Source organism: Elaeis guineensis, chromosome 11 (assembly GCF_000442705.2).
Source record: "Elaeis guineensis isolate ETL-2024a chromosome 11, EG11, whole genome shotgun sequence".
Classification (NCBI taxonomy): domain Eukaryota; kingdom Viridiplantae; phylum Streptophyta; class Magnoliopsida; order Arecales; family Arecaceae; genus Elaeis; species Elaeis guineensis.
The window spans coordinates 28,939,355-29,083,072 of NC_026003.2; the positions used below are offsets into that span (position 1 = coordinate 28,939,355).

General features: G+C 41.2%; 2 protein-coding genes and 2 pseudogenes across 7 annotated transcripts; 2 read left to right on the plus strand and 2 right to left on the minus strand.

Moving 5' to 3' along the window:
* Positions 1–9,585: 9,585 nt before the first annotated feature.
* On the minus strand, positions 9,586–74,402 carry LOC140852377 (CBS domain-containing protein CBSX5-like; annotated as a pseudogene).
* Positions 74,403–74,706: 304 nt separating this feature from the next.
* LOC105035435 (uncharacterized) lies at positions 74,707–98,643 on the plus strand. Of its 4 annotated transcripts, XM_010910986.4 has the most exons (8): positions 74,715–75,116; positions 95,954–96,013; positions 96,478–96,560; positions 96,718–96,782; positions 96,870–96,903; positions 96,998–97,068; positions 97,378–97,475; positions 98,357–98,643. In XM_010910986.4, the coding sequence occupies exons 1-7, from the start codon at positions 74,861–74,863 to the stop codon at positions 97,466–97,468; spliced, it is 660 nt and encodes a 219-aa protein (XP_010909288.1). In that variant the 5' UTR covers positions 74,715–74,860; the 3' UTR covers positions 97,469–97,475; positions 98,357–98,643. The 4 variants fall into 4 exon arrangements, with proteins under 4 accessions (XP_029117787.1, XP_010909289.1, XP_029117786.1 ...); XM_010910987.4 differs by lacking the exon at positions 96,870–96,903 and having other exon boundaries at positions 74,712–75,116; positions 96,699–96,782; XM_029261953.2 differs by lacking the exon at positions 95,954–96,013 and having other exon boundaries at positions 74,712–75,116.
* LOC140852526 (zinc finger BED domain-containing protein DAYSLEEPER-like) lies at positions 93,709–94,309 on the minus strand (annotated as a pseudogene).
* A 10,166-nt stretch (positions 98,644–108,809) lies between the features above and the next one.
* Positions 108,810–112,170, plus strand: LOC105035437 (probable protein phosphatase 2C 27). 3 transcript variants are annotated; one of them, XM_010910989.4, is made up of 5 exons: positions 108,810–108,959; positions 109,518–109,849; positions 109,950–110,141; positions 110,356–110,561; positions 111,359–112,170. In XM_010910989.4, exons 2-5 carry the CDS (start codon positions 109,646–109,648, stop codon positions 111,912–111,914), a joined length of 1,158 nt encoding a protein of 385 aa, XP_010909291.1. In that variant the 5' UTR covers positions 108,810–108,959; positions 109,518–109,645; the 3' UTR covers positions 111,915–112,170. The 3 variants fall into 3 exon arrangements, with proteins under 3 accessions (XP_010909291.1, XP_073101765.1, XP_019702899.1); XM_073245664.1 differs by having other exon boundaries at positions 108,853–109,813; XM_019847340.3 differs by having other exon boundaries at positions 108,854–109,849.
* Positions 112,171–143,718: the final 31,548 nt, after the last annotated feature.

The window sequence follows — 143,718 nt, forward strand, 5'->3', positions numbered from 1 at the left end:
TGAAGTTCAATTAAATCAAATATCTTACAAAAATAATATTTAATAGTTTTTTATTAACTTTCAATAAATTTTAATCTACATAAAGATATCAAATACTATTCTAATTTTCTCTTTCATATCGAAACTCTGAATCAAGCTAGTCCTCTAAATCTATAAAAATAATAAAATATAGAGTAATAAGCTAGACAGTCTAGTAAATAATATATATTTTAATTAAATAAATTTAATAATAATAATATACTAAAAATAAGCATGCAAAATGCATCAATTCAAAATACGCAATACCAATCAAATAAATCCACGCAAATTTAGTATTTCAAAAAATTATTTTTAAATTCAAAAATTGATCTCTATCAAAATATTACGTTCGTCTTGACAGTCATGCACTAAATCAAAGTACCACTGTATAACCCCCAATGATAGGATATTAAAGTATCACTGCACAACCTCCATTGATAGAATATCGAAATACCAGCACACGACCTATACTGGTAGGTATCAAAGTACCAGCATACAACCTCCACTGGTAGGATATCGAAATACTAGCATATAGCTCTACTGACAAAGTATCAAAATATCAGTGCACAACCTCCACTAGTAGGATATCAAAATATCAACGCATGACCCCAACTGGTAGGATATCAAAGTATCGATATTTAGTGCCTACTGGCAGGGTTCGAAACATAGTTAGACTGTGAGTTAAAATTCATCTCAGATCAAACATAAATTTATATTCCAATTCAAAAAGTCATAAACCATGCAACATCGAAATCAATCGATATAACCTATATTAAAATCAATATGATAAATCATTTGATATTTCAAGAAAAGGCATATTCAGTAATCTAAAATACAATGCATCAAATTTATAAATTATAAATAATTTAATATAAAAGTATTTTATAATTTATTAATAAATCTAAGAAAAGAATCGCATTACTTACCTTACATGTACTCCAAGAAATCCATATTTTAGAAATTTCTCTCTTCAAAATCTAATACCCAAAATAATATTTTTAATCATAATTATTTTTAAAATAAAAATTCTAAGTCTTCATAGGGCTGGCTAGTTAGCTATGCGGTAGCACCTGACATCCAATCGGTCTTATCTAAAGTATCAAATCGATCAATCTATAAATCAATGATCAGGATAGGATGCTAGAATGTAATCGACGATGAGATCTCATAATACTCGATCTGATCAAAGTGGGTGCTAGCACACTATCCAGCCATCACAAATTAGGACTCTTCACTAAGCTCTATTAAAAACATCGAAAGAAAACCCTCTACTTGATCAATTCTAAAGAGATAAGATTCACAGAGAAGAAATAATTTTAGACAAAGAAACTTTTAGAGAGAGAAAGTGAGACTTTTCTAGAGAGAAAGTAGATAGAGAAAGTCAGACTTTCTAGAAAGAGAAAATCGAGATTCAAATTCAGAGTAGGGAGAGAGGGAAGAGGGAAGAGAGAGAAACTCTTTTTCTCTCCTTTCTTTTTTTTCTTTTCTTCTTTTTTTTTCTTTTTCTTTCTTTTTCTTTTCTTCCTCCTTTCTTCCTATTGATTTTTGGCAAAACAGAGGACCTCATGGTCCCATTAGTTCCCTAGATCAGAGGCCATGGATGGTGCAGCTATGATCGGTGGTAACTGGGGCTGCAATGCTATAGCCCTAAGGTTCCAAATCGACAATGGGCAGTGACCATCAATGTCGAAAAATTCAAAAAGAGAGAAGCAAAAACAAGGAAGAAAATATGGGAGTTTATTTTTTTCAATCTTCTGGTGAAACCAATGATCGGCAGTAATGTCTAATGCTATAGGAAGAAGAGGAAAAGAGAGGAGGAGGGTCAAGACTTACCTTAGGCTTCGATAAGCTCTCCAATTTGATTTTTGATGGGCACAATCATGGCCTTCAAGAAGAAATTTCAGTGATCCCCTTCGATTTGGATGTCAGTCCTTAATGGGAAGAAGAGGAAAACACTCTCCCCTTTAAATAGGATTGGAGGGGAGGAGTGAAATTTCAGTGATCCCCTTCGATTTGGATGTCAGTCCTTGATGGGAAGAAGAGGAAAACACTCTCCCCTTTAAATAGGATTGGAGGGGAGGAGTGAAGTTAGTCCTTTATGGGAAGAAGAGGAAAACACTCTCCCCTTTAAATAGGATTGGAGGGGATTTTTAACTCCATTTAGGAGTCATTCAAGAGAAGAAGACTGAAGTCTTCTCGCAAATTTCTTTCTTTTCTTTTCTTTTGATTTTCTATCACTTTAAGATTGGTGCAGCTGAGCTTAATTGGGTCTGGATATTACAATATGTGTTGTAGAGTAAGATCCAAATCAACCCGATAGCCAAAGACTGGAGCATATCTTCTCTTTCCATAAAGTGGAAGGATTGGAAAAATTAACCTAAGAGATATTACTTTGATATACATGAGACAGATGAGGAGAAGAGGAATGCTGTATGCACTGATCTGAGGGTTTTTCAAGATCAATGGCATATATATTTGTAGTTTCTCCTCTCAGATGAAGTGAAGATAATCGTATAGTGCATACATTTATTAATGCATTTTATATATAATCAATTTCTTAAACTTTATCACTCATAAAAGATATATAGTGAGATCAACAGGAACAATCATGCAATGTAAAAAATGATGCATACTGTAGGAGTCAAAAGCTTTACTACAATCAGTCATAAAGAGGTACTTCAAATTTCTTATGCACTATTTAACATACTAATGTATCGATTGTACTACTATAATATTTATGATTTATAGGTACAAAAAAAGCCTGATGGCTTGCATCCTACAAGAGATAAGCTTTTTATATAGATGCTGTTGGATGTATACTCCAAAAGTCAAGTTGGCCAACACATGTAACTTTTCTAGTGGCATAGTTTTGTAATTGAATAAAATAAAAGATGTTAATTTTTTATTCATATAGAGTCATATGTCTATAAATCATCCAAAGAATTAATAGGATAAAAATATATATCTTTAAGAGTTAAAAATTTAAGGTATGTGTCGTTGATGATTAATTCTTAAATTCTCCCGATCAATGGATCATCATGAGGATGGTGATTGATCCGATAAGATTAGTGTACGAATCATTTTTTTTAGATAGACGAGTCTTAAGTCTACAGTGTAGTGATATTGAAGTGAGAGTGCAGATGATTATTAGAGAATAATGGTGCTGAGTGTGACCAATACGAGTAGTCACATGGATGTCTATCCACTCGTTAGTGACACGCTCGATATTGCAATAGTGTGAGTAGTCTTTAGACCTATAGTACCTTAGCCACTCACAATAGGGCTGCTATAGTTTGACTACATCATTACTTGATCTCCTAGCTATACAGAGTCTTGAGATATATGTTGGCTGCAGTAGGTTTATTGTAAGAGTAAGATACGTACCTACATGGGATCTATTGATTTTGATAGATAAGGAGTAGTTCGATGTTATTCATGAGACCAAGTTCAAAAGATTATGGTCATGACAGAGTAAATGATGGAAAAAAATTTTCATAAAATTTTACTTATGAACTCGAGTCGATTGAATATTATATATGACAAGCAATGAGATTTGACGAGTTATCCATGACCTCTGTCTTATCGAGACTCACGATAGAAAGATCGAATCATACGATAACTATATCTAGAGGTTCAATATTCTATTCTATTAAATTATCACTATATACTGCTAGATGTCACTGATGGATTGTGAGACTCGTCTAGCATTGTCTTGATGATCGATGACCTTTGATGGACAGAGTTGGAATCATTTCAATCCATCAAAAAGAGTTTTGATGATATTATGATAGAGATCATAGTATATCATACTATCAAACAGAATAGAACCTATGAAATCATACATAAAAGAGATCTTTATCCAATCAGATGGTTGATTTATAATTATGAATCATAGAGAGATCTAATTATCAATATGCTTGATGATTGATTAAATATAATTGTTATAATTATCAAACTTACTAAGTGTTAGTCAGTTGTAGGAGGATTAATTTATAATTGGATTGCTAATTGACTCAATTTGATTGAGTAATGAGGCTTGGATCAAGTCTAATTGAATTGAATTTAATTTGACTTGATTTGGATTTGATTAGATCAAGCATAATTGGATTATGAGATAATCCAATGGCAAGGAAGATCAGTTCTTAATTAGATTGAGATTTGGGTGCCATTTAATTCCTAATTAGATTAAGATTTAATCTAAAGAGATTGGATTTCTAATTAGATTAAGATTTTAATCTCTTTGGATCCAATCAAATTCTAATTGGATTAGAATTTGACTTGATTTAAACTAGACACAAAAGGATAGCCCAAGTGATTTGGGATTCTTCCTCTCTCAATGCCATATGAAAGCCCCACGCCCTCATGATATGCATGAGATATCTCCATGCTGAAACCACCCACGCACAATTGATCAAGAAAAAGAGAGTTTATGGTGTGAAAAAGAAGAGGAAGAGAGTCTTCCATGAGCATGATAAAGGAAGAAGAGTCTTTCATCTTGTGCATGGAAGAAAAAGAAGAAAGATTCTTGTTAGGCATGAAAGAAAGAAGTGTTCTTTCTTGGGCTAATAGATCTCTAATGTAGAGACCTTATGCATGGATTCTAGAAAGAAAAAGAGAGAGTCTCTTTGTTCTTCATCCCCCTTTTCTTTCTCCTCTTCCTCTTCTTCTCCTTATTCTCTAAGAGAGTCTGAGAGAAACGATAGAGATCAGCAACATCAACCATTAGGAGGTGGCTTCTGCAAGGGTGCTAGCACCCCGATGAAGCAATAGATCTCTGATCGAATTCGAAGACTTTATGTGGATACCCGTAGAGGTCGGAAGCATGTGTAGCTGATTGAGAACCTCAGAGTATACTATGACCATCAACTGCGGAGATCATCGATCCATGTAAAGGTATGGAGATCGAATCTCTGATTTTATTTATTTTTTCTATCACATTTTAGATCAAATGCTTTCATGTTCATATGATAGATCCTAGGTGGTTAGCAAATTAGATCTGATAGATATTATATTAAAATAGTTTTAATCTGAATTTATTTTCTACTGTAACTAGATTAGATCTAATGAAAGTTTTAAAATGCATGCATGTAACCACCTGAAAATCTAGCAAATGCATCAATATAAAGATCAAAGACCTATGAGTGAGGAGATAGTAGAGATTATTGTTTGTGAATCTTACGAATATGTTGTAGATTTATTGTCATTGTATTCAATGAATCATTACTAAATCGATGATTGTTATATGTTGCAGCAACAGCTTCATGAATGTATGGCAGCTAGACAAACACCTAATATAACAAAGCATGAGATTGCTTCTGATGATCTTTACTTAAAAATTTTTGGATGTCAGAGACATGGACGAGTTTGTATGGTAGGAAAGGGTGTAGCATCTAGTGATATATGGGGTAAAACAAGTTGTTTAAGTACATAAGGAATGCTACATAGGATAGAGAAAAGCTTCAGAAAGTGGAGAAAAAGTTGAGCATTATAACTCAAAAGAATATTGATTTGGAGGATAAATATTTTCAAGCACAAGCTGAGTTATTTTCAATGCAATAAATTATAGAGAACTTATAAAAGCAACATCATCAAAATTCCCAATTTGATGGATTGAATGGCCTACCATTTCATACCACATAGGTACACAATAATGGATTCAAATATAAAAATTATTTTAAATCTGAAAATAATGTTTCACCTTTTATTTGAAAATTTTGTATGGGTAAATGATGTATGTAGTGATCCTAAGGGCTCACCGATACATCCAGTTGGCTTATCATCATCAAGTCAATTTATTCTAGCACATCAGATAATATTTGATTGATAAATATTTATGGATAATTTTCTAATGACATATAATTATAATAGTTTCTATGATTTGATGTAAGAGAAAAGACAAAATCCACAATATAAAATAATTTATCTAATGGCATTGTAAGAGAATTAATATAGTTTAGTTGTACTATTATTCTTAAGATCTATAATTTACATTATAATCGCATTCATATTATCCTGTTACTAACTTATGGTTGCCGTTGTCCTGTAATTTATTTCTTTTCTACTATTATTTTTTATAAACCTAATATTACCTGTTAACTTCTCATAAAAATAGTTAGTTACTTGCATAGTTTTAATAGTTTTTTCTACTTTCCTAGTTTCTATAGGAAAATATTTGAATTATTGTATGAAATTTCAATTCAAGTATCTTTCAGAGTTGGTAGGGATTAATATATTAATTTCTTGATTGCTTAATTGCTGAAACTTGATTTTATTGCATACTTTTTCAAATTGTGTACTTTAGAGTTAGCTATTCATGCTTGTTAAGGAACCATCAATTTTAATTCTTTATTTAACTGAAAAGAAATTAAAATAAAAGAATAAGGTCCCAACCAGCTCATACCATCAAGGTAAACTAATCATCCTCTACTACTTCTTACTTAAATTTATTAGATATAATTTAATCATATTTTGATATTTATTTACCTGGAATTCATAAATATTGATAAACAAAAAAAATTTATTTTTAGGATGAAAATGATATTATCTTGAAGAGTTCTAGATGGCCGCATATAACTGAGGTGGCACGTGAAACTCATATAAGTAAAAATCTAGCTAAGATAGTAGGGAGTACTACTTTGGGGCCCGAATTTTGGGAGATCTATATTAGTATTGTAAGGGTGCAAAGTAAGCCTCTAATCATGATTGATGAACCATAGAAAGTAATTAATGATGCTATTGGGTCCACAGCCACGTGGCCTTCTATTTGTATACATCTTACAGTTTATTACCATTCTTTTTAATTAACTATTATTACATTTTACATATTATGGATTTTTGAGCTAATTATGATTTTATCTTTTTTTTGCAGATTGAACTTATCGACAAATGATGAGTGCATGACCCTTATTGATTATGTACTTTTTTATTTTATGTGACTATGATTAGAGAGATTTTCTCTCATCAAAATCTTGAAGTACATATCTATTATCTTAAGATTGTTAAATATCAATCATTATTTTTTCTTACATTAAACGCTTTTCTTCTAAAAACTTTTTTTTGCTTATAGAGTAATAGATTTTAGTCATTTGTGGAAGTTAAATTCAATATTTTGATTACTTAATTCATGTTAATTTATTTTTTATATATTAGATGGCTTTAAGAGATAATTAAAAATAGAATTAATATGTAACTAACACTGAAGTTATTAGGCTAATTGTTTTTAAAAAATATTTCATATATTACATATCGCCAACAGTCAAAATCAGTGCTAATGACTATTCCTTATGATAATAATTTTACATATTATGGATTTTTGAGCTAATTATGATTTTATCTTTTTTTTGCAGATTGAACTTATCGACAAATGATGAGTGCATGACCCTTATTGATTATGTACTTTTTTATTTTATGTGACTATGATTAGAGAGATTTTCTCTCATCAAAATCTTGAAGTACATATCTATTATCTTAAGATTGTTAAATATCAATCATTATTTTTTCTTACATTAAATGCTTTTCTTCTAAAAACTTTTTTTTGCTTATAGAGTAATAGATTTTAGTCATTTGTGGAAGTTAAATTCAACATTTTGATTACTTAATTCATGTTAATTTATTTTTTATATATTAGATGGCTTTAAGAGATAATTAAAAATAGAATTAATATATAACTGACACTGAAGTTATTAGGCTAATTGTTTTTAAAAAATATTTCATATATTACATATCACCAACAGTCAAAATCAGTGCTAATGACTATTCCTTATGATAATAACTACCACAAAAAGGTTATCCTCATCAATCAAAACCACTGCTAAAAGATTATCTCCATGGTTATAACCATGGATAAAATATTATCCCCAGCAGTCCTAACCATTGTTAATATATTATCTCTAATGGTCATAAATGCTGCAAAAAAATTATTCCTGCCAATCAAAATTATTATCAAAATATTATTCTCGATAATCAGAACCACTGAAATATTATCTCAGTAGTTCTAACTGCTATTAATATGTTATCTTGAGTGATCATAAATATCGCAAAAAATTTATTCCTAGCAGTCAAAACCACTGCTTAAATATTATTCCTCATGATCGGAATCGCTGCTGAAATATTATCCCCAGTGGTCATACTCGCTGGTAAAAGATTATTTTCATCAATCAAAATCACTACTGAAAGTACCTAGTAGTCAAAACTGCTACTAAAAGTGTATTCTTAATGATCATTAAAAACTATCGGCAGTAGTTACGATCGTTGGTGAACTTTCTATAGCAAAAAACAAACACTGTTAAATCCTAAAAAAAAAATCGCTACTAAAATGTTATTTTCCCAATGGTTGTATAAAGTGCCACTATTGAAACAGTGATGGCACATTTACCAGCAGCATAGTAGCGGTCGGAAAAATCATTGGGAATAAGATTCACATGTAATATATCCTGTTTGCATCATCTATCTTTAGGTTAATTAGAATAAGATTCGTTAATTGTTTTCTTATAGCTTTGGTCAAAAAAGATCTAATTTAACTAGAAATTGGGTTGGATTGGAGAAATAACCCAGGGATTGATTAGTTGGATCAACCAAGATCAGAATTGAGCTAACCTCATATGCCACTTGTATGGGATCCAAGTGAGGACAGCCAGCCAAAGAAGCAAACCACACCCTTACAACTTCTTATGTAAATTATGTATATTATGAATTATGCAATATTTGGATTGTAAGATCCATCTTGATCACGTTATTTACAAATTAAATCATGTGGGAGTCCTTTATGGCCTTGTAAATTTACTTATTAACTTTAAGATACCCAAACATGTAAAGCAGCAAACTTGGTAGAACTTTTAACTTCCAAAAAGTGTTAATAAAAGAATATTGGGGAGTTTGTGGAATTAACATCACTGGTAGAAAAGGATAACTGAATTGACAAGTTGTACGATGGCGGACTACCCTGAGTGCACAATGCACATCATCCATAATGGATAGCCTTTAGAAGGCCGGCGCTTCTTGCTCTCCCATATTGGAGTCCTTCTAGACTCTATAAGGCAGAAAAGCAAGGCATCCACCCCATCCTAACCCCCTCTTCTTGGTGTGGAATTCTATTAGGATCGTAGGGCACCTAAGTAGAGGCAACCTAGGAAAAGTCCATGCCTCCTCTCCTCTACAAAAGAGAGGGGGAGTCCTATGGATTAAAAAAATAAGATAAATTATGTTTTTAGTTCATAAACATATCATATTTTTTTAAATGGTCTTTGAACTACAAAACCATAGTTTTTGGTCTCCAAAGTTTCTGAACCATTTTAATGTTATCTTTTGTCTCATTTTCGATGACTTTCTCTCACCAAAAATCCTATTTGGCATTACCGGTGCATATGTGGCTGGTTTAACTTGAATAGGTGGCATTAGTGCTGAGCTAAAAATAAATTAGTTTAAGAAAAATGATGACGTGGTGTCCGATAATAATTCGGTTTTCTTCCAAAGGGACGGTGCCATTCCCTTCTTCAAGTAATTTTTTTTGCCTCTATCCTAATTTTCTAAGACCCCTCCTCCAGTTCTCTCTTCTCGAAAAAAAATTGTTCTTCTCCTCTTTGAAAAAGATCATCGATTGTTGCCTTGATTGGTGAGGGTGCGGCAGATAAGGGGGAGGGCATTGAGGGCAATGTCATCGTACTGGATGGCGAGGATGTTGAAGTGGATGAGGCCGAGGGAGGGTACAGAATGGGTGGCGATGGGGGCAAAATGGGTGATGGAGTTGAAGAAATAGCGGACGGAATCCTCCTGCATCAGCCAGCAGAATTCCACCTCTCCCTCACTACCGCCGCTGCCATCGGAGTGGTGGTGGAGCTTCCTCCGACCACTGGAGCGAATGGGGACCACCATGCATGGAGCCTCATCGAGAATCACATCCAATGCCTCCAACACACTACAAATTCTCCCAAAAGAAAATTGAATTTTGTACTGATCAAAATAAAAAAAACATATAAATTCCCACCAAGAAACTTATTTTACCATCTGGTATGATTCCTAATTAAATCTCAATCTGATTTTTGTCCTTTTAAATGAAAGGAAAAATTAGGAGGGAGGGAGGTGATACCTGGAATGGGGCTCAACCCGACGAACGAGAGCGACGTCCTTTGGAAGAAGGTCAGAGACTAGCTTCTTGAGAGTGTCGATAGGAGAATCTGTTGGGATTCGAATGTGCAGCATAGTTGAATCTTAAAAATTTTTAATAGCATCAATAATTAAAAAATAAATGATCAAAACCCCAAAAATCCAAAATCACCTTGATACATTCAATCAAACATAAATCGCAAATAAATGATAGAAAATATACCATACAGGAAGATCCAAGCGTTAGATGTGTGCCCTAGATGTCAGATTAGCTGACACATTCCTATACAAATCTAGAGGCAAATTTATAATTTTGACTATATATCAATAAATGGGTTATTTTTCTATCACATTATATACATTGTGTCTGTGATACATCCTTTGAGTTAGTAGGAATGTCAATTCATATTTTCAAGAGTTGAAAATTTAAGGCATGAATTTACATAACTAACTCATAAATAGCTCCTCACCATAGGATCATCACAAAGATAGTGATCGATCTGAAAGGTTGGTGTACGATCGCTTCTTTAGGGTAGATGTGTCTTGAGTCTATGGTGTGGAGACACCGAAGTGAGAGTACAGATATTTGTTGAGAATGAGAGTACTGAGCGTGATCATATCAAGCAATCATAAAGAAGTCTACCTTCTCGTTGATGACTAGCTCGATGCTGCAGTTGTGTGTCTAGTTCTTTGACCTGAGGTGCATCGACAGTTCACCTTGAGTGTGTTATAGTTTAACTATACCATAACTCGATCTCCTAGCCATTCAAAACTCTGAGGTGTATGTTGGCTGTAGCATATTCATTGTAGGAATCAGATCGCACCAAGATGGGATCTATCAACCTCGGTAGATGAGAGGAGTAGTCCTATGATGATCGAAAGATCGAGTCCTTAAGCCCATGGCTATGGCAGAGTGAAATAATGAAAAAGAATTTTCCATTGAGATTTCACATCGGACTCAGATCGATTGATTAATTCATATGACTAATATTAGGTTTGATGAGTTCACCTTAACCCTAATTCAGTCGGAACTCATGATAGAGAAACTCAATCACACAGGTAGCTGCACCGAGAGGTTCATCTTCAGTTCTGATGGGTTGCCACCATATACTGCTAAATATCATTGGTGGATTTTGGGAGTAATTAAAATAATCTTGATGATCGATCATTCTAATTGTCTGAATCAGAAGAGTTCTGGTCCATCGAAAAGAGTTTCGATGATGTCGATGATGAGATCACGACATGTCTCATTACCATACAGAATTGAATCTAACTGGGTCACACTAACAAGGGTTAGGATCTGGATGTCATCAATTGGGCTAGCCCAATTGATTTGGATTAGATCCAATTAGGTTCAAAAAATCATGCTAGCACATGATTGAGCCTAACTTTCTCCTCGTGTAATCTTTTCTATCTCGACTGAGCCAAATATGATTTGACTCACTCAGAGAACCTTGAGAAGGTTTCTCTCAGTCTAAATGAAGCTTGTCCAGCTCAAAAAATACTTGTCTTAATTCATGAGATGAATTTAAGATAACACCTGCTAATTCCTGATACCTGCCATTTTCATTTTAGGACATCTGTCAAATGTTGACATATGGATCTTAAACTGAATGCCACTTGGCAAGAGCTCATTGGAGGATTTTTGTGGAGTGTCCACATACCAAATTCATATTAAATTGGGCACCATAATCAGATTATGCTGTGAGCCCAATTGGATTAAGTGGGCGCCCCAAGTGGATAAGGATGGAGAGACTTGATCAACATGGACTCTTTAGAGCCAACCTTTCTTTGTGCTTATCCAAAATTGGCGCCAACTCTTGGAGAGAGGGTGGGATTTTTATCTGATGTGATCAAATGACATCACTCCACCAATCAAAATTTTTTTGGATTAAATGAAATTTTTTGATTGGTCGAATAATATGGCACTGCGCAGCGCAGCAGGGTCTATATAAACCCTGTCTGCGCCTAGGGTTTTATGTGATAGCACCAAACCCATCAAAGCTGCCACCCCCTTTCCTCTTCTCCACATCCCATCTATAGCTCTCCCTTCCCTCTTCACGTCCTAGGAGTTGGACATCCATCTGGCAAAGGTTTAAGGCATGGTGACGCCTTGAATAGGAAGGCTGCAGGACTTCTTCGACAGGCTGCTGTTCCAACTTCAGAAAAACTTTTGAAGATCTTCCTAATTAGATTTAGTTCTAATTTTTGGAGTAGAGATTTGTGAGGAGAAGATGATCCAGATCCTACCTGAGTGGATACTGATAGAGACCAGGCGATTGCGTGGCTAAATCAAAACCTCAGGCTTGCTGCGATCATCTACAGGGTAATCAGATTATCCTTGAGGTATTTCATGTTTTCTCATGATTTTAGATTTATTTTAAAATTAATATTAGATAATAAAATTAGATCTAAAGATTTAGATCTAAAATAAATATAGGATAAATATTTTTTTAAATTATTCTACCCCAGATTTGATGAAATCTGGAAGATCCTACAAGTAAAAAGACGATTTTTCTTTCAACTGGTATCAGAGCCAGGTTCATGGCTCAATTTTAGATCTAATTTAGATCTGATTTTATTTTTAATTTATCTGATATTAAAGAATTTCAGATGTCACATAAGATATGATGGAATCTGAAATTAAAATATTTAAAATTAAATCTGAGAAGATTTAACATGCATGAGATGCATGACTAGACTAGGAATAGTTTTGATCTATAAATAGTCTTGTAAGTTTATATTTTAATGAGATTAAAATATAATTTAGATCTAATTTATTTTTTAATTTTGATGATATAAATATTATATATTCAGATTAAAAATAGAAAATAAAAATTTAGATAATACATAAGATTGATCTGTTGCATGCCTAGACTAGTTATAGAATTGTTCTAGTAACTGTCTAGAATAAATTTTATGTTGAGTAGTTCAATTTAAATTTTATTTTTTAGATGTTACATGTGATGTATTAAATCTGAAAGCATGTTAATTAGATCAATTTTTGATACATGAGATGTATGCAAAGCATGTATTAGTTAGATCTTAAATTATATATGTGATATGTAAATTTAGATCTAACTAGTTTTGTAGTTAAATTTATATTTCTGATTAAGGTGTTCCTCATGGCCGTCCAGTCATAAGAATAAAGTAAGATTTAAAGGTTCTCTCCTCCCATTCAATGGGTGTTCTTATGACGTGTAGGGGTGCTGCGCATTCATCTTTAATCAGAAATCAAAATTTACTTTTCTGCAAAATCCTAGATCCTGAAACCCTAAGATTTATTTTACATGTTTTGTTTATGAACCTAAGACTTAATCAATGAATTAAGCTTATGGAATTAAATTAGTCTAAAATTGAGAATTTTAGATCTAAGTTATTTTCATAAAATTGGGTTCGGACTTGGGTGGCTCAATTAGGTCTAGCAGTTGATCAAACCGAATCAACAGTTGATTAGGTGGGATCATGAAAGCCAATAATTGACCAGCCTAATAGGATTAAGTCTAGGTCAAGGTCGAATCACATTTAGATGTGACTCGATCAAGTTAAGACCTAATTTGGCTCAGTGGTTAGAGCCTGGATTGTAGGCTAACCCAATTAGTTCTGGTTCGATAATTTGGTGTCTAAGATAAGTTGAGCAGATGCGATCGATTAATTTTTAATTGAGAGCTACTCGACTCGAATGCATTCTTGTCAAGTTAATGGCATATCCCTTCCACCGGTCTCACTTACCTGGCCATATGTGTCAATCCAGTTCTGATTAGAGATGGCTAACAATTCGAGCTAATCCATGCCACTAGGTTAGTCATAATTGTTATGACTATGTCAAGCCAAGTTTAAAGAGACCTAAATCAAATTTTTCTAAGAAAATATTAAGTCTAGGTCTTCCACCATTGTGGATGTGCGGGTCCTTCCCAGAGTTGATCGTTCTCGACTGGATACAGTGGCTCAGTTGCACCAGAAAGATGCAACCATGTCCATTAGGCATTGGATGCTATGAATTAGAGGATGGATTGGGCTCAATATTTCGGATACGGTGAGGGACCCAATCAAGAATCTAGTTCGTGCAAATGGTGGGTTTGACTTAACTAAGGATTGAAGTAATATTCTGGGCACGATGAGCTTCATGAATTAGAGATCAAGTTTTGGATACATCATGATTAGAGAATCATTGGATAAGAGTTGTCCACTCATCGGTTGACCCATCACCAATAACTGTTAGGTGAGGTGATGAGCCAGTCGGTGAGACCTCACCACCCACTAGAAATCATTGATCATAGAGATTTTCACATCTCTACCAAGGGAGTGTAGGGATTTGAGAAAATAGTGGAAGCCTAATTTGTTTAAAAATAAAATCTCTAAACAAATTGGTTAAGTCTGATTACAAAATCTAACTAGAAACTTTTGACTCTCTACAGGAAATATGTCTGCCTCAAATCTCCTGACCTAAATACTAGACACCCACAGATTGACTAGATCAAATTTCAAGGACTGGTTGAGGAACTACAGAATTATTTTGAATTTTAAAAAATTGACTCATATCTTGGACCAGGACCCATCTGCCATGCCAGCACGTCTGACTGCTGAACAGAGAGCGTCTTTGAAAAAGTAGACGGATGATGATAACAAAGCAAGGTACTACATGTTGGGTGCAATGTCTAATGACTTACAGCGCCAACATGAGAACATTTTGACTACCCGCCAAATGTTGGCTCACCTACAAGAGTTATTTGGTGAACAAAGTCATGCAGCCAAGTATCAAGTCTGTCAAAAATTTTTTAAGGCTAAAATGCATAATGGGCAGTCAGTCCAAGATCATTATTTGACAATGATCCAGAATCTTGAGGAGCTTGAGAAGCTCGATATCATCTTAGACAAGAATTTTCAGATTGATGTGATCCTTCAGTCCTTGTCCGATCCATATGGTCAGTTCATCATGAACTTCCATATGCATAAGATACATTGTACCTTGGCCGAGTTAAAGAACATGCTGGTTACGGCTGAGCTTTCTATGAAAGGTTCAAAAGGCTCAGTTCTAACTGTAGAGCGAACTTCTTGCAAGAGAAAATTTTTTGAAAAGAAAAAAAAGTCTGTGAAGAAGCAGAAGGTGGATGGGAAGAAGAAGAAGACGGAATCGAAGAAGATGGCTGCTGAAAAGAAAAAATATTTTCACTGCCAATCAGATGGCCATTGAAAGCGAAACTGTCCTCAGTACCTGACCATCCTGAAGAACAAGAAGGATGGTCCTTCTGGAGGTATGCTTATTTTAGAATCTAATCTTACGGTATCTTCTGCATCCAGTTGGGTGCTTGACACTGGTTCTAGTGCTCATTTATGCACTTCCATGTAGGGTCTTGAGGAGAGCAGGAGGCTGAGGGATGGGGAGATGATCCTACATGTTGAAAATAGAGCAAGAGTTGCTGCTGTGGCCGTAAAAATCTACCCTCTGCGATTACCGTTAGGATTAGATTTATTTCTTAGAGATTGTTATTATGTACCTGCAGCAAGCAGGAATTTAATTTCTGTTTCATATTTAGCATAAGAAGGCTATGTGATTAGCTTTCATAAGGACCATTGTAACATATTTTATGAAAATAATAAAGTTGCAGATGATTTTCTTATTAATGGTCTCTATCAGCTACATATTGATGTATCTGTATTTAATATCAAGCAAAATGTGAATGCCATAGAAATTAAAAGACCTAGAGATAGTCTAAATGATAGGTATCTGTGGCACCTAAGGCTAGATCATATAGCGAAAGACAGGATTAACAAATTGGAGAAATCCGGACTATTGAGTCTGTTGACTTTCGAGTCATATCCAGTTTGTGAATCATACCTTCAAGGCAAAATGACCAAACTTCCTTTTGTGGGATATGGGGAAAGGGCCACAGACCTACTTGCCCTAGTACATACGGATGTGTGCGGCCCATTTGATGTGCCGACTAGAGGTAACTATGTCTACTTCATTACCTTTACCGATGATATGTCTAGGTACGGATATGTGTTTCTAATGAAATACAAGTCTGAAGCCTTTGAAAGGTTCAAAGAATTTAGACATGAAGTAGAAAAATAAACAGAAAAGCCCATTAAGATTCTTCGATCAGATCAAGGAGGTGAATACCTTAGTCGAAAGTTTCTAGACTATCTTAAGAACAATGGCATAGTCTCTCAATGGACTCCACCTGGAACGCCACAACTCAACGAGATTTCAGAACAGAGAAATCGGACCCTATTAGATATGATCCATTCCATGATGAGTTTCACGGACCTCCCTGAGTTTTTTTGGGGTCATTGTCTCATGATAGCAATATATGTATTGAATAGGGTTCCATCTAAAATCATTCCTACCACACCATATGAGATATGGCATGGTAAGAAGTCAAGTCTGTATCATCTCAGAATTTGGGGTTGTCCGGCTCATGTCAAGAGACAGCAAGCGGACAAGTTAGAGTTCAGATCTTTTAGAGCTCGATTTATAGGATATCCTAAAGAGTCATTAGGATACTATTTCTATATTCTGAAAGATCATAATATGATTGTGAGTCGAAATGCTATTTTTCTTGAAAAAAAAATTATTCAAGATGGTGGCATCGGAAGAATAATTAAACTCAAGGAGAATGTCTCCTAAGAGCAATGAGCTAAAAAACCTAAGGAACCAAATCATCAGAACCAGTCTTAACACAACCTCTTCCACCTCGTAGATTGACTAGGATTTTTCGTCCTCCTAAAAGGTACTTAGGTACCATACAAGAGGATATAGAGAAAATATTTTTATGGAAAATGGAGCTCATGGTGATGATCCCAAGACCTATGATGAGGCGATATCAGATATCGACTCTGAGAAATGGTTAGAGGCAATGAGATCAGAAATTGACTCGATGCACTCAAACCAAGTCTGAACCTTGGTAGATCCACCTGAAGGTATTGTACCTATTGGGTGTAAATGGATCTTCAAGAGAAAGATAGGTGTAGATGGAAATGTAGAGACATTCAAGGCTAGGCTCGTAGTGAAAGGTTATAGTCAGCGCAAAGGCATTGACTATCAGGATACCTTCTCATCCGTAGCCATGCTAAAATCCATCCACACATTGTTTGCTGTTGCAGCCTATTTCGATTATAAAATATGACAGATGGATGTGAAAACGGCGTTCTTAAATGGACATCTTAAGGAAGATATCTATATGGAACAGCCAATTGATTTCACATCCAGTGATGATGATCACAAGGTTTGCAAGCTGCAAAGATCCATTTATGGACTTAAGCAAACATCTCAGAGCTGGAATACTCGTTTCAATGATGTGATCAAAATGTTTGGTTTCATCAAAAATGAGGAGGAACCATGTGTGTTCAAAAAGGTCAATGGGAGCGCAGTTGTCCTCTTCGTATTATACGTAGATGACATCCTCCTAATTGAGAATGACATTCCCATGTTGACCTCAGTCAAAGTATGATTGTCTAAGGAGTTCTCTATGAAAGATCTACGAGAGGCATCCTTTATATTGGGTATTAAGGTCTATAAAGATAGACCAAATAGGATACTGGGACTTTCACAGAAGATGTACATAGAGGAGGTGCTAAAAAGGTTTAGCATGAAAAACTCCAAAAGAGGTTTAGTACCTTTTAGACATGGCATTCATCTCTCCAAGAAGATGTGCCCTAGCACACCTGAGGAGATTGAACGTAAGAGCAAGATCCCTTATGCTTCGGCAATAGGGAGCCTCATGTATGCCATGCTATGTACACGACCTGATATAACCCATACTGTGAGTGTCACCAGTAGATATCAGTCGAATCCAGATGAAGAGCACTGGACTTCTGTGAAATGTATCCTTAAGTACTTGAGAAAGACTAAGGATATGTTTCTAATCTTTGAGAATGGAGAACTTCAGATTCAGGGATATACAGACTCAGATTTTATGTCTAATATAGATGATCAAAAGTCGACATCTGAGAGTCTGTTCATTTGCAATGGTGGTGTAGTTAGCTGGAAGAGTTTCAAGCAGACGGTGATTGCTGATTCCACCATGGAGGCAGAGTATATTGCTGCATCGGAAGCTACGAAGGAGGTATTCTGGTACAAAAAATTTATCATGGAGTTTGGAGTGATGTCATCGGATGCCATCCCTCTTTATTGCGATAATAATGGCGCCATAGCCCTAGCTAAGGAGCCAAGATCTCACCAGAAGTCCAAGCATATCGAGCGGCCATTCCATCTGATCCGTGATTATCTCAAAAAAAGTTATGTCGAGATTAAGAGAGTCGACTCCACAGATAATGTGGCAGACCCGCTGACAAAGTCATTAGGCCAACAAAAGATCAAAGCCCACCTTGAGAAGATGGGACTTAGATATGTAGCCAATTGGTATTAGGTCAAGTGAGAGTTTGTTAGATGTGTGCCCTAGATGCCAGATTGGCTGACACATTCCTGTATAAATCTAAGGATAAATTTATAATTTTGACTATAAATCAATAAATGGGTTATTCTTCTATCACATTATGTAGATTGTGTCTGTGATACATCTTTTGAGTTAGTAGGAATGTCAATTCATATTTTCAAGAGTTGAAAATTTAAAGTATGAATTTACATAACTAACTCATAAACAGCTCCTGACCATAGGATCATCACAAGGATGGTGATCGATCTGGAAGGTTGGTGTATGATCGCTTCCTTAGGATAGATATGTCTTGAGTCTACGGTATGGAGACACCGAAGTGAGAGTACAGGTATTTGTTGAGAACGAGAGTACTGAGCGTGACCATATCAAGCAGTCATAAGGAAGTCTACCTTCTCGTCGATGACTAGCTCGATGCTGCAGTTGTGTATCTAGTTCTTTGACCTGAGGTGCATCGACAGTTCTCCTTGAGTATGTTATAGTTTGATTACACCATAACTCGATCTTCTAGTCATTCAAAATCCTGAGGTGTATGTTGGCTGTAGCATATTCATTGTAGGAACCAGATCGCACCAAGATGGGATCTATCAACCTCGGTAGATGAGAGGAGTAATCCTATGATAATCAAAAGATCGAGTCCTTAAGCCCATGGCTATGGTAGAGTGAAATAATGGAAAATAGTTTTCCATTGGGGTTTTACATCGGACTCGGATCGATCGATTAATTCATATGACTGATGTTGGGTTTGACGAGTTCACCTTAATCCTAATTCAGTCGGGACTCATGATAGAGGAACTCAATCACACAGGTAGCTGCACTGAGAGGTTCATCTTCAGTTCTGATGGGTTGCCACCATATACTGCTAGGTGTCACTGGTGGATTTTGAAAGCAATTAGAATGATCTTGATGATCGATCATTCTAATTGTCTGAATCAGAAGAGTTCTGATCCATCAAAAAGAGTTTCGATGATGTCGATGATGAGATCATGACATATCTCATTATCATATAAATTGAACCTAACTGGGTCATACTAACAAGGGTTAGGATCTGAATGTCATTAATTGGGCTAGTCCAATTGATTTGGATTAGATCTAATTAGGTTCAAGAAAATCGTGCTAGCATACGATTGAGCCTAACTTTCTCCTCGTATAATCTTTTCTATTTTGACTAAGCCAAATATGATTTGACTCACCCAGAGAATCTTAAGAAGATTTCTCTCAGTCTAAATGAAGCTTGTCCAGCTCAGAAAAGGCTTGTCTTAATTCATGAGATGAATTTAAGACAACACCTACTAATTCCTGACACCTGCCATTTTCATTTTAGGACATCTGTCAAATGTGACATATGGGTCTTAAACTGAAGGTCACTTGGCAAGAGCTCATTGGAGGATTTTTGTGGACTGTCCACATACCAAATCCATATTAAATTGGATGCCATAATCAGATTATGGTGTGAGCCCAATTGGGTTAAGTGGGCGCCCCAAGTGGATAAGGATGGAGACTCTTGATCAACATGGACTCTTTGGCGCCAACCTTTCTTTGTGCTTATCCAAAGTTGGTGCCAACTCTTGGAGAGAGGGTGGGGTTCTTATCTAATGTGATCAGATGACATCACTCCACCAATCAAAATTTTTTTGGATTAAATAAAATTTTTGATTGGTCGAATGATGTGGCACTGCGCAGCGCAGCAGGGTCTATATAAACCCTGTCTGCACCTAGGGTTTTATGTGATAGCACCAAACTCATCAAAGCTGCCACCTCCTTTCCTCTTCTCCACATCCCATCTATAGCTCTCCCTTTCTTCTTCACATCTTAGGAGTTGGACATCCATCTGGCAAAGGTTTAAGGCGTGGTGACACCTTGAATAGGAAGGCTGCAGGACTTCTTCGATAGGCTACTGTTCCAACTTCAGGAAGACTTTTAAAGATCTTCCTAATCAGATTTTGTTCTAATTTTTGGAGCAGAGATTCATGAGGAGAAGATGATCCAGGTCCTATCTAAGTGAATACTGGTAGAGGCCAGAAAATTACGTGGCTTAATCAAAACCTCAGGCTTGCTGCGATCATCTACAGGGTAATCAGATTATCCTTGAGATATTTCATATTTCCTCATGATTTTAGATTTATTTTAGAATTAATATCAAATAATAAAATTAGATCTAGAGATTTAGATCTGAAATAAATATAGGATAAAATTTTTTTTTAATTATTCCACCTCAGATTCGATAAAATCTGAAAGATCCTACAAGGAAAAAGGCAGTTTTTTCTTCACCAAGCTGTCCAGCAATCGATATCCTCGAGGCACCCAAATGTGTGCCCTCCAATGATGATCTATACGGATCTTGATCAAAAATTCTCTCCAATCTGGATTCACCAAATTTCTTCCCGAGAAAATTAGCAACTGCTTCTATCTTTGCTCCACCAACTCTTGATGATTTCCTCCCTCCTTTGGACATGAAAACCTCTCATCTTTAACCTCTCTTGCGATCCAACACTTGGGCCATTTGCTGTCCAACAATTGGACATTAGAAACTACATTTCAGATCAGATATATGATCACTTAGATCCAACCCATTGGATCTGATTTTGAACACTTTGATCCAAATATACCTTGACCCTTTTGCAGTCCAACAATTGGACCTTAGAAGCCTATGCATAAGCTCCATGAAATCAACCCCTTTTCAGCCCAAATCCTAACTCAAATGATAGTCAAGGATTAGACTCAAACTCATACTAAAACACCCAACATTTGGGTGTCAAAACTAATGGCATGGAACCACTTTTGGCATGTAAGAAGGAAAAGTAATTATCTCAGAAGGCTCTTCCTATTGGGCGTAGATTTCATTCAGCGTGAATACCTTCACGCGAGAGGTAAGGGCGCCTCCTTTTCAGATGTGTGAGGCATCTTAAGGAGTTAGGATGGAGAATCCTTCTCACATCCAACTCTTGGATGCCATAACCATCTTAGGGTGTGGCAGATTTGTTTCCAAAGGAAGCATGGGATTTTCCAACCAACTAACTCCAAGAGGTGCCAAGGGAGAGAGCTTTAACATGGATCATTTCTTTCCTTTTATATGCCACATAACCACCAAAGGGCGTATAATAATTAAAGGAAGCGAGAGAGTCAAGGGATGCCATCTTATGGTGCAAGTATTTTTTCCATGTGAAACCAAGAGGCATATCAGAGTCCAAGGAGTCATGGACTTGTTCTTAAATGGCGTACATGCTTTCTTAGGAAGTTAAAACTCTTATCTTTAAATGAAGAGATAAGAAGATATGCTTCCTAATTAATACGTGAAACAACTTTCACGCAATTAAGCAAAGGAGCGCCATCTAATAAAAATGTGAAACTCCTTTCACACAATACACAAAAAAGCATCATTCATCCTTGTGCATGAAACCCTTTTCATGCATGGATAAAGAGAAATATAAATGGATGGAGCGGTGACTTCCCTCCTTGCGTCCCACATTTGGACACCCACAAATCAGGAAGCTATGGACCCTCTTAATAATAAACCTTTGAACCATTCAAAGGCAATTAAGAGTCCAATTTGATTTAGGTCTTGACCATGCAAAACTCAATGCCAACATGAATCCAAATAGATTAGGGCTTAGGGTTTAGACATGTGCTAGCATGCTTGACTCAAATCCATTTAGGATTTCAATCAAATTCAATTCAATTAGATTCAACAAGACCTAAACAAAAATCCTTGACCAATTTTCTTTTATGTGTGATCCAGTAGGTTCCACACCTAGTCAGTAGTAGGTCTAGATTCAAGTGCACTTAATCCAATTAGGTCCAATACATAATGAACCCAAGTCCATCAATTAATCAGAACTCTTCTAATTAATTTGCTGAATTAAACTCTTTTAATTCAATGAAATGTACAAGTTAAGATTAACATCTAGAAAGTGTCATAATTATCCAGAAGATATAAAATTTTGTAGAATACCAAAATTATCCTTTCATGATGAGTTACTATGCAATTCAATCCTTCGATCATACAACATCCCAGACAGGCCATAGGTATAGAATCATGTCAAGTCCAAATATCTATCCATATTATCTCGATCTGATGATGATAACTCAATTGATGAATCATTAGAAACTCTTTTAATATTTATCTCTGCTTTGGCCAGAGACTCTTTGAGTCATCACCCTATGAGATCATATAGGATATTCTCTCCTCTTACAAAGAGTGATCGATTCTTTGTTGACTACTCACAACCTTCATACATACTTTACCACACCCAGAACATCCCACACATGTCTTAAAGAGTTATACTAGAGTATGAACCAAAGCATGGATCTACATACATAAGATACCATGATGATCTTAAGTCTACGGATCACTTGCACCACTCCAATTGGAGAACCATCTGTTGACATACTATAAGGCTCCATCAGATATTCTCCTTATGGATCAGTTCAGTTAACTCATTCTCCAGTGAGCACCTATATTCTTGTATTAGTGTCATCATATAAGTGATTGTGAGATCAATCATTCTCTCCGTTGAACATACATAAGATGTACCAGTCTTACCGACATTATCGATCTCTGATTCAATGATCCTACGATTAAAAATATTTTAGACTGGGGCTATCAATGTTTTAGATCTTACTAGCATGATCTCATCATGAATCTAAAACCATTACCCTAATCTATGGAGTTTATCATAATCATGAACATGATACAACAAATGACGAAATGCAATGTCTCATATATGTATAAAATAATCAATGTCATGCAAATGAGCAAAAAGATAATACAAAATTGTCTCATCATATCAATCATGCAATTGACTTGTAGGATATTATTTTTTCAATCTTCCACTTATACTAACCTCTATACCGGATGTCTATGCAATCAAGATGGCAATCACACTACTGCTGTGATAAGACTTAGTGAATAGGTCCATTATGTAGTTCTTTGTAACAACTCACTTATGATCACATCATGAATGAGGTGAAAGTGCCTTAGGATGTGCGTGGTTTTAGGTGAAACTACATCCAACTAAGTGATGAACTCTTTCATCAGGCAACTTTTTTTAGCAATCTTCATTTACAGTAATACACTGAGTCAACAACAGTTTACTGTTTAAAATTTTTTTAATTTACTACTCTTCTAGTACTTCTCAAGTACTCGAGAATGCTTTTCATAATTTTTCAATGATCCTTTCCTGGATATACCTAAAAAATAATGCATCAGGCTTGGTACATAGAATATATAGGTAAGTAAACTCTTTTACACCCATCCAAGTTGAACCTTTTCAACATAAAATTAATGTACCTAGACTGGGATAAGCTTAGCCCCACTTAGATCTATCTTTATAGATCTTAATACTAAGTATAATGGACACTTCACCCAAATCTTTCAAGGAAAACATCTATGATAGCTAAGTTTTGACCAATTGCAACATTAGGACAACTTTCCAATGAGTAGTTTGTCATCCGTATAGTGAATCAGGAAGTCAATGATACTCCCACTTGACTTCTTGCACACACACGATTTATCCATATTTTGATAAAGTCAAACAATTTGACTATCTTATTAAAAATAGATGTACCGACTCCTTGATACTTGCTTACTAGATTTGCCCTCTCACTAAAGATAAATCTCTCTGACTGATATTCAGCAATACCAAGAAAAATCTAGACGAACATTCCTGCTAGCAATCTATTAGGTCATACCCATAGGTGCATCAACCAAAGTCCATACTTGGTTGATATACAGAGAATCCATTTCGGATTTCATAGCTCCAAGCCATCTGTCAGAGTCTCTACTCATGACTATTTTTGAATAAATCACAAGATTATTATTCTCAATGATGCATGGCTCATTGTCATTCTTAATGACAAACTCATATCTGAGTGGTACATTAAACATTCTGATTGACCTTCAGAAAGGAGGTGTATGCCAAGATTGTGCCTCATCAATGGGCACATCTAGTTGAGGATCAACTTGTGGACCTTCCATAGATTGTTGTGGGATAGTTTGTAGGTCTTAAACTTCTCAAGTTCAATTATCCTCCCACTGTCGGTGGCATGCCTACTGACAAATATCTTTTATGTAGTAGGATGGCAGAAGTAGTATCACATACTTTAGGAGATAATTTACAAATCTGTACTTATCTGACCTAGTACAAAGCTTATGTACATCAACTCTTTTCATGTAAGCTGGACAATCTATCTCTTTCCTTTTCATATCTCATATAGAGTGCTAGTAACAGATTTACATGGTACCTTATTCAAAACATATGCATTGATTACTAAGACATATCCCTAGAATGAGATTGGAAGGTCTGTAAAGTATATGATGGATCACACCATATCTCATATGAAGTATCCAACTCTGGCTGAGTTGTTATGAGCCTTCATACATCTATTTGTATGAAGCCTAACAGCTCACTCACCCTATCCCCATGTCTAGGATATGGACATTACATTACCTTTATTTAGCTTCATATTTCTTACAGTCCCTGTAATGATTTGCATAAACGGGAACCACAGAATATATCTAATACCTAAGAATCGAAGCTGAAGTATTCGATGATAAATTTTGTCTGTATCAAATACAAATCTCTAACAAATACAATCTTTGCATTTTGTTACACTTGTAAGATAGCTCCTGTAACTTTATTATCAATACTCAATATTGCTACAATAAAAATAGGTACCTTTGGTAGAGACATTCTTCACCTTATTCTCCTCGATGGTGCTATTCAGAAAGAAGAAATCAGAGAGTTTTTATAAGATCAAATCTTTGCTCAACTTACCATCTGATACGACAACCTAACTGACCTAATCGCATGATCAAGTCAATCAGGACACATGACAGTCATACTGTCATCCCGCCATATCTCATATATGTTTGTCTTCTTTATAGGATCATCTCTGATCTAATCGAAATGAAGAAAATAAAAAATATAGAAGATTTTCTCCTAGATGAGTACTATTCTCAGATTCCTCAACCAATCCATGTGGTTCGATTCGATCAATATATTGGCATCAATTATACCATGCAGTGACAGTGAAAATACAAATGAAATATATAAGAATAAAATATAAATGGACTTATTATAATGACATGCATAATTTAGATGAGATCTTTTATCTAATTATGTCTTCCATTTATTTGGCGAATTCCATAGCCCTCTAGTATAGAAAATGAATAATCCTGTCATCAGATTTTTTAGTGGGGTTGAGATCTCAATTTTTCATAAAAAGTCTTGTGGATAGCATAACAAACTTCTATGAGTTCAAGAGTAGGTAATTCTTTACCAATTGCATCTCATACAACTTTCAACAAAATTTTTGCCTCTAAAAACTTATAGCCTTGTAGATAGCACAACAAACTATAATATTTTAGTTAATTCATATCCTACATTCTTATATAATCATATCTAAATAATACTATCCTTGTGGATAGCATAACAAAGCAGCAATATCCAAATATGCCATAAGTATTACTAAGTCAATATCATATCAAATCTTATAATAAATCTTGTGGATAGTACAATAAACTCACTATAATTTTTGACATACTCTATTGATCTAGTATGAGCTAAAAATACTATAAGCATCAATATACACTAAGTTAATATCACATCAAGTCCTATAGCAAGCTTTGTGAATAGTACAACAAACTCACTACAGTTTTTGATATACTCTATTGACTTAGCATGAAGAAAGGCATGAGTAGTATTCTTAACACTTCACCATTATGATTTAATATAATTTAAATGAGGGACTTAGGTCTCAAGCATATCCAAAATATATGCATCACAAGTAGTATAAATGTACCTAACTACCAGCACAAGAGAGTAAATAAAGAAATCGAATGGTTATGGACTTTTCTAGTGTAATCTACCTGAGCCACCTGGATGGATTACGGATCTAATCCTAAGTGCATCACAGGTTGAACCATCTCATGGTCGATCTTCATGCATCTCTGCTCTCAACCCGCCAGTAGTCCAGTCTTTATCTTCATGAAGACTTCGATGAATGCTCCATCTTCTTTCTTTATTTATAAATATAAAAAAATAATTTTTATTTATTTATAAATATTTTTTTCTATTTTTATTTTACATCAACATGTAAAAATTTCAATCAGTAGTTAGGAACATATATAGGAAAAAAAAGAAAGACAGCTGAAAATACAAATGCATCAGAGGAACCCAGCCCCTATTTAAAAATTTACAACCATTACAAATATATTTATATAATCAGCCATCACAGATACATTCATAAGTACATCCATCACATGGGTGTTTCTAGTCTATAATCATCCATCATGTAATTTATAATATTTATAGAAAGTATGAAAATAAATAACCATGTTATTCGAATTATGATATTATTCATGTACATATCAATCAAGATGTTTAAAATATGGGTACAGGATCCATCTAGAATTTTTTATTTGAGTATAATTCTTGATCTAATTTCAATTATAAATCAACCACATGTCACCCTTTTTGAATTAAGTCAACCATTTCTTAAACAAACTCTAAACAAATTAAGTTCGCAAAGATTCAGTCAACTGTAACTCAAATCCTAATTAAAATAGGTTAATGATAATTTAGTTAACTTTAATTGAATATAATTTCTAATCAAATTAGAATTATGAATTTGATTTGATCTACAATCATAAATCCTAATCAAATTAGACTAATGAATTATAGTTAAAACAAACCCATTGACAAAAACCCTAATTTAAGTTTGAAGTATCCATTCCATGATACAAATTTTTAGCCACCCACATGACTAGGTCAAGAACCATAATGGAAGATCCCACCATGACCAACGCCCAGTCTATGGTGCCCGACCTTGGGTTTATGGTATGTGCATCACATGTCATAACCCTTTGCTTCACGTATGTGTTAGGAAATATATCCTAAAGCCAATCATATGAATGATTGTGCTCATTTTGTAATATATATATGAATTATTAATCAATGAATAAAAGTTATTTTAGTATTATTCATCATAAAATTATATCTTCCTTGCTAGAACTCTTGTGTTGTAATGAAGTCCTTGGAACTATAAAGTAATCAATAAAGAAAGATTTATCGTATAATTCTTAAATATGTTCGTGACCAAATGATACGTCATTAAAGGATGATGATGTTTATCGAGTGAAGGTTGTTATATGCCATATAGGTTGGTTATCCTCTTAATCAAAGAATGTGGAGATACTAGTATGGCACACAGATGAGATGTAGGAGTACATCATCACTGAACAAGTGACTCACCTGCTGAATGTTCTGCTGTCAAGAGCAGCTCGCTAAGCGTATGAGCATAAATATCTCTCAAATCTGAGATCATCATATTGACTTGTAAGTAATTTACTATGCTTTGATATCGGACTATCTGTATTTCTAATGCATTAACGGAAGGCTACTGGGTAAGTCAAATACCTACGAAATCTGTGTATGGATTAAGATGGAATTGACCTCTCTGGATTATAGGAGCTAATGCATCACTATATTTTAATTTAATAAAATTTTGGTCAGGATAATCTATGTGATGGATTTGAAAAGTTAGAATACATTGTGGATGATCCTTCAGGTTTGACAGTTTAACCCTAAAACATTCTAGAGCATTCAGAATCAAAAGAATGAATTATGCAATAACCGTATGCATAGATTCTTGAATATTGCCTTACGATAATTTGATTTATCTAGATATTGAGAGCCATTGCTAGATAATAACTTCGATTAGTATAAAAAATGGTTCCTATGCTACCGACTTAATATTCGAACCTATGAAGTTATGCACAAAGTCAAGCGACGTAGGAAAGAATTGATCTAAGTCTATATTTTCAATTTGGAAGAACATAACTTGATTGAATAAGTAGATTAACTTGATTGAGAATTAAGTTATAGGTTATATAGGATTAAACAGTTGACTATGTCTAGCTAGCACTAGACATAAGGTTCAAGTTCAATTCCAGAGATGAACGAGATTTGATCTTTGATCCAAGGAGTCTATGAGAGATTAGATTTAAGTGCTAATTAATTTTATATTAGATCTAATTTAATTAAACTTAATTAGATTCATAAATTTAAGTTAGACTTAGTTCTAAATCTTAAATAGTTTGGGATTAACAGCCTATCGAAATTGATTTGAATCAGGTTCAAATTAGTTTTGAATTGACCCATATTTGGATAGATCCTTAGAGTCCACCTTTACTGAGACTCTCTCTCCTCATGGCTGACCAAAAGATGGTGGGGTGCTGGTTGTTGCCACCCCACACTTGGGTGTAGGCATGGGTGCATGAGGGCACCTAGTTAGATGCCAATCTTTTCTCCTTTAGGACTCTTTTGATAAGTTACGGATTAATTCAAAGTCTATTTGAATTAGGAATCCTAATCTTATGGATCATGAAAAATTATCTATAAATAGGAAGAACCTCTAACTATCATGGCATAATAATTAGATTATATGCTAAGGTAAGAAAGAGAGAGAGAGGAGGCTTGAAGGAGGAGTAAGCGTCACCCTACCCTTGGCATGTTCCCTTTGGGCATCCCACTTCTCCTTGGTGTGAAGGCATATTAGGCATCCCCTCTTGTTGGTGTGAGGCATCACACCAAAGGCTCTCTCTCCTCTCTTGTTGTCTTGTGAAGGTGCTTCAATCCGAAGCTTCATCTCACTTTTCTGCGAAGTTTGGCGTGCGCGCAAAGTAGAGGATTTGTAGATTCAGATCTATGCAGGCTTTGGATTCAAAATCTTTAAGGATTTGATCTCTATTTCACTGTATATCAAGTAAAGATATAATCTTTATTAAGTTATTATAAAAAATTTTTAGATACACCCTAGCTATCCGCTTCATTCACCCAAAGAAACAGATTTTCTTTCCCTTCAATTGGTATCAAAGTCAGATTTTGATATACAGATGCATAATTAATTTTTTTTAATTTATCTATATATTATATATAATTAAAATTTTATGTTAGATATTAAATCTGATTTAGATCTATTTAAATAAGATTTATGATTTGATTTTGATTAGATTATAAGAACCTAATCAATAGTTGGTTATGGTTTGTTATAAATTGTTATAACATAATTTTTCTTAGTATTGAATTTTGTTGGAATAACAACTTGTTTTAAAATCTACTTTAAGTTAATTTTAATAAAATTTTAATATTATTATTTCAGTTATAAAGTTAGACTTATTTTAGATCTGAATTGAATCTATTTTGATAGATTCTCAGATCTGATTTCTAACAAAATTCTGTACAAAGTCAAAACAAGATCTAACCAAAAAATTAATTTTTATATATTCATATATGTATCTATTTATTTTTTTATAAGATTTTAAATCTGAATATGATGTTTTATAATCAGTATAAGATATATTTTAGATCTGATATGATGTATATGATGCATCAAATCTGATTAGATTAAATGAAGAACATGGTTGATGAGATCAAAGTCATGTTCATGACATAAAATATTTTATCAAATTACATATTGATGTAATCCTATTTGAAATAATATTTCACATCTTAGTAGTCCAGTACTCAGATTGATGAGATTATCAGACCATCTATCATAAAAGATAGAGGAGATCAATCTTCCTCTCTTGTCCATTCGACGGATTCTCTTATGACGTGTAGGGATGTTATTGTGATCTGATTTCATAAAGAAAAAGAGCGAATAGATTTTTATAAATTATTTTGATCATAAATAAATTTAGATTAGATTTAAAATGATTTATGACTCATTACAATAAGATAAATTTAGGTATAAAAATTATTTTAAAATCTAAAAAATATGTTACATTAGATGTAATTGGTTCTGAAAGTAGTCACGATACATGTGATGTATGTATGAAATTTAGATCATACTTATGCATATTTAATTATTAAACATTGATATGAAAATTTATTTTCATGTTATGAAACATATGATATGTTTCACTTGAAACTCTAGTAGAATAATTCTACAAACTGAAATACACATTTCTCATATTTAATTTAAAATTAAGTTTAAACAATCTAGATTTAAGAATTAAAGATTACTAAGACACCACATAAATCGATGGACAATAGGTTAGACTTAGGGTTAGAAACAAATATGGACTAAATTGAGAAATTGATTAAATCTAATCAAAAGTTGAATTAAATTAGGTCAGAATTTTTCTAGATCAATCTCAATAGTTGAAGCATGATCAAGTCTATATTTTTGACCTTACTAAATGGACCATGATCATGGCTCAGTGGTTAAGCCTAAATCTTCTGGTAGACTAAATCGAAACTAATTAATTAGTTGATGTCTCAAGTAAGTTTGGTAATTTTGATCAAGTGGTTATTAATTGAGAGCTACTCATCTAGATGGCATCTACAGTGAGTTAATGACATATCCCTCCCACTGATCTTACTTATCTAGCCAACATGGTAGATTATATTTTGATTAGATCATTAGTCGATTCGAGCTGATCCATGCCATTAAGGTAAATCAGTATGACTAATTCAAGTATCTTTAGACTAGCTTATGTCTAATCTTCTCATGACTTGGTGAAGATAGTGGGAGGATTTACGACTTACAAGTCAATTTTTTCTCTTATTCTCAAATCAATAAAATCTAATCCTCTAAATTATTAGGTTCTTAAAATGATACAGTTATAGAGATAACTTGTTTATTGCCTCCCATTAAGATGCATGATAATAAGTTCTATATTTCAAATAGGCATTGGAAGCACCACACGTCTGGTGTCTATGAGTATTGAAATTATCATTCATCATATGACCATCTTGTTGCATCCTTCAGATCAATGCTCAGGTTGGTCAAGCCATACTCGGACCTGAATATTTGTTTGTTGGATGGTATAGTCATGTTAATAATTGGACCTAACCAAGATTTTCAGTGGAGGCACCTCACACCTGCTGAAGAGATGCTTGGGGCAAAACCTAATTGCTAAAAGTTATTTATAGAAATAATTGGTTATGAATCTACCCATAGATGTACTAAGGTTGATCGAGCCATACTCGGATCCGAATACAGTCTGTGTGGATTCTAGTACCTGCTAAAGAATTAATGTAATTTCTCAAATTGGATGTAGAGGCTATCAATTCGTATAAAATAGTGGGAGAATCTTTAAATTAAAGTCTATGCCTTTAGGATTAAAATAATTTATATACTAATAGGTTTATGTTTCTTTTTTTTTTAGCTATGGCTAACACACCATCGCTCCATTCGCTGTTGGACAGTGATACTCTTATCGGATTCAACTTCGATAGCTGATATCGAAAGTTGAAGATCGTCCTGGAGTATGAGAGGATCCTATATGTAATTACGGATCCATCACTTGAAGAACCTGCTGTCAATGCACCTCATGCTGTGAGAGACACTTATTTGAAGTGGCTTAGTGACTGTATAATAGTGTATTGCATTATGAGGACAGTCATGAATGATGAACTTAATTGTAAGTTAAAGAATGCATAGCTAGAGGATATAATTCAAATATTGAATGAGTCCTTCGGTACCCCAGAGGATGTGGAGAGATACAAAATCTCCTGTGTAATGTTCGATGCCCGTATGCAAGAGGGGGCATCAGTCACTGATCATGTATTGTACATGATCGAGTAGATTGAATACTTAAGCAAATTTAGCTTTCTGTTACATGAACAGTGAGACAAGAATGCCATCCTCAATTCACTACTGAAATCTTACCTATCCTTCTTGAGTCATTGTAGAATGACCAAGCTTGCAGTGAACTATTATAATTTGCTAGGATTGCTGCAGACATTTGAGAAGGACCATCAGCTCCAAAAGGAGCCAGTGCATGTAGGTTCATCTACAGGTTGTCGATCCTCTAAGAGAGGAAAGAAGAAGAAGGTGCAGAAAAATCATACCGCCAATCGCAAGCCAAAGCAAAGCAAAAAGTCAAAAGTTGATAAGAGCCGATAGAATGTTTCTTTTATAAGAAGCTGGATCATTGGAAAAGAAATTATCCAGCTTATATAGTTTCTCTTGATCTGAACAGGCCTAAGAACAAGAGAATCAAGCAATTGGTTGCTTTGCAAGGTACTTATATGATAACTCATTATAATTTCTATGTTTGTAATACTACTACCTGAGTATTAGATAGCAAAAGTTCGATTAATATTTGTAATTTATTGTAAGGACTGTAGGTCAGTAAAAATTTGGAGAAGACGAGTGATTCTTGAATGTTTGATATGAAAGCCTTATTTCAGTTCTAGCTTTAAGAACTATGCAGCTTATTTTTGAGTTTAATAGTATCATGTTAGATGAGTATCATTATTATCCTTCCTTTTTTTATGAATGTCATCTCTGCAGGCTTTTTGGCCAAACTTGGTTTCAAATTTTTAATAAAAGATGATTTTTGTGATATCATTGTAAATGATACTACAATTATGCATGGATAATTAAAATATGGCATGTATATATTATCACAGCCTATTGGTGTAATGTACACATCGAATAAATATTCTAAGATAAATAATGTCAGTGATTCTTACCTTTGGCATTGTAGGCTAGGTCATATGAACAAGAACGGGATAGACAGGTTAATCAAGGAGGGTGTCCTTAAAATTAATGATTATGAATCGTTATTGATCTGCAAATTCTGTCTACTTGGTAAGATGATCAAGTCATCTTTTAAGAAAAAAGATGAATGAGCCAGTGATATTTTAGGTCTAATACATAGTGATGTATATGGACCCATAAATATAACAATCAGAGGAGGATACTATTACTTCATTATATTTGCAGATGATCTATTGAGGTATGGATATGTCTACCTTATGAAGAATAAATTCGAATCATTTAAAATATTCAAATAATTTCATAGTAAAGTAGAAAAATAGACTGAAAAGAGTATTAAAACTCTTTGGTCAGATCGAGGAGGTGAATACCTCACTAGTGATTTTTCGACATATCTAGAGGAGAATGAAATTCTCTCTCGGTGGACCTCTTCTGGAACACCATAACATAATGGGATATCTGAAAGAAAGAATCGAACCCTGTTAGACATGGTTCGATCCATGATGGGGTTTGCTAATCTACCTATCTCTTTTTGGAGACATGCTCTTGAAACTGCCTGCTATATTCTTAATAAGGTTCCAAGCAAGTCTGTCGATAAAACTCCATACGAGATGTGGATAGGCGTAGGTCGGTACTCTCGCACCTTCAGATTTAGGGGGTGTCCAGCTTATGTCAAGTATTTAAAGACAAATAAGCTTGGATCAAAGTTCGATAAATGCTTGTTCGTAGGATATCCAAAAGAAACTAAATGATATTACTTCTACCTCATTAAAGAATAAAAGGTGTTCATCAGCAATAGGGCAGTTTTTTTAGAAAAAAATTTTTTGGAGAAGGAATTAATGCCAGTATAATTAAACTTGATGAAGTTCATGAGGTAGAAGGATTGTCTGACATAAGGTAATGGGGTTCCTATCTAGGAGTTGCCTATCCTTCTTGAAGAGAGTAATTTCAAAAAAGACTATCTGTCGATAGGCCATGAAATTACTCGCTTCAAGAAGGATTATCCGACAACCCCTCAGGAGAGAGAGTGTATAAGTAGGATCCTATATACTTCGATAGTGGGGTCTATCATGTATGCCATGACATATATGAGATCGGATGTGGCTTATTCACTAGGAGTAGTGAGTAGGTATCAATTTGATCTGGATGAAAATTATTGGAACGTTGTGAAGACAATCAATCCTTAAGTATTTGAAAAATACTAACCAATGGCTTATCTATGGGGATACTGACTTGAAACTTGTGGGATATACTGATTTTAATTTTCAGATAGATCATGATAATAGCAGAAGCATGTCGGGCTACGTATTTACCTTCAATGAAGGAGTAATTTGCTAGAAGAGTTTCAAGCAACATACTGTGGCCAATTCTGTATGCAAAGTAGAATACATTACTGCACTGATGCTGCAAAGAAAGTGGTGTGGTTGTGGAAGTTCATAATCGATCTTGGAGTTACATCCTCTGTTGATGGCCTTATTCTATTGTATTGTGACAATATTGAAGCCATAGTCAAGCAAAAGAACCAAAGTCACACCAGTATACCAAGCATATTTTGCGATGCTATCACCTTGTACGAGAGATCATGGATCAAAGTGATGTCGAGCTTTAGAAAATTGATGGAAAGGAGAATATAGCTAATCCTTTTACTAAAGCTCTCGGGATCAAAGAGTTCGATGATCATTAGTGAAAGATGGGTATAAGATACTACCCCGATTGGCTTTAGTTCAAGTGGAAGTTGTTGGAAAATGTATAATAAAGTCAATCGTATGGATGATTGTGCTTATTTTATAATATGTATATAAATTATTAATCAATGAATAAAAATTATTTTGGTATCATTCATCATAAAGTTACATCTTTCTTGCTAGAACTCTTGTGTTGTGATGAAGTCCTTAGAACTATAAAATAATCGATAAAGAAGGATTTATCATATAGTTCTTAAATATGTTCGCGATCAAAAGATACGTCATTAAAAGATGATGATGTTTGTCGAGTGAAGGTCATTGTGTATCATATAAGTTGGTTGTTCTTTTAACTAAAGAGTGTGGAGACACTGGTATGGCATACAGATGAGATGTAGGAGTACATCATCACTGAATAAGTCACTCAAGTGCTAAGCACTCTGTTGTCAAGAGCAGCTCGTGAAGCATATGGGCATAAGTATCCCACAGATCTGAGATCATCATATTGACTTATAAGCAATTCACTGTGCTTTGATGTCGGACTATCTGCATTTCTAATGCATTGACAGAAGGCTACTGGATAAGTCAAGCACTTGCGAAGTCTGTGTGTGGATCAAGATGGAATTAACTCTTCTGAATTATAGGAGCTGATGCATCACTATATTTTAATTTAGTAAAATCTTGGTCAGGATAATCCATGTGATGGATTTGAAAGGTTGGAATACAATGTGGATGATCCTTCAGGGTTGACAGTTTAACCCTAAAACATCCTAGAGTATTCAGGATCAAAGGGATGAATTATGCGGTAACCATATGCATAAATTTTTAAATATTACTTTACGACAATTTGATCTATTCAGACGTCGGGAGCCATTACTATATGGTAACTTCGATTAGTACAGAAAACTATTCCTATACTACCGGTTTAGTGTTCGAACCTATGGAATCATGCATAAAATCTAACGATGTAGGAAAGAATTGACCTAAGTCTATATGTTCAATTTAAAAGAACATGACTTGATTGAACAAGTAGATTAACTTGATTGAGAATTAAGTTATGGATTGTACGGGATTAAACAATTAACTATGTCTAGCTAGCACTAGACATGAGGTTCATGTTCAATTTGAAGATGAACGAGATTTGATCTTTGATCCAAGGAGTCTATGAGAGATTGAATTTAAGTACTAATTAATTTTAGATTAGATCTGATTTAATTAGACTTAATTAGATTCATAAATTCAAGTTAGACTTGATCCAAAATCTTAAACAGTTTGGGATTGATAGTCTATTTGAAATTGATTCGAATCAAATTTGAATTGGATTCGAATTGACCCATATTTGAATTAGATTTTTAGAGTCTACCTTTATTAAGACTCTCTACCTCATGGCCAACTAAGAGGTGGTGGGGTGCTAGTTGTTGCCGCCCCACACTTGGGTGTAGGCATGGGTGCATGAGGGTGCCTAGTTAGGTGCCAATCCTTTCTCCTTTAGGACTCCTTGTTGGGAACAGTATCCCAAAGTCAATCGTCAGCCTGTTGACGGTTGTGCTCATTTTTGTATATGTACATGAATTATGAATTAATAAAAATTATTTTTATATTTTTCATCAAAAATATTTCATCTTCTAATGAACTCTTATGTTGTGGTGAAGTCTTTAGGACTATTTAGACTCAACAAAAGAGGATTTGTCGTTTAGTCTTTAAATCTGTTCGCGACCAAATGATACGTTGTTACCAAGGATGACAATGTTTATCAAGCATAGGTCGTTGTGTGCCATATAGGTTGGTTGTCCTCTTAACTAATGAGTGTGGAGACACTGGTATGGCATACGGTGAGATGTAAGGGTACATCTGCACTGAACGTGACCGACTCTGGAGCTATTTCTAGTGTCAAGATTTGCTCCGATGGAATATGGATATAAATATCCCTCCGACCTGAGACCGCCACGGTGACTTGCAAGCAACTCACTGCACTTAGGCACTGGACTACCTGAATTTCTAATTCAGTGACTGAAGGCTGCTGGGTGTAGTCAAGTACTTGACTTGTCGGTGCGTGTGTCAAGATGGGATTGACCACTCAGTTTAGGAGCTATGTACAGTCGTATTTCAATTTAGCAAAACCTTGGCCAGGATAGTCTTTGTGAGGAGTCACAGGACTGTTTGAGTTGAGCACGATTCGGATGATCTAATCAGGGTTGACAGTTTAACCCTGAGTCGTCCTGAATACAGAGGTCAAAAGGATGAATTATACAGTAACCATATTCACATAGGTTCTGAGTGTTGCGATTGCGACTATTCGACCTATCCGATCATCGGGTATCATTTCTAGATGGTCACTTCAATTAGTACAGGAATTGGTTCCTGTGCTACCGGCTTAGGTTCAAATCTGCGGGGTCACACACATTAGAGGTTCCTATCTGATCTGATGGCTGATGAAAAATCCTAATGCTGTGGACTATGAGTCCTATGTGTCTAAGACTCTGTGATCGAGAATCAGGATTCTCTGATCATGAGTCCCACACATTTTGGGTACCGAGGTCAAGAGTCCCACTGGTTTGGGACTCTTCGATCAGGGTTACATATCGATGAATTCTGATGCCCGATTACCCATCGGATTTGGACTCAATATTTATGAGATATTTAATTAGTGATTTGATCACTAATTAACTCAATTTGATTGAGTAATTATTTTTGATCAAGTCCAATTGAATTGGATTCAGTTGGGTTTGACCCGATTAGGTTAAGAGTTGGCATAATCGTCGAGATGATTTGGTCCCTGATTTGATCAGGGGTTGGGCTTAATCAATTTCTGATTTGATTAAGATTTTATTGAGCCTAATTAAACCTAATTAAGTTGGGTTTAAATTAGTCTAATTGGGCCTAACATATTTGGTTCAATTAGGTTGGTTTAAGTAATGAAACCACCTTGACCCATTCTCCCTGCGCCACCTCACTTCCACTACGCCCATTTGAATTCACGAGAAGGAAGTTCTCATAAATTTTTCCTCATGCAAAGCCCTCCTCACGCCCTACTTTAATGCGCCAAATGAGTGGATAAGAATGATTGGTTGGCCATTCAAATTCAAAACAAAGTTTGAATTTGAATGAGCAACCAATCTTAGCGCCTTGACCTTATCCTCTTTTAGCACTCCATTTATTACACGAGAAAATATTTCTCATAAAATCACTCATGCACAAATTAAGCCACGCCCTCCTCTTCTCATGCCTTTAGTGGATAGGGATAAATTGGTTTTCATTTTAATTCAAAATTTGATTTGAATTCAAATGTGCAATTACTCATCTTTATCCTCTCACGTGGATAAGACGTTTGACATTATTTTAAAAGGAGGAGAAGAGTGGGGCGTGTGCAAGAAAAATTTTGGAGAGAAAATCTGGGTATGAGGAATCCTTGTGTGTAAGGTGAAGGTCTATATCCTTTCGAGAGAAAAAAAAAAAGAAAAGAAAGAAAAAGTATGCGCAGGGTTTTAGTGAGTTCTTCAGGGTTTCAGCCTGGAGTTCGAGAAGTGAGAAGGTGAGCTACGAGTGTCGTGAGCCCACCAAATTTTAGAGAGATCTTCAACATCCTCTCAAGCATGTTTGTTGATGATCTGGAGCATCCAAAGAATCGACAGACATCGATCGAAGGAGTTCGATCAGCATCGGCCGTCGAAAAGGCTCTACAACGAGCTAGCACTCGTGAGGAGTCGATCAGATCGGGAGCTTCGTGTGGATGATCCGCAGATGTCAGATACACTATGTGGCTATATCATGATGATCAGACTCTCCCGACGGTGATCAAATTATGGTGATCTACTACCCGCACAAAGATATTGTGTTCTGAATACATTACAGTAAAGTGTTTACTGTTCAAATTCGAATTTCAAATTTAAATGCATGCATACTATATATCATATTTAGATCTTAGTATAGGATAAATTTTTATTAATTAATTAGATTAATTAATAATTTTACTATAAAATAGTAATTTTGAAAAAGTTTTAAAATTATCATTTTACCCCTGCACTGAATTTTCCTATAAATGGTATCAGAGCGGGTTCTTAGATATGATATATATATTTGTATGCGTAGATTAAGTTGTAATCTAAAAGTTTAAATTTGAAATTTAAAATTTAAAACTTAAATTTTGAAAGTTGTTCGAAATTCAAAATTTAAAAAATTTGAAATTCAAAATTTAAAATTTGAATTTTAAATTTTGAAATTCAAAATTCAAAATTCAAAAATTTGAAATTCAAAATTAAAAAATTTAAAAAATTAAAAAAATTAAATTTAAAATTAAATTCAAAATTTAAAATTCAAAAATTTGAAATTTGAAATTTGTTTAAATTTGAAATTCAAAATTTAAAATTTGAAATTTAAAATTTAAAATTTAAATTTTAAAATTGGTATATTTAGATATACTTGATCCAAGTAGCAAGTAATCGAATTGGGTTGGTTGCCATGGTCGTTCGGTCATAGGAGAAAAGTAGGGTTTAAAGATCCTCTCTTCCCATTCGATGGGGTCTCCTATGACGGTAGGGGTGTCGATGCAATTATATCCCATACAGATGAAGCAGCGAAAGAAATATTCATGATTTATTTTGATTGAGTTATTTTCTGTTATGTAATTAGCAATAGGATTGCTATTTATGAAATGTGCTGATATATTTGTGTAATAAGTCAACATATTTGGTGAACAGAAAATAAAATCTTTCAAATTTGAAAATTATTTTTAAAATACCAAACCCTGACCCATCAGCCCAAATACTTAATTAAAAGAATTAAGTGTTGTCTAGTAGGTCTAGAATTATGAATTAAGACCTAAGATAATTGTATAAACTTGTGGATCAATGGGTTGATGGATTAGGTCCATAATTGGGTTAGACCTAAGGTTAGCTTAAAGAAATAGACTAAATTAGAGTAATTGATCAAATCTAATCAAAAGTTAAATTAGATTAGGTCAAGGATACTCTAGACTCAACTCCAATAGTTGTAGTTGAATGGGTCCATGTCTTTAACTAGACCAAGATGGACTTAATTCATGGCTACGCGGTGGAACCCTATTTACTAAGTTGATCAAATTAAAACTAATGAACCGGTTGGTGTCTAAGGTAAGTTTGGCAGTTTGACCAATGGTTTTTAAGCGGGAGCTACTCACAGTGATTCGATCTCTGACGAGTTAATGGCTTATCCCCACCACTGATCTCACTTACCTGGCCAACCTGGTGAATTAGGTTTTGATTAGATCACTTGGTGATTAGGCTCACCCATGTCATTAGGTAAATCAGTTTGACTGATTTAGGTGCTCCTAATGCTAGCTTTAAGTAAATCCTTTTTAATCTGACTTGGTGAAGTCAGTGGGAGGATTGAAATTGGCTGGATATTTTTTTCTCATCTATTCTTTAATAAAATCCTCAAAAAAAAAATATTAGGTCCTAAAAATGATTAAGTTATATTGATAACTAAGTCATAGCCTCCCATTAAGTGAGTGATAATGAGTCCATTAGTTTAATAATCATTGGAGGCCCAAAGGCCTGGTACTTATTGACTAATGGAATTATCATTCATAGTATGATAATTTGGTTTGAGTCTTTCTGATGGTGGTTTGGTTGGCCGACCAAAGTCGGGCTTGATCATTTATTGGTCTGATTCACCAAATCAAATCATGTTAATGGTTGGACCTAACCAGATTTTTTCAGTGGAGGCTAAAGCCTACTGATTAGGTTCTGGGGCAAAATTAATTACCAGAAGTTGTTTAGAGAAATAACTGGTTATGAACCTACCCATAGATGCACATGGGTTGACCAACCAAAGTTGGGTTCGTGTGTAGTCTGTGTGGATTCTAGTACCCACTAAGGAATTAAAGTAATTCCTCGAATTGAAGGTTGAGGCTACCAATTCGTAAAAATACTGGGAGAAACTTTAGACTAAAGTCCAAATCTTTAGTATTAATAATTTATGTACTAATATAGGTCTAGTTTTCCTTTATGCAGCTATGGCCACTACCCTGTCGCTCTGGTCATTATTAGATAATGACGAGCTCATTGGACCTAATTTCGATAGCAGGTATCGAAAATTAAAAATCGTCCTTGAGCATGAGCGGATCCTTTATGTAGTAACGGATCCGGCACCTAAGGAGCCAGCCCTGAATACTAGAGGGACGGTCCGAGATACTTACCAGAAGTGGCTCAACGACCGCACCAACGTTCGGTGCATAATGCTGGCGGTAATGAATGATGAGTTTAGTCGCAGATTTGAGAATGCCCAGCCACAAGAGATGCTTCAAATATTGAACGACTCTTTTGGCATGCCTGACGACGTTGAAAGGCACAAAACTAGTTGTGCCATTTTCAATACTTGGATGAGATATGGAGTCTCAGTCACTGATCATGTACTATACATGATCGAAATGATTGAGCACCTAAGTAAACTGGGTTTTCCCCTACACGAGCAGCTCGGTAAGGATGCGATCCTTAATTCTCTGCCCAAGTCCTTCCTTCTCTTCCTTACTCATTTTCGAATGACAAAGCCTGCAGTGAACTACTACGGCTTGTTGGGGTTGCTGCAGAACTTTGAGAAGGATCACCAGCTCCAAAAGGAGTCGGCGAATGTTGTGGGAGGGTCTTCTTCTGGTCATCGACCCTTTAAGAAAGGAAGAAGAACAAAAAGAAGAAAAATAAGAAGGTACAGCTGCATGCTGGGACGTCTGCATAGGGTCAGACCAAGAAGTGCAAGCCTGACCAGAGCCAGGCAGAGTGCTTCTTTTGCAAGAAGCAGGGGCACTGGAAGAGGAACTGTTCTCTATACATTGCCTCACTGGACCCGAATAGGCCAAAGAAGAAGCAAGGTACTTACATGATAACACCTTGTAACTTTTTCATTTGTGATACTACTGCCTGGGTATTGGATACCGAAAGTTCTTATCATATTTGCAATTCGATGCAGGGTCTGCAGGTCAATAGGAGATTTGATGAAGGCGAGAGATTCCTGAACGTTGGAGATGAAAGCAAAGTTCCAGTTCTAGTATTAGAAATTATGAACCTTGTAATCAATTCTCGAAATATAATTCTGAGTGAATGTCACTATTGTCCAAGCTTTTTATTAAATATTATTTCTATAGGCTTTTTGACCATGAACGGTTATCAATTTTTAATAAAAAAAAATATTTACAATATCATTTTGAATGGTGTTACAATATTTATTGGACAACTTTATAATGGAATTTACTTTCTATCACAACCTGTTAATGTGGTTCAAACCTTCGGTAAACATCCTAAAATAGATAATGTGTCAGAAGTCTACTTTTGGCACTGTAGGCTAGGTCATATCAATAAGAACAGGATAAACAGGTTGGCTCAAGAAGGAATTCTTGAAGTAGGTGATTGTGAATCACTTCCAACCTGTGAGTCCTGTCTTCTTGGTAAAATGACCAAGTCACCTTTTACTGAAAAAGGTGAGCGAGCCAGTGAACTCTTGAGTCTGGTACATTCTGATGTATGTGGACCCATGAGCACAAGTGCAAGAGGTGGATATTTCTACTTCATAACCTTCACAGACGACCTATCGAGGTATAGGTATGTCTATTTAATGAAGCATAAGTAGGAGTCGTTTGAAATGTTCAAACTATTTCGAAATGAGGTAGAAAAATAAACTGGAAAGTGTATTAAAACTCTTCGATCTGATCGAGGAGGTGAATATCTTTCCAATGAGTTTCTGACATATCTTGGAGAGAATGGGATTCTCTCTCAATGGACTCCTCCTGGAACACCACAGCATAATGGTGTATCTGAAAGGAGGAATCAGACCTTGTTGGACATGGTTCGATCCATGATAGGGTTTGCTGGTCTGCCGATCTTCCTCGGGAGATATGCGCTCGAATCGGCTTGTTATCTTCTAAATAGAGTTCTGAGTAAGTCTATAACCAAAATGCCATATGAGATATGGATAGGACGTAAGCCAGTACTCTCGCACCTTAGGGTTTGGGGGTGTCCGGCTTATGTTAAACGTTTAATTACGGACAAGCTAGGACCTAGGTTTAACAAGTGTAATTTTATAGGATATCCAAAAGAGACCAAAGGATATTATTTCTACCTGGCTGATGAGCAAAAAGTGTTTGTCAGTCTTAAGGCAATCTTTTTAGAAAAAGAGTTCCTTGGTGAAGGGACTGTTGCCTCTAAGGTCAAACTTGACGAAGTTCGATAGGTGAAAAAACCGACACAAGTTGCTGAACATGAATCGGATTTGATTAGATCAAATTCGGAGCCTATTGTTCAAGCACCCTTAAGGCGATCTGGTAGAGTACCACATCAATCGAAAAGATACTATGGTTTCTTGGTCCAGGATGACGATCCTATCAAACTTGATGAAAACGATGAGGATCTGATCACCTACATGGATGCAATACAGAGACCCGACTCTGAGAAATGGCTAGAGGCCATGAAATCTGAAATGGAGTCCATGAAGGTCAATGATGTGTGGATATTGATTGACCCACTCGAAGGAGTAAAACCCATAGGATGTAAGTGGGTCTTCAAGAGGAAGAGGGGCACAGACGGAAAGGTGAAAACCTATAAAGTCCATCTGGTTGTCAAGAGATATCGTCAACATTATGGTATAGACTATGATGAGATATTTTCTCCTGTGACAATGCTCAAATCTATTCAGATTATGTTTGCGATAGCTGCCCATCTGGACTATGAAATCTGGCAGATGGATGTGAAGACAGCTTTCTTAAATGGAGAGCTAGATGAAGAGGTGTATATGATACAACCTGAAGGATTCAATCCACTAATGAGTCTAAGGTGTGCAGACTACAGAGGTCCATTTATGGACTTAAGCAGGCATCCCGGAGTTGGAACATACGTTTTGATAGGATGATCAAGACGTATGGCTTCGTTAAGAATGGAGAAGAGCCCTGCATTTATAAGTGAGCTAATGGTCCAGTAGTGGTATTTCTTGTATTGTATGTGGATGATATTCTCTTAATCAAGAATGATGTCCCTGCATTACAGGGATAAAGATTTGACTGTCATTACAGTTCTCCATGAAGAATTTGGGAGAAGCTTCCTACATCCTAGGGATGAGGATCTATAGGAATAGGTCTAAAAGGTTGCTTGATTTATCCCAGTCTACATACATAGATACTATGCTGAAGAGGTTCAGCATGCAGAATTTCAAGAAAGGCTATCTACCGATAGGCCATGGAATTTCTCTCTCGAAGAGGGATTGTCCGACAACACCTCAAGAGAGAGAACGTATGGGTAGGATTCTATATGCTTCGACAGTGGGATCTATCATGTATGCCATGACATGTACACGACCAGATGTGGCATACTCACTAGGGGTAGTAAGTAGATACCAATCTGATCCAGGGGAGAATCACTGGAAGGTTGTTAAAACCATCCTGAAGTATTTAAGAAATACTAAGGACCAGTGGCTTGTTTATGGTGAATCAGACTTGAGACTTATAGGATTTACAGACTTTAATTTTCAGTCTGATCATGATGACAGCAAAAGTGTGTCAGAATTTATTTTTACCCTTAATGGTGGGGCTATCTACTAGAAGAGTTCCAAGCAACATACAGTGGCCGATTCAGTTTGCAAGGCGGAGTATGTCGCTGCATCAGATGCTGCCAAAGAAGCGATGTTGCTGAGAAAATTCATCATCGAGCTCGGAGTAGCACCCTCCCTTGTTGGTCCAGTTCTGCTCTACTGTGACAACTCTGGAGCCATTGCTCAGGAGAAGGAACCCAAGGCACACCAGCGGACGAAGCATATTCTGCGCCGCTACCATCTCATCCAGAAAATTATGGATCGAAGTGACATCGACCTTCTGAAGATCGATGAAAAGGAGAACCTAGCCGACCCATTCACTAAAGCCATTGCAATGAAGGAGTTTGATGACTACAAGTCGAAGATGGGTATTAGATATTGCACCGATTGACTTTAGGCCAAGTGGGAGATTGTTGGGAATAGTGTCCCAAAATCAATCGTCAGCCTGTTGACGATTGTGCTCATTTTTGTATATGTACATTGTTGGTGCAAAAATCTGTTTACGCCGGAGAAGCTGGAGTCGCGGTCGCCGCTGGGACCTGCAAAAGAAGTCTAAACCGGAGGTGGGGTTGCTTCGGTAAGACCCTCCGATGCTCAAGTCAGTTCTCTGCCTCAACAAGAATGGAGTGCTCGAACGAAAATTTTAGCAGAGTTTCTAGGTAAAAATGAGAGCTTATAGAATAACGTATCTGGGGTCCCTATTTTATAGGTGGAGGGAGCAACAGACTGATAGCGATGTCTGTAACCGTCTGGCAGTGGGCTGCCCAGAGTCAGGGGAAGTTTGTTACGAAGGGTAGTGGGGTGGAATCATGGCTACCATTGGGACACGCCACGTGGAGTCTGTCGTGGGGAGTGGAGCGGCATCCCTTGTCGCGACTTGCCAGAGGATGGAAGAATGCGCGGTATCCGTCGCAGGAAGTGGAGCAGGATCGTGGGCATCATAGCGATCTGCCAGGGAGTAATGGAGCTACACGAAATCTGTCGCAGGAAGTGGGGCAGGATCGTGGCCGTTGCTGCGTCACGCCAGGGAGTGCAGACCTGTCGGCTGAAGTTCGACTGGAGTGTCTGGCAGAGAGGGGTGGTTAGCTACCCATTTGAGAGGAGCCCGGAGTCCGGCTCCCGTAAGAGTCCGGACGAAGTCTTCCTTCAGCCGAAGTTGGGGATGAGGTTCGGCTCCCGTGAGAGTCCGGACGGAGTCTTCCCACAATCGGAGTCAGAGACGAGGCCCGGCTCCCGTAGGAGTCCGGGCGGAGTCTTCCAGCAGCTGAAGTTGGGGATGGAGCCTGGCTCCCGTAGGAGTCCGGGCGGAGTCCACTTGCAGTTGAAGTCATGGGCAGAGTCCAGCTCCCGTAGGAGTTCGGACGGAGTCTGTCTGCAGCTGTTGGAGTCGAGGACGGAGCCCGGCTCCCGTAGGAATCCAGGTGGAGTCTTCCTGCAATTAAAGTCAGGGGCGAAGTCCGGCTCCTGTAGGAGACCGGACGAAGCCTACCAGCAGTTGAAGTTGGGGACGGAGCCCGGCTCCCGTAGGAGTCCGGGCGGAGTCCACTTGCAGTTGAAGTCGTGGGCGGAGTCCGGCTCCCGTAGGAGTCCGAATGGAGTCTGTCTGTAGCTGTTGGAGTCGAGGATGGAGCCCGACTCCCGTAGGAATCCGGGCGGAGTCTTCCTGCAATTAAAGTCAGGGGCAAAGTCTGGCTCCCGTAGGAGTCCGGACGAAGCTTACCAGCAGATGAAGTTGGAGAAGGAGCCCGGCTCCCATAGGAGTCCGGGTGGAGTCCACTTGCAGTTGAAGTCGTGGGCGGAGTTCGATTCCCGTAGGAGTCCGGACGGAGTCTGTCTGCAGTTGCTGGAGTCGAGGATGGAGCCCGGCTCCCGTAGGAATCCGGGCGGAGTCTTCCTGCAATTAAAGTTAGGGGCGAAGTCTAACTCCCGTAGGAGTCCGGACGAAGCCTACCAGTAGTTGAAGTTGGGGACGGAGCCCAGCTCCCATAGGAGTCCGGGCAGAGTCCACTTGCAGTTGAAGTCGTGGGCGGAGTCTGGCTCCCGTAGGAGTCCGGATGGAGTCTGTCTGCAGCTGTTGGAGTCGAGGACGGAGCCCGACTCCCGTAGGAATCTGGGTGGAGTCTTTCTGCAATTAAAGTTCAGGGCGAAGTCCGGCTCCCGTAGGAGTCCGGACGAAGCTTACCAGCAGTTGAAGTTGGGGATGGAGCCCGGCTCCCGTAGGAATCCGGGCGGAGTTCACTTGCAGTTGAAGTCGTGGGTGGAGTCCGGCTCCCGTCGGAGTCCGGACGGAGCTTGTCTGCAGCTGTTGGAGTCGAGGACGGAGCCCGGCTCCCGTAGGAATCCGGACGGAGTCTTCCTGCAATTAAAGTCAGGGGTGAAGTCCGGCTCCCGTAGGAGTCCGGACGAAGCTTACCAGCAGTTGAAGTTGGGAACAGAGCCCGGCTCCCGTAGGAGTCTGGGCGGAGTCCACTTGCAGTTGAAGTCATGGGCGGAGTCCGGTTCCTGTAGGAGTCCGGACGGAGTCTGTCTGCAGCTGTTGGAGTCGAGGACGGAGCCCGGCTCCCGTAGAAATCCGAGCGGAGTCTTCCTGTAATTAAAGTCAGGGGCGAAGTCCGGCTCCCGTAGGAGTCCGAACGAAGCTTACCATCAGTTGAAGATGGGGATGGAGCCCGACTCCCGTAGGAGTCCGAGCGGAGTCCACTTGCAGTTGAAGTCGTGGGCAGAGTCCGGCTCCCGTAGGAGTTCGGACGGAGTCTGTCTGCAGCTGTTGGAGTCGAGGATGGAGCCCGGCTCCCGTAGAAATTCGGGTGGAGTCTTCCTGCAATTAAAGTCAGGGGCGAAGTCCGGCTCCCGTAGGAGTCCGGACGAAGCTTACCAGCAGTTGAAGTTGGGGATGGAGCCCGGCTCCCGTAGGAGTCCGGGCGGAGTCCACTTGCAGTTGAAGTCATGGGCGGAGTCCGGCTCCCGTAGGAGTCCGGATGGAGTCTGTCTGCAGCAGTTGGAGTCGAGGATGGAGCCCGACTCCCATAGGAATCTGGGCGGAGTCTTCCTGCAATTAAAGTCAGGGGCGAAGTCCAGCTCCCATAGGAGTCCGGACGAAGCTTACCAGTAGTTGAAGTTGGGGACGGAGCCCGGCTCCCGTAGGAGTCCGGGTGGAGTCCACTTGCAGTTGAAGTCGTGGGCGGAGTCCGGTTCTCGTAGGAGTCCGGACGGAGTCTGTCTGCTGCTGTTGGAGTCGAGGACGGAGCCCGACTCCCATAGGAATCCGAGCGAAGTCTTCCTGCAATTAAAGTCAGGGGCGAAGTCCGGCTCCCGTAGGAGTCCGGACGAAGCTTACCAGCAGTTGAAGTTGGGGACGGAGCCCAGCTCCCGTAGGAGTCCGGGCGGAGTCCACTTGCAGTTGAAGTCGTGGGCGGAGTCCGGTTCTCGTAGGAGTCCGGACGGAGTCTGTCTGCAGCTGTTGGAGTCGAGAACGGAGCCCAGCTCCCGTAGGAATCCGAGCAGAGTCTTCCTGCAATTAAAGTCAGGGGCGAAGTCCTGCTCCCGTAGGAGTCCGGACGAAGCCTACCAGCAGTTGAAGTTGGGGACAGAGCCTGGCTTTCGTAGGAGTCCAGGCGGAGTCCACTTGCAGTTGAAGTCGTGGGCAGAGTCCGGCTCCCGTAGGAGTCCGGACGGAGTCTGTCTGCAGCTGTTGGAGTCAAGGACGGAGCCCGGCTCCTGTAGGAGTCTGGGAGGAGTCCACCAGTAGTCGAAAGTCGGAGGGGACCTGCAAGGGTTAATCCCGCTGAGAACTTCGGCTGAGGGTATTTTATACCCAACACCAGTCCCCCTACTTCTGAGTTCGAATTTCAAATGAAGGAAGTACAGAGAGATTGGCACAGCCGAAGTTGTCCCCTCGAATCCTGTGCACGATCGCCCCCAGATATTTTGGCATTAAATGCGCGCATGCTGGAGTCTTTTCGAATCAGAGCGATACGAAGGGACCTTTCAAAATTCCTGCTGGTACGCTGACCCAGGTATGGTGCAGTAATGGCTCTGTCAGCCGTCAGTCACTTTTAGCCACCTGCCGTGGCGAGTGGGACACGTGTCGAGTGCGGGCCGGTCTGGGGGGATTCGCGATCATTATGGCACCGGATCCCAGGGTCTATTTAAACCCGTCCCTCCGCCTTTAGGGGCCCCATTCTGCTCGAGAGTTCCATCAGTATCCGCCCCTTCTTCGGGAGTCCCGATTCTCCTTGGCGTCTTCTTGGGCCATAGGCATCCTTCGAGTCGTCCCTGTCCTCACCCCTCCACGTCCTTCAGAGCGATCTAGGTTAGTCCCAGAATCTTCGCTCTTCTCTCTGCCGCTTAGGGGCCTTTTCTTCGCCATTTTCTTCTGTCGCCTTCCTCCGAGTTGGTCTCCTGTGACCTCTCGTCCTTTGTCCTGTCTGTTTTCTTCAGGATCTTTAGAGTCTTCATTCGAAGTTATTTGAAATGTCTTCCGGCTCTTCCGCTTCCAGCAGTTCCGGGAGTTCTTCCACCTCAACCCCCCAGGTTCCTCGTTCGATAGATGAACCCGCATCTGGGGCTGGGCTTCGCCGATTTTTGCGTCGGGCGCCATTCCATGCTCCCTGACCCCGAATGAACTCCTTCTGATAAGGGTTCAGTATGGAGTTTCTTCGGAGTACGACTTGGAGCTGCCTGGCCCCTTCGATCGGGCTAGCACTCCCCCACCCGGTCGTTTTTGCCTGTATCAGGAGGCATTCCGTGCCGGGCTCTGATTTTCGCTTCCGTCCTTTGTTGTCGCCCTCTTTCGCTTCTTAGATATCTCTTTGGCTTCAGTTGCTCCGAATTCTTTTAGGTTTTTGATAGGGTTTCTCTCCCTTTGCCACATAGTCGAGGTCCAGCCATCCTTCTCTCTGTTTAGGCATTTCTATACCTTCAAGCATCATCCTTCGACGAAGGACTGGTGGTATTTCTCCCCTCAGTTCGGCAAGAAGGGGTTGCTGAAAGGTGCCCCCTCTTCAATCCACAACTGGAAGGAGAAATACCTCTTCGTCCACTGTCCGACCCTGAGGCTGGGCCTGCCCCCTTGGGGCTCTCTGAGGGATTCTGTCCGTCGGGCCCCTAGCCTGGGGGAGGACGACCTCCAGGCTGCCCGGAAGCTTCTTGACTACTCCGCTCCTTCCCTTCCCAACCTTCTGAGGGAGCAATTTTTGTTCAACATCTGCCTGAGCCCCCAGGATCCTGCGAGTACACCATCTTTTCCTTTCTCTTCTTTTCTTCCGTCCTTCTTCTTTTTCTTTCTTTTTCTTCTCCTTTCTCTTTTCTCTTTTTTTTTCTTTTTTTTTCTTCTTTTTTTTTTCACCCCATTATTGACTTTTGATTTTTGATTGATTGATTTTTTTTTTTTAAGGAATGGACGCCGAAGCAACACGGATGCTTGCCAGGGGCCTCAAGGCCCACAAAAGAAAGGGTGCCGCGGCCTCCGGATCAGCAAAGAGGGCCAGGGCGGAGGAGACGAGCTTGGCCGCGCCCGTCCAGGCAGCTTTAGCAATCGACGTTATCTCGGATGCCGAACCAACGGCCCCCCGGGCCCCTTCGAGGAGTCCGCCGACTGGGGCTCCCGTTTGGGGGTCCGCTCCACGGAGGCACCCGTAGTCGAGAGGGGGAAGAGAAGGAAGTCGGTGGCCCACAGGGTGAGTAGCCGCCGAGTCGCCGCTGACGAGTCCTTCGGCTCCGAAGAAGAGCCGGAGAACCCCTTCAATGACAGGGACCTGATCAAGCGGTTGATCGACAGCTGCATTCTGCCTGAGGTCATCGAGAGGATCGATCGCGCTGATCCCGAGCAACGGGTTTGGGACTCCCTGGGGTCCTTTCTCGAGGTAGACAAATCTTCGTTTAATTGATTTTTCGACCCCTGTTCTGATCCCCTAGCCGCCCTTACAGATTGGGCACCAACTCCTCGCCAACATCGAGGCGACGAACGGACAAGGAGGGATGCTATCCAGGCAGAGGAGCGTCGTCGGGCCGAGTCGCCCGCCTCAAGGAAAAGGCCGCTGAAGTAGTTGCCCTCCAAGAGGCCCTGGAGAAAGAGAAGCAGGCCCGAGAGGAGGAGAAACAGACCTTGGAGGAGATGGTGAGAACGGTGAAGGCCGAGGTCGCCAATTTGACGGAGCAGATTCCAGTCTTGGTCTCGGAGACCAGGGGTCTTGCGGTAGAGGAGTTCAAGGCCTCCACGGAGATGAGAGACCTGAACATCCGGTTTGGCCAGGAAGCCTTCATCAAGGGGTTCGAGCTCTGCCAGGAGAAGGTGGCCAGAAAATTTTCGAGCTCGACCTCAGCTTCTTGGGCGAGGAGTCTGAGGATGAGGCCGGTCCTTCTCCTGCCGCTACTGCTGCCGCAGCCCCCCCTCCAGAAACATCGAGCTCTCCAACTCCTGCTTCTGAGGTCTGAGACCTCCGACCTTGTATCTTTCTTTTACCATAATTTTTCTTTTCTTTTTTGTCTTCAAGAATCATTCAATCAATAAAGTTGAATTTCTCACCGTGGATGGCTTCTCTTCTCCCCTTCCCTCCTTTTTATTTTTTTTTCTACAATGAGATGCGCCTTGACGCTTCTGTCTCTTGATGGCAGTGTCCTGTCAAAGCACTTCCCCTGCCCCAGGGGATCCCGCTGAAGTCCACGATCCAGCGGCTGAAGAAGGAGGTTCTTCATGTGACGAAAAGGTCGAAGAAGATGGAAGGCGAGCTTCGCAGGTTAAGGGAGGGTTACTCTGAAGCCACCTCGGAGGCCACCCGCTTTCAAAATCTCCACGTGAAGGAGATCATGGAGTATAGTTGGAGGAAGGCGGACTTCACGAAGGAGCTTGAGGAACACAGGAAGAGTGCTAGCGATCGAATTTGGGCTCAAGCAGCCAAGATCAGCTCTCTCAGGGCGGAACTGTCAGCTGCGCAGGAGAGGATTGGCCAGCTGGAAGGGAGTTTGTCCCAGCTCTTGGCTCGGGCCGACGGTGATCGGGAGTGGTCGAAGAAGGTCTCCGACCTTCAGCAGCAGCTTCAGGATGCCGAGGTGAGCTACGACGTGCATCGGGCCGATTGGCACAGGCAAGTGGATGATATAAAGGGAGACTCAGGGTGGCGACCGACGAAGTCGCCCGTCTTCAGAGGCAGCTGGCTGACAGGGCTCAGCTTACTTCTACTCGAGATTCTAATGAACTCCAGTCCCTAAGAGGAACCGTCGAAGGGCTTCCTGTCACCCTCGGGGAAAGGATGGCTGTGCTGCAGCAATTGAAGATCCAACTGGCATACGAGCAGCAGGCCGTCACGGACGCGGAGGCGGAATCTGAGGTCCTGAGAAAGAGGCGTCGAGAGGCGGAGACCGAAAGCCAGCGACTTCGTCGGGCGCTCCAGGATGCGCTGCTGAAAAAGAGAGAGCTAGAAGAAGAAGTTGAGAATCTGAGGCAGTCCTGGATAAGGGGTGGAGTAGATAATTCTAGGTCGGAAGGAGCAGAGCTTCCCTAGGGCTCTTCTTGGCCTTCTGTCTTTTCATGTATATATTTTCCCTTTTGTTGTTTTGTCTCGCTTTTGTCGTTTTGCTTTTATTCTTTTGGCCTTCTGGGCTTCGTGATGTATATTTCGCAAATAGAATGAAAAGGAGATTTTGTGTTACCTTGCCCGCATATTGTATTAAATTGTCGTCCGCCGAACTTCTCTTGTCGTTCGACTTGTCCGACGTTGACGTCGTTTGGAGGTGTCCAGTCGTCGATACGCTGGTTTGCTTTCCTCATCGTTCATGGTCGTAGGCTCGAGCTTGGTGGTTCGAACTCCGCGTTACCTCGGAGGCGTTACTGTTTTCTTGACCTGTGTCGAGAGCCTTCTTAGAGGTCGGGGGTGTTTGGTAGGAACTTTCCGTCTTTATTGAGATGAGGTTCCTTAGGTCTTTGGTGTGGTTTGTCCTTTATCTGTTTCCGACGTAGTTCGTCGCTTTTCCTTGTTAATTTCCCTCCTCTTTTCAGAGTAAGGGCCCTCCCCTCGCTTTTTGCGGGGTTGCGTAGAAGTGTGAAGGTGCCGCTGAGGAGCCTTTCCCCTTCATCCGATCTTGTTGGGCGGTCGGGCTTCATCACCGTCAGGATGAGGTTCTCCTTCCATTCCTGACGTAGTCGATTTCAGCTCAGGTTAGGATGAGATTCTCCTCCTATTCCCAATAGGGCCGCGAGGGCACATAAGGGCCATCGCAAGGGTCTCTCCCCCCATCCGGTCTAGAAAAATCGGGCCTTTGACTTTGCTCATGTCAGGATGAGATTCTCCTCCTGTTCCCGACATGGCTGTGGGGGCGCATTAGGGCATTGTAAGGCCTCTCCCCCCATCCGATCTAAAAGAATCGGGCCTTTGACTTTGCTAATGTCAGGATGAGGTTCTCCTCCTATTCCTGACATGGCTGTGGGGGTGCATTAGGGCATTGTAAGGCCTCTCCCCCCATCCGGTCTAAAAGAATCGGGCCTTTGACTTTGCTCATGTCAGGACGAGATTCTCCTCCTGTTTCTGACATGGCTGTGGGGGCACATTCGGGCATTGTAAGGCCTCTCCCCCCATCCGGTCTAAAAGAACTGGGCCTTTGACTTTGCTCATGCCAGGACGAGGTTCTCCTCCTGTTCCTGACATGACTATGGGGGTGCATTAGGGCATTGTAAGGCCTCTCCCCCCATCCGGTCTAAAAGAATCGGATCTTTGACTTTGCTCATGCCAGGACGAGGTTCTCCTCCTATTTCTGACATGGCTGTGGGGGCGTATTAGGACGTTGTAAGGCCTCCCCCCAATCCGATTTCAAGATAATCGGACTTTCATTTTATTTATGTTAGGATGAGATTCTCCTCCCGTTCCTAACATAACCTTATTTTAATTGTTTGAAAGGGGTTATCCCCAGTCGTGACAAATCCAAGCCAAATGGGAGGAACATGCAAAGTCGAAAGGAATTTAGATTCAGGGCAAGGTCGTAAGAGATACATTTACAAGTTTTTCGAGTTCCATGGTCGTGGAAGGTCTGCTCCTCCTTGAGGCCCTTCGGTGATGGAGTCGATGGTCCCAATTGGAGGCCGATCTCTAGGTTGCTCCTCCCTCCTTGACGGTTCAGGTTGCGGCAGGGCCCTTGGTCGATCTTCTCTACCCTCAGACCGGTGTCGGATGAACCTGTCGGGTCGACCTCATCGGATGAGCTCCTCGATCTCATCTCAGAGCTGGATGTATTCCTCCATGTCATGGCCGTGGTCACGGTGGTAGAGATAGAACTTGTTGGGGTTGCACTTTCGAGGTGTGTGCGCATCCTCTCTGGCCTAGGGAGCTGCTTCCTAACCTCCATCAGTACTTGGGTCTTCGAGGCATTGAGGGGGGCGTAGTTGCAGAATCTTCCCGGTGGAGAACCCCACCGAACCCCACGATCCAGACTTCTCTGCCTACGTACCCAGGGTGGAGTATGGGCACGCCTATGCCCAGGAGGGGATCGAGAACGCGGCTGAGCTTCTCTCGACCTTTTTTCGACTGCGGGCTTACTCGAGTCTCTCGCCTGCCACTCTCTCGCGATCTCCTCATCCTTCATTTTGAAGGCTTCTTCCGCTCGGGCATACCCTTCAGCCCGAGCCAACAAATCAGCAAAATTCCTGGGGTACTTCTTCTTCAGGAAGAACAAAAGGTCATTCTTCTGAAGGCCGTCCTTCAGAGCGGCCATTGCTACCGATTGGTCCAAATTTCAGACCTCCAGTGCTGCGACATTGAAGTGGTTGATGTAGGCCCGAATGGACTCTCCCTCCCTCTGCCTGATATTCATGAGAGACTCCGAGCCCTTCCGGGGGCACCGACTGCTGATAAAATGGGCCACGAATTGGTGGCTCATTTGATCGAAGGAAAAGATGGTACCCAGCTTCAGTGTCGAGTACCAGTTTCTCGCCGCTTCCTTCAAGGTGGATGGAAAGGCCCGGCACAAGATGGCGTCGGGTGCACCATGAAGCAACATCATTGTCCGGAAGGCTTTCGAATGATCGATCGGGTCTGAAGTCCCGTCGTAGCTTTCGAACTGGGGGAGTTTGAAGTTTGGCGGGATCGGTTCCTGCATGATCATTTGAGAGAAGGGGGGTCAGTGCAAATATCCTCACCATAAGCGGAGGGAGCGTGGCGGAGTTCTTCGATTCGCCGATTCATTTCCTGGAGCCTCCGGTCCAAGAAATCCTCTCGACTTCGGATCTCGAGGGTCCTCTGGCAGAATGGGGGCAGGGATCTTCCAGGGGTAGAGTCATGATCCGATTGAGACCTCTCCACCCTCGGGTTCGTCTTCCCAGGAAAGATGGGGCGGCTGGCCCAAGTGGCCCGCCCCACTGCCGGATTCTGGCATTCCAGCGACACCCTTTCCAGGCGCACTGATGCTTGCGGCTGCTGCTGCTGTTGCATGGCCTGTACGGCCTCAGTGAGGCCTCTGACCTGCTGCGCCAGCAGATCAAATTGCTCCACACCGACAGCCATCGTTGGAGGAGGAGGAGAAGGCTGGGAAACTGGAGGTGAGGCCGGAGCCTGAGATCTGGCCATGGAGGCCGTGGATCATCGCGTGGACGCCTTGCGGGGAGGCATCGGGCAAGGATCCAGTGGGGGAAAGGAGGAGCGGGTGTCGGAGAAGATGACCGGAGGCAGCTCCGTTGAGCGCTCTTTTAAGAACAAGGATACTGCGAAGACATCCCCTTCCTCTAACGCCAATCCTGTTGGTGCAAAAATCTGCTTACACCGGAGAAGCTGGAGTCGCGGTCGCCGCTGGGACCTACAAAAGAAGTCTAAACTGGAGGTGGGGTTGCTCCGACAAGACCCTCTGACGCTCAAGTCAGTTCTCTACCTCAACAAGAATGGAGTGCTCGAGCAAAAATTTTAGCAGAGTTTCTAGGTAAAAATGAGAGCTTATAAAATAACGTATCTGGGGTCTCCCTTTTATAAGCGGAGGGAGCAACAGACTGATAGCGATGTTTGTAACCGTCTGGCAGTGGGCTGCCCAAAGTCAGGGGAGTTTGTTACGAAGGGTAGTGGGGTGGAATCGTGGCTACCACCGGGACACGCCATGTGGAGTCTGTCGTGGGGAGTGGAGCGGCGTCCATTGTCGTGACTTGCCAGAGGATGGAAGAATCGTGCGGTATCCATCGCAGGAAGTGAAGCAGGATCGTGGGCATCATAGCGATCTGCTAGAGAGTAATGGAGCCGTACGGAATCCATCGCAGGAAGTGGGGCAGGATTGTGGCCGTTGCTGCGTCACGCCAGGGAGTGCAGACCTGTCGGCTGAAGTTCGGTTGGAGTATCTGGCGGAGAGGGGTGGTTAGCTACCCATTTGAGAGGAGCCCAGAGTCCGACTCCCGTAAGAGTCCGGACGAAGTCTTCCTTCAGCCGAAGTTGGGGATGAGGTTCGGCTCCCGTGAGAGTCCGGACGGAGTCTTCCCGCAGCCGGAGTCGGAGACGAGGCCCGGCTCCCATAGGAGTCCAGGCGGAGGCTTCCAGCAGTTGAAGTTGGGGATGGAGCCCGACACCCGTAGGAGTCCGAGCGGAGTCCACTTGCAGTTGAAGTCGTGGGCGGAGTCCGGCTCCCGTAGAAGTCCAGACGGAGTCTGTCTGCAGTTGTTGGAGTCAAGGATGGAGCCCAGCTCCCGTAGGAATCCGAGCGGAGTCTTCCTGCAATTAAAGTCAGGGGCGAAGTCCAGCTCCCGTAGGAGTCCGGACGAAGCCTACCAGCAGTTGAAGTTGGGGATGGAGCCCGGCTCCCGTAGGAGTCCGGGTGGAGTCCACTTGCAGTTGAAGTCGTGGGCGGAGTCCGGCTCCCGTAGGAGTTCGGACGGAGTCTGTCTGCAGCTGTTGGAGTCGAGGACGGAGCCCGACTCCCGTAGGAATCCGAGTGGAGTCTTCCTGCAATTAAAGTCAGGGGCGAAGTCTGGCTCCCGTAGGAGTCCGGACGAAGCTTACCAGCAGTTGAAGTTGGGGACGGAGCCCAGCTCCCATAAGAGTCCGGGCGGAGTCCACTTGCAGTTGAAGTCGTAGGCGGAGTCCGGTTCCCGTAGGAGTCCAGACAGAGTCTGTCTGCAGCTGTTGGAGTCGAGGACGGAGCCCGACTCCCGTAGGAATCCGAAAGGAGTCTTCCTGCAATTAAAGTCAGGGGTAAAGTCCGGCTCCCGTAGGAGTCCGGACGAAGCCTACCAGCAGTTGAAGTTGGGGACGGAGCCCGGCTCCCGTAGGAGTCCGGGCGGAGTCCACTTACAGTTGAAGTCGTGGACGGAGTCCGGCTCCCGTAGGAGTCCGGACGGAGTCTGTCTGCAGCTGTTGGAGTCAAGGATGGAGCCCGGCTCCCGTAGAAATCTGGTGGAGTCTTCCTGCAATTAAAGTCAGGAGTGAAGTCTGGCTCCCGTAGGAGTCCGGACGAAGCTTACCAGCAGTTGAAGTTAGGGACGGAGCCCAGCTCCCGTAGGAGTCCGGGCGGAGTCCACTTGCAGTTGAAGTCGTGGGCGGAGTCCGACTCCCGTAGGAGTCCGGACGGAGTCTGTCTGCAGCTGTTGGAGTCGAGGATGGAGCCCGGCTCCCATAAGAATCTGGGCGGAGTCTTCCTGCAATTAAAGTCAGGGGCGAAGTCCGGCTCCCGTAGGAGTCCGGACGAAACTTACCAGCAGTTGAAGTTGGGGACGAAGCCCGGCTCCCGTAGGAGTCCGGGCGGAGTCCACTTGCTGTTGAAGTCGTGGGTGGAGTCCGGTTCCCGTAGGAGTCCGGACAGAGTCTGTCTGCAGTTGTTGGAGTCGAGGATGGAGCCCGACTCTCATAGGAATCCGGGCAGAGTCTTCCTGTAATTAAAGTCAGGGGCGAAGTCCGGCTCCCGTAGGAGTCCAGATGAAGCTTACCAGCAGTTGAAATTGGGGACAGAGCCCGGCTCCCATAGGAGTCCTGGCGGAGTCCACTTGTAGTTGAAGTCGTGGGCGGAGTGCGGCTCTCGTAGGAGTCCGGACGGAGTCTGTCTGCACCTGTTGGAGTCGAGGACGGAGCCCGGCTCCCACAGGAATCCGGGTGGAGTCTTCCTGCAATTAAAGTCAGGGGCGAAGTCCAGCTCCTGTAGGAGTCCGGACGAAGCTTACCAGCAGTTGAAGTTGGGGACGGAGCCTGGCTCCCGTAGGAGTCTGGGTGGAGTCCACTTGCAGTTGAAGTCGTGGGCGGAGTCCGACTCCCGTAGGAGTCTGGATGGAGTCTGTCTGCAACTGTTGGAGTCAAGAACGGAGTCCGACTCCCGTAGGAATCCAGGCGGAGTCTTCCTGCAATTAAAGACAGGGGCGAAGTCTGGCTCCCGTAGGAGTCCGGACGAAGCTTACCAGCAGTTGAAGTTGGGGATGGAGCCTCGCTCCCGTAGGAGTCCGGGCGGAGTCCACTTGCAGTTGAAGTCGTGGGCGGAGTCCGGTTCCCGTAGAAGTCCGGACGGAGTCTGTCTGTAGCTGTTGGAGTCGAGGATGGAGCCCAGCTCCCGTAGGAATCCGAGGGGAGTCTTCCTACAATTAAAGTCAGGGACGAAGTCCGGCTCCCGTAGGAGTCCGGACGAAGCTTACCAACAGTTGAAGTTGGGGATGGAGCCCGGCTCCCGTAGGAGTCCGGGCAGAGTCCACTTGCAGTTGAAGTCGTGGGCGAAGTCCGGTTCCCATAGGAGTCCGGACGGAGTCTGTCTGCAGCTGTTGGAGTCGAAGACGGAGCCCGGCTCCCGTAGGAATCCGGGCGGAGTCTTCCTGCAATTAAATTCAGGGGCGAAGTCCGGCTCCTGTAGGAGTCCGGACGAAGCCTACCAGCAGTTGAAGTTGGGGACGGAGCTCGGCTCCCGTAGGAGTCCGGGTGGAGTCCACTTGCAGTTGAAGTCGTGGGCAGAGTCCGGCTCCTGTAAAAGTTCGGACGGAGTCTGTCTGCAGCTGTTGGAGTCGAGGACGGAGCCCGGCTCCCGTAGGAGTCTGGGCGGAGTCCACCAGTAGTCGAAAGTCGGAGGGGACCTGTAAGGGTCAATCCCGCTGAGAACTTCGGCTGAGGATATTTTATACCCAACATACATGAATTGAATTAATAAAAATTATTTTGATATTTTTCATCATAAAATATTTCATCTTCTAATGAACTCCTATGTTGTGGTGAAGTCCTTAGGACTATTTAGACTCAACAAAGGAGGATTTATCGTTTAGTCCTTAAATCTATTCGCGACCAAATGATACGTTGTTATTAAGAACGACAATGTTTATCAAGCATAGGTCGTTGTGTGCCATATAGGTTGGTTGTCCTCTTAACCAATGAGTGTGGAGACACTGGTATGGCATACAGGTGAGATGTAAGGGTACATCTGCACTGAACATGACCGACTCTTGAGCTATTTCTGCTGTCAAAATTTGCTCCGATGGAATATGGGTATAAATGTCCCTCCGACCTGAGACCGCCACGGTGACTTACAAGCAACTCACTGCACTTAGGCACTGGACTACTTGAATTTCTAATTCAGTGACAGAAGGCTGCTGGGTGTAGTCAAGTACTTGACTCGTCGGTGCGTGTGTCAAGATGGGATTGACCACTCCAGTTTAGGAGCTGTGTACAGTCGTGTTTCAATTTAGCAAAATCTTGGCCAGGGTAGTCTTTGTGAGGAGTCACAGAACTGTTTGAGTTGAGCACGATTCGGATGATCTAATCAGGGTTGACAGTTTAACCCTGAGTCATCCTAAACACAGAGGTCAAAAGGATGAATTATACAGTAACCATATTCACGTAGGCTCTGAGTGTTGCGATTGTGACTATTCGACCTATCCGATTATCAGGTACCATTGCTAGATGGTCACTTCGATTAGTACAGAAATTAGTTCCTATGCTACCGACTTAGGTTTGAACCTACGGGGTCACACATATTAGAGGTTCCTATCTGATCTGATGGCTGATGAAGAGTCCTAATGCTCATGAACTATGAGTCCTACATGTCTGAGACTCTGTGATCGAGAATCAGGATTCTTTGATCACGAGTCCCACACATTTTGGGTACCGGGGTCAAGAGTCCCACTGGTTTGGGACTCTTCGATCAGGGTTACATATCGATGAATTCTGATGCCTGATTACCCATCAGATTTGGACTCAATATTTATGAGAGATTTAATTAGTAATTTGATCGTTAATTAACTTAATTTGACTGAGTAATTATTTTTGGATTCAGTTGGGTTTGACCCGATTAGGTTAAGAGTTGACCTAATCGTCGAGATGATTTGGTCCCTGATTTGATCAGGGGTTGGGCTTAATCAATTTCTGATTTGATTAAAATTTTATTGAGCCTAATTAAACCTAATTAAGTTGGGTTTAAATTAGTCTAATTGGGTCTAACTTATTTGGTTCAATTAGGTTGGTTTAAATAATGAAACCACCTTGACCCATTCTCCCTACGCCACCTTACTTCCACTGCGCCCATTTGAATTCACGAGAAGGAAGTTCTCATGAATTTTTCCTCACGCAAAGCCCTCCTCACGCCCTACTTTAATGTGCCAAATGAGTGGATAAAGATGATTGGTTGGCCATTCAAATTCAAAATAAAGTTTGAATTTGAATGAGCAACCAATCTTAGCGCCTTGACCTTATCCTCTTTTAGCGCCCCATTTATTGCACGAGAAAATGTTTCTCATGAAATCACTCATGCATAAATTAAGCCACACTCTCCTCTTCTCATGCACTTAGTGGATAGGGATAAATTGATTTCTATTTGAATTCAAAATTTGATTTGAATTCAAATGTGCAATTACTCATCTTTATCCTCTCACATGGATAAGACGTTTGACATTGTTTTAAAAGAAGGAGAAGAGTGGGGTGTGTGCAAGAAAAATTTTGAAGAGAAAATCTGGGCGTGAGGAATCCTTGTGTGCAAGGTGAAGGTCTATATCCTTGTGTGCAAGAAAAAGTGTGCGCAGAGTTTCAGTGAGTTCTTCAAGGTTTCAGCCTGGAGTTCGGGAAGTGAGAAGGTGAGCTACGAGTGTCGTGAGCCCACCAAATTTTAGAGAGATCTTCAACATCCTCTCAAGCACGTCTGCTGACAATCTGAAGTATCCAAAGAATCGACAGACATTGATCAAAAGAGTTCGATCAGCATCGGTCGTCGAAAGGGCTCTACAACGAGCTAGCACTCGTGAGGAGTCGATCAGATCGAGAGCTTCGTGTGGACGATCCACAAAGGTCAGACATACTGTGTGGCTACATCATGATGATCAGACTCTCCCAACGGTGATCAAATTGCGACGATCTACTATCCGCATAAAGGTATTGTGTTCTGAACACATTACAGTAAAGTGTTTACTGTTTAAATTCGAATTTCAAATTTAAATGCATGCATACTATATATCATATTTAGATCTTAGTGTAGAATAAATTTTTATTAATTAATTAGATTAACTAATAATTTTTGCTGTAAAATAATGATTTTGAAAAAAATTTAAAATTACCATTTTACCCCTGTACTGAATTTTTTCACACTTCTTTGATAAATTATGGATTAATTCAGAGCCTGTTTGAATTAAAAATCTTAGTTTTATTGATCATAAAAAATTATCTATAAATAGGGAGGACCTCTAACTATCATGACATAATAATTAGATTATATGTTAAGATGAGAAAGAGAGAGAGAGGAGGCGCAAAGGAGTAGGCATCTCCCTACCCTTGGTGTGTTCCCTTTGGGCATCCCATCTTCTCCTTGGCGTGAAGGCATATTAGGCATTCCCTCTTGTAGGTATGAGGCGTCACACCAGAGGCTCTCTCCCCTTTCTTGTTGTCTTGCAAAAGTGCTTCAATCCGAGGCTTCATCCTGCTTTCTTACGAAGTTGGGCATACGTACGAAGTAGAGAATTTATGGATTCAGATCTATGCGAGACTTTGGATTCATAATTTTTGAAGATTTGATCCCTATTCCACTATGTATCAGGTAAAGATCTAATCTTTATTAAGTTGTTATAGAAAATTTTTAGATGCACCCTGGCTATTCGCTTCATTCACCCAAAGAAATAGACTTTTTTCCCTTCATCACATATACAAAGCAACAATTCCATAAAAATTTTAGATCATCAGATCTTGCCTAAACTTGTCACACAAGTACTAAGGCTATGGAATCTCAAGCCAGGGGTTCAATCATGGATTAGATAACTAATATTCTTTTACAAGAAATGCTACAAATCAGCCATAAAATATCATTCAAAATTCTGATTTTGATATATCATGAATTAGATCTAATCCATATCACAACAATAATATGTCATTTGATTGAATCAATCAAGGATGGCTCTGATACCACTATTGAGATTCGGATGTGCAGTGTAATTAAGTTTTAAAAATTTTTAAATGCATCAATAATTGAAAAACAAACGATCCGAATCACAAAAATCCAAAATCACCTTGATGCATTCAATCAAAAATAAATTACAAATAGATAATAGAAAATATATCATATAGAAAAATCTAAGTTGTTCAACAATCGGTATCCTCGAGGCACCCAAGTGTATGCCCTCCAATGGTGATTCACATGGGTTTCGATCAAGGACTCTCCTCAATCTGGATTCACTGAATTCCTTCCCAAAAAGATCAGTAGCTGCTCCTATCTCTGCTCCACCAACTTTTGGTAATTTTTTCCCTCCTTTGGACATAAAAATCCCTCATCTTTAAGTTCTCTTACTGTCACGCCCCCGACCCGAGATTTGAATCGAGGGTCATGGCAACCGCCGCATACTTATAGAATACTTTTCCATAAGCATGCAAGGCATCTCATCATGATATCTTCATAAACAGTTAAATAAATTTTTCTATATCTAATAATCAAACCTTAGTTCAAATAACAAATCAAAACTCAGTGTTCAAAAGAAAATAACTGTCTGACAAAGTCAATACTAAAACAAAACTAAAAATCTTAAATAAATTTTGAGAAAATCCTAAATCAATGAGCTAACTCCATCTCTAATCGCTCTCCCAACCGAAATCCCACATCACGCTAATTTTCTGGATCTGTAATAAAAACATAAAACTCATCATGAGCTAAATAGCCCAGTAAGCAGTGTATACCTTTAACTGAATAAATCAGGCAATTGTTTCTATACATATCGATTTACTGATATAACAAAGTCAATATGTAATTTCATGAATTCATAATCATACTATCAGTCATATATAAAAGTCAATTCATCGTAATTTCCAATTATACTTTTCATCTTAAATTCATCAATTTCTTAAGTTCTTCTTACCAACCATCACTATGACCACATTATCCCTGTGGCAGGGTCATAATACCGCATATTTGCTTGCGGTGGCTGCGAATCATCTGGCAGCCAAAGTCCTTTGGAACCGCTGGTCTCGCTGGCGGTTTTGTCACTGGTCTATCTGGCGATATGTCGCTGGTCTCACTGGTGACATAAATCCTCAGACAGTCAATTGCCAACGTATATGCCCCATTAGCGGGGTCCTCAACACAGTCAGGTTGTCAAATTCATATTGTCTTCCAATTCATATATTATTTTCAAAATAATATAAATAAATGATATTCGAGTCAAATCAACCATATCATTTCTTTGTGATCATACATCATCATAATAATTATTCAACAATTAACTTCAATCATAAATAATTTCTATAATTAATTTTAACCATAAATAATTTCAATAATTATTTTAATAAATAATTTCAATCAGAAGCATGCATAAATTTATTTAATTCAAAATTTTATAACTTACCAGATAAATTCAATAAAGGTAAACACTACTTACCTCAAAAAAAAATCCAAACTAGAAATTCTAGGAATCTCAAAAATCTTTCTCTAAACCTGATACGTCAAATATCATATTTTTAATCAAAATTTTATCAAATTAAAACTAATTAAAATTGTTAAAATCTAATGTCCCCACGAGGATCAACTTGACAACAGCATCCAAGATTTTCGGACTAATCCATGGATATCCTAATTATATTTATTTATTTATTTTTATTATTTTTTAATTATTTCCATAAATCCTAAAAATCTAAAAGAGAGAGAGAGAGAGTTTCTCTCTCCCCCTTTTTTTTCTTTTCTTTTTCTTCTTTTTTTTTTCTTTTTCTTCTTTTTCTTCTTTTTTTTCTTTTCTTCTTTTTCTTCTTTTCTTCTTTTTCTTCTTCTTCTTCTCGGCTCTTCCCGCGTCGGAACAAGGGACAGGCGTTCCCTCCTTTTGCCGGCCCTTCAGGCCACGACCGCAGCGGAGACCGGCAGCAGAGGGAGGCTGCTCCCCCGATTACGGAGGAGCATGGCCGGCGGTCGATTTCGATCACCGGCGCCGGAAAATCAAAAGAAAAAGAGGCCCAAAACAGAGTCTCCTTCCCGATCAAAAATCGGCGACACTCGTCGCCGGCAGCCTCAAGTAAAAGTACAGGAAGAAAGGGAAGGAAGAGAGGAAGGAGAGGAAGACTCACCCTGGCCTCCGGTGACCTCACCGGCGAGAAATCACGACGAGAAACCGTACGGTGTCCGCGGCTCCGATCGAGAAAGATGGAGAGAAAGAGAGAGAGAGAAGGCCGATGATCGATTCTAAGGAGAGGGAAGATCTTCTTATAGAGGGTCCTAGGACTTCGAGGGGTCCTAAGACTCCCAAATCGCTCGGGTTTCGTCGGAGAAGAAGACTCCTATCGGGAGTCTTCTTCCCGGTTTTACTTTGTTTTTTTTTTTTTTTGTTGGGCTTGGATCTTGATGTCATGGGCTTGGGCTTGGGCTATAACATTCTTCACCCCTAAAAAAAATTTCGTCCTCAAAATTTTTCATACCTGTAGTCTCGAAGAGCTGGGATATTTTTGCTTCATTTCTTCCTCTAGCTCCCAAGTAGCTTCTCTTTCTGAATGTCGACTCCACTGTACCTTGACATAAGGAATGTTGCGACATCTCAGCACCTGTTCTTTACGGTCTACGATCCGTATCGGGTATTCTTCATATGTTAGATCTTTTCTGGCTTGTACTGGTTCAAGTTTCACGATATGACTTGGATCTGGTAAATATTTCTTTAACATAGAAACATGAAAAATATTATGTACTCCTGCAAGTGAAGGGGGTAAAGCAAGTCGATAAGCCACCTCACCAATTCTTTCCAAAATCTTAAACGGACCCACATATCTAGGATTCAATTTGCCATGAATGCCAAATCTTGAGATTCCTTTTGAAGGAGATACTTTAAGAAATACATGGTCACCGACTTGAAATTCTAATTTTTGTCTCCTGTTATCTGCATAACTTTTCTGTCTGCTTTGTGCTGCCCGAAGTCGTTCTTTAATTAATTGAATCTTCTCGACTGCTTGTTGAACAAGTTCGGGACCCAAAATTCTTCACTCACCAACATCATCCCAGTGAATCGGTGATCGACATCTTCTACCATATAAAGCTTCGTAAGGTGCCATTCCAATGCTAGCCTGATAACTGTTATTGTAAGCGAACTCAATCAAAGGTAGATGTTCATCCCATGAACTTTTCATATCCAAAATACAGGTTCTCAACATATCTTCTAAGATCTGAATAGTTATCTCTGACTGACCATCAGTCTGAGGATGAAAGGCTGTACTGAAGTTCAATTTCATTCCTAATGCCTTGTGTAAGCTCTTCCAAAACTGTGATACAAATTTGGTGTCTCGATCTGATACGATGGTCACTGGAATTCTATGTAGCCTTACAATTTCTTTCATATATAACTTTGCTAGTCTTTCCAAGGTAAATCCAACTCTAATTGGTAGAAAGTGTGCAGACTTTGTCAATCGGTCCACAATTACCCAGGCTGCATCATTTTTATTGGGAGTCTTCGGTAGTCCAGTTACAAAATCCATAGTGATATGTTCCCACTTCCATACTGGAATATCAAGAGGTTGAAGTAGTCCCGCAGGTCTCTGATGTTCAGCTTTAACTTGTTGACACACCAAACATTGAGCCACGAATTGAGCGATCTCTCTCTTCATATTATTCCATCAGTACATTTCTTTTAAGTCTCTATATATCTTAGTACCTCCCGGATGAACTGTATAACCGATCTGATGTGCCTCCTGAAGTATTTCATGCTTGAGTGCTGAATCATTGGGTACGCAAATCCTATTTTCGAACCTTAACGAACCGTCTTCATGTATCTTGAATTCAGATTGAACACCAGCTTCCACTGAATTTTTTATTTTTATTAGTTGTGGATCATCATTCTGGGCAACTGAAATTCTTTCAATGAGTGTTGGCTGAACCCTCATGTTGGCTAACCATACTGTTGAGTCATATATTCGGATGTCTAATTCTAATTTTCTTATATCCTTTAATAATTGACTTTGGTGTGTGATTAAAATCGCCAAATTTCTCACAGATTTTCTACTAAGGGCATCAGCAACAACATTAGCTTTTCCGGATGATAATGGATTGTTAAATCATAATCCTTTAATAGTTCTAACCACCTTCTCTGTCTCATGTTTAATTCTTTCTGCGTAAAAATATACTTCAAACTCTTACGATCAGTAAACACCTCACACTGTGCACCGTATAAGTGATGTCTCCAAATTTTTAGGGCAAAAATTACTGCAGCTAATTTCAAATCATGTGTCAGATAATTCTGTTCATATGGTTTCAATTGTCTTGAGGCATAGGCTACTACCTTACCATGTTATATCAATACACAGCCGAGTCCCTTTTTAGATGCATCACTATATATTGTGAAACCTTCATCTCCTGTTGGTATAGTAAAGATAGGGACCGAAACTAATCGTTGTTTTAATTCTTAGAAACTCTGTTCACAATCTTCAGTCCACTCGAATTTAACCCCTTTTTGAGTAAGACGAGTCAAGGGTGCAGCTATGCGAGAGAATCCTTCTACAAATCATCTGTAATATCCTGTCATTCTCAGAAAACTTCGAATCTCAGAAATATTTGTAGGTCTGTTCCACTGCATCACGGCTTCCACTTTTGCTGGATCCACAGAAATTCCATCCTTAGATACGATGTGTCCTAAAAAGATTATTTTGTCCAGCCAAAATTCACACTTCTTGAATTTGGCATAAAGCTTTTCTTTCCTCAATATTTGTAGTACACATCATAAATGTTCTTCATGCTCCAATTTACTTCTCGAGTATATCAAGATATCGTCAATAAATACGACAACAAACTTATCAAGATAGAATCTGAAAATTCTGTTCATTAAATCCATAAAGGCTACTGGAGCATTGGTTAACCCAAAAGGCATCACTAAAAATTCATAATGTCCATAACGAGTTCTAAATGCAGTCTTTGGTATGTCCTCTGTTTTGATTTTTAACTGATGATACCCTGAACGAAGATCAATTTTAGAAAAGACTTGTGCACCTTGCAACTGATCAAATAAATCATCAATTCTAGGTAGAGGATACTTATTTCTGATAGTATTTTTGTTCAACTCTCTATAGTCGATACAAAGTCTCATACAACCATCTTTCTTCTTCACAAATAAGACTGGAGCTCCCCAAGGAGATACACTAGGCCTTATAAAACTTTTATCCAATAAATCCTGTAATTGTTCTTTTAACTCCTTTAACTCTATAGGGGCCATTCTGTAAGGAGCTTTAGAAATTGGACTGGTATTGGGTGCCAACTCAAAAGTAAATTCAATTTCTCTATCTGGTGGTAGTCCGACTAAATCATCAATGAATACATCCAAAAATTCATTTACAATAGGAATATCTTGTAACTTTAATTCATCATGTTCTTTATTCTTTATTGATACCAGGTAACCTCTACATCCCTTTCTTATCATCTGTCTAGCTTGCATAAATAAAATAATACGTGGAGGGGTGGTTCCTGTACTTCCATCAAAACTAAAAGTTAATTCTCCCGGTATGTGAAAGTTCACTCTCTTTCCATGATAATCCACAGAGGCATGATAAGTAGCCAGCCAATCTATTCCTAGAATGACATCAAAATCATGCATATCCAGGACCACCAAATCTGTCGGTAATTCTCTTTCTCCTATCTTGATACTACATGACTTGCACACACTTTCGGTACTCAAAATACCACCTACTGGTGTCTCGACATATAATTTGGTTTTCATGGGTTCACAACCTATATCATGTTGTCTAATAAAAATAGTGGATATAAAGGAGTGTGTAGCACCAGAATCAAACAAAACTGAAGCATGAATACCAGATACAGGAATGATACCTGTCACCACCACATTGGAGGCCTGAGCATCCTGTTGTGTGAGTGCATAGATTCTTCCTTGAGTTTTCGGCCTTTGACCTCCATCCTTTGTTTGTGTTGATCTATTTTCATCCATCTGGGGGCAATCTGCAATCTTGTGTCCTTTCTGTCCACATCTAAAACACGAACCAGTATTCCATGGACAATTAGAAGTCTCATGCTCTCTTCGGCCGCATCTCGAACATCTAGCTGCCCCATTCTCACGATTCTTATCAATTGCTGGCTTCTTTGCTGGAGCCTTATTGTTCTGATTTCGTCCTTGAGTTCCACCAAATCTATTTCTTTTCTTCTGATTCCGTTCTCGCTCCGCATGAGCTTCATTAACTTCTCTCTCAATGATTAGGGCTTTATTTACAACTGAGGCATAGGTAGTTAGCTCATAGGGCACAACTTGTTTTCTGATTTCTGTCTTCAGTTCCATTTCAAATTTATGTACTCTGTCTTGCTCAATCTCAACTAATCTTGGAACAAACTTGGCTAACTCCGTGAATTTAGCTTCATATTCTGCAACGGATCTGTTTTTCTGTCTCAGGTGAATGAACTCCTGTTCTTTCTGTATTATGACACTTCGGGGAAAATACTTATCAAAGAATTCATCTCGGAATCTCTCCCAAGTGAGTGGTATCCTATCGTGCTCATATTTTTGTTCCAGTATACGCCACCAGTTGTATGCCTCGTCTTGTAACAGATATGCTGTGAAGCGGATCTTTTCTTCATCTTGACATTCTTGCACGGCGAATGCCTTCTCCATTTTCATAATCCAGTTATCTGCTTCCAGTGGCTCGATGGTCCTTTTGAAGGCTGGAGGAGCTAGCTTCTTAAATTCGACGATATTGTTTCTCTACATCGGATGTTCTCCATGTCCAGGTGTCGATGGAAAATGCTGACGTGGCTGTGCATGTTGTTGTTGAAGTAACTGTTGTTGTGATTGAACTACTCCGATCAGAGTTTGCATTAGTTGAGTCATGTTCGGCTCCTTCTGTACTGTCGGAGTATTTTCGGTAGGATCAAGGATTCCCTCCTTTGAGTTGTGCCGCTGTTTAATTGGGGAGTATTATCGCCAAGTGGATTTGATGTCCCTCCTACCGCTCCTTGAGTATTCCTCGCTCGTCGTGGAGGCATATTGACCTATGTTAGATTTGAGATAATAACTTATCCTTAATAAGGTTATAACTTGTGACAAGTCAAATCATAATTATCATAACTAACCTTTCAATTTTCTAATGTCTACCCATCACTCTCTCACTTTATTCTACATGTCTCTATCTATCTACTTATGCTCTGATACCATATTAATTGTCACGCCCACAACCGAGATTTGAATCGAGGGTCATGGCAACCGCCGCATACTTATAGAATACTTTTCCATAAGCATGCAAGGCATCTCATCATGATATCTTCACAAACAGTTAAATAAATTTTTCTATATTTAATAATCAAATCTTAGTTCAAATAACAAATCAAAACTCAGTGTTCAAAAGAAAATAACTGTCTGACAAAGTCAATACTAAAACAAAACTAAAAGTCTTAAATAAATTCTGAGAAAATCCTAAATCAATGAGCTAACTCCATCTCTAATCGCTCTCCCAACCGAAATCCCGTATCACGCTAATTTTCTGGATCTGTAATAAAAACATAAAACTCATCATGAGCTAAATAGCCCAGTAAGCAGTGTATACCTTTAACTGAATAAATCAGGCAATTGTTTCTATACATATAGATTTACTGATATAACAAAGTCAATATGTAATTTTATGAATTCATAATCATACTATCAGTCATATATAAAAGTCAATTCATCATAATTTCAATTATGCTTTTCATCTTAAATTCATTAATTTCTTAAGTTCTTCTTACCAACCATGACTATGACCACATTATCCCTGTGGCAGGGTCATAATACCGCGTATCTGCTTGCGGTGGCTGCGAATCATCTGGCAACCAAAATCCTTTGGAACCGCTGGTCTCGCTGACGGTTTTATCGCTGGTCTATCTAGCGACATGTCACTGGTCTCACTGGCGACATAAATCCTCAGGACAGTCAATTGCCAACGTATATGCCCTCATTGGCGGAGTCCTCAACACAGTCAGGTTGTCAAATTCATATTGTCTTCCAATTCATATATTATTTTCAAAATAATATAAATAAATGATATTCGAGTCAAATCAACCATATCATTTCTTTGTGATCATACATCATCATAATAATTATTCAACAATTAACTTCAATCATAAATAATTTCTACAATTAACTTTAATCATAAATAATTTCAACAATTATTTCAATAAATAATTTCAATCAGAAGCATGCATAAATTTATTTAATTCGGAATTTTATAACTTACCAGATAAATTCAATAAAGGTAAATACTACTTACCTCAAAAGAAAATCCAAACTAGAAATTCTAGGAATCTCAAAAATCCTTCTCTGAACTTGATACGTCAAATATCATATTTTTAATCAAAATTTTATCAAATTAAAATTAATTAAAATTATTAAAATCTAATGTCCCCACGAGGATCAACTTAACAACAGCATCCAGGATTTTCGGACTAATCCATGGATATCCTAATTATATTTATTTATTTATTTATTTTTTATTATTATTTTTTTAATTATTTTCATAAATCCTAAAAATCTAAAAGAGAGAGAGAGAGAGAGTTTCTCTCTCCCCTTTTTTTTTCTTTTCTTTTTCTTCTTTTTTTTTTCGTTTTCTTCTTTTTCTTCTTTTTTTTCTTTTCTTCTATTTCTTCTTTTCTTCTTTTTCTTCTTCTTCTTCTCGGCTCTTCCCACGCCGGAACAGGGGACCGGCGTTCCCTCCTTTTGCCGGGCCCTTCAGGCCGCGGCCGCCGCGGTGGAGACCGGCAGCAGAGGGAGGCTGCTCCCCCGATTATGGAGGAGCATGGCCGGCGGTCGATTTCGATCGCCGGCGCTGGAAAATCAAAAGAAAAAGAGGCCCAAAACAGAGTCTCCTTCCCGACCGAAAATCGGCGACATTCGTTGCCGGTAGCCTCAAGCAAAAGTACAGGAAGAAAGGGAAGGAAGAGAGGAAGGAGAGGAAGACTCACCCCAGCCTCCGGTGACCTCACCGGTGAGAAATCATGGCGAGAAACCGTACGGTGTCCGCGGCTCCGATCGAGAAAGACGGAGAGAAAGAGAGAGAGAGAAGGCCGATGGTCGATTCTAAGGAGAGGGGAGATCTTCTTATAGAGGGTCCTAGGACTTCGAGGGGTCCTAGGACTCCAAAATCGCTCGGGTTTTGCCGGAGAAGAAGACTCCTATCGGAAGTCTTCTTCCCGGTTTTACTCTGTTTTTTTTTTTTTTTTTTTTGTTGGGCTTGGATCTTGATGTCATGGGCTTAGGCTTGGGCTATAACACTTACTGTCCAACACTTGAACCATTTACTGTTTAACAATTGGACATTAGAAACCACATTTTAGGTCAGATATATGATCACTTAGATCCAACACGTTGGATCTGATTTTGATCACTTTGATCCAAATATACCTTGGCCCTTTTGCAGTCCAACAACTGGACCTTAGGAGCCTATGCATAATCTCTATGAAATCAACCTCTTTTCTGCCCAAATCCTGACTCAAATGATAGCCAAGGATTAGACTCAAACTCACACCAAAACACCCAACATTTGGGCATCAAAAGCAGTGGCATGGAACCACTTTTGGCATGTAAGGAGTAGTCCTTCTCTCAGAAGGCTCTTCCTATTGGGCGCAAATTTCATTCAGTGTGAACACCTTCATGCATGAGGTAAGGGCACCTCCTTTTCAGATGCGTGAGGCATCTTAAGGAGTTAGCATGGAGAATCCTTCTCACATCTAACTCTTGGATGCCATAACCATCTCAAGGCATGGCAAATTTGTTTCCAAAGGAAGCATGGGATTTTCCAACCAACTCCAAGAGGCATCAAGGAAGAGAGGTTTAATGTAGATCATTTCTTTCCTTTTATATGCCACATAACCACCAGAGGCGTGTAATAATTAAAAGAAGTGAGATAGTCAAGGGATGCCATCTTATGGCGCAAATAAATTTTCCACGTGAAACCAAGAGGCGTATCAGAGTCCAAGGAGTCATGGACTCCTTAAATGGCGTAGATGCTTTCTTAGGAAGTTAAAACTCTTATCTTTAAATGAAAAGTTAAGAAGATATGCTTTCTAATAAATACGTGAAACTCCTTTTATGCAAAACACAAAAAAGTATCATTCATCCTTGTGCGTGAAACCCTTTTCACACATGGATAGGGAGAAATATAAATGGATGGAGCGGTGACTTCCCTCCTTGCATCCAACATTTGGATGCCTACAAATCAGGAAGCCATGGACCCTCTTAATAATAAACCTTTGAACTATTCAAAGGCAATTAAAAGTCCAATTTGATTAGGTCTTGACCATTCAAAATCCAATGCCAACATGAATCCAAATAGATTAGGGATTAGGGTTTAGACATGTACTAGCATGCTTGACTCAAACTCATTTGGGATTTGAACCAAATCCAATTCAATTAGGTTCAACAAGATCTAAAAAAAAATCCTAGACTAATTTTTTTTGTGTATGATCCATTGGTTCCACACTTAGCCAGCAATAGGTTCGAGTTCAAGTACACCTAATCCAATTAGGTCCAATACACAATGAACTCAAATCCATCAATTAATCAGAACTCTTTTAATTAATTTGCTAAATTAAACTCCTTTAATTCAATAGGACCTACAAGCCAAGATTGACGTCTAGCAACGTGTCATGACTAACCAGAAGATGTAAAATTTGGTGGAATATCAAAATTATCCTTTCATGTGAGTTACCGTGTAATTCAATCCTTTAATCATACAACATTCTGGACAGATCATGGGTATAGAATCATGTTAAGTCTAAATACCTATCCATATATATCCCAATTTGATGATGATGACTTGATTGATGAACCATTAGAAATTCTTTTTAATGTTCATCTCTGTTCTGCTCAGAGACTATTTGAGTCATCATCCTATGAGATCACATAGGATATTTTCTTATCTTACAAAGAGTGGCCGATTCCTTGTTGACTACTCACAATCTTCATGCATACTTCACCACATCCAGAACATCCATACATGTCTCAAAAAGTCATGCTAGAGTATGAACCAAAAGCATGGATTTACATACATAAGGTATCATGATGATCTCAGGTCCAAGGATCACTTGCACCACTCCTACTGGAGTACCATTTGTTGACATGTTGTATAGCTCCATCAGATGTTCTCCTTGTGGATCAGTTCAGTTAACTCATTCTCCAATGAGCATTTACATCCTTATACTAGTGTCATCACATAAGTAATTATGAAATTAATCATCCTCTCCGTCAAGCATATATAGGATGTACCAGTCTTACCAGCATCATCGATCTCCAACTCGATGATTCTATGACTGAAAATATTTGAGACTAGGACTATCAAGGTTTTAGGTCTCACTGGTATGATTTCATCATGGTCCTAAAATCATTGTCCTAATCTATGGGATTCATCATAATCATGAATATAATACAACAAATGACGAAACACAATACCTCATATATATATAAAATAACCAATGCCATACAAATGAGTAGGAAAATAATACAAAATAGTCTCATCACATCAACTATGTGATTGCCTTGTAGGACACTATTCTTTTAGAATTTAGGTTCTCGTCGACACAGATGAAGTAGAGGATGTCTACCATGTAGAGCTTCTCGATGAGTAGCTTTCTCTCCGATGAGGATCAGTCGACGGTAGATACGCCGAGATAAGTGTCTCCTCCCTTTTTGAGGGCGAGGAGGGTATCATCGATGGTGGTAGAGAGAGGCAGCAATTTTAGTGCCAGCTTCCTGATGCAAAGGTCGGACACCTCATGAGACCACAAGCTCATTGTTATACACTTACGAGAAGATGCCAGAAACCTCTAGAACAATGGAAGGGTAGAAGAAGGTCGGTGGGGAAAGAAGGGTCAGGGGTTGTGGGCAATTTATAGAGAAGGTGGGGAACTTGAGAAATGGGAGAGGTGGCCTTGTGGTGAGTCAGTAAATTTATTGTCTTGAGAAGTTAATCTGGATGTCTACTATAGAGGGAAAATAGGGAAGAAGATTAAAAAATTCAGATTTCGGAAGGATGATTGGAGAAGATCCTTTACACCGACAGAATGATCGAGAGGATTTGGGAGGGGTAGGGTTTCATTCACAGTGAATGAAAGAAGGGTTTCAGAGAAGGACGACGGAAAATAAGATAAACTATTTTGCCACGTAAGCGCGCTAGTGCCAATTATTCAAAAAATGATCACATAAGCATTGGTTCAACAAGAAACAATTAAATCGGTAAGAGAAAGTCGCGGAAACCAGTTGAAGGGCAACATTAAGACAATTCGAAAAGATCAGAAATCAAAAATTACGATTTTATAGTTTAAGGACCATTTAAAAAAATGTGATATAGTTTAAAGATTAAAAATATAATTTATTCAAAAAAAATCATTGCTCACATGCTACAAATAGAGAGAGAGAGAGAGAGAGAGAGAAAGAGAGAGGGGTGCAGAGATAAGGTGAGGATTTTGCCTTATCCAAGAACAAGAGAGTAAAAGAAAAAAAAAGGTTTGTAAGATAAGTGCATCTTGCAGTGCATTTCTTTGGTGGTTGCTAGCTCGGTAAAGATCTAGATAGGCACCTGGACTAAAGTAGTTATGGATGATAATTCTCAGAGATCATATAGTTCCACAGCCTTAATGTATTGTTGGAAGATGTATATGTAATTTATTGATTAATGATTATTCATTGGAATAGAGAGCGATCTTGTTCCTATTTTATATATAATTCTGCTGCAAACTACCTTGTTGAATCATTTTTGTATCCTCGTAGTGATATTCTTCATAGTGCACATAAAGAAATCACAATGCAGCCATGGATGACCGCCATCAATAGATGGACAGCCATGAAATAAGAAGTTCATGAGCATGACCATGTCATATATATGATGTGCATTGTTCCATAGTCATCTTTCTGATGGCCATTCATGACGCACCGTACTCTGCGAGCGTAGCTTTTGGGCTGAACATTGAGGTGGGAGGGTTGGTGTTTCCTGTATCTTTTATCGTGAGAAATTATTGCGTGGACCAGGTGCAAGTGAACCTGGGCAAATCCCCCGAGCACTGTGCACGGTGGATAGTGCGCAATCCGGAATTGGAATTGATGAAATATAAAGGGTGGCGGGATTTGACGCGGTCCAATTACACCTGGTGCGTGCAATACGGAGGCCTATCTCACAGCCGAACTTTTTCTTTTCCCTCTTTCCTCTACGCATACGTTGCTTCCTCGACGCACAAAAACACTCTCATCTCCCCCGCTCTCTACTGTTTGTAAGAGGTTGGGGGGCAATGGCCAGCGTACGAAGCAATCTTGTTCTAAAGGAGTTCTGCCAAATCTCCCCATTCCTGAGGTCTAGCTGGGCGATTTTGCCCATACCGATCCGCGTCCACATCGGAATCGGCCGCGTCCGCTGCGCCGCCGCGGGATCCGGCGATGGGGGGAAGAAGGTGTCTGCTCGCCTATCTATGATGCAACAAATCCTTCAGGATGCTGAAGAGAGGGCTCTCTCGGCCGGCTCCGAGCCCACCCCTAAGATTACAGTGGGTAAGCTATCTTTTTATGTTTTAGAAACCCAAAAAATATAATCAGAAAAAAATATTATTAGCCACCTCTCATATCTTAAGTTCTTGGTTCATTCTGTTGAATCTTGATTTCGCTTTTCCCTTTCTTGCCTTTTTCTGGATGAAAATTTTTTAGGGTTTCGAGAAAGTGTTTATACCCTTTAAAATCTCTGCTTAATAACAGAGCAAATGCAGTGAAAGAAAATAGGTGGGCTTATAATATTGTACCAACGAGTCGAACAGACGCAAGTCTCTTATTTTGCCTTAATTAAGAGGACTAAAGGTTTACTAAGGGATAGAAGTAACCAAAAACCTGAAGAAAAATCATAATGAACCTTAAATTAACTGGAACAGAATGAGCAAGTTGCATGTTGATAAATTATACCGGTGACGACATCTGAAAAATGAAAACATGGTAGGTGATCTCTGTGAGAGCATATTCATTGCTTACAGCTTCGGCCCCTTTTTATATTTTTGTTGGTGTTATCTGTTCATATCTTTGAATGGTTCGTTCTGTACTGTTCTAACTTCCTCCAGGTGGTCTGTTTCTGATAACCTACTAATTGGAATTTCGATAGCATTGAACTTATCCATCTGTTGAAAGTTGCTATGGTATATTTCTTAGGACCAAACAATATTGTTTAGAAATTATTATTTTGAAAAATTAACTATGAGCAGCATCCATGTGGTCAAGGTTGATAGAACAAGGCTTAAGCATGAATTCTTTAGACAGGTTCTTTTCTACATGTGTTGTTTGAGGAAATATATGCACTCAAAATTGAGAGGATAGCTGGGATTGGATGGATTTGTTACCAATGAATTGGGGAAGGAGAGAGACGAAGTAATGTTTAAAGTGGAAAGGGAAGTGGCTTCTGGCCTAAGATAATATATTTTAAACTTCCAATGGTCCTGACCTATTGGTATGTTGATGGATTCATATGTAGCTACTTCTATTTTGTTTATGACCTAAAAATGAGAATTCATGTGGAGGTTGATTTTTTGGGCTCAAAAGTTTGCTAGATGGAATTATGGAATTTAATCAGTTATATTGTCTACTTTTGATGAGAGGGCATTTGTCATAACATTGTTTGTACAATATATGGCTGCCAATGCACAACATAAAAAGGTGTGTTTATTGTTTATAAGATAATTTATGTAATAAGTATTACTTAGGATAAGCTTATAAACAAAATCCTTTTATTTTAAAACACAAATACAAAATATCCAGTAATGCTCAAACACAAATACTCACTCATAATTCCACTCATCTTCAACTTAGCAGCCTTAACCATGATCATATTGACCCTGTGGCATGGTTCATAGTACCGCATTTAACCTCTGCAGAGTAGGCTTATAATACCATACTTAACCTTTTCAACGTAGGTCTATAGTAATGTACCTAACTTTTGCATAGTAAGTCTATAATGCCATACTTAACTTCTATTGGGTAGGTCCATGATGCCGCTGCTAACCCCTATGGAGTAGGTCCATAATACTGCACTTAACTCCTATAGAGTAGGTCCGTAGAAATTAAAATGTTTGACCTCCATTACAGAGTCCGTGACATGGTCAAGAGTCCAAATTCGGTATTTATCAGTGCTGTTTTTACTAAATAACATACATACGTACATACATACATACATACCTTTGTTGGAGTTCTAGCATGGCCATATTCAACACAAAATCAAAGCTGAAAATCCTTTGAACAACCAAAATTGAAGAAAATAGATCACAGGGGAGGCAGTTGTCAGCAAAATCCATCAATCTCTAGAGGAGATTTTGACTAGCAGCTTATCACAAAGAGTAGGAGAGGAGAGATAGAAAGAGAGAAAGGAGTCTCCATGACTTCATTTCTGGTGAGGATCAGCAGTGATCATAGTGATGGTGGCAAACGATGGCGAAATCGAGAAGGAAGAGAAGAAATTGGAAGAAGAGAGGCTTGCGGGTGCAATGCATCTCAAGGACATCTGGAGAAGTCTAACATTGGAATAGAAATGGCTTTGAAGTTGAAATGATTGAAGCTAGTGCTTCATCTGGAAATGGTTTTTGGGACCATGGTTGAGGGAGGAGGGAGAGGGGGTTGTGGTTGTTGCTAAAGCGTGGAGAGCGAAAATTATTAAGTATTCATATACTTGATACTACTAATAGATAAGGTAGGAGAGAGATAAATAAAATCACATACATCATCATCAATCCAAATATGAGAGTTTCAAGATGAAATGCATCATTCATGTATCTAATGATTGAGATAAAATCATTAGTATTTTCTGTTTAGGCTTTGTTTGAGATACTAATGATTGTTGTTGAAAGAGAGGCAGCAGTGTGGTGGATGATGATTTTATGTTCCCTCCAAAGAAGCCATGTTGGGTGATGTTTGCTCTGCAAAATTTTTGGCTTGGGGCAGGGAAATTGAAAACATGAGAGAGAGAGAGAGAGAGAGAGAGAGAGAGAGAGAGAGCTTGTATTATTTTGTTTCCTGCTGGTCTTCTACATTTGGCTAGGATCATGGCTGTTAGGAAGGTTGATTACTGCTTAAAGAAGGAAGAAGCGATCTCTCAGATTTCTGTCTTTGTTCTTTTACCACTTCTTCTGTTCTATTTTCTGTGTCCTTTTCTACTCCTTCCTGTCTTTTGGTATTGTGGTGTGTGTTGGGTTTTTTTTTTTTTTTTCTTTTTTTGGGGGTGGGGGGGGGGGGGGGGGGTTAATGATCTTTCATTGGAAGTATCCAACAAGTTTATGTTAGGAATGTAAGAAAATAAATTTAGATGGATTCTCTTCTCTAGTGTTTTCCATGGAAACAAAATCCATGCAGAATTAATAAACAGAAAACTAAGGGCAGAAGTTCCAAAGAAGACAATTTTCCCGTGTTCTTTCTATGTTGCAACTTCTAGAGATAATTATAGAGAAGGCAAGTGGATTACACTAACCCATCTTCATCAACCCTACAACTTCTGCAGTTCTTTAGTTCAAAAAAGTAAGAAAAATTCTAAATATTAATTTCTTCCGTCATAATATTTTCCCTTTCTTTCATTTTCTCAGAAACCATTAAGAGTCCACTATATTATGGGACTAGCTTTCCCAAAACTCCCAAAAATCTATTGAAAAGATTCCCAAAGCAAAACATAAAAATCATTTAAATCAAGGAAATTTTACATTTGGACCCATTATCTGTTTCTATTCCTTGGAAGGTCGTAAGGGATAAGTTTCTCTTTCAAAAGTTTGCACATTGTTCTTTTCCCTTTAGGAGTTGTGCACCCTAGCTAATATTCTTTCCATGTATCTCTTCTTCTTTTCTTTTTTATTAGTTGAACATTAACAAGATATGACCTTTTTTGTCCTCATTTAAGCCCTCTACCATTAAGCAAACTCTCATTACTTTTTTAGGTGAAATAATAATTGGATAATTAGAAATATGATGTATTGTAGTGCTCTAAGAGGGTAGGTGTTTAGATGTCCAAACACCTACCCTAATACAACTTGACACAACCCTAGGCTGTGAGCTCCTACATGTGGTAAACATTTACTATCTAGTTGAAGTTCAATCTCATTACATGTTGGGTCTGGTAGGATAAGAGTAATTGATCACGATGTTACAAAGTTATATAACAAGTTTATATATTGCTAGCTGGTTATTCTGTCTTTTTTCTTTTCCTCCTCCCTAGTTCCATTTATTTAAAGGCATCATTATTATTTGAACATGGAGGTAATCAGTATGAAAGATCCATCTTTGTCAAAGCAAATGCACCATGCCTTCAGTTTCCTTGTCCTTTTATTTGTTTTTGTATTTGTCTTTCTCTTTGTATTTAATTCTTTCTTTATTCATTTTCTATCTTATAATTTCTATTCATGATCATCCATTATCATTTTTCAGGATCTTTCTAATGCAACATAGGTTGTTAATTCTTTTTACCTGCTCAAGTCCCATAGTGATTCACTCTCCTAGGGCAATTTTCCATTCAAAAAGAAGTCCTCAAAGATGGTAAAGCAATAAGTGTAACTAGCATTCTTTAGTTTCTCTTAGTTTCTCTGCTAATCATATATAGAAAGTTTCAGTAATCGAACATCAGCTGTGGAAAACCAGATTTTAAAATTATTGCCCGGTGCTAATCATGGCTAAGGTCCTCTGATATAAGCACTTCATCCACTAGTTAGGTGTTTTTTGGCACTGGGATGTAGTTGTCTCAGTTCCATGACTTAGTCTACTTGCCTTCTAGTGGGAAGGTATATTCTTCTTTTTAACCTTCTCATCATTAGGTCTACATCAAAACTGGTCAGGGGAGAAAGTGAAATCTTAAGTGCAACTCTGATATGGATCCCTAAAGCCACATGTTCAAAAGTAGAAAATACACTTTTAAATATAATGCTTCCTTGAAGAAACATGGTCCTAATTTATTATCATCGTAGAGCTAGTTGAGGAGATAGTCAACAAATGAGCAGACCATAAGTGTACATAGTGGTAGATGGGTTTGCAGTTGGGAAGAGATCTGCATGGCAACAGCTTTTGGATGATTTACATCACTATGGTCCATAGCTTCGTCATGATCAATGATGGTTGGTTCTTTTGATAAATAGAGGTATTATATCAATAGAAAGAAAAAAAAGTGATTGAAAAGCTGTTTAGAAGAGGAAAGAAAAAGGAACAAGAAAATAGTCCCATTGGGATGAAGAATATTCTATTCCCACCCTTAGCATCTAAGATTTGCATTTCATTTACACATCCAACTTTGGGCTACTGTAGAATCTTGCGGTCATGTTTCATCTATATTATTAGTAGGTTTTCTGATTGAACTCTTTGGTTCAAAACAATATCATGAAAAAAACCAATGTCTCGAACAAGAAAGATGTGGATGAGACAATATCTATTAAACACGATTAATTTGACACATGATGATTTTTTCGAGTTAAATCATAAGGTTGAATCCAAGAATGGTGATGAAAAGTTAAATGATGATAGATTGTTCAGCACATCACATATTATATATAGAGTAGAGCTGATCATGGGCTAGGTGGCTTGCCTAGTCCAAAATTTAGTGGGCTTAGGCATTAAAAATAGGCCTATGGGACAGGCTTGGGCAATAAAATAAGCCCGATCTAAAAGTCGGGCCGGGCCTAGGGTTGTTAAAAAATGGCATGGCCTAGCCCTAGATTATATATATATATATATATATTGTTGGTGCAAAAATCCGCTTGCGCCGGAGAAGCTGGAGTCGAGGGAGTCGCGGTCGCCGCCGGGACCTGCAAAAGAAGTCTAAACCGGAGGTGGGGTTGCTCCGGCAAGACCCTCCGACGCTCAAGTCAGTTCTCTGCCTCAACAAGAATGGAGTGCTCGAACGAAAATTTTAGCAGAGTTTTTAGGTAAAAACTAGAGTTTTGAAAATAACGTATCTGGGGTCCCCCTTTTTTATAGGCGGAGGGTGCAACAGACTGATAGCGACGTTCGTAACCGTCTAGTAGTGGGCCGCCCATAGTCAGGAGGAATTTGTTGCGAAGAGTAGTGGAGTAGACCCGTGGCTATCACCGAAGCGCGCCACGTGGAGTCTGCCGCAGGGAGTGGAGCGGCGTCCGTTGTCGCGACTTGTCAGAGGATGGAAGAATCGCGCGGTATCCACCGCAGGAAGTGGAGCAGGATCATGGGCATCATAGCGGTTTGCCAGGGAGTAATGGAGCCGCGCGGAATCCGTCGCAGGAAGTGGAGCAGGATCGTGGCCGTTGCTGCGTCGCGCTAGGGAGTGCAGACCTGTCGGCTGAAGTTCGGCTGGAGTGTCAGCGGTTGAAGTTGGTGACGGAGCCCGGCTCCCGTAGGAGTCCGGGCGGAGTCTGCTTGCAGTCGGAGTTGTGGGCGGAGTCCGGCTCCCGTAGGAGTTCGGACGAGGTCTGTCTGCAGCCGGAGTCGGGGATGAGGCCCGGCTCCTGTAGGGGTCCGGGCGGAGTCTTCCTTGGAGTCGCGGACGGAGCCCGGCTCCCGTAGGAGTCCGGGCGGAGTCTTCCTGCAATTGAAGTTAGGTGCGAAGTCCGGCTCCCGTAGGAGTCCGGACGGGGCCTACCGACAGTTGAAGTTGACGACGGAGCTCGGCTCCTGTAGGAGTCCGGGCGGAGTCCCCCTTGCGGTTGAAGTCGTGGATGGGGCCCGGCTCCCGTAGGAGTCCGGGCGAAGTCCTCCTTGGAGTCGCGGACGGAGCCCGGCTCCCGTAGGAGTCCGGGCGGAGTCTTCCTTGGAGTCGCGGACGGAGCCCGGCTCCCGTAGGAGTCCGGGCGGAGTCTTCCTGCAATTGAAGTTAGGTGCGAAGTCCGGCTCCCGTAGGAGTCCGGACGGGGCCTATCGGCAGTTGAAGTTGGCGACGGAGTCCGGCTCCCGTAGGAGTCCGGACGGAGTCCCCCTTGCAGTTGAAGTCGTGGATGGGGCCCGGCTCCCGTAGGAGTCTGGGCGGAGTCCTCCTTGGAGTCGCGGACGGAGCCCGGCTCCCGTAGGAGTCCGGACGGAGTCTTCCTTGGGGTCGCGGACGGAGCACAGCTCCCGTAGGAGTCCGGGCGAAGTCTTCCTGCAATTGAAGTTAGGTGCGAAGTCCGGCTCCCGTAGGAGTCCGGACGGGGCCTACCGGCAGTTGAAGTTGGCGACGGAGCCCGGCTCCCGTAGGAGTCCGGGCGGAGTCCCCCTTGCAGTTGAAGTCATGGATGGGGCCCGGCTCCCGTAGGAGTCCGGACGGAGTCCTCTTTGGAGTCGCGGACGGAGCCCGGCTCCTGTAGGAGTCCGGGCGGAGTCTTCCTTGGAGTCGCGGACGGAGCCCGGCTCCCGTAGGAGTCCGGGCGGAGTCTTCCTGCAATTGAAGTTAGGTGCGAAGTCCGGCTCCCGTAGGAGTCCGGACGGGGCCTACCGGCAGTTGAAGTTGGCGACGGAGCCCGGCTCCTGTAGGAGTCCGGGCGGAATCCCCCTTGCGGTTGAAGTCGTGGATGGGGCCCGGCTCCCGTAGGAGTCCGGGCGGAGTCTTCCTTGGAGTCGCGGACGGAGCCCGCAAGGGTCAATCCCGCTGAGAACTTCGGCCGTGGGTTTTTTATACCCAACACCAGTCTCCCTACTTTCGAGTTTGAATTTCGAATGAAGGAAGTTTAGAGAGGTTGTCGCAACCGAAGTTCCCCTTCTGGCATCTTGGCGCAACCGCCCTCGGATATGTCAGCATTTAACGCGCGCATGCTAGAGCCCTTTTTCCGATTAGGGTGATCCGAAAAGTCTTTTCGGAACTCCCATCGAGATGCGATCCCAAGCGTCGCGCCGTGAAAATTTTCGAACAGTCAATCCTCGATAGCGGCAAGTGGGACACGCGGGACACGTGGCAAGCACCGGCTGGTCTAGGGATATCCGCCACCATAATTGCGCTGAGATCCGCTGCCTATTTAAACCCCCTACCCTTCCTTCGGGGCTTTACTCCGCCTAAAAGACGGCATCTTTCTTTCGTCTGAGAGCCTGGCTACTCAGCCACTCCCTCGGTACCCTTGCCAACTCCGAGCGTCTTCCGCGCCGGTCTTTGCCGTCCTCAGCCCCCGATTTCTCTCTAGGGGGTAACCCCGCCAGGTCCTCCACCCCAGAGGCCATCCTCAAGAAGATGCCTAGGGCTTGGAGGAAGGCAGGGAGGAGAACAGCGGTCTGCGAGTTCTCCAGTCATCGAGCGGCCGCTGAAGGTCCCTGTCGCTTCAAAGGAGGTTTGAGGAAGAATTCCTTCAACAACAGGGGTTTAATGACGGAGACCGCCGGTAAAGGCGTTCTGCCTGAGAATTTCGAAGTAGCAAGACGGGGTGACACCGGTCAGGAGGGCAGAGCTGTCGTCGCAAGCTGTGGCGGGATCCTTATGTCGTCGGTGCCAAGGGACCAGAAGCGGTAGGCGTCGACGGTGGGACAGCAAAACTTGTTGCGGGGACGGTGGAAGTAGCGCATGCCGACCTTGCCGGAACACTTTGGACGGTGGTTGTCACGGAGCATTTGGTGATAGCGCATATCTCTAGCGCCGCCGCTGCCTCCGGGGTGACTCCGATTCTTCTTGAAACAGGTCTTCGTCGTCACTGCCGTCGCCCTGATCGCCCCCTGGAATCTATCCCATCCTTTTCCCCCCGAGGTTGGGATCTCGGAGGTGGAGCGAAACAAGACGGGGCAAGAGCCGATAGGTCTGCTACACGCACTGGAAAACGCGGCCGGGAAGGACAGGAACGGGAAGAGAAGTTTGCAGCTTGAAGCGGCCTCCGGGGTATCCTTTCCAAGCCGTATTTCGAGCCTTGTAATAATGTATTCTTTTCTGGCCCTTCGGGTCTTGTAACGTACATCTTGTTAGTTGAAGAATGAGAGGGAGATTTTGTTACCTCGTGAATTACTGTCTGCCGAACTTCCTTCCCTCTCTCATCTTCTTTTTTCTCTTTTTCTTCTTTTTTTTTTTTTTTTTGACGTCATCCTTAGGTCGCCGGCGTCTCTTTTATTTGTGTTGAATTGTCGTTTGCCGAGCTCCTTTTCGATTTTTGCGTCGCTCGAAGATACTCGGTTGCCATCATATCGATCCATTCTTTCCGCCAGCGGCTGTGGACTCGCCTGGGGGCCATTCGGGCTTGGTGTCCCCCCTCAGGGCTTGAGCTCGGAGGTCTGAGCTTCTGTCACCCCGAGGAAGTTGTCCTACCTTGGATTTGCGTAGAAAGCTTTCTTGAAAGCTGGGATTCCTGATGAGGGCCCCAATCCTTGCCGCGACAGGGTTCTCTGCACCTTGGGCGCTGTTTACTTTCCAATCGTTGCTGATGTGGCCCATCGCCTTCCTTTTTCTTTTTCGCCTGAAATTTTTCCTCTGCTTTCAGCGAGGCTACGGGAGTTCGGTTCCCGTGGGTGAAGTCGGGGCGAAGTTCGGCTCCCGTGGGAGTCCGGACGAAGATTACCAGCCGTTGAAGTCGGTGACGGAGCCCGGCTCCCGTAGGAACCCGGGCGGGGTCTTCCTGCAATTAAAATCAAAGGCGAAGTCCGGCTCCCGTAGGAGTCCGGACGAAGCTTACTGGCAGTTGAAGTTGAGGACGGAGCCCGGCTCCCGTAGAAGTCCGGGCGGAGTCTACTTGCGGTCGAAGTCGTAGGCGGAGTCCGGCTCCCGTAGGAGTCCGGGCGGAGTCTTCCTGCAATTAAAATCAAAGGCGAAGTCCGGCTCCCGTAGGAGTCCGGACGAAGCTTACTGGCAGTTGGAGTTGAGGACGGAGCCCGGCTCCCGTAGAAGTTCGGGCGGAGTCTACTTGCGGTCGAAGTCGTAGGCGGAGTCCGGCTCCCGTAGGAGTCCGGGCGGAGTCTTCCTGCAATTAAAATCAAAGGCGAAGTTCGGCTCTCGTAGGAGTCCGGACGAAGCTTACTGGCAGTTGGAGTTGAGGACGGAGCCCGGCTCCCGTAGAAGTCCGGGCGGAGTCTACTTGCGGTCGAAGTCGTAGGCGGAATCCGGCTCCCGTAGGAGTCCGGGCGGAGTCTTCCTGCAATTAAAATTAAAGGCGAAGTCTGGCTCCCGTAGGAGTCCGGACGAAGCTTACTGGCAGTTGAAGTTGAGGACGGAGCGCGGCTCCCGTAGAAGTCCGGGCGGAGTCTACTTGCGGTCGAAGTCGTAGGCGGAGTCCGGCTCCCGTAGGAGTCCAGGCGGAGTCTTCCTGCAATTAAAATCAAAGGCGAAGTTCGGCTCCCGTAGGAGTCCGGACGAAGCTTACTGGCAGTTGAAGTTGAGGACGGAGCCCGGCTCCCGTAGAAGTCCGGGCGGAGTCTACTTGCGGTCGAAGTCGTAGGCGGGGTCCGGCTCCCGTAGGAGTCCGGACCTTCGATTTTGCTCAAGCTAGGGCGAGATTTTTCTCCTGTCCTTAGCAGGGCCGTGGGGGTGCATGTGGGCGTTCCAGGACCTCTCCCCCCATCCGGTCTAAAATGGAACCGGGCCTTCGACTTTACTCAAGTTAGGGCGATGTTTTCCTCCTGTCCCTAACAGGGCTGTGGGGGCGCATATGGGCATTGCAGGGCCTCTCCCCCCCATCCGGTCTAAATGGAACCGGGCCTTCGACTTTGCTCAAGTTAGGGCGAGGTTTTCCTCCTGTCCCTAACAAGGCTGTGGGGGCGCATATGGGCTGTGGGAACCGGGCCTTCGACTTTATCGGGATGAGGTTTCTCCTTAGTTTGTTTGAATTGTCCAAAGACATACAGGTATGCAACTTTTGATTAAAATGAAGTTATTGGTAGTACATTCGTAAGTTTTTCGAGCTCCATGGTCGTGGGAGGTCGGCTCCTCCGAGTTCCTTAAGATAATAAGCTCCGGGCTGGACTACTTCTTTGACTTCATACGGTCCTTCCCAGTTTGGGGCGAGTTTCCCCCGATCCTGAGGTTGCGAGACAGCGGCTCGTCGAAGCACTAGATCTTCTGCTCTAAAGGTTTTGTTCTTGACCCGGGTGTTGTAATATCGAGCGACTTTCTGTCTGTAGGCTGCCATTCGAACCTGAGCTATCTCCCGTCTTTCTTCCAGCAGGTCGAGATTGGCTTTAAGACTTTGCGAATTTTGGTGTTCGTCGAATGCCACGACTCGTGCCGACGGGAGTTTAAGCTCGATTGGGATGACGGCTTCCGTACCGAAGGCTAAAGCAAAGGGGGTCTCCCCCGTAGGTAGCCTCTGGGTAGTTCGATACGCCCACAACACATGATAAAGTTCGTCCGCCCAAGTTCCCTTCGCTTTTTCGAGCCTCGTCTTAATCCCCTGCAAAAGGGTTCGATTAGTTACCTCAGCTTCGCCATTCGCCTGGGGATGGGCTACTGATGTGAAGTTGTGGGAGATGTTCAGATCTTCACAGAATTCAGCGAATTTTGCTCCCGCGAATTGCCGTCCATTATCAGTGATTAGGATTCTAGGCAGACCGAACCTACACACGATCGACTTCCAGACGAAATCTTGCACTTTTGCTTCTGTGATTTTCGCTAGTGGTTCGGCTTCAACCCATTTGGTGAAGTAGTCGATCGCTACAAGGAGGAACTTTCTTTGCCCAGATGCCAGGGGAAAGGGGCCGAGAATGTCCATCCCCCATTGTGCAAAAGGCCATGAGGCACTCAAGGGTGTGAGCTCGGTGGCGGACTGTCTCTCTGGACGTTGGCGTACCTCTGGCGTCGATCACATTTTTTGACATATTCAATCGAATCACGATGCATTGTTGGTCAGTAATATCCCTGGCGGAGCAACTTGTGGGATAAAGATCTAGCCCCCAAATGGTTTCCGCAAATTCCTTCATGTACTTCCCACAAGGCGTAGTCGGCTTCCGAAGGCCGGAGACATTTTAAGAGGGGCAAGGAGTATGATCTCTTGTACAACTTGTCCTCATAAAGGATGTATCGGGATGCCTGATTTCGGAGCTTTCGGGCTTCTTTCGCATCTTGGGGGAGAACTCCATCTCTGAGATAGATTATCAGTGGGTCGACCCAGCTGGGCTCGTGGTCAATCTCCATCACGGGCCGCGATTCTTCTGTACTCGGGTGCTTTAGAACTTCAAAGAGAACGCCTCGGGGCAATTCGGCCGGAGCCGACGTCGCCAGCTTGGAGAGAAGGTCAGCCCTAGTATTTTTCAACCTTGGAATCCGTCTAATGTTGAAGCTGCTAAAGGCGGGAGTGAGCTTTTTTACCTTCTCAAGATATTTGGCCATACTGTCCTCCTGCGCTTCGTAACTCCCGCTGACTTGTCCCACCACTAGTTGAGAGTCACTGTGCACCCGGAGCTGACCTATTCCCAGCTCTTTGGCGATCCTTAGTCCTGCGATCAGAGCTTCGTATTCCGCTCCATTGTTTATCGCGGAGAACTCGAAACGCAGAGCGTATTCCGCGATGACTCCCTCCGGACTGACCAAAATCAGGCCTGCACCTGCGCCCGACATGTTGGAAGATCCGTCCACATAGAGGGCCCAAAAGCGATCAAAGGGATCGGCCTCTTCTTCGGGGGGGTTCGGTTGGGACTTCAGGTCGTCAACTTTGCTTTGTTCAGGTTCAGCTTCCTCTGGGATGGTACACTCTACTATGAAATCTGCCAGTATTTGGGCTTTCACCGCTGGCTTGGGTCGATAGTTGATGTCGAATTTCGTGAGCTCGATCGCCCATTTTGCCATCCTTCCGGAAGTGTCCGCCTGGTGCAAAACCGCTTTGATCGGTTGATTGGTGAGTAGCGTCACGGTGTGCCTTTGAAAGTAGGGTCGGAGCCTCCGGGCTGCGATCAATAAGGCGTAAGTCAGTTTTTCTAATTTGGTGTACCTGGTCTCGGCGTCTCTCAACGCGCGGCTAACGTAGTAGACTGGCCGCTGGACTTTCGCTTCCTTTTTGACAAGAACGGCCGCGAGGGCCATGGGAGAGACCGTCAGGTATAAAAATGGCTCCTCCCCGGGTTCAGGCTTTGCTAACAGCGGGGTGAGCCAAGGTAGCCCCTCAATTCTTCGAACGCCTGTTGGCACTCGGAGGTCCAACAGAAGTTCTTCGGCTGCTTGAGGGTTTGAAAGAAGGGCAAGCATCGTTCGGCCGACCTTGCGACGAAGCGATTAAGGGCCGCTATCCTCCCCGTGAGGCGCTGAACCTCTTTTATCGACTTTAGGGCGGCCATCTCCTGGATGGCGCGAATTTTCTCTGGATTGGCCTCGATCCCGCGCCCTGATACCATGAAGCCCAAGAACTTTCCTGAGGTTACTCCGAAAGCGCATTTAGTTGGGTTCAGCTTCATTCTATATTTCCGGAGAGCGTCGAAGGTCTCCTCGAGGTCGGCAACATGATCTCTGGAAGACTTGCTTTTTACGAGCATATCGTCCACGTAGACCTCCATGTTACGGCCGATCTGCTCCTTGAAGATTTTGTTCACCAACCGTTGGTAGGTTGCGCTCGCGTTCTTGAGGCCGAAAGGCATGACCCTGTAACAGTAAAGGCCACGATTAGTGATGAAGGCTGTCTTTTCTTCGTCTTCTGGCGCCATTCTAATTTGATTATAGCTGGAGAACGCATCCATGAAAGTGAGGAGCTCGTGGCCCGAGGTCGCGTCCACCAGTTGATCGATTCTGGGAAGGGGGTAGCTGTCCTTCGGACAGGCCTTATTCAGCCTTTTGAAGTCTATGCACATCCTCCACTTACCGTTTGCTTTTTTGACCAGGACAACGTTGGAAATTCAATCGGGATAATTGACTTCCTTAATGAATCCGGCTTTAAGGAGCTTATCCACTTCCTCGGCTATCGCCTTCTGCCTCTCCGGAGCGTGACTCCGGATTCTTTCTTTCGTCGGTCGATGCTTTGGATCGACGGTCAGATGATGCTTCATGACCTCCGTGTCAATCCCTGGCATGTCTGCTGGAACCCAAGCGAAAACGTCCGCATTTCTTCGCAGAAAATCAATGAGACGCGTCCGCACCTCCTCCCCTAGGTTGGAGCCGATCATCGCTACATGCTCCGCATTCCTGTCATTCAAAGGGATTGGTACCAGATCTTCGATTGGGGCACCCATTTCTTCGGCGAGGTCATCACGAGCATCCAGTCCATCGACGGGACAGGGGTCGGATTGATCGCTTCCTTGCAAGGCTATATTGTAGCAGTGTCTGGTCAGGGTTTGGTCTCCTCGGACCTCTCCGATCCCCTGGCTGGTGGGGAACTTCAACTTCAAATGGTAGGTCGATACGACGGCTCGGAGGGCGTTGAGGCCGGGTCGGCCGAGGATTGCATTGTAGGCTGATGGCGCCTTCACCACCAAGAAATTCACCAGGGCCCTGGATTGTCTTGGATATTGACCTGCGGCCACAGTCAAAGTTATTATTCCTTTCGTCGGAACGGCGTCGCCGGTAAACCCTACCAAAGGGGAGCTAATTGGCCTCAGATGGCTGTCAAGGGTGGACATTCTTGAAAAGGCGTCGTAGAATAAGATGTCGGCCGAACTTCCGTTGTCGACAAGAACGCGACGGACGTCGTAGTTTGCTATATTCAAGGAAACTACGACCGCGTCGTTATGAGGGAATTGGACTCCCTGAGTGTCTTCTTCGGTAAAGGTTATGGGCTCTTCAGTCTTTTGCCGCTTGGGGGATACAGCCGATATGTCGGTCGTTTTCTGTCGGGATCCTCCCGAGATGGTGTTGGCGGAGTCCGTCGGAGGCCGATCGCTCGGCCATTCCATGTCGGCGACCGTAGCTTGAGGATGCGAGGCCTGGGAAACCAAAGGCGAGACCGGGGTCCGGGGTATGGCTGCGGAGGCCGTGGGTAGCTGCGCGGATGCTTCGCGAGAAGGCATCAGGCGAGGATCCAGTGGGGGAAAGGGGGAGTGGGCGCCGGAGAAGATGACCGGAGGCGGCTCCGTTGAGCGCTCCTTTAAGAACAAGGATACTGCGAAGACACAGGCCCTCCTTCTAGCGCCAATCCTGTTGGTGCAAAAATTCGTTTGCGTCGGAGAAGCTGGAGTCGAGGGAGTCGCGGTCGCCGTCGGGACCTGCAAAAGAAGTCTAAACCGAAGGTGGGGTTGCTCCGGCAAGACCCTCCGACGCTCAAGTCAGTTCTCTGCCTCAACAAGAATGGAGTGCTCGAACGGAAATTTTAGCAGAGTTTTTAGGTAAAAATTAGAGTTTTGAAAATAACGTATCTGGGGTCCCCCCTTTTTATAGGCGGAGGGTGCAACAGACTGATAGCGACGTTCGTAACCGTCTGGTAGTGGGCCGCCTATAGTCAGGAGGAATTTGTTGCGAAGAGTAGTGGAGTAGACCCGTGGCTATCACTGAAGCGCGCCACGTGGAGTCTGCCGCAGGGAGTGGAGCGACGTCCGTTGTCGCGACTTGTCAGAAGATGGAAGAATCGCGCGGTATCCGCCGCAGGAAGTGGAGCAGGATCGTGGGCATCATAGCGGTCTGCCAAGGAGTAATGGAGCCGCGCGGAATCCGTCGCAGGAAGTGGAGCAGGATCGTGGCCGTTGCTGCGTCGCGCCAGGGAGTGCAGACCTGTCGGCTGAAGTTCGGCTGGAGTGTCAGCGGTTGAAGTTGGTGATGGAGCCCGGCTCCCGTAGGAGTCCGGGCGGAGTCTGCTTGCAGTCGGAGTTGTGGGCGGAGTCCGGCTCCCGTAGGAGTCCGGACGAGGTCTGTCTGCAGCCGGAGTCGGGGATGAGGCCCGACTTCCGTAGGGGTCCGGGCGGAGTCTTCCTTGGAGTCGCGGACGGAGCCCGGCTCCCGTAGGAGTTCGGGCGGAGTCTTCCTGCAATTGAAGTTAGATGCGAAGTCCGGCTCCCGTAGGAGTCCGGACGGGGCCTACCGGCAGTTGAAGTTGGCGACGGAGCCCGGCTCCCGTAGGAGTCCGGGCGGAGTCCCCCTTGCGGTTGAAGTCGTGGATGGGGCCCGGCTCCCGTAGGAGTCCGGACGGAGTCCTCGGAGTCCGGACGGAGTCCTCGGAGTCGCGGACGGAGCCCGGCTCTCGTAGGAGTCCGGGCGGAGTCTTCCTTGGAGTCGCGGACGGAGCCCAGCTCCCGTAGGAGTCCGGGCGGTCTTCCTTGGAGTCGCGGACGGAGCCCGGCTCCCGTAGGAGTCCGGGCGGAGTCTTCCTGCAATTGAAGTTAGGTGCGAAGTCCGGCTTTCGTAGGAGTCCGGACGGGGCCTACCGGCAGTTGAAGTTGGCGACGGAGTCCGGCTCCCGTAGGAGTCCGGGCGGAGTCCCCCTTGCAGTTGAAGTCGTGGATGGGGCCCGGCTCCCGTAGGAGTCCGGGCGGAGTCCTCCTTGGAGTCGCGGACGGAGCCCGGCTCCCGTAGGAGTCCGGGCGGAGTCTTCCTTGGGGTCGCGGACGGAGCCCGGCTCCCGTAGGATTCCGGGCGGAGTCTTCCTGCAATTGAAGTTAGGTGCGAAGTCCGGCTCCCGTAGGAGTCCGGACGGGGCCTACCGGCAGTTGAAGTTGGCGACGGAGCCCGGCTCCCGTAGGAGTCCGGGCGGAGTCCCCCTTACAGTTGAAGTCGTGGATGGGGCCCGGCTCCCGTAGGAGTCCGGGCGGAGTTCTCCTTGGAGTCGCGGACGGAGCCCGGCTCCCGTAGGAGTCCGGGCGGAGTCTTTCTTGGAGTCGCGGACGGAGCCCGGCTCCCGTAGGAGTCCGGGCGGAGTCTTCCTGCAATTGAAGTTAAGTGCGAAGTCTGGCTCCCGTAGGAGTCCGGACGGGGTCTACCGGCAGTTGAAGTTGGCGATGGAGCCCGACTCCCGTAGGAGTTCGGGCGGAGTCTTCCTTGGAGTCGCGGACGGAGCCCGCAAGGGTCAATCCCGCTGAGAACTTCGGCCGTGGGTATTTTATACCCAACATATATATATATATATATATATATATATATATATATATATATGTTTCATATGTTAATTATATTAATTAATTATTAGAGTTGATCAAACACCGGGTTAGATCGGGCTCGGGTTGGGCTCCACAATAGAAGTTTGGCCTAATGGCTATATATATATATATATATATATATATATATATATATATATATATATATGCTTCATATGTTAATTATATTAACTAATTATTAGAGTTGATCAAACACTGGGTTAGATCGAGCTCGGGTTGGGCTCCACAATAGAAGTTAGGCCTAATGCCTGAATCTAGGCCCGGCCTGGCCCAGCCCGAGCATCAGCGTTACACTTTTGCCCAGGCTCGGCCCAATCTTGAAGAGCTAATTCTAGGCTTGCCGACCAGGCCTCATTTCCTCTTCTCCGTTACTGTTATAGGCTAAGTACAATACAATTCTGTAATGCATAATAATATTTAAATTATGCATTTTAGCCGAACAAGATAATTTATTTCCCTCAACATGTTGCAACAATTGCAATAATTAGTACATTTAAGCCAACCAAAAATTTAAGCCAAATAAATAAAATGATTTGTACATTTAAGCCAATAGAAAGAAACTAAAATGTCCCATATATCTAAGCCCACAAAGTTAAATATTACAATGACCCTTATACAATGAAACATTGTTGTCCAATTAAAAATTGCATTCCAACAGTAGCAACCACAAATGTAGACAAAGTACAAATTACATTGTCTCATTAACATTACAACAAACAAACATTACTGTGCAATCAGAACTAAGTGAAAAGCAACCATAATTCTTGAAGCCAGTTCAATGGTAAAAGAGCATCCTTGCAACTTCTAAATCTTAGAACCTATGGACACAGAATTTAAACATTAACAACTGTTAATGATTGAACATGAATAATTGTTGGTGTTATTAATAGAATACCTCCTTGACTGAATAATCCCTCTTCCATCTTTTCCTCCTCATCTTCATCCTCAGTAGAAGATTCCTTCATGTTAGCCCCCAAGATGCCCGATTATCCTAAAAAATTTAAAAGCAAACAAATATGAAACGAAAAATTAGTTTATTGATAAATATTAGTTTAAATCATATGGTTGAATCCAAGAAAATGGTGATGAAAGTTAGATGATGATAGATTGTCTAGCATATCACATATTACATTTAAAGTAGAGTTGATCACAGGCTAGGTGGCTTGCCTAGCCCGAAATTTAGTGGGCTTGGGCACTAAAAGTAGGCTCGTGGGACAGGCTTGGACAATAAAGTAGGCCTGATCAAAATGTCGGGCCGGGCCTAGGTTAATTAAAAAATAGCCTGGCCTGGCCCTAGAATTTTTATATTTTTTATATGTTAATTATATTAACTAATTATTAGATTTGATCAAACACGGAGTTAGGTGAGGCTCGGATTGGGCTCCATGGTAAAAGTTAGGCCTGATGCCTATGCTCAGGCCTGGCCTAGCTCAAACATTGGTCATACATTTTTGCCCACGCTCGGCCCAGTCTTGAAGAGCTAATCCAAGGCTGCCTACTAGGCCTGATTTCCTCTTCCCCCACTGTTATAGGCTAAGTACAATATAGTCTTGTAATGTAGAATAATGTTTAAAAATTGTGCATTTTAGTCAAACAATATAATTTAGTTCCCTCAACACGTTGCAAAAATTGCAATAATCAGTTCATTTAACCCAACCAAAAATTTAAGCCAAATAAATAAAATGATTTGTACATTCAAGCCAATAGAAAGAAACTAAAATGTCCCATATATCTAAGCCAACAAAGTTTAATATTATAATGACCCTTATTAAAAATTACATTCCAATAGAAATTACAAATTTAGACAAAGTACCAATTACATAGTCCCATTAACATAACAACAAACAGATATTACTGTGCAATCAAAACTAAGTGAAAAGCAGCCATAATTCTTGAAGCCACTTCAATGGTAGAAGGGTATCCTTGCAACTTCTAAATCTTAGAACCTATGAACACGAAATTTCAACATTAACCACTGTTAATGATTGAACATGAATAATTGTTAGAGTTACTAATAGAATACCTATATGACCGAACCATCTAATCCCTCTTCCATCTTTTCCTCCTCATCTTCATAATCAATAGAAGATTCTTCCATGTTAACTCCTAAGATACCTGATTGTTCTAAAAAATTTCAAAGCAAATACATGTGAAATGAAAAAAATTAGTTTATTCAAATATATATTAGAGAAGAAAATAAGAATATGCAAATATTTAAAAAATTATCTAATGAGAAGCTTCATGCATGCAGCCACTCTGCATGACATGCAATTGCTTGAATTGTCCTTGGTGAAAGTGATCTTCATTAAGGGTTTATCAACTTTTTTGCCATACTATAGACAGATTTTGAAGGGCTGCTGATATGAGAATGGATAAAGCATCACGAGCCAACGATGCAAGCTCGGGCAAAGGATCTGAGGCATCTCTCAAATACATTAAAATATCGAGATCACAATGCAGCCCAAGGTTTTGCTTCTCCAAGTAAACATGTAATTGGGTCTTCCCTCGATCAGGTTTTCATTTTTTACTCAAAAATAGTTCATAATGTTACAAACTATCTCCATCACTCTTTCCAACACCACCCCACGAAGTTCCAACCTTGGGAGAAGAGAGATTGAAGTTGAATGCAACCTATAGTCATCAAACAAATCATACAAAGTATTCTTAATGTTCTGAAACATCTCCCTAGCACCAATCTCCCCATAAAGTTTAGAGTAACGAAATTCAACTAACTCTTACTTGCAATGGGGATCTAGAACTGTAGTACAAGATAAAATCAAATTGTGCTCTGACCAATACTTGTTAAATTTTACTTGCATCTCTCTGACAACGTAAACCATGAAATCATGTGGGCTATTAGCAGCCTCTATCAATTTCATCGTGAAGCTCCCACACCCTCCTAAAATAAATGTTGACTGTTGGCTGCTTACTGACAGAAAACTGGTTAGTCACATATAAAACACTTTCAAAAACTTGTGCTACCTTTTCTCACTCGTCTTAAGAAAGTGCAAAGATTCTAAATTCTTTATCATGATGCTCCCAATGATCTAAAATAGGCTTGAAATAAAGAGCATGGTCAAGCATTAACAAAGTAGAATTCCATCTAATATACCAATCAAAATGCAATCTTTTTCTGGTATTCAAATGGAAACTATTTTAGCCATAAAACTTCTTTGGAATTAAATGTACTGGGACATTTTATTTTCATTCTACTAGCTTGAATGTACAAATCCTGTTTTTTGTTAGCTTAAATTTTTGATTGGCTTAAAAGTACTGATTATTGCAATATTGCAACAAGTTGAGGGAATTAAATTATATTGTTTGGCTAAAATGTAGTGTTTAGATGTTATTTTGCACAACAAAATTATATTGAACTTAGCCTGTAGTAGTTTGGGGGGAAGAGGAAATCGTGCTTGGTGGGCGGGCCTAGGATTGGCCAGGTTGGGCTTGAGCATAGGCATCAAGCCTAACTTCTAATGTAGAGCCCTGCTTGGCTTGGTGGTTGATCAGCTCTAATATAGTCTCAAGGGCCCAGCCTGGCCTGTCCTGGTGGTTGATTACAAATGACCAAACAAAAAGAATTTTTGCAATTATAATTCTAATTGCAACATTTCCAATTGTAGCTTATATCTGAACTGCAGACAAACAAATGACCCCTCAATCAAACCAGCAGAGAAGGGCCATATTACACATGAAAAAAATTTATCTGTCCATTAACCTTAAGTGGTATACTTTATATCAAGCAAATTTGAGCTTGCATATTAGCATCATTTGTTAAACATAATAAGGAAGAAAATTAGGATGCTGCTATTTTTAGTTGTTGTAGGTCGGATATATTCTTTTCTATATCAACAGTCAATGTTCTGCTGTTTATTCTGCTTGGTTCATGAATGACCATTGTAGCATTGCCTAGTTTCAGCAGACATGTTGCAACTACTGTCACCAAGTCTCGCCAAACAATTTGTGGTTGTCTTATAATACCTTCAACTTCATTTGTTTGGGGGTAATACCCCTCAAATTCAGGATTTTCTCTTTCTAGTTTGTTCTTGATCCTTGTATGCCGATATGGTTACAACTAATCCTTTACCTTCGTGCAGTTCTGCATCTCAGCTTTCCCCTCATGGTTTTATCATATGGCCACCACAGCTTTCCCTAAGACAAATATCATCTAGTACACCCACATGCTTTTCAGCTTATTGCAATTCTTTGAGCGCTGAAGTATGACTTTATAAATTTTGAATTCCCTAATTATATGTGATGCGCTTCATGTACTTTTGGTCCATTACATGTGATATACTCTTTGAGGACATTTGTTCTGGTTATAAATATAACATAGAAGAGGTTTAGGGATATTGAGTGCATAAGAAAATGAAGTATCATTATATATGAAAATCCTCTTTGAAATTTTTGTGGTAGTTCTCTTGAGCAGTACAAGCTAAATAGCACCATTGATTCCTTTGATTCTAAGTCATTTGATGTTGCAGACCACGTCACTGTTAGCTTTGCAAGAAGTGGGGGGCCTGGTGGTCAAAATGTAAATAAAGGTTTGTTTACTTTTAATTCTTTGTCATTTTGCTTTAGTTTTAACTTAAATCTTAGCTCTGTTGTGTTATAGTACCAACAGGGACTTCCTGCAATGGGTAGTTTGTGCTGCAAAAAAACTTCACTTCCGTACTTATTTATTCTCATTCATCCTGGGTTTTGCTTTCTTGAGGATGCTATCTGGAAGTTTTTGGCCCCTCCTCTTTTTGAACAGCTCAACAGGATCTGCTGTCAACTGACAATGGCATGATTCAAAGTTGTTTTCTCTTGGCAAGAGATGTGCATCTTTTAGGGATGCAAAAAGACAGGAAGTTTCAATTAATATGATATTATTTTATTTTAGTTTCTCTTTTTCAATAAATTTTTTCTCTCAGAATGTCTCAACATTTTTGTAGCTTCCATGCTGTTTTATTTGTTGAATTATGTTTATTCCATCTTATTCACTGAAATATGCTTGTTATTGCAGTGAACACTAAGGTAGACATGCGCTTCAATGTTAAACAAGCACATTGGCTTAGCGAAAGAGTCAGGGAGAGAATACTTCAAATGGTTGTTGTTGAGCACTTTTTATTGCATGTCTTAATATTTAATTGGTCTGCATGAATTGCCATGTTGTTTTCTTTCTCATTCGATGCACTCCATTAGCCACCTTTTGTCGAATGTTTACATTATTAAAATTAGGTATAGATTCCACATCTAATTGCAGGAAAAAAATCGTATCAACAAGGATGGGGAGATTGTAATTTCATCAACAAAGACAAGAACACAAAAGTAAGCTTTCATGCACTGCCACTTCATTTTTTTCCCATGTTTATTAGCAGTTTTCAGTGCACCTACCTCTATTCTGTTGTTCTTCAGGGGTAACATTAATGATGCACTGGAGAAACTGCAGGTACTGAATTTTTGGTTTCTGCATAATTCTTGTTCAAACCATGTATATATCCATGGTTATCTAGATATTACTTTGCATTGATTTTCTTAAACAGGCTATAATAGATGCGGCCTCGTATGTTCCACCACCTCCTTCAGAAGAGCAAAAGAAAAAGATAGAAAAATTGTAAGCCATAATCTCTCTACTGTTTATCAGTAAAATGGATGTCCTTTTTTTTTTTTTTTTCCTTTTTCTTTCTTGTTTGATTGCTGGTATCCACTCATGTCCACATACCTGCCATGTTCTTTTCTGCTTAATAATTCTTTGGGTTCATGAAAGAATTGAGTAAGCATCAATGCCATACTTTTCCTGAAACATTTTGCTTTTGATATTTTACAGTTTGGAAAAGAAAGTTATATAGAATGAGGGACAATTATTTCATGTTAGATTGGTTAATTTAGGAGCCATAATATTGACTTTTATTATAACTTGAAGGGCTGCTATTGGAGAACAGAAGAGGATACAGAACAAGAAAGCTATCTCACAGAAAAAGGCAATTAGGAGAAACAAAGAGAGTTGGGATTGACCCTAAGGTATGTGCTTCAATGCAAAATCAACTTAAAGTAATGATTTTATTTGACAATTTTGATATCTATCTGAAAATTTTGTTGAATTAGATTTGTACATTGTTACTGCACTCTAGTGTGTTTTGGAGTGTGATCAGTGATCCCATATAATTCCAGGGCAGCTCAGTTGGTCTCTGTGATATCTTGATGCAGTCAGAAATTTCAGTATTGAAATGACTGGATTCATTTTCATTCTACTGGGTTTTTAGTTTCTATTTTATTATAATTTCATATTAATTATAGTTTGTTTTCCTAGTGAGTTTTTGGAGTCCTGATGTAAGTATCATTATGGTCTAAAGGTCGTACTTTAAGTTTATGTTGGATTAGAAAAGAATTGAGGTTATAATAATCATGATTTGAGGTAATTTGAGTGATTTCTATCAATGGTTCCGTGAGAATGTGGACTTTTCTATTTTTGGAAGGTATATAGTTATCTTTTGTTAGGAAAGTTAATAGTTTTAATATAATAGAACCGATTCCTATTTTGTTTCAAATAATTTAAGTTATGCAATTTTGTGGGTCCTTGTATGATAAGCAAATATTATTCTAGGGTTGTTCTAGTGTCATAAATGTAGGTTCATGAGGACTGATGAATTAGGTATGTTTATGAATTATATTGAATAAAGTAGCTCTGTTGTGGTGGGTTTTATTTTTTCCCCTCTATTGGTATCTTTTTACTCTCTATTCTTCTTTTCGTCCTCTATTTTTATCATTTCTAACCCTGATGCTAAGGAATTGTATTATATGTTTTATCCCTTTTGATGCTGTGGTGAAAAAAATCTATTCCCCTTGACAGAATAAAGAAGCATTGATATTTTTTTTTTTGATACTTTGTTCTTTCCTTTTAGGTTGAATATGCAAGGGGTTTGCTAGAGAAGTTGATGGATCCATGTTGTTAGTTAATAAATACACTCCATGGAAGTGACTTGCTGAAATTATAACAAGAAACATGTGCTTTAGTTGGTGAGTCTTTTTCGATGCATGTAAACTAGTAAAATCTTTCTGCACGATGGTCCAATTTATGTAAATGATCATTCATCCATCTTTCTTACCAGCAAGTTCATCTCACCATGGCTGTTACTGAATTACATGTGAATTATAAGGCATCATACAAATGGATTTGGTGTTATGACCATATGCTGGAAATATGACCATAGACTGAACCAATTTGATAATGTTTTAGGCTTTAATTTTTTATTTTAATAAATTTAGTGATATATGTAAATTATTGAAGTATGGGTATCTGCTTTAGATGTGTTTGAATGCAAGGCATGGATACTGGCAGATTGAGCTAGAAATGAAGGATGGATTTAAAATGGTGTTAGAGGGGCCCGTAAATTGTCATATCCAAAATATGCACATGCAGATGGTTGGTGATTTGCCATCAACATTTTCTCATATCAATCATCCACCCATATGTGGATGAGGTCGGGTGTAACTGAGTGCAACTTGATCAAGATTGCTTCTTATCATGTTTTGCTGGAAGTTTTTTCTGAGCTTAAAACTGAGACCAATCTTGGCTTGTTTGTTATTTGATCTAGCATAATTCAAGATTATTCCTGAAGGAAGCCAAACTCGATCTTGTTTGGAGCAGCTTGATGGCACTTATCAAGCGGAAATCCATTCAAGCCTGTATGTAACCTGAATTGAGCTCAGCTCAAGCTTGATTCAGTAGTTGATTATAATGCTAAATGAACCAGATGTCTAGATACAACAGTTGACCATATGTTAACCAATGTACAAGATATGGATCACCAGTTTGGAGCCTTGTCAAGCCAGATCTTGTTGAGTCGGGCTGTCTTCAAGCTTTGCGTACAATTAGTTATCAGCTTACAGACCATGTTCAAGCTTGATATAATTACACAGAAACAATACTGGATTCATTCTTATTTTGAGCCTAGCTGGAGCTGCTCAGATCAACTGACATCTGTGATTAAAAAGAGAAAAAGATAAAGTAGCACTTCAGTCCATTGCCGTGTCTAGAGCCAGTGGTAAAGCTAATAACCGCACGCTCCGAAGGTATAGAACTTTGAATTGAATAGGCTCTCCACTTGAGACTCCCATGGAAAGGGATTGCTATGGTTTATAATGCAGAAGAAGAATTTGATCCCAGCTGCGGACTTTCTCTAAATCAAAATTTGATGCAGGTGAAGAGTGGTTCTCTTAGAGTAACACATGAATTTATTAGTACAATGGAAGCAAATAGCAATAGTAAAGTAGGATATAATTAAAGACATTGGGAGCATCACACATCCCTCTCTGTTAAAGCTTCCGCATCACATCTTCGATCTTCCTGGAATCCTGATTGAAGACTCCCGATTGCTCCGTTATTTCCTTCTGAATCATGATACTGTGCCACAATTTTCGAGTAGCGTCTTACTGCACAAAACTTCAGAAAAATCCTAAAAAAAAATTATTACTTGTTTGATGGTTCAGAAATGCCAGCATTAGATGATATCTGTAAGTTCCTAACTCTTATTTGTGAATAGATTGTGATCAAACTATGAAAAATGACAAAACTAAGGAATTTTGGGCTGTGTTTGGAATTTGGATGCTGAATGGTTAACCTGGGGGGCTAACTAGATTCAGCCGTTGGTGACCATCCTCAGACCATCAATCAAACCATGGGTAGGAATTATTAGCTGTTTGGGTACTACTCACTTAAACCGGCATAAATGACAGAACGGAGAAAATATGCTATTTGATTGAAATCTTTTTTGCTTTCATGGACAAGATACCCCCGTGCCTTGTATTGCAAAAATGGCAACCTCTCCGCTCTCCCCTTATCTAAAGAACTCATAAGATCTTCCAACCGTCCATGGCAACATATTTCTCCACCCCCCTCTTCCCTTTGTCACAAAATTAGGCAACACTTTTTCACCGCAAATAAATTGAGATTGCTAAATTAACATAAGGTATTGTTTTCACCACATAGAAACTATCTCACTTACCTCCCTACCATGTCTAACTATTAGCTCCAATTATGATTTTTATTGAGGTTGGAAATAATTTTGGCTCGGAAAAGAAGACAATCATCAGGACACAGTGCTGCCCATTAGCAGACTTTAGAACCATGCTGAACATGTACCCTATTAGAGTCGTCATTGCCTTTACATGTTAATGGAGAATATGTAGCAAAGAGTTAGCTACACCTACAAGTATACAAATGTGCGAAATGGAAAAAGATATGCATGAGACATAAGCACAACCATCACATGGACGGTGGCCTCGCTTGGGCTCGAAGTAGCGGCTGTTCGAGAGGGATAATAGCCATACTACTACAGTACTTAATAATATATAGCAATCTCTATTATAAAGACCAAAATGATAGAGCAGCAGTAAAGCGGTAGGGAGAGTTCTCGTTACCGTCTAAGGTTTTTGATGTAAACAGAAGATTTGTTCTCATGGCCTTCTCATAAATTGAGAACTTGTGTAGAGCATGTATCTCATCACCCATGTTTGACAATCTAGCCACATGTCATGGATGTCGGGTATGGTTTCCGATCATATATTTCATATGAAAAAATGATTAATTTTCTTTTGCGATGTTAACCACTGGACTGCATCTCGTATAAATCTCAATGCATTTTGAACTTTTCTCTTTTCCGTTTGGATAGATCTTAAAGTGATCATTACGCAATTCAACAATCGACGTTATGAAAAAGATGAGTTACAAAAAATGTGAATCATTCTTTCACGTGAATGATACAATCGAACCTATTAGATATGCCCAATTAGAAATTATGTAGTACCTCCTCCCCAAGATTCAAGTTGTATCTCTTGCATGAAAGAATGATTGATCTTGTTTTGCAACATCGGCCGTTGGATTATGCTCTACACAGATGTCCAAGCACTCCAAACTCCTCCATTCACTTATCTGCACAGATCTTAAAGCGATCATTTTGCAATTCAACCGTGTATTCCTATGAAGGAAGGTGAATCCTTCTTTTGCAAGAAAGATACACCCCCAACCTTACTCCCCATCCTCCTATACTGCATTTTATAAGATTGTCTCAACAAACATGGCAACATAACTGCATCAAGATACGTGTTCTATTACACTACCTCCAGATTGTCCATTGCATCTCTAGCCAACTCTCGGGTTATTAACTTGCTAAGGCGAAAACCCCAATACCTATCATCTTGAACCACTCTGTTAAGCTCTTGTGGTTCTATCCTTGTGTTAAAATAGTTGTCATTGTCCTGGTTGCCTAATGAAATTATGGATGACAGTGTGTACGCCATAATAATATTTCATTGTGCTTTCAAAGGATATGGAACTGTGGTCATTGGACCTTGAAACAACACTTGAGGATGCTGAATGCTTTCTTCATTCACTACTGAGTTGTTCATGCCTTCGGTTAAAAACTTGACCGCATCATTATTGTTCATCTCCCTTACTGACCCTGATCCTCTAATAGATGGTATCGCTGGCTATAAACTTAAACATATTGGCATGACCAGAAACATGTATAATACTATCCTATAAATGGAAGCAATAACATGGTGGAAGACAATCTAGGCTTGTGCAAATGTTTAAGATATATAATGCATGCCAAGCAGTCAATATTCCTTGCAGAACCATTAGGCCTCCTTTCTCGAAGCTCCATTGAAGCACTCGCACAGCAGCAAAAGATCCCTCTCAGCCAATTGACAGTAGGATGCCATCAGATTCTGTGATGCAAACCATTTTAGCATCATTCTTGCTCATTCTTCTGTAATGTGGCTGAAAAACGTGTACCATCAAAAGCAACCTACTGCATTCCACATTTACATGAAGCAAATTAACAATCACAAGTATAGTACAAGTATAACTCAAGGACAGCTTGAAATAACCAATTTGTCAGAATATATTTTTTAAATGCAAAAACGTCCTGCATGACGGCATGTGTGAAACTATGAACACATGTAAACTGAGAATAGCAATGCTAGGGCCAATAATATAGTTATCCATTATATGATTATTGCCAACAAGATTGAATGTTAATTATTTAAATTTTATTTTATTGTTGATTTATGATATCGTGACGAGATATCTTGTATACTTACGGAGAGAGTTCTCTATGAATATGCGGTGATTACTATGATTTTTGGCTCGTGATCTCGGATGGAGGGCTAAGGGTTAGGGCTGCTATTTGTACCTTTGATGGGACACATATCCGGTTAGGAGAGGATTCGGCTACGCTTCCCTCTGCCACGTTACCAAAACATATTTCTTTCTTGCAGGATATTTGGCGATGGAAGGCTGCTTGTTCTTTTCAGATTAACCACATTAATCGTGAAGCCAATCAACTTGGTGATTCTCTTGCTAATAGGGCTTGGTCTGATGATTTTCAATGGAACTCTATAACTGATGTTGATTCACATTGTCTTTATTTTCTTCCTGCAAATGCATGTGGCATATCCTTTCATGGGCACTGATAGTTGTCAACCCCAGCTGAGGCTTTTCCAGGTGATGCTTGGTAATGCTTTCATCCAGATTTTGCCGAGCGATTCTTTGTCTTTGCTAATGTGGTTCGTTTGTAGGTGGGGCCTCTTTACTGCCTACTATCCCAGTTGCTGTATCCCTACGATGACTTTTTGTCCTGTTCCGGTGGATTACTCTGTCTTGTTTCATTTAGTTATCCACCATTTCTATGTCATAGGTGCTTGCTTTCTACCCTCATCCTTTGTTCTTTCATTAACTGGGTTCTGACTTCGGGTTTCCTTAATTACTTTCTCTATTGCTGGAGCCCGTTCTTGTCTTTATTATTTTCAGTGGACTAGGTCTCAATTGCCCTTTCCTGTATTCCTTCTTTGTGTCCTTTTCAGTCATACTTCTTTTTTGCATTGTAGTTTAGTGCTTCTTCTATGGCCTCTGTTCTTTATCTCTTTTCATTTCTTATTTACAAGTTGTGTTGCAACCTTATGACCATGATGGTGTGGTGCAAAATGCTAATAGTGATGGGGTTCGTGAGACATATGTGAAAATAGGAAAAAATTTTCAAAATATAATCAGGGTGGTAGTGGTACTGGGAACATGAAAAGAAGGAGATGAAAAAACACAGAATTAGAAGTTTGGAAAAAAAAAAAAAATATGCCAAAAAGGTTCCGTTGGAAGAGCCGGTTCAAGGAGATGGTCTTTTACCACATGGCTCTCTCAAACTTCTTTGGTGTATCTCTCTTTACAAAGCACATGGTTCTCCCGCTTCCTTGTATTTTAATTTAACTAAGGTTGGTTTGATTTCCAATTGCCGGTTATCATCTATTCAAGGCTGGTTACATTTTCTTCTGGGCTTTCATTATCTATGCACTGTTTATCTGTTTATATACTGTCAAGTTGCTGCTTATTATTTCATCTGCTTTCCAACTACCAAAATTGCCGGTGACAAGTTGTTGATGGTTGCTTCAATAGGGTTGTTCAGTTTATTTACATCAACACTAGCTGGTGTTGTGCATTTCTTCTTTCAATCCTGTGGCTGCCACATTATGGTGGGATGGCGTTCTTCTTCGTGATATCTACACCTCATTTTCTATTACCAGCGGTAGCTGGAGTGGTTCTATTCTGATCTTCAGCATTATATGTTTAATTCATCACCAACTTAATATTGCTGGTATTCTATATTAGGATTTGATATCTCGAGATTCAATCTACACTGAGCCCACAGCGAGATCCACGACAACGAACGGAGTCTAATGAGTCTAAGATCAGCCCAAATGAAATCCAGATGGAGAAGTTACGTACGAAAGAAGCCTGAAGGAGGTGGCACGGTCCATGAGGCAGCAGAAGCCGGTGGCGGGCTGACGGAGGCTGCAGCGATACGAGCACACATGGCGGCGCGTAGACACACGGGGCACGGCCCAGGCCCAAGCGGGCGTGTGTAGCGTGGCCCGTATGGTTTTCCCACGTGGTCCACATGCGGTGCATTGATCGGCGGTCCATTGGCACTCGTGTGGACTGGATGGGTGTTTTCCCTTGGTTTCGCATGGTCCATGGTGGACCAACGGATGTTTTTGGTTGGTTTTTTGTGGTCTACGATGAGTTCTCATGGACCGATGTGTGATTAGAGGGTCTACAGGGCTTGCGGTCAAGATCCAACACTTCAGAGGCATATTTGGGTGATCTGAGGAGTCCTAATTTGCATTGAAGATGGGATTGGATCGATCTGAGGTCTTTAAAGAGACCCTGTGGCAACAGAGAGATGTATGGTAGTAGTGGGCGATCGGCAGGATCTCGTGTGCAGAACAGAGAGTCATTCAGCAGCAGCATATCCTGAAGAGAGGCACCGACAAAGAGCAAGAGTAGGGTACTTTAGGCAGACTATCAGACAGTGAACAACGGTCACTTCAGGGATTCAGGAAGATTTTTCTAAAGAGAGAATTTTTATGAGGAAGAGCTTCTTGTGAGGAAGAGATTGGATGTATGAGGATTGAGGATATGATCTCCTCTTGTTATTTTCTCTTTTCTCATAGTGAAGCTTACAAGCCCCATGGAGGCGAGCTTTTTGGCTGATCCACGTATTTGATTGTTTCTGTTTTATTTCTTCTTTCTTCCTACTGTGACGTATGGTATTGAAAAGGTTCTGTGGAGATGGTATCCTAGCCAGACATCCCCATCAAGTGGCATCAAAATGAGATGGTACCAGAATATAAATTGCGGTGGTGGTGAGCAAGATTGAAGATGGAGAAGACATGCTCAATCAAGATGGAAATCAATAAGTTTGATGGCAAGAGCAATTTCTCTTTATGGCAGGCAAGGGTGAAGGACGTGCTCATCCAGCAAGAATTGATCGATGCACTCTTGTGCAAAGAGAAGTCGACTACCATGGAGGTACAAGATTAGAGGCGGCTCCAGATGTAGATAGTGAGTACGATCTGTTTGTACCTAACAGATGAGGTGGTGATCTATGTGCTTGGCGAGATTTTTTCGATGGTGCTGTGGTCGAAGCTCGAGAAGTTGTACATGACGAAGTCTCTCACCAACACTCTCTTCCTCTAGAGGTAGTTTTACTAGCTACGGATGACTGAGGGACAAAGCGTGCAAAAGCATCTCAACTACTTTCAGAAGATCCTCACCAACTTCTTCAATGTCGGCAAAAAAGTTGAGGAGAAGAACAGAGCGCTGGTCTTACTAGTATCGCTTCTCCCTTTGATGGGTTCTTGGTGACTGCTCTTCTAGTTGGAAAGAGCACCATCAAGATAGACGAGGTCACTATGGCGATTCTTCAGAACGAGGTTCTCAAGAGGGAGAACCCAGCTTCGAGCTCAAGTGGCAGATTAGCTTTAATAGTTTTTGGAGGAGTAGGAGGTCGTAGATGGAGCGATAAGAGATGTGATGAGGGCGGTCTAAGTTCAGGATGAGAAACTTGAGCAAGACCAAATGTTACCGATGTGATGAGTTGGGGTATCTAGCGAGAGATTGCTCTCAACCCAGGGATCAGACGAGGGTTACTGCAGCAACGGCCAGTAGCGAGTGATAGGGTGATGTCTTGGAGATATCTAATGAGATATCTACTTTTTTCCAGCAGTGAATTTTAGATTCTGCATGCACCTATCATGTATATTGCAGAGAGGAGTAGTTTGACTCTTGGAGAGCAGTGAGGATATTGTTTATCTGCCGGATGGATCGAGCTGTGCGATCAGAGGTATCGAGACGGTCAGCTAGAGGACATTGATGGTATAGTGAGGAGATTGGGAGAGATCCGATACATACCTAATTTCAAACAGAATCTTATCTCACTGAGTAGACTAGATTTGAGATGTTACAGGACGGTAGCTGGTGGAGGAATCCTAAAGGTATTGCATGGTGATAGGATTATTCTGGAGGAAAAGAAAAAAATGAGAGGACATTACTACCTGACGGAGAGCCCAGTACGAGGTGAAGCTTCAGGAGCCAGGAGGAGTCCAAAGTAAGGTGGAGCTTCAGATGGAGGTAGATCGGGTACGAGACGCAAGACTCGAGAGGATGAGAGGCAATATCACAGGGTGAGATTCCTATTACTGCAGGATGATATCCCGATCAGGTCTCAGGTCAGGAGGAGCACAGCACATAACAAAGATGGGATCGAGCAGTCCGGCTCGACTCTCATATTTATCCATCCATGATCAGCAGGTGATTGCCCTAGGGCATGAAGACAAGGAGATCCAGAAGCTCTCAGAGTTAGGAAGAGATCGAATGTCGAGTCAAGATGGAGATTATTAAGATTTAATATCTTAAGATTCGGTCCACACTGAGTCCACAGTGAGGTCCGTGATGACAAACAGAGTCCAACGAGCCCAAAATTAGTCCAAACAGAGTCCAGATGGAGAAATTACATATGGAAGAAGCTCGAAAGGATGGCATGGCCCATGAGGCAGCGGAGGTCGCGGTGGTGCGAGCGTGCATGACGACGCGTGGCCTAGTGCACGGACGCACGGGCGCATGCGGGGCACGACCTAGGCCCAAGCGGGTATGCGCAACATAGCCCGCACGATTTTCCCACGTGGTCCACGTGCGGTGCGTGGACCGTCGGTCCATGGGGACCCATGTGGATCGGACGGACGTTTTTCTTTGGTTTCGTAAGGTCCACTGTGGACCGACAGACGTTTCTGGCTGGTTTCTCATGGTCCATGATGGATTCTCATGGATCGGTGCACAATCGGAGGGTCTACAGGGCTCGCGATCAAGATCCAATGCTTTAGAGGCATGTTTGGGTGATCTGAGGAATCCTAATTTGCATTGGAGATAGGATTGAATCGATCTAAGGTCATTAAAGAGACCCTACGGCAACAGAGAGATGTATGGTAGTAGTGGATCATCGGCATGATCCCGTGCGCAAAACAGAGGGTGGTTCAGCAGCAGCAGAACCTAAAGAGAGGTGCCGACAGAGTGCAAGAACAGGGTACTTCAGATAGACTGTGAGGCAGCGGACAACGATCGCTTTAGAGATTCAGAAGGATTTTTCTAGAGAGAGAGCTTTTGTGAGGGAGAACTTCTTGTGAAGAAGAGATTGTGTGTACGAAGATTGAAGGTGTGATCTCTTCTTGTAATTTTTTTTTTCATATAGTGAAGCTTACATGTCCCGTGGAGGCGAATCTTTTGGTTGATCCACATATTTGATTGTTTCTATTTTATTTCTTCTTTTTTTCTACTGCGATATATGGTATCAAAAAGATCTTATGAAGGTGGTGTCCTGACCATACATCCCCATCATTCTGAGCTCCATAATCATAGATTCCTCACATGCCAAGTATGTCCGGTCTTCTTTTTCTCCTGTTGCCGGTCTCATGCTCTTTCAGGCCATACCAGTTAAGGGACCAAGATCTCTGTCTCATGGGAACACGGATAATATGCTTCATCCCTTGTTATCATTCCTCATCCATTGTTTCAGAAGGATTATATTGGCTGTTCAACTTCTCTTCTTATGGATGTTGGGTTCTTCAATGTGGCTGTTTATGGACTTTTAGCAAGTATTTATATTGGCTGCTACTTCAATGGCACTTTTTCCACAGCCACAGGGCTTTATACCAACACTGTTTCGTCCCGGGTGGTGTCTACTATTTAAATCTCAGAGGCTTTCTTTTCATTACCTTATTTTGGTATGTCTTATATGTGGCATTTCTACATCTCAAGGATTTCCTGCTGTTATGGCATCATCCTCATGTGGTGGCTCTTTGGTTTGCATACTTTTGCTATATTGTTTTGGTATTTCTTCTCTTATGTTAGTTATGTTCACGTTTGGGATTGGGATCTCCATTTATGCTGTAAATTTGCTGGCTTCCAAGTATCTGTACTTATACTATGCTCTTTGTATTTCTGTTATGTGCAATAAAGCCATGCTTCCTCTGTTTCACCCAAAAAAAAAAAAAATCTTCAAGTCTAGTTCTAAATTATATAATTTTTGAAGAAAAAACTTGTTCTAGATTAAGCAAAACCACAACACTTCATTAGCAAGAATAGCAAATGAGACAAGGCCATGATGGAATCAACTAAAAATAAAATTGTTGCATGTCACTTTAGAGCCTTAACAAATGATCATCACCTAATTCCTTCCCTAAAGTGTAGATCTGGTGTACTTCCAATCATCATCATCTTATCATTCCTGCCCTTCCAACGACCGCACCCTCACATTTGCCCACGAGAATGAACGGCAAGATCCCATCCGTCCAGATCCCCCACGTGAATGTTATCCGATGGCTGGGGATCGCCTGCCGCACGCACCTCCGATGCCCAAACCGTCGTCCAGTCAACAACTTATCCAGCCACTACCCGATCGACACGTGTCCCTTCTGACCTCCCTCCGATAGCTACGTAGATAGGGGTGAACCGGATGACCTCCGGTCGCCGATGCTCCGATATAAAAGGCCAGCATTTCTCTTTCTTTACCCCTCTCTTCCATCCGTGGCAATTTTTTTTGCTACTTCTCCGGCTCTTCTGATGTTTTTTCTCTCTCCCTATCCAAATCCAGAAGAATTTAAGAAAAAAAGGAAAAGGCAAGTTCTATGTATTATTGAATCTGTTGGAATTAGAGTGTTTTTTCTGTTTAATTGGAATGATTTATGCTTTATTTTCAAGAACTTGTGGAAATTTTGGATTCTTTCTTAGGATTTGATCTGTCCTGTTGTATGCTGTTTAGATCTATTAATTCGTTATATCTGCACAGGAAAGTTAGTATTTTGGTAAATTCTATTGTAATTTTTATAGGATTGTAGAGGATCGGGGTAGGGGTCCTTGGTAAGGGAGCAGATTTCATCCGAGGAGTTGGGTATTTGGTGAAAAAGATCCAATCTTCCGTTCTTTAGAGACATTTGATATCTTCTGGGGCTTGTGTATTATAGGATTTCTTGAAGGTTGGTACGAGGTGGAGGATTCTTTAGGGTTAAGAATCATTCAGTTAAGTTGCCTATTGTTGTGATTTGGAGCTTGATACTCAAGAAGAAGCCGATTAATTATGATTTTTCAGCTTGCAAAGCGTTCCTGATTTAATTGCTTGGATTAATTTCCGTTGGAATATTTAGTTTTCTCGAACCTTGTGGGTGTGTTGGATTTAGGATTCTGAAGGCTTGGTATATGATTGGGGATCGCCGAGAAATTTGTTGAACGCTTTCTTGTGGAAGGATTGGACTGCGCCATAGTTTTTGTTAGCAAAGGGTGGTGCATTCATGTTTTGGCAAGGAAGATGCCGGCCGGTGCTGAATTCTCACCTCCTTTTACGATGTTAGAAGGCACGTATGGAGGCAAGGAGAATGGATCTTCTGCAGCTGGTGAAGATCCTGAGACTCCAGAGGGCATGAAGGAGACGAAAGCTGGGAAACCACCTCGACATCTTTCAGTTATCAGGCATTGTGTGAGCACCAGCCGCCTCACTGATTCCACTGATTTCGTACGTTATCTTGATGGTTTGATGCCATTTGAATGCTCTGTTTGTATATCCATTCTGTTTGTGGCATTGGTTGTTGCTGCAAACTCTTTTATCTTTGTAGGATTTGGTGGCGAGGCTGGGCTTGACATCTCCACCACAAGGGCAGACTGGGTTCTTGCCTGTGTTTCGGTCTGGAAGCTGCTCTGAGATAGGTTCGAAACCATACATGGAGGATGAGCACATCTGTATAGACAATTTAGTCAAGCATCTCGGAGCCCTTCCAGATTTTCCATCACCTGGTGCTTTTTATGGGGTGTGTTGCCTTCATGTGGAATTCAATTTTTTTGCAATATCGACTATTATATGGTTTTTGATACACATCATGATGTTAGTTAAAGCTTGATTGATGCTGGCACTAGGTTTGCTTAATTGCTGCTAAGGATGCTTAACTAATACAAGTTTATGGTTTTGCTAGGGGTATGGTTTTTTCAGGTCAGTTGCTGAGATAAAGCTGTTAATAAATGCAGGTATTTGATGGCCATGGTGGTACAGATGCAGCATTGTTCGTTCGAAAGAACCTTCTCAAATTTATAATTGAGGACAGCCATTTCCCCACTAGTGTGGAAAAGGCAGTGAAGAGTGCATTCAAGAAAGTTGATCATGCATTTGCTGATTCTTCTTCTCTTGATCTCTCCTCTGGAACTACGGCTTTGACAGCCCTTATTTTTGGAAGGTTAGGTTGTCAACTTTCTGCCTACTACCATCCAATTTGCTTTTGGCTGCTAAATGTATTGAAGTCCACATATATGGAGAAATGTGATCTTGATTTCATCGCGACTGTTTTGGGAAGGTGTTACTCTTAACTAAACTAAAGCTACATTGAACAACAACTTTAAGGCATAGGATGGGTCAATAGTTAGTCATCTTTCATTAATCTTTTGGTGGCATAGTTACTTTTCATGTTATCAGATTAAAGTTGTGAAGAAACTACTTTAATGACCTTCATTAATCCATTAAGTATCATTTTCAAAAAAGAAGCAAAAAATATTTGAGAGATAAATGTGTGGGAAAATTCAAAATTGGCTAATGATTCCATACTTTTATTAATAAAAGCTAGAACAATGAAGCTATCAAACCCATTCGAATGCAGAATTACATATAATGTAAATGTAATCATCTTCCCTAGTTATACTTGAGACACATATGTTGATATCTTACGCTATTTATGTTATTTAATAATTACATCTGGTATTTGATTTTCAGCAGAATCGTACTTAATTGAAGGTTAGAAAGTTGGAAGGTTCTGTAATCTACAGTTGAAATCAGGGCATTCTTGTTTTCTGTATAAATATTCTAATCTGTCTATAATAATGAATTCTCACTTTTAGTGCATAAATTGGTATTGCTTATTGCTGCAACCAGCAACGTAAGCTTAATGCTTCATTGCTTTATGTTCGTTAATTCACTTGAAGTTCTTACATGGTGAAACTGGCTCGATCTTAAATTTCCTAATCTTACGGTGCTATGCAGGACTATGCTTATTGCAAATGCAGGTGACTGCCGAGCTGTGTTAGGGAAGCGGGGGCGAGCAATTGAACTTTCCAGGGACCATAAACCCAACTGCAACAGCGAGAAGCTTAGAATCGAGCGACTTGGAGGCATGGTCTTTGATGGGTATTTGAATGGACAGTTATCTGTAGCGAGGGCTCTTGGTGATTGGCACATGAAGGGGTCAAAAGGTTCTCCCTGCCCCTTGAGCGCGGAACCGGAGGTGCAGGATACAACCATCACCGAGGAAGATGAGTTCATAATACTGGGCTGTGATGGTCTTTGGGATGTGATGAGCAGTCAGTGTGCAGTCACGATTGCCAGGAAAGAGCTCATGATCCACAATGATCCTGAGAGGTGCTCAAGAGAGCTAGTTCGGGAAGCACTCAAGCGCAACACTTGTGACAATGTAACTGTGGTGGTTGTCTGCTTTTCACCTGAGCCACCGCCTCCAATCGAGATAACCAAATTACGAGTACGGAGAAGCATATCATTAGAGGGACTGCATCTCCTCAAAGGAGCTTTGGATACCAATTGATGTCAGACTCATTGTTTTGAGACCTGGAGCCTGCAAACAAGTGGGGTTCTTCAAAAATTTTGGTCTCCTTTGGAGAATAAATCGTGCGAAGCAAAGTTTTTCTGAGGTGTAGATTAATCTTGTACATTTGAGATTAAACTATTTGTACCAATCGGAAGCATTTGATTGTTTCTTTTGGATCTCATTGAATGCTTCCATTATATGCGAAAAAAATTTGCAGCTTCATTGAGTGCTGAATCTATATATTCATACCTAACCTCTCATGGCAATATCAACTTCTATGTGCTGTCATTAAAAGAAGAGAATAGCCGAAAAAGCCCCACTGTTTTTCTGTAGCCATTGTAAGCATTCAGATTACCTGCCTTTCTGCTGACTTGTATAATTTTGTCATAGAACACCAAAATTAGGCAAATCACAAATACACACACACACGTGCGCGTGCACAACTTTATTTCATCACTTTCTAATGATTCCAAATCTCATCTGGTATAAGATGCTAAAGTTTTGAAATCATCGAGCGTTATCATTTTATGATATCTATTTTGCACTCCATTTGTCATGGATGCAATGGCAATGCAAGTTGTTCAAAGTCAATAAAGGAACGGTGTGATAAAGCCATTTGTCTCAATCATTAATGAAACAAAACCAAGTTCAGCTATCCATCTGTCCAGAGCTTGAAAGGCTAGAGCAACTTTTTTAAACAAGTATACCTAATCTTATCCCTCTTTCCACACGTCGAGTAATCGATCAAACTATCATTTGACTCCAAGTTCATAATAACAATTAGTTTTGTTGGAAGAACTTACCCATCTAATATGTGTAATGTGAAAGCTAAGATACTTTTCACTTTAGATCCGATGCTGCTTATAGAAATTTATATTTAGGAATGACTATTGCAAGACAAGACGTAAACAATACAAGACGTCCAAAAGGGCTAAGACTGAGAAGAGGTTGGGTGGGACTAATTCATTTCATTATCTTTAATAATTATATTTTAATAAAGACATCGCTAATAATAACAGGCCACTAGCTAAGCTATAATACTGGTAGGGGAATACGGTGCTTATGATTTTTTCGAAGTCTTTGGCTCAGTGATTGTTTACTGGATCCATGAATTCAATGATGCTGTGGTGATGGAACAATCAAAGAAGGTATCGTATCAGAAGTATAAAGATACAGCATTTTGATGATTTATGCTTGAGTTAGACTCATGCATCCGTAGCTGTAGATTAGATCTGCATTACAAGATAGTCGATTACATCTTAAATGTTAAGATATTTTTACATGGAGCAAGCTTTACAGAGCCGTCTACTTCATATTTTCGGGCACTGCTTTCTACCTCTCAATGGGCTTTACGGTTCAGCTTTTGAGGGTTTTGGGTTTTGTATATTGTTGCTTTGTTACTGATGTCATAGGTTTTGATTTTAACTCCGGTACTGTACTTGGGATGTGCCTGGCGTTAATATAGGTTTCAGCTACCTTTCCCAACAAAAAAAAAAAAAAATGTTTCGATAATTTAGCTTCTGAATAATAAATTTACATATCCATAGAGAGAACGAGTGAGCGAGAGAGAGACGAGAAGGAGTGCTCCTGAGAGCATTTAGCGACTCCAAATGCTTCTCAACAAAAGTAAATGGTGGACCTCTGATGTGGAAAATCATCACCATTGATCATGCTATGTGATGCATAAAATACATAGAAATAAGAATTCAACAGTTTTTGAGATCTTTTGTCCATGCATCGAGCGAGTAAACAAAGCCCCGTGTAGCTTGTTGTGCAGGTTATTGCTGCTAAATTGGGGGAAGGAAAAAGAACTGACCTTTTATCCGAAATGAATGAGATGGAAGGGGGTATGGTAGTCTGAAAAGAGGGGGTGGTTTTCAACGGCTGGAGCATGGTACTTGTTCTGTGTATTGCTTCTCAACCATATCTATGGTTTTTCGCTGCAGGGCTGTGGTAGACAATGATGCTTGAGATAATATATGCAACTGTTTGCTTTTTTTTTTTTTTTTTTTGTCAAGGAATTAATACTACTATAGATTGTATATGATATGGACAGGGTGTAGAAGGGGTTTGTCTTGCGTGCTGTTGGACACATGAAGGGGTGATATTTGTTCTGAGTTACTGCATGTGCGTGGACTTCTTTGTTATGTGATCTGATTTCTTTTTTCTCTTCAAAAATATATTGATTATAGAAATTGAGAGTATTAATGGCGACACAATAATGATGACATGAAAAGTTATCACTACTGCTAAATTTTTAGTAATGATATTAACTAATATCGAATATAATAGTGACAATATATAATATCATCATAATAAGTTAAATAGTAGTGACGACATATTACTCATCATTAAAAAATCATCCTAAATATCATGTTATTTGTAACGATATTATGTATCGTCACAAAAATTATACTATTTAGGATAAAATCTAATGCGCCACTAGAAAGCCATCATTGATAATATACTATTTAAGCTAATATTTTATATTATCACAAAAAAATTACTATTTTTGACAACATATAGTGTGTTACTAAAAAGTTATTATAATTAGCATATATTATTTATGATAATATAAAATATCATCACAAAAGAAGATATTCTTTGTGACGATATGTAATACGTCACTATAATTAAAATCATCATGATCAATATATTAGTTGTGACAATAAAGATATTGTTACAAAAAAAAAGCACTATTTATGATGATCTATAGTTTGTCACTTAAAAGTTGACACGATTAACATGTTATTTGTGAAACATAAGATATCATCACAAAAAAGTATAATATATGGGATGACTATAATGTGCCATCAAAAAGTCATTGCTAAAGCATATTATTTGTGATAATATATAGTGCGTCAAAAATAATGTAATCACTGGTAGTATATTACTTGTGATAAAATGAAGCTAACATCTTTACAGTCATCGCAAAAAGGGGTATTACTTTTGGGCTAAGTTTACTTTTAGTTTGTCAATCACAATTTGTCAATGAATAGTAGATGGTTGGTTGCACTCTACCGAGCATTAAACAACTAATTGACTACTCAGTTATTAAACATATACTATTCAAATTCAATGCAATTCAAATACGGGTTAAAGATGACTATTCCACTACCATAACATGGATTCATTCAACAAATAAAGGAAATGAGGCATTTTAAGCCTCTGTTAAAGGACATCCTATAATCAAATCATGGAGAGAGAAAAGATAAAAGAATTGACAAAAGCAAGATTTTACATCCCCTTTTATTTAATTTATTATCCAAAATTGAGTTATAAAGTCATATTCATAAAGATAAGATATGATCTTACTCATGCTCAGATCTAATATAACTCACTTTTCTAAAATAGATATGACTCGTAGAAATAAATTTGAAAAAGCTAAATAGATATACTCGATTTCTACACTAATTTTGTCTCTATCACTCCATCTGATTTTTCTCAAATTAGGAGTTATACTTGACAAAAATTTTATCCAAAAAAAATTTTCAGTTTGACCGATCCGTTTCAAGCCCTAAATAAAAAAATTTCACCTTGATCACTAGGGGTGGCATAATAGCGTAGATCTCGAAAAATTATTCAATTTTTTTAAAAAAGATCATCGAAATTGGACATCGTATAACTAAGTTATAATCTCTAAAAATTTAGCTCATAACTTGGCTTTCAATATGATTGATCTCGCTTTTGAATCCTGTCCTTCTCCACCCATAGTATCCAAAATGGTCTATATCAAGTCCCATGATCCTCATGAATCATATCAAATTAACTATCTTCAGCAGCCATTTGATTGGAGATTGAACCTTACCCTTTAAGCATATATTGCCCAACTACTTAGAAGGAACAAGGTGGCTCTAATACGATCGCGGCCGAAGAATCCTTGAATCTGAAGGCCCAATTGTTTCTCTCTTTCCAGATACTCCAGCAGATCATAGATGTGAGATAATTTCGGGCTCTTGTCTTTCTTTGTTCTTAAATCTCTTGCAAATCACCTCCATTTTAGCTGGAGCTCTTCAACCATGGTGGGAACTGTTTGATTGGATAAAACTACTCTGATGTTATCCCAAATGAAACATGACAAGGTGCATTTTAGAAATAGATGATCTTGTGTTTCCTCTTCATTTCTACACAGCAAGCATGACAGAGGGTGGGGAGGGGGTTGTGCTGGTTGGTAGATAAGGGTAAGAATCAAAACAATATTTTGTTGCAACTACTTATTTAAGGATGATGAAACCATAATCATTTCTTTGAGTTTCATCCCATTCATTTCTTATCAAGGAACTCTCCTTTGGCGAGATGCTACTTCATGGCATATTTACTCTTTATTCAGTATGAAGGATGGATTGGAGAAAGAATGGAGAGAAAAAGAAGGATAAATGAGGAAGAGGATGGATGGAAGAATATGGATAGCTCTTCCATCCATCCTCTGGCTAGTATATTTGGTAAAATATAAAAGTATGGATGGGAATGATTTCTTTTACTATCTAATAAGAAGGAATAGAAGAGAGAATGGAAGATATTTATATGATATATTTACTAAACTATCCTTTAATAAGAAAGTATTATTATTATCAATTTATAATACTTATTTATGCTAAAAAAAGATAATATATATACTTAAAATCTTTATAATTTATAATTATATAAAAATAATATAAATATTTAATTTTAATTTAATTTAATTCAATAAATAATTTTATAAATTAATTATATAGTAATTAATTTAATAATTAATTATACCTATTAATTATATAAATAATGAATTAATTTATAATTTAATTTAAATATTTAATTAAGTTTATATAAATAGTTAATAAAAATAGTGAATATAAATAGAAAAATAGAGGATGATTTTAGTTATTTACTTATAATTATGATAATTATGTATTAAAATTAAAGTGATTAGTAATAAAATTTAGGATAAATTATGTTCCTAGTTCCTAAACTAAATCAAATTTTTTTGAATGATCCCTAAACTATAAAATCCTAAACTTTAGTCTCTGTGCTTTCTGAATTGTTTTAATATAGTCTTTTTTTCGGATTCCAACCACTTTCTCACATCGAAAATTCTAGCTGGCAATAATCGATGTTTACATAGTGAAAAATATTTGACGAATATGACATGGCATAGATGACGTGGCAAACGAATGATGATATGGCATGGAAGATGAAAATTTTTATTTACTGACATAGCATGGGTGATGATGTGGTATCTGATGCAGATTTTTTTTGAAAGTATCAATCACCAAGAGACATATTAGAGCTCATAGATGATGTGGCATAGATGGTATAAACATATCAGCACTCATAGACATGTCAGCATAAATTTTATAAGACTACTCTTCTCTATCAAGGTCGATAGATTTCATCTAAATGTGCATCCTACTCTTACAGTGGACCAACTGTCGCCAACATCTACTATTAAGTCTCAATGAGACTGTGTTTATATATCAATCAAACTCCAGCAGTTTCACTACGAGCAATCGTACTATCGTAGATCAAAAGATCATTCACACAGCTATAGCATCAAGATAATTACTGATGATTGATTAGAAATTCAAGTGATCTCCCATATGGTCATGTTGAGTACTAGTTGTTCTCTAACAACTATTCATACTCGTCGCTCGGTATCTCTACACTGTAGATCAGAGACTCATCTATTTCGAAGAAAATAATCTGTACGTCGATCTATTCGGATCGATCACCATCCTCATGATAATACTATGATCGAGAACATTTAAGAATTAATTATATATGCCTCTAATTTTTAATACTTTGAGAATATATATCGAAGTATTAATTTTATGGATGATTCAAGGATACGTTACTCTTGAATGAAAATGAAACTTATCTTTGTATTGATCAAATCAATATATTAGGTATAAAATTATGCCTTAGACTTATTACAATGTGTCTGCCATATTAGCTTTTAGGACATACATTTAACAGATGGTGGTATCTTGGGTAAGCATTGTTTCCTATTTGCCCCCAAGGATTCACCCCCTACCCCCTCTAAATAGCTTGTTGATCATCATTCTTCTGGTACTCTCCTTACTTCTCTCCCTTTGCATCCTTATAGATCCTTTAGACAGAAAGCTTACTTTCAGCATGTTGAACTGGGCCATATTAAAAGAAATTATCAAAATAATTTGTTGTACTTTTGCTATAGAGGATTTGAGCACACCTCTCGATCTTGCAAGAGATCTATGCCTTCTTCTTCTACTAGCCAGCTCACTAAGCTTTCCTTCCACTCCGTCTCCATTTTTCTCACTTTTGATGATGAATCTAAAGCTATATTCTCTGAGTCTTGATATCTAGGATCATTTAAGTCACTATTACAAATGGCTCCCTGATTACCATGCCCAACTCTCTAAATCCCTTGCCATAGAGTTTTCGGAGGTCACTTCAAAGCCAAAAGTTTTGGATGCAAACCACTTCCTAATTGCCTTTCCTTCCAGATCTAAGATCATGAAAGCCTTCCTCGCTGATATACATTACTTTTCCATTCCTATCTCTCTATCTCAGCTTAGATCATTAGAGAGGGAGGATTTGAGGACAAAGTGGGATTAAGACTCAGGATCTGCCTCTTAGATATTTCCATCTTTTATAGAAACACTTCCTCTATCTTGAAAATCATTTTAGCTTTTGGCATCTTCAATCAATATGACCCAGGGCCCTTGAATCTTTGGGAGCAAAATGACATTAACCTCTCCATCTTCACCGACAAAGCCAATTCCATCCCATCAAAATTGATCTTTTCTATGGGGGTTTCAGATTTCTTGTTCAAGTAAAAATTGCTAGAACTGAACAATGCTCCATCCCCTTAATGACCCCTCTTTTTGCCTAGATGTCCCATGTCCCTCTTTGAGAGCGATTTATGCCTTCCTCATTGAAGACAGACTAGAGGCAGTGATGATGAAAAAGCTGAGTCATCCTTTCTCGATTCTAAATTTATCGCAATGAGTTGCTGAGTCAACCCAATTTGGCACTCCCCACCATGATGAAACCTCCATCCTTCTCATCAATAGGTGGGGACCCAAGAACTGTGATGCCCAACCCATTCTTTCACTCAGACCCCTGATGGATCTTATCTCCTCCTAGTTGATATATTTGGTGGATTCACTCCAGTCATCTCAACTGACCACTAGTTCTGATCCTCCCATGTTGCTGGATAACGGTTAGGACCCAATATTTGTGAATGCTAATTGCAACACTGGATCCACATTGGCAGATCCAATCCTCCAAGATAGTCTTCTAGTGGTTGAGTTGATCTGTTGTGGGGAATACTTGGTGGACCCGCTCCTTTTATACCTGAGGTCATCGATTTCCTTCCTCTATGGGTGTCGGTGGACTCAAAATCCTTAATGGCATTCCTTAACCTTGGGATGGTGCTTGATGACTTGCAATTGGGTTCACCTATGGTACCCAGCAAGACGGTGAAGGAGCTACCCTTGACTACTTCTATCGAAGCCAATGATGAAATGCCTCCTAAGGGTCCTATCCCTCCTCCTGATGGAAATACTTCCCCATCAAAGGATTCTCCTTTACCTCAAATTGATGGACCTAAAAGGTGTGTGAGGCCTGAGGTCATGTAATCAGTCTAATTTGCAATTGCCAGACTTCTCCGCTGTAGAAAATAAAAAGCACATACCGTATTTGAGTCTAAAAGTTAGAGACAGAGAACCCAAACCCTAACCTACTTAGAGATCCTCTCCTTCACAATATCCCCAAGGAGACTCTTCTTGAATGGGAAAGATCTTGCAGACTCTATATAGTGGATGGTGATGCTTCAAAACTTAATGACTTGCTACTTCGGATGGAGAAATATAGGTGGAGGAGGCCAAGAATGATGGTCTTTGATCCGATCTTGCTAATGCTTCCTTCTTTAGTACACCTCCCTCTTCATCTTCGATTTTCTTACTGATGCTCGAATTCTATTGGTAGCGATATCAATTCTCTCTTGAAATATCTATAGACTTGGTGATCCATCTAAAAGATGGACCATCAAAGATACCATCTCCTCCTTAGGTGTTGTGCTGTTGGATTGCAAAAGTCCAAGTTGGACTCAGTGAACCGAGCTACCCTTAGATCCTTGTATGGTGGGCATATTGATTCTTGGTTCAGCCTTAAGGCTTTGGATCTTCAGGTGGAATCCTTTTGGGTTGGGATTCTAGTAGAGTCACTCCCATCAGAAAAGTTCTCTCCTTCTCCATTATTGTACTCTGGGAGGATTCTCTCCTTAATCGCCATTAGTCCTTGACAATGGTTTATTGGCCCTTTGACCATGACCTAAAACCTCAATTCTAGGATGAGCTCAGGCAAGTCAAACTGATGTTTAGTGACCCCTAGGTTGTAGGTACTGATTTCAATGCTACATGCAAGCCTTTTGAAAGATCTGGTAATCCTCAACCTCATTGGGTTACTACAGGGTTTAATCTTCTCATTAGGGATTTCCACCTCATCGATCTCCCCTTAAAGGGCAAGACTTTACTTGGAGTAATCAATGTAAGGATCCTTTTTTTGCAAAGCTCGTTTGGTTTCTTATTTCTAAGGAATGGGATCAAATGTGCTCTAACTCTCAACAAATTTCCCTCCCATTCCCTTGTTCAAATTGCACCCCTCTACAGTTGTTCTTTGCAAATTGCTAGAAGCCTAATAAATTTTGTAGGTCCGATCAGAGTTGGCCCTCAATTGATTCTCTTTTCGAGATCATCTTTTTCTACTGGAAAGACAAGTTTTCTAGTAGTGCGGGTAAGAATCTAGTGCTAAAATTTAGTTGCACCTAGTCCGTATTAAGAAATTGGAGCTGGGACCTATCTAAATCTACTGCTCATCCGAAATCAGATCTCTTAGAAAATATTCAAGTCTTGAAGTGCAAAAGAAGAAAATGGCTATTGCTTAGAAAGATAGCAACCAAAGAATGGGGGTGAATTAGGTTTTTTAAAAGCTTTTACTAAATCTAAAGTTAAATAATAATGTATTTCAATTTAAGCTATCTTCAGTGATTGTGGGATGTATATAATTGTATTATAGTGGAATTGAGGTAATAAAAGCAAAGTAAGAATTAAAACTATGCACACCAAGCGTAATAAAAAAATAAAAATTTATGGTGGTTCAGTGCAACCCATACCTATGTCCACTCCCCAAGTTTTTCTTAAAAATTTCATTATAATCAGCTTGATTATAGTACCTTTGTTTTATCTTGAATCACAAGCAAATCCAATTGATTTTTTAGGATTACCAACCAAAACTATATATCGATTATTTTTCAAGTTCACAATCAATCCAATTGATTTTACGAGCTCACCAACTAAAACCTTATAAGTCCAATTCTAAACCTAGACAGACTTTATCCCAATTTTTTTCTCCTAAAGAAACTTGTAAAGAAAACAAGATTCAATGAATAAGAGTTTCAGCATAATTAAAATAGAAAATAAAAAACTCTTTAATGCCTGATGAAGATGTTGCAAGATCACTCTTTGAAGCTTAAACTTTTTCTTCTTTGATGATTAGGAGGATGTTGTTGATGATGAAGAAGATCACTCGTGTAAGCCCATTGAATTTTGTACACAACTTTTCTCTCTTTTTCTCTTCTCAAAAATATCCAATGAAGCTCTCCTCAATTTGAATGATTCACTTTTTTAATTCCTTTAATCTTGGGTCTTCATTAAGTTTAGAAGCTTTTAAGTCCTTTTTAGAAGCCAAATTAGCTATTTCTAACCATTGAAAAATAAAAATTAGCTATTGGAACTCCTTTGGAATAAATCTGAATTTCTTCAAAATTAGACATAAGGGCTGAAGTCGACTCATGAATAGTAGGAGTCGACTCATGAACTTAAGAGTTAGCTCGAGAACTGCACTCAAAAAATTTACTCTCTATTTTTTTGAGAGAGTTGACTCAAGCTTTTCAGGAGTCGACTCGAGCTCTGTGCCTCTTGATGCCAATATGCCAAAGTCGACTTGAAACCTTTCAAAGTCGACTCAAGATTCCAACTTTATTCTTTTTATAATTTGATCTCTCAAACTTAAATTTTTTGATCCTAATACTTCTAAATGATATTTTCTTCTTTCAATTTTATTTTCTTTATAATGAGTGAAGCAAACTTATGAAAACTTATTCTTTTAAGTACTTTGACTCGACATCTTAAGAGAATTTTTTTCATGGATAATTTTTTCATTGTGAGCATCTAAAAAATCTTACATCCATTCTTAAAATATATGATTAGTATCATAATTAATCAATATTTTGTAATCATCAAAATTAATCATAGGGTCAACAATCTTTCCCTTTTCGATGATGAAAAAACTTTGAGTATATATGCAATAAAACATAATGTATTTCACTTAATTTACCAATATTAATATGAATTATGAAATGAATAAATAAGTACTTGTAAACATATACTTTATAAATATTTCAATTAACTTTTGATAGCAAAAATTTAATACATAATTCAATATTTACTCATTTCATATATTTATCTCAAGCAAGCAAATGAGTATCTCAAGCATTTTGAGCATATGATCAACTCCAGTATATGCTCAACATACCTTCTCTCCCTTTTTGACAACATCAAAAGTGCAAGAGAAAGATTTAAAAAATATCATCAAAATCAACTCAAATTCAAATGTGTACGTATTCAATTTTCAAAAATTGATTTAAGTTCACTTCCTTTCAAATTTAACTTGAATTTAACTTTCAAATATAGATTTTCTAACTTCTCCCCTTTTAAAATCTTATTTTTTGAAAGTTGATAAAAAAATCAATATAGATTCAAAAGTATTTTTTCTCTTTCAATAATATAGATTTTAAAATATGTCTCTTTATTTTTGAATGAAATTGATGCATGAAATAGATTCTCAAATTTAATTACAGAATTACTTTGAATTTCAAAGATTTAAGAAGGATAGAGCTTTTCAAAACAAAAGATTCATTCAAAAGAAAGTATAAGATATATTTAATTTTTCAAAATAAATATTTTTTCCTTTTTTATACAAATTATGAAAGCTTTTGATTGAAAAAAATGAATTGATTAAATTTAAAATAAAATAATAAATCACTTTGAATTGACACTAATAGATCATTGAAAATAAATTATAAAGAGATATTTTATTTTTCAATAAGAGTATCTCTTTCTTTTTTAAGAGATATCACTCAATTAAATTCAAAAAAGATATGAAATTATTGAATTTTTTTAAAATGATATTATATTAAGAATATAGCTATACAAAATCAGATTTGAGATAAAATATTCTTTTTCTTTTTGTTAAAAGATAAAATAATAGAATATAAGGTAATTATAACCGCTCTGATATGAATTGTCGTCCAAAAAGATAACAACTTAAGAGAGAGGGTAAATTGGGTTCTTTAAAAACTTTTACCAAATTTAAAGTTACATAATAATATGCTTAAATTTAAGCTATCTTAAGTGACTATGGGGTGTATATAATTATATTACAGTGAAATTGAGATAATAAAAGTAAAGTATGAATATAAAGTAAGAATTAAAAATATGCACATCAAGCACAACATAAAGATAAAAATTTTATAATGATTCGATGCAACTCCACACCTACATCCACTCTTCAAGCTCTTCTTAAAAATTATACTATAATCAGCTCAATTATAGTGTAATTATTTTATTCAGGATCATAAACAAATCTAGTTGATTTTTTAGATTACCAACCAAAATCACACATCGATTATTTTTTGAGTTTATAACCAATCCAGCTGGTTTTACAAACTCACCAACTAAAATTTTATAAGTCCAATTTTGGGCTTAGATGGGCCTTACCCTAAGTTTCTTTCTCCTAAAAAATTTATAAATAAAATAAAATATAATGAATAAAAGTTTTAGCACAATTAAAATAGAAAATACAAAACTCTTTAATGGCCGATGAAGATGTTGCAAGATTGCTCTTTGAAGCTTGAATTTTCTCTTCTTTGGTGCTTGGGAGGATGTTGTTGATGATGAAAAAGATCACTTATGCAAGTCCACTAAATTCTATGCACAACTTTCCTCTCTTTTCCTCTTCTAAAGAATATTCAATGAAGCTCTCACTAATTTACATGATTCACTCTTTTAATTCCTTTAATCTTAGCTCTTCATTGAGTTTATAAACCTTTCAATTTTTTTTAGAAGCCAAACTAGCCATTTCTAGCCATTGAAAAATAAAAACTAATCGTTGGAACTCATTTGGAACAAATCTAAATTTCTACAGAACTAATTGTTGGGACTGGAGTCGACTCGTGAATAGTAGAAGTCGACTCCTAAACAGTAAGAATCAGCTGAAGGATTGCACTCAAAAATTTTGCTCTTTATTTTTTCTGAGAGTCGACTCAAGTTTTTCAGGAGTCAACTTGAGTTTTGTGCCATTTGATACTAACGTATCAGAGTCGACTCAAAACCTTTCAACTTCATTCTTTTCATAATTTGATCTCTCAAATTTGAATTTCTTGATCCTAATGCTTTCAAATGATATTTTCTTCTTTTAATTTTATTTTCTTCATAATGGCTATGCAAATTTGTGAGAACTTATTCTTTTAAGTACTTTGGCTTAGCATCTTAAGAGAATTTCTTTCATAGATAATTTTTTCATTGTAAGCATTTAAGAAATCTTACATCCATCCTTGAAACATATGATTAGTACCATAATTACTCAATATTTTATAATTATCAAAATCAATCATAGAATCAACATTAACCCTCTCTCTTCCTCTGAGATTGACCATAGAGCAGCTTGGAGGAACAAACTTTTGTCCTTGCATAAGAGAGAAGAGATCTATTGGAAGCAACAAGCAAAGGTGAAATGGATCAAAGAGGGAGATAGTAACATGGCTTTCTTCCATCGTATTGCTAACTTTCACAAGGAAAAAAATGGATCTCTCATCTCATTTAGAAGGGCCAACATTTTATTGATCACAAGCATATTATTGATAATCTCACTTCATACTTTAAAAAGATCTTCACAAAGCATCGGAAGCATCTAATTGATTTGAACAGAGGGACCTTATATACCCACCAACTTTCAAATTTGAGCCTTGATGACCCCTTTTCCCCTGATGAAATCAAATCAGCTATGTTTAGCCTTCAAATTGATAAGAGCTTTGGCCCAGATGGATTTTCAATGATTTTCTCTCAGAAATTTTGGAATACTGTCTCTTCTAATATTATAGATCTTTTCAATCATCTTTTTGACTTCAACATTAATCCTTTTGAGCTTAACTATGCTACTTTTGTCTTATTCCTAAGAAGGATGCTGTCTTCTATCTATTAGATTTTTGGCCCATCTACCTCATCCACTCATGCATAAAGATCATCTCAAAAGTTCTAGCAAATAGATTGCAACCATTCTTACATGACCTCATTGACCCCGCCTAAACTACTTTTATCAAGAGAAGATCAATTCTTGATAATGTATTATGTGTTTATGAGATTATCAATCACTATAGAAGAGAAAAAGTTTGTGGGGCCATTTGTAAACTAGATTTCTCTAAGACTTTTGATAAGATGAATATCAACTACCTCTTTAACCTGCTAGCTCTTATGGCTTCCCACCTAAGTGGTGCAGATGGATTGGCAACCTCTTATGCTCTTCTAAAGTTGTTGTATGTATCAACAGCACTTCTGAGGATTGGTTCTCTTATAAGATTAGCCCACGGTAAGGAGACCCCCTTTATCCTTATCTTTTTAGCCATGTTGTACATCCGTTAACTAAGCTAATTTTTATTGCAAAAAATATTGGTCTGTTTTATGGCTTGGAGGGTGCTGATATCCTCCAATATGCTGATGATATTTTTTCATAGAGAGAAACATCTTTTTGTAGTTTTGAAGCTTCTCCTATACTCTTTTAAATCGACGTCCAGTCTTGCCATCAATTTTTCTAAAAGTTTAGTGGTGGCTATTGGACCATCTCATTCTAATGGCCCTATCTTCTCTTCTAAGCTGAACTATAAAGCTTCTTCCCTACCTTTTAAATACCTTGTCCTTCCTCTTAAAGTAGGTAAGCTTACAAATGCTGATTGACTGCCTTTGATCCAAAAGTTTGAAGCTAAACTCACTTCATGGAAGGAAAAATTGCTCTCCTTTGGTGGTAGAATCATGTCGGTGAATGCTGTGCTTTCTTTCTTACCCACTTTTCATCCATCTTGTTATAGAATGCCTCTCTAGATCTACAAATAGCTTGATAAAATCTATTAGAACTTTCTTTAAGAGATTTTGAGTCCGCTTCCAACCTTTGCTCTAAAGTTAATTGGAAAAACATTTGTATGGCCAAGGAAGAAGGGGATCTTGATATTAAAGACCTAAAGCTCTTTGACCAGTCTATTTTTGTAAAATGGGGCTAGAGATATCTTACTAAGGATTCAAGAATTTGTAGAAGAAATTTTTTATCCTTCTACTCTAAGAAATTTAAACTCTCACCCTATTAGAGGTCGAGATCCTGTTGTTTTAAATTGTGGAAGGATGTTACTACCTCTCTCCCACTAATCTAGAATAGATGCATGTTCCTTGTTAGGAATGGAATGAGCACATCTTTCTAGTATAACCCATGGTTAAGCAATGCTCCTCTCAAAACTCTATTCCCAGATCTTTATAAGGTGTGTAGATAAAAAAAAATAAAAACTCTTCTATATTGCTAATTGTTTTGATCATGCTTCCTCCTATTGAAAAATTAAATTCAAACACCTCACTCTGGAGGTTGAAACTCAGAAGAACCACCTCTTTTCCCTACTCCAAGATAAATTTTCTTTCAACTGGCCCTAGTGAGATCGTTTGGCTCCTTGATTCAAAGGGAATTTTCACTACCTCTTCTCTATATTACTTCTTGGTCCATAGAGATTGACTTAGCCTCTAGTAGGAACTAATTGAAACTCTCTTATCCCGTCTAAAGTAAAGTGGTTTCTATGGTTAACCCTATTGAACAAACTAAATACCTAGATTATTCTAAAACAGAAACTAGGAAAGGTTGTACATAATATGGTATTTACAATCAAGCCGCTGAATCTAGAGCTTATCTTTTCATCAGGTGCTAATTTGCTTTTGTTATCTAGGATCATCTATGCTCCAAAACTGGTGCCTATCAACCTCCTCTATCCTTGCCAGAGCTCTTTTTTTCTTGGATGAAACATAATTTTCAGCTGAGTATATAGCCTGCAATTACATCTTTCTTGGCTGCACTCTATTGGTCCATTTGGATCAAGTGAAATTCTCAGATCTTTCTATATAAAGCTAATTTTGTGCAATCAGTGGCTATCAGAGCTTTGAAACTTGCTACGGATTGGTCCATTTTAGCTAGAGAGAAAGATCTTGTTGCTCCAAGAATTGATTTTGATTATCGCAAACCAATTGAAGAGACTACTAATGAATTTTCTATGTTTGAAGATTATTTTTATGATGTTTCAGGTAGTCCAAGATATTGGGCTTGAAAAGCTTCATCAAATATGCCAAAAGTTGAAGTTTCAGCAAGTTGGTGAAGTTTTGAAGGTTTTTGAGAGTGTCCAAACTGATTTGAATTCATTTGAGAGTATTTGGATGAGTTCTGATAAGTTTCGAATCTTAAATACATGAAAATCTGGGTTAGAACATGATGGGACGACCCACCTGGGTCATCCTCTTCTGTTGGCAGCCGGCACGTAGCGTTCTAGGTCATAGCACGCTATGGGATGACCCACTTGGGATACCTCATAGTAATTGGGACGTCCCATGAGATGCCCCCATGAGATCCTGAGACCAAAACAGAAAGCAGGACTTTCTGTCTGGCTATTTGGGATGCTCCAATGCTAGTGAGACGCCCCATTCTGGGTGAGCTACATAATGACTAATTTTCAGCCTATTTTTGATGCATTTAATGTGTATTAAATAACTCTAATGGCTCTAAACTAACTCTAAGACATTCTCAAGGATAAATAGCAACTATAAATGCTCTATTCAAGTGAAAAATCATAAGATTTTTGCAAGCTCAAAGATTAAATCCGAGAAAAGCTATTTTTAGCCCTAAGAAAGAGATTGAAGCATTTAAGCACTTCACTAACCACTTTCCAGCAGCAATCAAGTATGGAATTCATTAAGAGTGAACAGCAAAGACTTCCACCCCTTAAGTATTATATTTTTATTATTTTTATTGTGTGTATTTAAGGGGTTTGTGTGCTAAATTTTGTATACTCTATTTCTCTCAAATAGTTTTTGGGTATTTGAGTTTCGAGGGGTTTCAAAACTTGTTTGGGTTAATCCGAATCCTGAATCGGAGTATTGAGGGTTGGCTTGTACCTGAAAAATAAGTATTCTTGCTTGAAAGGTAAGGATCGAAGGTGTCCAACATGGTGTAATCCATTGTTATCCATTTAGTAGATTGAATTCTCAAATAGGGACTTGGAGAGTGGATGTAGGTGCAAGGTTGGCATCAAACCATAATAAATCCTTTGTATTTGTTGTGCTTGCTTCTCTTATCTTGTTCTTTGTGCTCATTACTTGCTTACTTCTTATTTATGTTTGATTTTATTTCTATTATTAGTTGATACACTTCACTCTTCACCTTGGCACATTACTTAAGTAATTCAATTTTTAAAATTTCAAAAAGACCCAATTCACCCCTTCTCTTGGGCTCCATATCTAGGCAACAAGTGGTATCAGAGCCCAGTACTCTAATTCTTGCTTGATTTAACCATCAAGCTAAAGATCTATGGCAGCCTAATGTAGCACATCCCTATCCGAGGGGCAATCCACAAACCGACCTCCACTTTTCAATGGGTCAAACTACACCTATTGAAAAGCTCGGATGAGAATTTTCATTCAAGCACTTGACTATAACATATGAGGTGCCATAATAAATGGACCATATATACTCACCAAATTGATTGATGGCATGTCTATCCCTAAGCCAGAAGGTGAATGGGATGATTTTGATAAGAAAATGGTTCAACTCAATGCTAAAGTCATGAATGTTTTATATTGTACTTTAGATGCTAATGAATTTAATCGCATTTTCATATGCATGTCTGCTAAAGAAATTTGAGATAGGCTAAAAATCACACATGAAAGCACAAACCAAGTAAAAGAATCTAAAATCAATATGCTTATACATAACTATGAATTGTTTAAAATGAAACCTGAAGAATCAATAACATAAATGTTCACTCAGTTCACTGACATCATAAATGGCTTAAAAAGTCTTGACAAATGTTACTCTAACAGTGATCTTATGAGAAAAGTGCTCAGATCATTACCAAGATCATGGAAAGCGAAAGTCACTGCAATTCAAGAGGCCAAGGACTTGAATGTTCTACCATTGAAGGAACTACTTGGATCCCTCATGACCCATGAACTGATCATGAAACAGCACACTGAGGAGGAAACCAGAAGAAAGAGAATGATAGCCCTCAAGTCAACAGCTCAAGAAGAAGATGACTCAGAAAAATTAGACAACAGTGAAGAAGATAGGATTTGACCCTGATCACTATAAAATTCAGACGGTTCATGAGAAGGAAAAGATAAAGGATCAAGAGAAAGCCACCAGCTAAGAAGGAACCAAGTAAAGAGAAGAAAAAGGAGCAGCCCATAATTTGCTATGAGTGCAAGAAGCCTGACCACTTCAGATCAGAATGCTCTCAGCTCAAGAAAGATCAAAAGAAGTTCAAGAAAAAGAAGGTCATGATGGCTACATGGAGTGATAATGACAACTCCACCACTGATGAAGAAACCTAGGAAGAAGCTAACCTGTTCCTTATGGTACACGAAAATGAGGTATCATCTGAAACTCAACCTGAATTTACTTATGATGAATTATTAGAAGCCTTTCATGAACTCTTAAATGACCTAAAAGAACTAGGAATTAAAAATAAAAATCTAAAATCAAGAAATCATGAATTAAGTAAGAAGAAAGAAGAAATTGATAAGAAAAATGAAGAATTAGATCTAAAGAATCAATCACTAATAAAAGAAAAAGATAAACTCTCTAGTCAAAATGAAACTCTTATAAAAAAAAAATCAAAAACTAAAGGAAGAGATATCAAAGTTAAAACCTATAGTTGACAAATTTACTTTAAGTTCAAACAAACTTCAGATGATTATTGACAGTCAAAAGGCTGTATATAATAAAGTAGGACTTGACTGCAACACTCTAAGAAAATAAAGGTCCTTCAAAAATATTTTTGTCAATGAATCCACAAAAAATTTATCAAATATTACTTGTTTTAGATGTGATATGGTAGGACATAAAGCATATACATGTTCATCAAACAAATTTAATGATAGAAATATTAAGAAAATATGGATTCCAAAAGGAACCATTGTGACTAACCCCAAAGGATCCAAGTTAGCTTGAGTACCTAAGGTTAAAATTTGATCTCATGTGTGCAGGTGTGTCTTGCATCCCAAGCAATAAAAAAAAAGTGGTATCTTGATAGTAGATGCTCAAAACACATGATAAGTGATGAATCACAATTCATCACATTGGAGGGATGGTCACCTTTGGAGGCAATGGCAAAGAAAAAATCATCGATATCGATAACATTGGTATCACTCCCTCCACTTGTATTAAAAATATTTTACTTGTAGATGATCTTAAACATAACCTGTTAAGTATTAGTCAATTATGTGATAAAGGTTATAAAGTAGTTTTTGAATTATCTATGTGCATTGTAACTAGTCCCACTGATGCTAGCACTAGATTCATTGGACATAGGCATGACAATATTTACATAATTGATTTGGATAATCTCTCTTTACAAAGCATGCAATGTCTTATAGCCACGAATGCTAAAATTAATGAGACTAGTTCGTTTTGGCACCGTAGGCTTGCACATATTAGTATGCACACACTTTTTAAAATCATTAAAAAAGATTTAGTTTTTAGTTTGTCAAAAATTAGTTTTGATAAAGATAAAATATGTGATGCATGTTAATTAGGTAAACAAACAAAATTTTTTTTTAAATCTAAAAATATTGTTTCAACTTCTAAATCTCTAGAACTTTTACATATGGATTTATTTGGTCCTACAAAGACAACTAGTCTAGGAGGAAAAGATATGATTTTGTAATCATTGATGATTTTTCACGTTTTACTTGAATTTTATTTTTAACTTCTAAGGATGAAGTATTTTCTGCATTCTTTAAATTTTATCAAAAAATTTCAAATGAAAAAAGTTTACAAATTATTTCTATTCGAAGTGATCATGAAACTGAATTTGAAAATAAAGACTTGAAAAAATTTTATGATAAAAAAGGCATAGATCATAATTTTTCAACATCTAGAACACCATAACAAAATAGAGTAGTTAAAAGAAAAAATAGAACACTAGAAGAAATGGCACGTACCATGCTATGTGAAAGCAAGCTCCCAAACTACTTTTGGGCAGAAGCAATTAACACAGCATGTTACATTCTAAACCATACCTTAATAAGACCAATTTTAAAGAAAATACCTTATGAACTATGGAAGGATAGAAAGTCTAATATAGGTTATTTTTATATTTTTGATTACCGATGTTTTGTTTTTAATAATGACAAAGATAGCTTAGGTAAATTTGATGCTAAATCTGATAAAGCTATCTTTTTTAGCTACTCCACTTCTAGTAAAGCTTTTAAAATCTTTAATAAAAAATTACTAGTAGTGGAAGAGTCAATTCATGTTGTTTTTGATGAAACTAATGACCTTCCATCAAGGAGAGAGAAGATGCTGATGATGCAGGTATCTAGAAGATGGAATGAATGAGCTCACTCTAAATGATTCGGATCAACAAAACAAGGATCAGATGGATGAAAACATCAATGATCAAAATATTCAAGAGCAACCTCAAGACATAGGTAATCTTTCAAGGGAATGGAGGTATGTCCACAATCACCCTAAAGAATTAATAATTGGTGATCCGGCATAAGGTGTAAGAACTAGATCTTCACTTAGAGATGTTTGCAATTATGTAGCTTTTGTTTCTTACTTAGAACTTAAAATAATAGATAAAGTTGAAAAATATAATAACTGGATAATTGCCATGCAAGATGAATTAAATCAATTTAAAAAAATAATGTATGGACACTAGTTGCAAGACCTGAAAATCACCTAATAATAGGAACCAAATGGGCATACAGAAATAAATTAAATGAAGATAGAAATGTTATAAGAAATAAAGCAAGATTAGTTGCTAAAGGATATAATCAATAAGAAGAAATTAATTTTGATGAAATATTTGCTCCTGTTGCTAGACTAGAAGCTATAAGAATGCTACTTGCTTTTGCTTGCTTTATGAATTTTAATTTATTTCAAATGGATGTTAATAGTGCTTTTCTAAATGGTTATATTGCTGAAGAGATTTATATTGAACAACCCCCTGATTTTGAAAATCATAAATTTTTAGATCATATATTTAAATTAAACAAAGCATTATATAGATTAAAACAAGCTCTTAGAGCTTGGTATAAAAGATTAAGTAAGTTTTTATTAGAAAATAATTTTTAAAGAGGAAAAGTTGATACTACTCTTTTTATAAAAAGAAAAGATAAAAAAAATTCTAGTCATACAAATATATATTGATGACATTATATTTGGATCTACTAATAAAAATTTGTGCCAAGAATTTGTCAAACTTATGCAGAGGGAGTTCCAAATGAGCATGATGGGAGAACTCACATTCTTCCTCGAACTCTAGATCAAACAAATAAAGGAAGGGATCTCCATCATCCAAAGTAAATACACAAGAGAGTTTTTAAAGAAATTTGGAATGAATAGCTCAAAAATTGTAAGTACCCCTATGACCCCTTCCTATAAATTAGATTAGAATGAGCATGGTAAAAGTGTGGATACAAAACTTTATAGAGGCATGATAAAATTTTTATTATATCTGACTGTAAATAGATCTGATATAATGTTCAGTGTATGTATGTATGCTAGATATCAATCAAATCCTAAAGAATCACACTTAAATGCTGTTAAAAAAAATTTAGATACTTAAAAAGAACACAAAACCTAGGTCTTTGGTTTTCAAAACAATCGTCTATGGACTTAATAGGTTTTTCAGATGCTGACTTTGCTGGATGTAAACTTGATAGAAAAAGTACTAGTGGAACTTGTCAATTTCTAGAAGTAAACTTAATCTTCTAATTTAGCAAGAAGCAAAATTCAGTAGCCTTGTCTACGGTCAAGGTCGAATACATTACAGCTGGAAGTTGCTATGCTCAAATCTTATGGATTAAGCAATAGCTCATAGATTTTGATATTGAACTTAAAAATATTCTCATAAAATGTAATAACACTAGTGCCATCAATTTAACTAAAAATCCAATTCAACATTCTAGATCAAAATATATTGAAATTAGACATCATTTTTGTTGGTGCAAAAATCCGCCTGCGCCGGAGAAGCTGGAGTTGAGGAAGCCGCGGTCGCCGCCGGGACCTGCAAGGGAAGTCTAAACTGGAGGTGGGGTTGCTCCGGCAAGACCCTCCGACGCTCAAGTTAGTTCTCTGCCTCAACAAGAATGGAGTGCTCGAACGGAGAGTTTAGCAGAGTTTTGGGATAAGGCAAAAGAGCTTAAAGAATAACGTATCTGAGTCCCCCTTTTATAGGCGGGGGAGGCAACGGACTAATGGCGACGTTTGTAACCGCCTGGTAGTGGGCCGCCCATGGTCAGGGGAATTGATTGCGAAATATAATGGGGCAGATACGTGGGCATCACCTCGACTCGCCATGTGGAATCTGTTATGAGGGGTGGAGCAGCGTCCGTCGTCAGGAGAATCGCATGGTATCCGTCGCAGGAGGTGGAGCAGGTTCGTGGCCGTCACTGTGGCCTGCCAGGGGATAGTGGAGCTGTGCGGAGTCCGCCACAGGAAGTGGAGCAGGGCGGCTATGGCTACTGCGGCTTGTCAGGGAATGATAGCACCGCGCGGAATCGCCACAGGAAGTGGAGCAGGGTCGTGGCCATTTTGGGGGCCTGTCAGAAGGCGTGGATCTGTCGATTGGAGTTCGGTAACGGCCGGAGCCCGGTTTCTGTAGGAGTCCTGGCGGAGCAGCAGTTAATACCGAGAGCGGAGCCCGGCTCCCATGGGAGTCCGGCGGAGCTGCGCTGAGGTCGACAGTGGAGCTCGGCTCCCGTAGGAGTCCGGGCGGAGCTGCACTTGCTGATGGCGGTGGAGCCCGGCTCCCGTAGGAGTCCGGGCGGAGCTGCACTGCAAACAAAGTTAAGGGTGAAATCCGGCTCTGATAGGAGTTCGGATTGAGCTTACCAGCCGTTGATACTGAGACGGAGCCCGGCTCCCGTGGGAGTCTGGGCGGAGCTGCGCTGATGTCGACAATGGAGCTCGGCTCCCGTAGGAGTCCGGGCGGAGCTGCACTGCAAACAAAGTTAAGGGTGAAATCCGGCTCTGATAGGAGTCCGGATTGAGCTTACCAGCCGTTGATACTGAGAGCGGAGCCCGGCTCCCGTGGGAGTCCGGGTGGAGCTGCGCTGATGTCGACAGTGGAGCTCGGCTCCCGTAGGAGTCCGGGCGGAGCTGCACTTGCTGATGGCGGTGGAGCCCGGCTCCCGTAGGAGTCCCGGCTCCCGTAGGAGTCCGGGCGGAGCTGCACTGCAAACAAAGTTAAGGGTGAAATCCGACTCTGATAGGAGTCCGGATTGAGCTTACCAGCCGTTGATACTGAGAGCGGAGCCCGGCTCCCATGGGAGTCCGGGCGGAGCTGCGCTGATGTCGACAATGGAGCTCGGCTCCCGTAGGAGTCCGGGCGGAGCTGCACTTGCTGATGGCGGTGGAGCCCGGCTCCCGTAGGAGTCCGGGCGGAGCTGCACTTGCTGATGGCGGTGGAACCCGGCTCCCGTAGGAGTCCGGGCGGAGCTGCACTTGCTGATGGCGGTTCCACCGTGGGTTCCGGCTGTGGGTATTTTATACCCAACACCAGTCCCCCTACATCCGAGTTTTGAATTTCAAACGAAGGAAGTACATAGAAGTACAGCCGGAACCGTCCCTTCGAATCCCGCACCCCGCCGCTTCCAGATATTTTGGCATTAAATGAGCGCGTGCCGGAGTCTTTTCGAATTGGGGCGGTACGAGAGGACGCTTCGAAGACCCCGCAGGTACGCTGGCCTAGGTACGGCGCAATTATGACCCTGCCAACCGCCAGCCGCCTTCAGCCGTCTGCCACGGGGAGTGGGACACGCGTCGGATGCGGACTGGCCTGGGGGGATTCGAGATCATTATGGCGTCGGATCCCAGGGCCTATTTAAACCCGTCCTCCCCCCTTCAGGCGCCCCACTCCGTTTCTGATTTCTTGCTGGCGTCTGTCATCTCCCCGAGAGTCTGCTCTAGCGAACGCCCTCTCGAGCCGTAGGCACCTTCCGTTTCTCGCTCCCCAGGCCCCCAGAGCAAGATAGGTTAGTGCCCACCTTCTTCTTCTTACCGCCTAGGGTCCTCTCCTCTTTTCACTTCTTTTGTGCCTTCTCCTGGGTTGACCTCCGGCGTCTCCCTCCCTTCTCGGCTTGCTTTTCTAGGGCCCTTTAGGTTCTCCCCCAAAGAAAAATATCTTCCGATTCTTCTGCCCCCGTAAGTTCTGGGAGTTCTTCTGCTTCAAACCCCCAGGCCCCTGTCTCTGTGGACGAACCCGCGTTCGGGGCAGGGCCTCGCCCGATTTTCGCTCCGGGCGCCATTCCCTGTTCGTCGACTCCGGACGAACTTCTCCTGATAAGGGCTCGGTACGGGGTCCCTTCAGAGTACGACCTGGAGCTTCTTGGCCCCTCAGACCGGGCCAGCGCTCCCCCTCCTGGTCGCTTTTGTTTGTACCAGGAGGCATTCCGTGCCGGACTCCGGCTTCCGCTTCCTGCTTTTGTTGCCGCCTTCTTTCATTTCTTAGACATTTCTCTCGCCTCTGTCACCCCGAATTCCTTTAGGTTTTTGATAGGGTTTCTCTCTCTCTGTCATATAGCCGAGGTCCAGCCTTTCCTCTCCCTGTTCAGACATTTCTACACCTTCAAACGCCATCCTTCAGCGAAGGACTGGTGGTATTTCTCCCCCCAGTTCGGTAAGAAGGGGTTGCTGAAGGGCGCCCCTTCTTCGATTCACAACTGGAAGGGGAAATTTCTCTTCATTTACTGTCCGATCCTGGAACTGGGCCTGCCCCCTTGGGGGTCTCTGAGGGATTCCATCCGCCGGGCTCCCAGCCTGGGAGAGGACGACCTTCAGGCCGCCCAGAAGCTCCTGAGCTACCCCGCTCCTTCCCTTCCAAACCTACTGAGGGAGCAGCTTCTTTTTAACATCGGCCTGAGCCCTCAGGATCCAGCAAGTATATATCTTTCCTTTTCTTGTCTTCTTCTTCTCTCTCTTTCTTTCTCTCTCCTTTTTCCTCTTTTCTCTTTCTCTTTTTTCTTTCTTCTTCTCTCTTTTTTTTTTTTTTTTTTTGACTCTGGACTGATCGGTGCTGCTTTTTTCTTCTTCTTTTCTTTTCTCTCTTTTTTTTTTTTTTTTTTTTTAGCAATGGACGCCGAAGCCACACGGATGCTCGCCAAGGCCATGAGAGCCCAGAAAAGGAAGGGCGCGGCGACTTCTGGCTCGACGAAGAGGGCCAGGGTGGAGGAGACGAGCTTGGCTGCGCCTGTCCAGGCAACCCCGGCAATCGACATTCCTTCGGATGCCGAGCCAGTGGCCCCCCGGGCTCCCTCAAGGAGCCCGCCGATCGGGGTCCCCATTCCGGAGGTCCGCCCCGCGGAGGCGCCCGCCGCGGGGAGGAGGAGAAAATCGGTGGCCCGCAGGCCGAGCAGCCACCGAGCCGCTGCAGACGAGTCCGTCTGCTCCGAGGGGGGATTGGAGAACCCTTCAACGATAAGGCTCTGATCCGTCGGCTGCTCGATGGTTGCATTCTGTCCGATGTCGTGGAGAGGATCGACCGTGCCGATCCCGAGCAGCGGGCCTGGGACACCTTGGGGTCCTTTCTTGAGGTAAGCGGATTTTTATTTGCACAGTTGCTCGGTCTTTGTTGTAATTCTCCATCTGTCCTTGCAGATCGGGCACCAGCTCTTCGCCTATGTCGAGGCGTCGGGCCGCATGAGAAGGGATCTTCTTCGGGCGGAGGAGCGTTGCCAAGATGAGGTTGCTCGTCTTCAAGCGAAGACGGTCGAGGTGGCCGCCCTCCGGGAGGCCCTGGAGAGAGAGAGACAAGATCGGGAAGAGGAAAGACGAGCTCGGGAGGAGAAGAGGCGAAGCTTGGAGGAGTCGGCAAGGAAGGCGGAGGTCGAGGTCGCCCATCTGGCCGAGCAAACTCCGGTTCTGGTCTCGGAGGCCAGGACCCTTGCGGTGGAGGAGTTCAAGGCCTCCGCGGAGATGAGGGAGCTGAACGTCCAGTTCGGCCTGGAGGCGTTCACCAAGGGGTTCGAGCTCTGTCGAGAGAGGGTGGCCAGCAGATACCCCGACCTTGATCTCGGCTTTTTGGAGGAGTCTGACGACGAGGCCGCCCCTTCGTCCGCCGCTGCCGCAGTCGTATCTTCTGCGCCGGGCTCTCCACCCCCTGCCCCCGAGGTCTGAGACCTCCGACTTTGTACCTTTCTTTTGTCGCCATATTTCCTTTCCGCTTGTCTTCAAAATTAATCAATAAAGTTGAATTTCTTATTGTGGATGGTCTTTCCTTCCCCTTGCTCCTTCTTTCCTGCCTTTCTTGACGTTTGCATTTTCCGATGGCAGCGCCCCGCCGAAGCACTCCCCTTGCCCCTGGGGGTCCCACTGAAGTCAACTATCCAACGGCTCAAAAAGGAGGTCCTCCACCTGACGAAGAAGTTGAAAAAGTCGGAGGACGAGCTCCGCAAGTCAAAAAAATGCTATTCCGAGGCCGCCGCTGAGGCCGCCCACTTCAGGAGTCTCCAAGTGAAGGCAATCATGGACTACAGCCGGAGGAAGGCGAACTTCGCAAAGGAGCTCGAGGAATGCACGAAGAGCGCCAGCGATCGAATTTGGGCTCAAGAAGCCAGGATCAGCGCCCTTAAGGTGGAGCTGTCAGCTGCGAAGAGGAGGATCGGCCAGCTGGAAGGGAACTCATCCCGGCTCACAGCACGGGATGAGCAGATATGGTCACAAAAAGTTTCCGACCTCCAGAAGCAGCTTCAAGATGCTGAGGTGAGCCACGATGTGCAGCGGGCCAGCTGGCGCCGGCAGGTAGAAGAGTATAAAGGGAGATTCCGTCGGACGGCGGACGAGGTCGTTCGTCTCCAGAGGCAATTGGTTACTAGGGCGCAGCTGGCCAACGCCCAAGATAACGAAGAGCTCCAAGCCCTGAGAGGCACTGTCGACGGGATTTTCGTCTCCCTTGGAGAGAAGACAGCCGAGCTGCAACAAGTAAAAATCCAACTGGGGCTTGAGCAGAAGGCCGTCGCGGATGCAGAGGCGGAGTCCGAAGTTTTGCGGAAGTGGCATCAGGAAGCGGAGGCTGAGAGCCGGCGACTTCGTCAGGCGCTCCAGGATATGCTGCAAAAGAAGGAAGAACTAGAGGAAACGGTGGGTAGCCTGAGGCAGTCCTGGTTGGGGGATGGAGGTGATCACCCTAGGTTAGAGGGAGCAGGACCTCCTTAGAGTTCTTTTGTAGTCACCCCCTTTTTGTAGCTGCCCCTCTTTTTCTGGCCGTCCTGGCCCTGTAGTACATATATCGGAAATGAGGAAAAAGCTCTTTGTGTTACCTTGTCCGCGCGTAGCACCGATATTGTCATTCGTTGACCTTCTCTCGTCGTTTGGCCTGTTTGGCTTAGAGGTCGTCGTGGGAAGGGGCTCTTCCCTTTCTTCTGATCTCGTCATGTGGCCAAGCCTCGCCACCATTTTTGAGCCTTGCTGGCGAAGTAGCGGATGGAGTCCGGCATTCTCAGGAGCCCGGGCGAAGTCTTTCTTGGCGGCGGAACCCGGCTCCCGTAGGAGTCCGGGTAAAGTTACCTGGGCGGCGGAACCCGGCTCCCGTAGGAGTCCGGGTGAAGCTTACCTTGGCGGCGGAACCCGGCTCCCGTAGGAGTCCGGGTGAAGCTTTTCTTGGCGGCGGAACCCGGCTCCCGTAGGAGTCCGGGTGAAGCTTTCCTTGGCGGCGGAACCCGGCTCCCGTGGAGTCCGGGTGAAGCTTTTCTTGGGCGGCGGAACCCGGCTCCCGTAGGAGTCCGGGTGAAGCTTTTCTTGGCGGCGGAACCCGGCTCCCGTAGGAGTCCGGGTGAAGCTTTCCTTGGCGGCGGAACCCGGCTCCCGTAGGAGTCTGGGTGAAGCTTTTCTTGGGCGGCGGAACCCGGCTCCCGTAGGAGTCCGGGTGAAGCTTTCCTGGCGGCGGAACCCGGCTCCCGTAGGAGTCCGGGTGAAGCTTTCCTTGGCGGCGGAACCCGGCTCCCGTAGGAGTCCGGGTGAAGCTTTCCTTGGCGGCGGAACCCGGCTCCCGTAGGAGTCCGGGTGAAGCTTTCCTTGGCGGCGGAACCCGGCTCCCGTAGGAGTCCGGGTGAAGCTTTTCTTGGGCGGCGGAACCCGGCTCCCGTAGGAGTCCGGGTGAAGCTTACCTTGGCGGCGGAACCCGGCTCCCGTAGGAGTCGGGTGAAGCTTTTCTTGGCGGTGGAACCCGGCTCCCGTAGGAGTCCGGGTGGAGTCTTCCTTGTCGTAGGAACCCGGCTCCCGTAGGAGTCCGGGTGAAGCCTTCCTCGTCGTGGAAACCCGGCTCCCGTTGGAGTCCGGACCTTCCACATTGCTCATGTCAGGACGAGGTTCTCCTCCTATTCCTGTCGGGGCCGTGGGGGCACGTTAGGGCGTTGTAAGGCCTCTCCCCCCATCGGTCTAAAAGAACCGGGCCTTCGACTTTGCTCAAGTTAGGGCGAGGTTCTCCTCCTGTCCCTAACAGGGCTGTGGGGGACATTAGGGCGTTGTAAGGCCTCTCCCCCATCCGGTCTAAAAGAACCGGGCCTTCGACTTTGCTCAAGTTAGGACGAGGTTCTCCTCCTGTCCCTAACAGGGCTGTGGGGGCACATTAGGGCGTTGTAAGGCCTCTCCCCGCATCCGGTCTAAAAGAACCGGGCCTTTGACTTTGCTCATGTCAGGATGAGGTTCTCCTCCTGTTCCTGACATGGCTGTGGGGGCATATTAGGGCGTTGTAAGGCCTCTCCCCCCATCCGGTCTAAAAGAATCGGGCCTTTGACTTTGCTCATGTCAGGACGAGGTTCTCCTCCTGTTCCCGACATGGCCGTTGTTTTTGGAGGGGTCGTATCCAGTCATAATACATCCGCGTTAAGTAGGAGGAGCGCGTTAGCTAGAAAGAAAAGTAGATTCAAAACGAAATAGTAAGCAATACATTTACAGTTCTCCCGCTCCTCCTTGAGGTCCTCCGGTGATGGAGTCGATGGTCCCGATAGGAGGCCGGTCCCCGGGCTGCTCCTCCCTTTTCTGCGGTTCGGGCGGTGGGAGGGCTCTTGGCCGGTCTCCTCTACCCTCAGGCCGGCGGCGGATGAATCTGTCGAGCCGACCTCGCCGGATGAGCTCCTCGATCTCGTCCTGGAGCTGGATGCACTCTTCGGTGTCGTGGCCGTGGTCGCGGTGGTAGAGGCAGAACTTGTTGGGGTTGCGCTTCCCGGGGTGCGTGCGCATCCTCTCCGGCCTAGGGAGCAGCTCCCTGACCTCCATCAGTACCTGGGCCTTCGAGGCGTTGAGGGGGGCGTAGTTGCGGAACTTCCCTGGCGAGGAACCCCGCCGAAACCTGTTGTTCGGGCTCCTTTGCCTGCGTGCCCGGGGGGGAGTATGGGCGCGCTTATGCCCAGGAGGGGATCGGGAGCGAGGCCGGGCTTCCTTTGGCCTCTTCTCAACTGCGAGCTTACCAGAATTTCCCGCTTGGCGCTCCCTCGCAGTCTCTTCATCTTTCATTTTGAAGGCCTCTTCCGCTCGGGCGTATCCTTCAGCCCGAGCTAGCAGATCAGCGAAATTCCTGGGGTACTTCTTCTCCAGGGAGTATAAGAGATCATTCTTCTGAAGGCCACCTTTCAGGACGGCCATGGCAACCGACTGGTCCAAGTTCCGGACTTCCAACGCCGCGATGTTGAAGCGGTTGATGTAGGCCGTATGGACTCCCCTTCCCTCTGCTTGATGTTGATGAGGGACTCCGAACCTTTTCGGGGACGTCGGCTGCTGACAAAATGGGCCACGAATTGGTGGCTCATTCGATCAAAGGAGAACACGGTACCCGGCTTCAGAGCTGAGTACCAGTTTCTTGCTGCTCCCTTCAAGGTAGACGGGAAAGCCCGGCACAAGATGGCGTCAGGAGCACCGTGGAGCAGCATCATCATTCGAAAGGCCTCCAGATGATCGACCGGGTCCGACATCCCGTCGTAGCTTTCGAACTGAGGAAGCTTGAAATTCGGCGGGATCGGTTCCTGCATAATCATTTGGGAGAAGGGAGGGTCAGTGCAGATATCCTCACCGTAAGCGGGAGGCGCATGGCGGAGTTCTTCGATCCGCCGGTTCATCTCCTGGAGCCTCCGGTCCAGGAAATCCTCTCGACTTCGAGTCTCGAGGGTCCTTTGGCAGAACGGGGGCAGGGATCTCCCAGGGGTGGAGTCGTGGTCCGATTGAGGGCTCTCCACCTTTGGATTCGCCTTCCCGGGAAGGACGGGGCGGCTGGCCCAGGTGGCCCGCCCCACCGCCGGGTTCTGGCATTCCGGAGATGCCCCTTCCGGATGCACCGACGCTTGCGGCGGCTGCTGCTGCATTGCCTGTACGGCCTCGATGAGGCCTTTGACCTGCTGCGCCAGCAAGTCAAACTGCTCCGCGCCGACCGCCGTCGCCGGAGGGGGAGGAGGAGCTGGCTGAGAAACGGGAGGGGAGGCCGGAGCCTGAGATCTGGCCGCGGAGGCCGTAGACCGCCGGTGGACGCCCTGCGCGGAGGCATCGGGTGTCGATCTCGCGGGGGAGGATTAGGAGTAGATGACGGAGAGATGGCCGGAGGCGGCTCCGTTGAGCGCTCCTTCAAGAACAAGGGTGCTACGAAGACACTACCCCTTCCACTAACGCCAATCCTGTTGGTGCAAAAATTCGCCTGCGTCGGAGAAGCTGGAGTTGAGGAAGCCGCGGTCGCCGCCGGGACCTGCAAGGGAAGTCTAAACCGGAGGTGGGGTTGCTCCGGCAAGACCCTCCGACGCTCAAGTCAGTTCTCTGCCTCAACAAGAATGGAGTGCTCGAACGGAGAGTTTAGCAGAGTTTTGGGATAAGGCAAAAGAGCTTAAAGAATAACGTATCTGAGTCCCCCTTTTATAGGCGGGGGAGGCAACGGACTGATGGCGACGTTTGTAACCGCCTGGTAGTGGGCCGCCATGGTCAGGGGAATTGATTGCGAAATATAATGGGGCAGATACGTGGGCATCACCTCGACTCACCACGTGGAATCTGTTATGAGGGGTGGAGCAGCGTCCGTCGTCAGGAGAATCGCATGGTATCCGTCGCAGGAGGTGGAGCAGGTTCGTGGCCGTCACTGTGGCCTGCCAGGGGATAGTGGAGCTGTGCGGAGTCTGCCACAGGAAGTGGAGCAAGGCGGCTATGGCTACTGTGGCTTGTCAGGGAATGATGGCACCGCGCGGAATCCGCCACAGGAAGTGGAGCAGGGTCGTGGCCATTTTGGGGGCCTATCAGGAGGCGTGGATCTGTCGATTGGAGTTCGGTAACGGTCGGAGCCCGGTTTCTGTAGGAGTCCTGGCGGAGCAGCAGTTAATACCGAGAGCGGAGCCCGGCTCCCATGGGAGTCCGGGCGGAGCTGCGCTGAGGTCGACAGTGGAGCTCGGCTCCCATAGGAGTCCGAGCGGAGCTGCACTTGCTGATGGCGGTGGAGCCCGGCTCCCGTAGGAGTCCGGGCGGAGCTGCACTGCAAACAAAGTTAAGGGTGAAATCCAGCTCTGATAGGAGTCCGGATTGAGCTTACCAGCCGTTGATACTGAGAGCGGAGCCCGGCTCCCGTGGGAGTCCGGGCGGAGCTGCGCTGATGTCGACAATGGAGCTCGGCTCCCGTAGGAGTCCGGGCGGAGCTGCACTGCAAACAAAGTTAAGGGTGAAATCCGGCTCTGATAGGAGTCCGGATTGAGCTTACCAGCCGTTGATACTGAGAGCGGAGCCCGGCTCCGTGGGAGTCCGGGCGGAGCTGCGCTGATGTCGACAATGGAGCTCGGCTCCCGTAGGAGTCCGGGCGGAGCTGCACTTGCTGATGGCGGTGGAGCCCGGCTCCCGTAGGAGTCCGGGCGGAGCTGCACTTGCTGATGGCGGTGGAACCCGGCTCCCGTAGGAGTCCGGGCGGAGCTGCACTTGCTGATGGCGGTTCCGCCGTGGGTTCCGGCTGTGGGTATTTTATACCCAACAATTTTATAAGAGAATATATTCAAAATAATGATATAATGCTTGAATACATAAATACCGAAAATCAGTTAGCTGACATTTTCACTAAAGCGCTTAATGAAAATAAATTTTATGAATTTAGGAGAGAATTGGACATCTTAAATCCATCTATTTGAATTTCTATCATAATTTTGCTTTCAAAATTCTTCTAAAAATTTTTAATTTTATTATCCTAATTTTGAGAGCCATCTATCATTTTTTAAAAATTTTTCAAGTCATTTAAAAATTCTTCAATACTATTCAAAAAATTTTTTGGATTTTTTTTCATTGAAATTTTCTGTCAAAAATCATATCAAAATTTACATAGACCCTCCATGACCTTCTCAACTCGATGTGATCATTTTCTAATTTTTTTTTTATTTTTTTTTCTATTTAAATTATTTTTTTCATCGCCTGAAAAAGCCCTGAATGGGGCGTCCCATGGGACATCCCATTCATATGGGTAGGTCACTTATAAGTG

Bases quoted from the DNA above. Each gene is read 5' to 3' on its own strand.
- LOC105035435 (XM_010910986.4), top strand. From the start codon at position 74,861: ATGGCCAGCGTACGAAGCAATCTTGTTCTAAAGGAGTTCTGCCAAATC. The intron at 96,904-96,997 runs GTACTGAATTTT...TTTCTTAAACAG, and splicing joins ATGCACTGGAGAAACTGCAG to GCTATAATAGATGCGGCCTC. The intron at 97,069-97,377 runs GTAAGCCATAAT...TATAACTTGAAG, and splicing joins AAGAAAAAGATAGAAAAATT to GGCTGCTATTGGAGAACAGA.
- LOC105035437 (XM_010910989.4), top strand. From the start codon at position 109,646: ATGCCGGCCGGTGCTGAATTCTCACCTCCTTTTACGATGTTAGAAGGC. The intron at 109,850-109,949 runs GTACGTTATCTT...TTATCTTTGTAG, and splicing joins TCACTGATTCCACTGATTTC to GATTTGGTGGCGAGGCTGGG. The intron at 110,142-110,355 runs GTGTGTTGCCTT...TAATAAATGCAG, and splicing joins CACCTGGTGCTTTTTATGGG to GTATTTGATGGCCATGGTGG.